The 122,374-nt window shown below is 39.4% G+C and overlaps 4 protein-coding genes, 1 long non-coding RNA gene and 2 pseudogenes across 11 annotated transcripts in view; 3 read left to right on the forward strand and 4 right to left on the reverse strand.

The window, feature by feature from the left end:
* TMF1 (TATA element modulatory factor 1) overlaps positions 1–19,499 on the reverse strand; it is a 31,598-nt gene extending 12,099 nt beyond the window's left edge. The window contains exons 1-10 of the mRNA XM_032290444.1: positions 18,977–19,499; positions 18,674–18,870; positions 14,169–15,373; positions 11,250–11,353; positions 10,493–10,619; positions 9,590–9,695; positions 5,406–5,548; positions 4,680–4,846; positions 4,401–4,557; positions 1,417–1,509 (exon numbers count right to left, since the gene is read on the reverse strand). Coding sequence (XP_032146335.1) covers positions 1,417–1,509; positions 4,401–4,557; positions 4,680–4,846; positions 5,406–5,548; positions 9,590–9,695; positions 10,493–10,619; positions 11,250–11,353; positions 14,169–15,373; positions 18,674–18,815 — 2,244 coding nt within the window. The 5' untranslated portion in view covers positions 18,816–18,870; positions 18,977–19,499. The remainder of the gene's footprint in view (positions 1–1,416; positions 1,510–4,400; positions 4,558–4,679; positions 4,847–5,405; positions 5,549–9,589; positions 9,696–10,492; positions 10,620–11,249; positions 11,354–14,168; positions 15,374–18,673; positions 18,871–18,976) is intronic.
* On the forward strand, positions 7,852–8,333 carry LOC116559500 (annotated as a pseudogene). Its single transcript, XR_004272481.1, has one exon. The product of XR_004272481.1 is annotated as a protein S100-A10 pseudogene (transcript).
* A 1,925-nt stretch (positions 19,500–21,424) lies between the features above and the next one.
* LOC116559499 lies at positions 21,425–21,882 on the forward strand (annotated as a pseudogene).
* Positions 21,883–22,965: 1,083 nt separating this feature from the next.
* Positions 22,966–48,256, reverse strand: UBA3 (ubiquitin like modifier activating enzyme 3). 4 transcript variants are annotated; one of them, XM_032290448.1, is made up of 18 exons: positions 48,169–48,237; positions 47,941–47,982; positions 45,644–45,764; positions 43,425–43,505; positions 39,855–39,937; positions 36,299–36,379; positions 32,301–32,344; positions 31,674–31,738; positions 31,210–31,365; positions 30,311–30,413; positions 30,042–30,155; positions 25,509–25,562; positions 25,031–25,067; positions 24,864–24,945; positions 24,426–24,526; positions 24,243–24,306; positions 24,094–24,148; positions 22,966–23,763 (listed from the first exon to the last, which is right to left on the reverse strand). In XM_032290448.1, the coding sequence occupies exons 1-18, from the start codon at positions 48,186–48,188 to the stop codon at positions 23,675–23,677; spliced, it is 1,392 nt and encodes a 463-aa protein (XP_032146339.1). In that variant the 5' UTR covers positions 48,189–48,237; the 3' UTR covers positions 22,966–23,674. The 4 variants fall into 4 exon arrangements, with proteins under 4 accessions (XP_032146339.1, XP_032146342.1, XP_032146340.1 ...); XM_032290451.1 differs by lacking the exon at positions 43,425–43,505; XM_032290449.1 differs by lacking the exon at positions 47,941–47,982 and having other exon boundaries at positions 23,286–23,763; positions 48,169–48,256.
* Positions 48,257–52,407: 4,151 nt separating this feature from the next.
* On the forward strand, positions 52,408–73,453 carry ARL6IP5 (ADP ribosylation factor like GTPase 6 interacting protein 5). The gene is made up of 3 exons (XM_032290453.1): positions 52,408–53,096; positions 68,878–69,095; positions 71,576–73,453. Exons 1-3 carry the CDS (start codon positions 52,921–52,923, stop codon positions 71,746–71,748), a joined length of 567 nt encoding a protein of 188 aa, XP_032146344.1. The 5' UTR covers positions 52,408–52,920; the 3' UTR covers positions 71,749–73,453.
* On the reverse strand, positions 55,070–58,509 carry LOC116559504. The gene is made up of 2 exons (XR_004272482.1): positions 56,351–58,509; positions 55,070–55,948 (listed from the first exon to the last, which is right to left on the reverse strand). It is a non-coding gene; the product is annotated as an uncharacterized LOC116559504 (long non-coding RNA).
* A 2,256-nt stretch (positions 73,454–75,709) lies between the features above and the next one.
* LMOD3 (leiomodin 3) lies at positions 75,710–111,270 on the reverse strand. 3 transcript variants are annotated; one of them, XM_032290446.1, is made up of 5 exons: positions 111,141–111,270; positions 90,295–90,405; positions 89,520–89,836; positions 86,125–87,486; positions 75,710–75,911 (listed from the first exon to the last, which is right to left on the reverse strand). In XM_032290446.1, exons 3-5 carry the CDS (start codon positions 89,811–89,813, stop codon positions 75,885–75,887), a joined length of 1,683 nt encoding a protein of 560 aa, XP_032146337.1. In that variant the 5' UTR covers positions 89,814–89,836; positions 90,295–90,405; positions 111,141–111,270; the 3' UTR covers positions 75,710–75,884. The 3 variants fall into 3 exon arrangements, with proteins under 3 accessions (XP_032146337.1, XP_032146336.1, XP_032146338.1); XM_032290445.1 differs by lacking the exons at positions 90,295–90,405; positions 111,141–111,270 and adding an exon at positions 89,959–90,052; XM_032290447.1 differs by lacking the exons at positions 90,295–90,405; positions 111,141–111,270 and adding an exon at positions 89,931–90,013.
* Between the last annotated feature and the right edge of the window lie 11,104 nt (positions 111,271–122,374).

Genomic DNA, 122,374 nt, shown 5'->3' on the forward strand with positions numbered 1-122,374 from the left:
CTACTCAGGAGGCAATTCTCCTGCCTCAGCCTCCTGAGTAGCTGGGATTACAGGCACGCGCCACCATGCCCAGCTGATTTTTTGTAGTTTTAGTAGAGACGGGGTTTCACCATGTTGACCAGGATGGTCTCGATCTCTTGACCTCGTGATCCACCCGCCTCGGCCTCCCAAAGTGCTGGGATTACAGGCTTGAGCCACCACGCCCGGCTTAAATTATTATTTTTATTATTATTTTTAGAGATGGGGTTTCAGTCTATCATCCAGGCTGGAGTGCAGTGGCACAATCTTGGCTCACTGTAGCCTTGACTTCCCAGGCTCAAGTGATCCTCCCACCCTCAGCCTCCCAAGTAGCTGGGACTACAGGTACATGGCATCACACCTGGCTAATTTTTGTATTTCTTTTGTAGAGGTGAGGTTTTATCATGTTACTCAGGCTGGCCTCGATCCCCTGAGCTCAGGCAATCTGCCTGCCTCAGCCTCCCAAAGTGTTGGGATTACAAGCATGAGCCACCACGCCCGGCCCTTAATTATTTTTCTAACTGTTTGATCCTTCCAATAGAATTAGACTGTGTAACAGAGTATCAAAATAAGTGCTTCTTTGGGTGGGCACAGTGGCTTACACCTCTAATCCCAGGACTTTAGGAGGCCAAGGCAAGTGAATCACCTAAGGTCAGGAGTTCAAGACCAGCCTGGCCAACACGGTGAAACCTCGTCTCTACTAAAAATACAAAAATTAGCTGGGCATGGTGGTGCACGCCTGTAATCCCAGCTACTCAGGAGGCTGAGGCAGGAAAATCTCTTGAACCCAGGAGGCAGAGGGTACAGTGGGCCGAAATCATGCCACTGCACTCCAGCCTGGGTGACAGAGCAAGATTCTGTCTCAAAATAAATAAATAAATGCTTCTTTAAAAAGCATTTCTAAGATAGTCTTCAATTATCTGAAGGGTAAAAAAAGAGTTCATCCAAACCTCTTAGTAGTTGCCTCTTCAAATATTTTTAAGTAGTTATAAAAACAGAAAAATCAATCTAAGTTCTATTTCCTCTCCCTTTTCCTGTGCATGTTAACTGACGGAAAATTAACAGAGACATAGAAACCGGGAACTGTTACCTGTCCCACAGTAATCAAAGACTGATAATCACTAATAAGCCATTACAAATGGAAAAACAATACTGAATATATATATATATAACAAATCTATCATGATAACATTATTTTCTATAAAAACAAAATATTTTCTTGTATACATTTCTAAGGTGCTCACTCTGATTTATTCACACAAGCCACAAAAATACAGCAAATGCTAAGTGTGATAGCAGCCCTCTCAGTTCCATCAACATTATCCCACTGAGTCATTTTTTTATTTCTAGAAAGACACATAGTTCTTGGACTTGTGTTTCAGAACACTGTGACAGTACCTGCTGAAGTTCACCAATCTCATGGCGTAAATAATCCTCCTTTCTGGCAGCTGCTTGTTCTGCGCGTTGCAATGCAAGCCTAAGGTCCCCCACCTGTAGAAGGAGAAACACTACATTCACAAACAATGGCACATTATTATCTACAACTTCCTGCTAACTATACATTTTGTGTTGTGTTGACATTGTTCATGTATAATACTTGAGACTCTCCATCGAACTTTTAAATATGATTATCACAAATTGCATTCATCAAGCAATTCCAAAACTGAGTGTTTATTCAATGCTTACTTAGAAAAGCATTCTGTTAAGGCAAAGAAATGCATACAAATATGTATAAGGTACAGCCATTACCATACAATATTGGAGAAAAGACCATGCATCCATAAATATTTGCCACTTCGGACAGAAAGTGATAGGCGCTATATGGGTTATAAAAGCTAGGTACTTCACTCATATACAGGAGCATACATTATAAACTACTATAGCCTTTTTGGAAAACATAACATGTTTAAAGAATCATCAAACTTCTCACATCCTTTCACCTGGCTATCCTAGTCTTGGAAATTTACTCTAAGAAAGCAGACTTGTAAATACACAGGGATAGTCCCTACAGTATTAAACAAGCTAGCAAAAACAAAACTAGCAATATTCTAAATCTCCATCACTAGTAATCTATATTTGCAAATGTTGATACAATATAAATATAACCATTAAAAATTACAATAAATGTATAAAGCATGTAAGAAAATTTCTAATTTACTATTAATGGAAAAACTATAATATGCATGACATCAATTATAAAAAATACATACATGGAAATAGAATAAAACACTAATACATAAAACTGACAGTACTTGTAAAAAGTGATGAATTTATGGAGGGTAGGCCATATTTGCTCTATCTCCCATTCCCCCAATTTTCCTGTATTATTATTCTAATGTACTTTAAATTTAAATTACTGATATTTTATCTATCCCAGTAAAAGAGCAGCAGAAACACAAAGGGCATATGGACTATGGCATGACTTATAATAGCAAAATACAGAAAACAACTCAAATATCAATCAATAAGAAATAGCTGAAAATACTTTACCTAATGAAGTATTATAAAACAGTAAAGAGATATTTTTTAAAAACCTCTATGTTTTACTAGTGATCATTAGGATATTTTACTAAGTAAATAAAACAAATATAAAAAGTATGAATAATAAACTATCATTTATGTAAAAAGGATGTAGGAGATAGAAATTGGGATATATGGCCAGGTACGGTGGCTCACACCTGGAATCCCAGCATTCTCGGAGGCCCAAGTGGGCAGATCACAAGGTCAAGAGATTGAGACCATCCAACATGGTGAAACCCCGTCTCTACTAAAAATACAAAACTTAGCTGGGCATGGTGGCAGGCACCTGTAATCCCAGCTACTCAGGACGATGAGGCAGGAGAATCTTTTGAACCCAGGAGGTGGAAGTTGCAGTGAGCTGAGATCATGCCACTGCACTCCAGCCTGGGTAACAAGAGTGAAACTCCGTCTCAAAAAAAAAAAAAAAAAAAAAAAAAAAGAAATCAGGGTATAAGTGAATGTGTATGTATACAGAACATGTAAATATATAGATACATATATTTTCTTGCATTTGCCAATAGAAACACTGAAAAGGTAAGCCAAACTCTAATAAAATGGTTACCTACAGGCAAGGAAAGGAAATGGGAGCAACTAAACTGGAAGTAAATGTCTGAATAGATTTTGCTCTCACTTTGGAATTGTAAATATTTTACATATTCAAAATTTAAAATTAAATCAAAAGGGCATAGAAGTCAATAACTGGTCCTGCAACAATGGATATTCACATGCAAAAGACCTAAATGTAAGAGTTAAGACTACAAAACTCTTAGAAGGAAACTGGTGAAAATCTGCATAAACTTGGATTAAGCAATGGTTTCTTATATATGATGCCAAAAGCACAAGAAAACAGACATAAGCTAGACTTCCTTAAAATTAAAAACTTCTGGCATCCAAGGGCACTATCAAGAAGAAAGACAACCCACAGAAAGGCAGAAAATATTTACAAATCCTGTATCTGATAAAGGTCTAGTATGCAGAAGAACTCATATAATAACAATAAAAAGATAAACAGCCCAATTTTAAAATGTAAAAAGGATTTGAATATTTTAATAAATTTCTCCCAAGAAGGTATATAAATGGCCAATAAGCAAATGAAAAGGAATTCAACATCATTAGTCTTTAAGAAAATGCAAATCAACACCATACTCAATTAGTACTTCACACACACTAAAAAGGCAATAATTTAAAAAACAGACAATTAATAAAAGTTGGCAGGATGTGGAGAAAATGAAACCCTCATCTACTGCTAGTGGGAATGTAAAGTAATCCTGCCACTATGGAAAAGTTTGTCAGTTCCTCAAAAAGTTAAATATATAGAGTTACCATATGATTTAAGGAGATAAATATCTAGGGGGATTTAAAATACATGTTCACACAAAAATTTGCGCATGGATATTTATAGCAGCATTATTGATAATGACCACAAAGTATAAATAACCCATATGCCCATCAACTGATGATTTTATAAGAGAAAGCCTCACAAATTTTGTTTTTCCTACTTCATCTGAGGTCCTTGGACTCCCACAGATGTTATAAATGAGCCAGGATTTAATCTCTCAAAATTATATGCAATATGTATATGCATTTTTGCTCTTCTCTCATAAGAGGGTTCCTAGCTTTCATAATACTCTCAGATGGGTCTAAAACTCACAAAAAAATTAAACAATACTGGTATTATGCAAGCATTACTTCAATAGTTTTAAAAAACACAACTGGTTAAATTTAGCAGAATCCAGTACTCTGAAATCTAAAACATGTATCATGACATAAAGTTTGATTCAAACCAGCTAATAAATTGTTTAATTTGTAGAAGCATAAACAAATATTTTTAAAACTACTCTAATTCATCATCCATTGCTTACTTGAATGGCTAAAGTTTCTTGCTGCTGATGGGCTTCTTCTTGGGCCTTCTCTAATGCTGCAGAAAGTTCTTCTTTAGCTTTCATTTCACGGCTCAGAGCAGCTTCCTGTGCCTCACTATCCTTTGCAGCATTGGCTTTGTGAAGATCAGTAAGTTCTCTTAAAAAATTAGATTGGGTTTATAAATGTTGCCAGTGATCAGACAATAAAAAAAGTATTTCTTCAACATCCTACTCTGATAATTCATTCTAAATGGGTTGCATATTTGCTCATTTTCTTACTTGTATGCACTATCCAGGGCAGCCTGAATACTTCGGTTCTTTTCTTCCAGTTCATCCATGTCTACTTGAAGTCGACCAAGATCTTTCTCCTGGCGTTCTACCACAGAATTTAGTTTTTTAATATTTTCTCTATGTTGTTTCTCAACCTCTTCTTTGCCATCAAGGACCTAAATGTTATAAAAACAGATAAAAGTATTTTTCAAGAAATAACACCATGGTAAATAATTGTATTCCAGGAATTTATAATAATGGAGAAAAATCTTTTTTTTTTTTTTTTTTTTTTTTTTTTTTTTGAGACAGTCTCACTCTGTTGCCCAGGGGGGAGTGTTCTGGCTCACTGCAACCTCTGCCTCCCAGGTTCAGGCAATTTTCGTGCCTCAGCCTCCCAAGTAGCTGGGACTACAGGTGTGCACCACCATGCCAAGCTAATTTTTGTATTAGGTTGGTTCAATATTTTTAGTAGATAGGATTTCACCTTGTTGGCCAGGCTGGTCTCAAACTCCTGGCCTCAAGTTATCTGCCTGTCTCAGCCTCCCAAAGTGTTGGCATTACAGGTATGCGTCACCCCACCCAGTTGCAAAATCTTAACATTTATTTATTGGTTGAAAAATTCTTCCTACATGTTACTACCCCATTAAATCTTTTCAAATGCTCCATAAACCATGGTCAACTGTTTGACAGGAAGTAAGAATAATAGATATGTTGAGAATTATGACTGCTAGTCACCTGTTTCAAATGCTGCAACTCCTCTTCTAGCTCTTTAACTTTTTTGTTTAGCTTTGCAATCATATTTTCATTTTCCTTGTCTTTAGCTCTTAATTTCTTGATGATGTTAGAATTATGCAGCTGCTGTTTTGAAAGTTTTTCCCCTGGTGATGATAGAAAAGTATAAACTCAAAAGACAACTGTTCCCTAAAAATCTCAATAGAATGTTTTATCTAACCAGTAACATAAAATAATAGCATTTTTTAAAATCACAATTTTGTAACCCACAATGTTATAACAATTTGGACAAGAATCATCAATGAATGTTAAAATTATTGGGTAAAAGGATGTTGGGAAACTGGATATTAACACGGTCTTAAAGAATCACTTTCACATATCACCTACTAATTATAAAGAGAAAAATCTGGCAGTCAACTCCTTAACTAAACATTCAGTTTTGGCATCACCAATTGTAGTACAGCCTGACAGTACGTGCCTGCTGATGTGATGTAGTAATGTAAGTGTACAATGTCACCTAGATATTTCCTACTAGAAATATGATATAAATTTAATCATGAAGAAATTACAAATTCCTGAACATGGGACATCCTGTGGGACAATTGCCCTGGACTCCACATAGTCCTCAATGATATTCTGAAGAAGAGAGAACTGTCCTAGATTGACGGAAAACTAAAAGGACCTAACAACCAAATGCAATCAGCAAACTTCAGATCCTGGGGCAGAACAAATGATCAAATATAAGAGACATTTTTAAGACAACTAAGATAAATACTAAAATACATGCTGGATTACACTTCTGAATTAATGCTGATTTCTTAGGTTTGACTATGGTGTACCTGTCAAGGAAAATGTACTTCCCCTTGGGAGACGCAGACTGAAGAATTTAGGAGCAGAATGTTATAGTATTTCTATCCTCCTTTCAAATGCGTTGAGAAAAAGGTAGCATAAGTGTGTGCAGAAAGATATGGAAGAGGTGTGGTAAGATGTTAACACTTGATGAATCTAGGTGATGAGGTAATCAGGTACTCATTGTAGTGTGCTTTCAAGCTCTGAGTTTTACACCTCTTCAGCTTTAAGTTTTAAACATATTTCTGGGGCATGTGGAAACAATATGTAATATACCTGTGTAAAATGTAAATACTCTGTGAATACAAAATACTCCCATGTGAAATTGCTCTATTTTCTCTGTAAAAGTGTTCATTAAACAAAAGAAGACATCAGTCCATCCTCTGAAAAAATTACTAAATTACAAAATAGTAACATTTGATATTAATATTTTAAATTACTTTTTTAAAATAAGAAAACCATGCAGTTAGCCTTCCCCTCAGTGTCTAATATTGTTAAGACAAGGTAGTTAACAATTTCAAGACATCTTGAGAAAATAATTATAACAGCTCTTTCTTCATTTTTCTATTTTAGTGCTTAGAATTGTGCGGTGGGGCCGGGTGCGGTGGCTCAAGCCTGTAATCCCAGCACTTTGGGAGGCCAAGGCGGGTGGATCACAAGGTCAAGAGATCGAGACCATCCTGGTCAACATGGTGAAACCCCGTCTCTACTAAAACCACAAAAAAATAGCTGGGCATGGTGGCGCGTGTCTGTAGTCCCAGCTACTCAGGAGGCTGAGGCAGGAGAATTGCTTGAACCCAGGAGGCGGAGGTTGCAGTGAGCCGAGATCGCGCCATTGCACTCCAGCCTGGGTAACAAGAGTGAAACTCCGTCTCAAAAAAAAAAAAAAGAATTGTGCAGGGTTTTTGTTGTTGTTGAGATAGAGTCTCACTCTGTCGCCAGGCTGGATGCAGTGGTGCAATCTTACAACCTCTGCCTCCCGAGTTCAAGCGATTCTCCTCTCTTAGCCTCTGGAAAAGCTGGGACTACAGGTACGCACCACCATGCCCAGCTAATTTTTGTATGTTTAGTAGAGACAGGGTTTCATCATATTGGCCAGGATGGTCTCAATCTCTTGACCTCATAATTCACCTGCCTCGGCCTCCCAAAGTGCTGAGATTACAGGTGTGAGTCACCATGCCCCGCCAGAACTGTGTTTTATAATTATCTGTATTCCTGTATTTCCCTCTCACTAAACTAAGCTCCTAAAGAATAGAGGGTGTCATATTTATTATTGTATCAAATATAATATCTGACATACTAACTGTTCAATAAATATTAGATGAATAAATGAAAAACAAAAAGTTGGGTAAAGCTAACTTTTTCAAATGAAATGGCTGCTTCCAACTGTTCTCAAACTCTACAGTTTCTCTGGAAATTTACTTTAGCTCAATGATTTAGGACAAAAATATTCATCTTACCACTAACTATAATATTCACATTATAGAAATAAACGTACAACATTAAAAACAGTAAAAAGTATGGTATACCCATATAATGGATTTTATTATAGCCATTAATAATGATAAAAAAACATTTAACGGGGCTTCGCTGCATCCGCCGTGCCTTGGCCAAGTCTTCAAGAGACCACACCAAAATGCCATCTCAAATGGAACATGCCATGGAAACCATGATGTTTACATTTCACAAATTTGCTGGGGATAAAGGCTACTTAACAAAGGAGGACCTGAGAGTACTCATGGAAAAGCAGTTCCCTGGATTTTTGGAAAATCAAAAAGACCCTCTGGCCGTGGACAAAATAATGAAGGATCTGGACCAGTGCAGAGATGACAAAGTGGGCTTCCAGAGCTTCTTTTCCCTAATTGCGGGCCCCACCATTGCATTCAATGACTATTTTGTAGTACACATGAAGCAGAAGGGAAAGAAGTAGGCAGAAACGAGCAATTCCCCCGGCCCTGATAACAGTTGTCCCAAAGGGTCACTTAAGGAATCTGACCCACAGCTTTCCCCATATAAGGATTTCATGAGCAGATTAGGACCCTTAGCAAGTGTACAAATAAAATCTAATTCCCATTTGACGAGCGGAGAAAGAAAAGTTAAATGCCAGACAAGCTTTGATTTTTGTATTGTTTGCATTCCCTTGCCCTCAATAAATAAGTTCTTTTTTAGTTCTGAAAAAACAAAAACATTTAATGGTATAGAGAGACGTAAGTGAAGGAAGATTGCAAGTTAAATATATGATCTTAACTATGTTTAAAAACACATTTAAAAAATGCTTTAAGACTAGAAAAAATTAATAGTTCCTTACAATATTGGATTATAATCTACTTTTCCTCTTTGTTTATATACTTTCCTACAACTTCAAAACTTTCTACAAGTAGCAAGTATCACTCTTACAACTAGAAAAATTTTAACTAATGAGAAAGAAAAAGAGAAATTCACTTGACCATCTTTTCTAAAACCTCCCCTCTCCCAGGATATTGCATGAAGAAATTAATTCAGTGTCCATTTATAATGATTTATTTCATGAATAGATCTTTAATTTCTATAATGCTATTAATTTTGTTATTTTATTTTTTGAGACAAGGTCTCATTCTGTCACCAAAGCTGGAATGCAGTGGCATGATCTTAGCTCACCGCAACCTCTACTTCCCAGGCTCAAGCCATCCTCCTGCCTTAGCCTCCCGAGTAGCTGGGATTACAGGCACACACTGCCACCATCCAGCTAATTTTTGTATTTTTAGTAGAGACAGGTTTTCACTATGTTGGTCAGGCTGGTCTCGAACTCCTGACCTCAAATGACCCACCCACCTCGGCCTCCCAAAGTGCTGGGATAACAGTCATGAGACACCACACCCAGCCAATGCTGTTAATTTTAAATCTTCTCAGAGACAAAAATGCTTAATAATTTAAAAATTAAGAATACAATGAAAAATTCACTATCAAATGCCAGAACAATACAATATCATACAGAACCCAAGCTAGGTATTCAGATGTTACCTAAATCCCAGAATTACACACTTTGAATATCTTGGTTTAAATGACAGGCTCTTTAGACCTGTTGACAGTTTTTAGGGCAGCACAAATTTCTGTCTATTTTACTAGGGTCTTACTTTTTTTTTTAAACTCCCTAAAAACAAAAGCTACAAACACATATCTCCGTCTCAATATATCTTATTCCTCATTATTCCACAAACTGTCACCTACTATTTCTATAGTTTAAGTCCAAATCCTCCTTGCTTTCAGTATTTTAAATTAGGAAGCATCACCTAGTTATGTAGCAAATATTTTTCCTGTTCTTACAATATTTTCTATAGTCAACTAAATACTTTACGCACCTTCTTCCATTAACCCTCGGATCTGCTCATCTTTCTCTTTCAAAAGGTCTGCAGTTTCACTACTATTTAATCTAGTGGCAAGTTCTTCTTTTATGTTTTTGATTTCCTAATAAAAAAGAAATCTGTGAATACCATAAAGAATTACTTTCACTCTAAGAATAGTTCTCATTTTTTCCCCCATCCAAAGAAGCTATCCATAATCACATTCTCAATAAGAATCTGTAAGTTTTGTTCAATTAATCTACTACCTTGGTTAACTGAGACTGAGAAAACAGCTTTGAAAATGATATACAAAATCTAAATCCAAATATACAAGCAAGTTTTAATATGAAAACATAAACGGGCATAAATTAACTTTCCTTTTTTTTTTTTTTGAGACAGCGTCTGACTCTGTTACCTGGGCTGGAGTAGAGTGGTAGATTCATGACTCACTGCAGCCTCACCAACCTCCTGGGCTCAGGTGACCACAGGCACATGGCACCATGGTTAGCTAATATTTGTATTTTTTGTAGAGATGGGGTCTCACCATGTTGCCTAGGCTTGTCTTGAACTCCTGGGCTCAAGGAATCTGCCCTCCTCAGTCTCCTGAGTACCTGACTACAGGCGCACACCAACATAACCAGCTAACTTTCCGCATTTTTTAGTAGAGACGGGTTCTCACCAGGTTACCCAGGCTACTCTCTTCCTCCTGGGTTCAAGTGACCCATCCACTTCATCCTCCCAATGTGCTGGGATTACAGGCATGAACTACCACACCTAGCCAAAACTCTACGATTTAAATGTTAATATATGATATCCTTTTTACCTTGCTTCTCTTTTTTTCCACTATCAAAACATGATGAATGTACTCCTCAAAAATCTGTCTTATAGAGTTTAATTAGCATTATTTTAAATTTCGATTACCTTTTTAGCAGCATCTCTCTCTTTGCAGGCTAGCTGAACTTTCTTTTCTGCTTCTGCAATTCTTTGAGTAAACTCATCTTTCAAGGAAGAAATGCTACTGCTTTCTTCTTTCACTCTGAACATTTCACTAAATTTAAAACAATATTTGAGAATGAGGATGGTGTTTATATATCCCAAAGGTACACTTGAGTTCAGTTCTCAAAAGGAAGATAACTTTTCTCTGACATATACCTTATTAAAATAGAACAGTATTGGGCCTATTAACTTTTAAGAAAAAAATAAGGACATTTCCCTTGTTAAGTTTATTTTAAAATACCTCAAAGAAAACTTGTTAGAAAGTGAAAATGTCACCAACATCTGACATGCAAAAATAACAAAGTAAATACAATGTTTCAATTCTGAATCTTTGTGTGTCACATTTTCCCAATCAGCTCCTGATTGCAAACCAATACCCAGTATTTTCTTAAACTACAATAACACAGTTTTCTTGAAATACATGTTTTAAATCTGTAATATTAAAAGACTAAAAACGAAAGAGCTTTGCAGTTTTTGCAAAATGACTCTCTTCAATGCCAAAGGTAATATGGTAAAGACAAAGCAGAAAAGTAATCTTTAAGGTTACTAACTGAAATGCTATACAACTTTCAATAATGATAAATTACAAAACATTTTAATTTCAAAAACATTCTTAAATATGTACAAAGTATACAGGCCTCCAGAAAATGTGTAACATTATTCACATTTGTAGAATACTTACTCTTTCAGGTTATCATAAGCTTCTTCTAGAAGTGCTTTTTCCTTACTAAGAGATAATAACTGAGCCTCCCTTTTTTCCAGTTTTTCATTCAGAAATTCAACTGTCTGGATAAGGAGAAAGCCAAAAAAGTCACAACACTTAGCTTTAAAAAAGACCATTTCTACATGCAGTTATATCACTATAGTAAAGAAAACAGCTTTATCTCATAAAAATAATTAAGAACAATATTAGGAACACAAAGGATGCAGAACAAGAAGTACTCTTAGCAGGGGATAGGAGAGTAAAAGTAAGTACAACAAAGAGCCAGTGGGAGTGTAAGTTGAGAAACCACTTGGGAAAACAATTAGGTAATATCTAGTTGGAGATCTATATACTCTTTGATATAGAAAATTTCACTTTTAGGTATACTTTAGAGGAGAAAATTCTTGCATAAATGCACTAGGTGACACGGATAAGAATACTTATTGCAGCTTCCTGGTAACGGCAAAAATCTGGAATAGTCTGTGTATACACCAAAATGAGAAGGGAGATGGATGCAATCAGAAGAGGTCAAAGACAGGTTTTAAAGACTATATCTTAGCTAGGTAGTGGATATACAAGTGTCTGCTTTCTTTACGATTCTTCACCTGAAACATGTACCCTTTTCTTAATATGATATGTTGCATTTAAAAAACAGAAGTCCGGGTACAGTGGTTCATGCCTGTAATCCCAGCACTTTGAGGCCAAGGTGGGTGGATAACCTGAGGTCAGGAGTTTGAGACCAGCCTGGCCAACATGGCAAAACTCCGTCTTTACTAAAAATAAAAAAATTAGCTAGGCATAGTGGTGGGCACCTATAATCACAGCTGCTGAGGAGGTTGAGGCTGGAGAATCGATTGAACCGAGGAGGCAGAGGTTGCAGTGAGCCAAGCTCGTGCCACTGCACTCCAGCCTGGGTGACAAGAGTCAAACTCTAACTAAAAATAAAATATAATCAAATAAATAAATAAATAAATAAAGTAGAGGCCAGGCATGGTGGCTTACGTCTGTAATTCCAGCACTTTGGGAGGCCAAGGAGGGCAGATCACTTGAGGTCAGGAGTTTGGGTCCAGCCTGACCAACATGGTAAAACTCATCTCTCTCTACAAACAACATGAAAATTAGCTGTTCATGGTGGCACGTGCCTGTGGTCCCAACTACTTGGGAGGCTGAGGCAGAAGATTTACTTGAACCTGGGAGGCAGAGGTTGCAGTGAGCAGCAAGCACTCCAGCCTGGGAAACAGGGCAAGACTCTGTCTCGAAAAACAAATAAAATAAAATAAAATAAAATAAATAAAATAAAAGTAGGGCTGGGCACAGGTTCATGCTTATAATCCCAGCACTTTGGGAAGCCAAGATGGGAGGACTGTTTGAGCCCAGGAGTTCAAGACCAGCCCAGCAACATAGTGAGACCTCATCTCTACTAAAAATTAAAAAAAAAAAAAAAAAATAGCCAGGCATGGTGCAAGCCTGTGGTCTCAGCTACTAGAGAGGATAAGGGGAAAGGATTGCTTGAGCCCCAGAGGTCGAGGCTGCTGTGAGCCATGATCACACCACTGCATGGGCAACAGCCTGGGCAACAGAGAGAGACCCTGTGAGCCATGATTGCACCACGGCATGCTAGCCTAGGCAAGAGAGAGAGATCCTGTCTCATTCATACATACATATATCCATACTAAAAGTAATTTTAGAAAAACTGTAAGAATTTTTAAATCTCCATAATGTATTAGTGTAAAACTAAACAAAAAGTAATGCTTAGAATGTTTCATTCCTTAGTTCCTGCTCAAGCGGTGATAAACTTGAGTATAAAAAGGGTAGGAAGGGGTCCTTTTCGGACTCAAAAAATTGAAGTCTTACCTGAGTTTGTTTTAGATGAACTTAGAAATCACTTACCTTCTTAAATACACTGAAATTCAAAAACATCTGATAGTAATTAGTGCTGGTTTCTAAGAATTCAAACTCTTATTACATATCTTATAGTATATAGCTATTACTAATTGAAATATTATTGTGCAGCATTTTTTTGTGAATATTTAACCTAAGTAACAGAATCTGGCGCTTTTTAATACAATTAAGTAATTCAATACATGGCACTTACAGGACATTTCTTCAAGACATCCTATATCTCAGAAGTCTATTAAAGATGCCAGATCCAACTCAATTTCTATATCTAAAAATCACAGGAAAAACCAAAACTATGACTTAATGTTAAATAGTTTACATCACTTTCCTTTCGTATGTATTAAGCAGAAGCAATTTGTCACTCCTAAGCAAGGCTTTTGTTCCTTAGACATTTCTCTTTCTCGTTCATGTGAAATCTAGCTATCAATAGGAGATCTCAAAAATAACATAAACAGAAAGCAAACTGAAGCAATACAAGGATGTATACTCCTCATATATGAATGAAAATACTAATAATAGAAAAGCACCAATAATTAAAGTCTTAAATTATCATTTAAGGTTTGCTACAAATAATGTAAACATGCAAAAAAAAATTCTGATGCGAGAAAAACCATAACATTTAGTTTTTTTGGTACATCTATCTGCAAAAAAGATGAAGATACATTTAATATAAGAAGACAATCCTTTCCAAATTGACATACTAATGCACATAACAGAATTTTAAAGTGATAAGGACTCAACAATAAAGATATAAGATGAAAATTTTTTATGCTTAACTATATTGAAGTATCAACCTATTCTACCATAATTACCTTGGAGAAATTTCAAATTATATTAATAATTGTTCAACTTAAAGGTCTTTAATGCTATACTTAATAGCAAAATGCCTATCTTTCAAAATCTATACAAATTATTATGCATAAATGAAAATATTTTCAAAACAAATGATTTAATCTCCAAAAAGCACATCTAAAAGTCCCTTCCACTTTCTAGAGTTACCTTGCAAACATCTTCCTTCTCAGAAAGTGCTTCTGGCTGACTTTCAGCAGATTTGCACTGCTCAGTCACCTTATCTAACACAGTCTGTCCTTCATTTATTGGTGTAGAAGAAACCAAAATATCAGGCTGTTCACAGTTAACAGGAGTTGCACTTCGTCCACTTTCTTCCATTTCTGTCTCCTCAGTGGGTATAACTAATGTTTCATTTACTTCTTCAGATTTTCCTTCAGCAGATTCAACTGTTTTAGACTTTGGAGTTGAAGAATTAACTATAATAGGCACTAAAGCATATCCCTTGCCTGACAATTCATCATCTGAATTGATTTCACTTACACTCCGGCTATCTAATGACTGTACACTAAATGAGTCTATTCTTTCAAAAGCATCAGATGAACAGCAACTCTCAGTGAGTTTTTGGAAATCATCTAAACGATTATATTCAGGACAAGCAGATGTAGAGAGAAGCTGAAAGGATGTCTGCATCAGGTGAAGACTCGATTTTGAATCTGTAGTCTCTTGTCTTGAGCTCACTGAGCTCTCACTTATTACACTTTCATGATCTAAAACTTCAATATCACTGGTGGTAGAAGTACCTGATGAAAAGGTGCTAACAGGAGGAGAAGGTGTATTGCTCTGCCTATCTTCTTGTTTTTGTTCCTTAGGTTCCAAAGCCATGTCCTTTGTTTCTGCTGTGAGAGACTGTGTAGACATATTAGATATACTTTCCGTAGTTGTTTTCACATCAATTACACCTTCAGATACTTTCAAACGTACAGTTGGCATCTTCATATCCAATTCTTTATTAACAGTTTCTTCATGCTTGCCTTCAGTTTTAGGTGATGAAGTACCTGCTGCCAGGGTTTCCCCTGAAACACACAAAGAAGAGTCTTTTACTTGGGATTCAGTTGTTTCAGGAGTTCTTGACTGTCCAATGTGCAAGGATTCATGTAAGCTGCTTTTCACTTCTTCTTCTGGTCGTTGTGATTTTGCTGGAGGTTTTGATACCACTGGACTCTTCTGAATAGTCTGGACATCAGTTGGCGAGAGAAAGGCACTGAAGAAATTTTCAGATTCATCGACCACAGTCCTCCGAACTGGCTTTGTGATTGCTTTAGGAGAGGCTATTGGTGGACTCTGAGGTTCAGTGTTTGATTTCAATCCCCAGGTTGAAGTATCCCATCCTCCACTGACAGGGGAACTTATTCCTTTGACAAAAAATAAATATTAAATAAGAAGACACACACATATATATTATATTAATATTTCAATCATCATTATAAATCAGTATAAATATAAATTTAGAAAAAAATACCCTATGAAATACAACCTGTAATTTGCACCTGTGAAACTCCTTGCTTATTACATCATTAATTAGTTTCCAAGTTAATACAGAGACTTAAAGAAGAAAATTGGTGTGGATCTGCTTGAGAAAAAGGAGGAGGACAGACAAAAGATTGGACCTGGCCTGGACTATTAGATACAAGTATGTTATTCCTCCCTACAACAAATTAAGGAAGTAACAGTCTATGTTTTATAACCCACAGTAAGCCAAAGATACCTATAATTCATGTCATAATAACAGGCTCTACTTATCAATATGAAATAAACTAATATGAAACTGATTGAATAGGCAGAGCCATGTGCAGTCACAGAAAAATGAACCAACCTATTCAGTCAGTTTCACATTAAGTTTTACTTGTAATATCAGTAATAAAATAGTTATGAGCTAGACAAAGGGCAACACTCAAAAAATGAACTCAGTGGGCATGGAGATTCACAACTATAATCCCAACACTAGAAGGATCATTTGAGCCCAGGAGTTCGAGACAAGCCTGGGCAATGTAGTGAGACCCATCTCTACAAAAAAAAAAAAAAAAATTAAAAATTAGCTGGGCCTGGTAGCATACTTATGTGGTCCCAGCTACTCAGGAGGCTGAGGTGGGAGGATTACCTAAGCCCAGGAGATGGAAGCTACATTGAGCCATAATCGAACGTGTCTAAAAAAAAAAAAAAAAAAAAAGCCTCAAACCAAGATACTGGTGACAAATGCTCTTTCCCGAAGATCAAATTAAACTGATGGGAACAGTATGTTCTAGAGAATAAATTTATTTTCATCCACTTAATCACAGGCTAATTCTCTAAATCCCACTTCCAAGCCTACTCTAAGAGGAAGTTTTGTTCCCAAATTCTAAATTATGTCAGAAATTACAAGGTCATTATGAATTTCAGAAATGTATGGGTTTTTTTTAAGAACTACTGCTCTTTAACATAGACGTAATTGACACCAGGGTTATCAAAGAAGATAACTATTTTCTTGGGGGAAAAGGTAATTATCATATCAGTCATAAAACAGCTACTACTAAAATCCTGATTTTTAAAAACGGCATAATCATGATTTTAAAAACAGTAAAATATTTAAAGCATTTCTTTAAAAATGTTTTCTTTCCCAAATTAAAATGTGGCTGAACAAAATATTCACAATTAGAAGTTGGTGGAGAGAGCACAAGTAACTAAAAGTTTCTAAAAACTATCAGGCCTTAGAGTAGAATCTATCCTTTATTATGACTTCAGGCCGGACACAGTGGCTCATGCTTATAATCTCAGCACTCTGGAAGGCTGAAGCAAGTGTATCACTTGAGGTCAGGAGTTCAAGACCAGCCTGGCCAACATGGTAAAACCCTGTCTCTACTAAAAACGCAAAAATTAGCTGGGTGTGGTGGCACAAACCTGTAATCCTAGCTACTCAGGAGGCTGAGGCAGGAGAATCACTTGAACCTAGGAAATGGGGGCTGCAGTGAACAGAGATGGCGCCACTGCACTCTAGCTTGGATAACAGAGAGACTCCCATCTCCAAAAAATATATATATATATAGATGAGACTTCAAATGCAGTTAGGATGAAAAGTATGTAGAAAATTTCAGTTTGGAGGCATAGTTCTACATTCATTTGTGCCATATACACAAACCAGAGAAAATCAAAATTAAAGATGCAAATGAACAAGCAAGATTATGTCTACTGATTAATTTAAATAATTTTAAGAATTAACTTTGCCTCTTGGAGAATACTTTATATAATTCCAGGGTTATCCGGCATCCATCTAAATTACACTATTTTGAAGAGTATGGTCATTTTCAGAAAACAAATATCCCTACATCTAAAACTTATATTCTATGTCATCTAAAGTTTAGTAATTCTAATTAACTGGGGCACATAGGAAAAAACAAAATTACTCCAGCAAGGTTATAGGTCTTGTAAAAAGTAAATAGGACCATGACATACACACGGACCAAAATAAATTAAAATGAGGTACCTCAAATTTAAGTCCTGACTTTTCACTGATGTAAAATTAAGAACAGAAACCAGGAAGGAGTAGTCAAGCATATCTCTTATCCTTTTTCACACAAAGGTTGACATCCTCTACACCTGCAAATCTTCACCTCACACGTCAAAATGCTAAACTGTTCCTTAGACTTAAGAGTCAAAAGCAACTGAATAAAAATCCCTGAAAGATTAAGCTCAATGAAAACTGCAAAGAGAGACTTGGCTATTCAGAAATAAAATATGATACTATCCAAAAATCTTGGGTCACAGACTCCCCAGGTAATACCTCCAGTACATTCTAACCCGCATCCACTGTGTGACCTAGAGCAAGTTACCTGGCCATTCTGGGCCTCATTTTCCTCTTTGTAAAACACAGATATAAACCAAGCTCATTCTGCGAGATGTTCTGAAGATGGCACGGCCATTAAAAAGCACATTACAGGCTGGAGGCGGTGGCTCACGCCTGTAATACCAGCACTTTGGGAGGCCGAGGCCGGCGGACCACCTGAAGTCAGGAGTTTGAGACCAGCCAGGCCAAGACGGTGAAACCCGGTCTCTAGTAAAAATACAAAAATTAGCCGGGCATGGTGGTGTGCGCCTGTAATCCAAGCTACTCGAGAGGCTGAGGCAGGAGAATCGCTGGACTGTGGGAGGCGGAGGATGCAGTGAGCTGAGATCGCGCAACTGCACTCCTGCCTGGGAGACACTGTGACATTCCGTCTCCACAATAACAATATAAAAGCACATTACGCGCCACCAAGCGTGAAATGTTCACTAAATGTTAGCAATTGTTCTTCCCTTCCCTGATGATCTACGTACTTCAGACCCTGGATCCCAACAGTGCCTGAGAGGCGAAGCAATTCGAGGTTCAGGTTCAGGGAGGCTGTGCTTGGAAGCTGCATCGAGGGAGGGCTTGAGGACAAAACCAACCAAGTCCCCTGTCATCGAACTCCGTAAGCCTCGCACCCAGGACCAAAGACAAGGAGGAACCTGGAGCTAGGTTTTCCCTCAAGAAGACGGCAAAGATCGACTTGAAGGCTTAAGCAGCATTAGGGAAGGCGCCGGGGAGAAATTACCTCCTGAGAACTCTCTCAGCAAGGAAGGACCCCTCTCTAGACCACTTAACCTGTCTACAGAAAGAACGGCAGCCTGCGGGAGCCGGGGACCCTGCTCCTCTCTCTTACCCGGCTCTCCATACGGAATGGTCTCGGCCCAGACGCTCGGCTCCTCTTCCTGGATGTCCAGGACCCTGTCGATGGACTTCTGGGCCTGGGACAAGGCCTGCTTGGCGAAACTGGAGATCTGGGAGGCGTTGAACCAACTCATCGCCCCTCCTCAGCCGGCAGTGGCGGCGGCAGCACCAAGCGGGAAGGCCTCAGGCCTGGGGAAGGGAGCAGAGGAACGGCTTCGCTCCCCTTTTCCACTCGGCTGGTTCGGTCAGCGTGTGGCCATGACCCCGACAGCCTCCCCCGAGACCGGGATGTTACCTTCGGCGGTTCCCGCACAGCTGAGACGAATGGGGCCGTGTGCGCATGCGCCTGCTTCTTCCACGTACACAGCAACCAAATCTGAGAGCCTAGAGTTCCGCCGATAGACGGAAAAAAAAAGAGACAAAAACGTTGACGTCACATCCGGGAGCGCCGGGTTGCCCTTAGTTACCGACGAACGCGGAAGGGCTTCTGTTAATATTGATTCCGTACTTACAGCAAAGAAGCTATGGTTACCAATAGAAGTCGATTCTCCCATTAGGAATATTTCAGTTTTCCTGTGTGTGCTTTCCAGAAAAATGGTTCACGTACTAAAAGCTTGCACCTTGCCAGCAGTAATTGCAAAGGGAAATTTGGGCCTCACATTTCTCTTAGCCCTTTGTCTCAAATATGTAAATAGCTCTGCATTAACTTAGTATTATAAGGAGAAACCCTTGTTTGGGCTTGCCTAAAAGAGAGGATCACGTATGAACACTGTGCCCACCCGTGGAACACATGGTGCAGAAATCACCACCTCTCTCTTAAAATAGTAGCAAACTCAGTCAAAATATACTATGGTCTCTCCGTGTGCAGATTCCTATATTGAAACCTGATCTCCAATGGGAGAGTATTAAGGGGAGCCTTTAGGAGACGTTAGATGATGAGGATGGAGCCCTCATGAATGGGAGCCCACTTTTGTAAGTGCCCTTATAAAAGAGGCCCAAGGGAGTTCACAAGAAGGCACCAATTGTAAGCTAGAAGAGCAGCCCTCACCAGACACCAAACCTGCCAGCTCCTTATATCTTGGACTTCTCAGCCTCTAAAACTGCAAGAAATAAATTTCTACTGCTTATAAGCCACTCAGTTTATGGCAATTCGTTACAGCAGTCCAAATGGACTAAAACAGGTAGGAAGCACTAAGGCTATTATCCTAACAATGTGCATTGGGCATATTACTTAAAATATAACCTTTTCTGAGCCGGGCGTGGTGGCTCACGTCTGTAATCCCAGCACTTTGGGAGGCCGAGGCAGGTGGATCACCTGAGGTCAGGAGTTCAAGACCAGCCTGACCAACATGAAGAAACCCCATCTCTTTTTTAAAAAAAAGAAAAGAAAACATAACCTTTTCTGTGTGGATTCCCTTCAAACATTTGGCCATAAAAACATACCTTAAATTGGTGACCTTCCTAGTCCAGTCTGCAGCTATATTGTTTGGCCCCAATAATGTTAAAGATAAAATCCTATCAACATTTAAAAGCCGGATTTCATTCAAAAATCTGGATTTCTGCTGCTTTTGAAAAATATGAATACCAGACATGGAAATAGTCAGCTAGAGTAGTCACCAAATAATTTTCACTCACTCCAGTTTGCCACAGACTCTACTACTCATCTTATTATACCCTCCCGATTATTTATATTACATGCCTGCTCCCATATTTGAGTATTTTACCCCACTGCAAGGAACCCTGCAAAAAAGGAATTACTTTTCTTTCCAAAAGGCAGATTGAACCCCTTAAGAAGTTATAACATCTTACAATAATTTTATCTAATTACAATAAAAATTTGCACGTTAAAACTAACAATTTAGTCGTTTACACAAGTAGTACAAAGTAACTCAAGTACTTTCAAACAGCTTAGCTAAGTAGTAAACAGAGGAGATTTGGGGCAGATTCAGGTTGAAATTAACTGTACAATTAGAGTTCCAAGACTTCTAATTATACAGCTTTGGCTAAATGACCTAAACCATCTAAAACTATTAGTCAGCTCTCAGATGGAGACAGTCACCTTCTCACAATGCTACTTTGAGAATTTTAGCTCCCTCACTTTCAAAATTGTAGGCTACATCTGTAACTTTTCAGGTAGAACATATAAATTTATTCCATATGGTTTTATAATGAAACTTATTCAATATGTAGCTAGAAAGATTAATGAAAACTTAATTCAATGACACATAAGTAATCAAAAAACATTTGAACAGAAAACTGCCATCAAAGTCAAAAAGAATGAGAACATATATATGTTCTCACATTAAAATAATAGCACCAGGCCAGGCACAGTGGCTCAACACCTGTAATCCTAGCACTTTGGGAAGCCAAGGTGTGTGGATCACCTGATGTCAGGAGTTCAAGACCAGCCTGGCCAACATCATGGAACCCCGTCTCTACTAAAAATACAAAGAACTAGCCAGGCGTAGTAGCGCGTGCCTGTAATCCCAGTTACTCGGGAGGCTGAGACAGAACTGCTTGAATCCAGGAGGTGGAAGTTACAGTGAGCCAAGATCACACCATTGCACTCCAGCCTGGGGCGGCAAGAGTAAAAACTGTCTCAAAATACAACAACAACAAAAAAAACTAGCACCTACTTTTTTAGTATTTGTGCTTAATTTTGTTTCAAGTCTTATTCACTTAAAAGAAACAAAAACCGGGCAACATGTTGGCTAGGTTTTTGGCAGGCTTCCCAGGGACAAAAATGGCTATGGCTAACAATTTCTACCTGTGCTACTATGTCAGGCACAAGGACAAGCTGCAGTACTAGTTTCTGGAGTTTGAATTTCAGCCAGACGGAAAGCTTAGATATACCAACAACAGCAATTACAAAAAAGATGTCATGATCAGGAAAGAGGTTATGTGCACAAGAGTGTTATGGAAGAACTGAATTACTGATGACAGTGAAATTACAAAAGAAGCTGATGCTTTAGGGCCTCCTCCTGACAAGGCTGGGCTACAGGAACTTAAAACTGTAATTGGAGATGAGCATAATATTTTACCACATCAAAAATGGGTTCTCTTATTGACGTAAATCAGTCAAAGGACCCTGAAGGCCTTCGAGTATTTTACTGTTTGGTCCAAGACTTGAAATGTTTAGTTTTCAGTCTCATTGGATTATACTTCAAGATTAAACCAATTTAAATTGTATGGTTTTCAAGCTGTTCGTATATTTAATTTAGAGATAGAAGGGTTTATTTGTCATTTACAGTATCAGGGATTTTATGAATGTGAAGCAAACAAAAAAAAAATTTGAATGCAGACCAGGCGCAGTGGTTCACATCTGTAATCCCAGTACTTTGGGAGGCCAAGGTGGGAGGATCACAAGATCAGGAGTTCGAGACCAGTCTGACCAACATGGTGAAACACCATCTCTACTAAAAATACAAAAATTAGCCAGGCATAGTGGCACATACCTGTAATCTCAGCTACTCAGGAGGCTAAGGCAGGAGAATCACTAGAACCAGGGGAGGTGGAGGTTGCAGTGGGCTGAGATCATACCACTGCACTACAGCCTGGGCAACAGAGCAAGACTGTCTCAAAAAAAAAAAAAACAAAATTGTATATAAACTGAAAATAAGAAAATACATTAGCAGTCTTAATAGTTATCCTAACTTGAGTCCACATAGGTTGGACAGTCCCCACACACATTGAATTCTGTAAATAAAAGCTATCTTTTGTTAAAAATTTGCTCTAATAAAACATACCAAATCTTGGGGGAAAAAAAAATAAAAAACAAAACCATGGCCTGGCATGGTGGCTCACGCCTGTAATCCCAGCACTTTGGGAGGATAAGGCAGATGGATCACCTGAGTTCATAAGTTCAAGACCATCCTGGCCAATCTGGTGAAACGCCATCTCTACTAAAAATGCAAAAATTAGACCAGGCACAGTGGCGGGCACCTGTAATCCCATTTATTTGGGAGGCTGAGACAGGAGAATCACTTGAACCCGGGAGGCAGAGGTTGCAGTAAGCTGAAATCGTACCATTGCACTCCAGCCTGGGCAACAAGAGCAAAACTTCATCTCAAAAATAAAAAAAAAAAAAGAAACAAAAACATTATATTATTGATACAGCAAGTTAAATTAAACCAGTAAATTTTTACTATAGAAATCATTGTAGCAAAAGTGTTATTTCAAGTGCAATGAAAATTTGATGTAATTCTGCTACACATTTAAAAATATTTCATTACTACCATGGAACTACTTATTACCCTTAATATGCTTTTAAAAATTTCAGTGAAAGAAGTACACAATATATGATTTTATTAATAAATAGTGCAAAAGCATCAGTGATAACTGTTTGAACATGAAATTTTTTAAACAGCCATGTCTTGGTGTTAATTTTGTGCATATTGGCCTCTATGGCACTACAAGTAAACAGATGACAATATTGCCCATTTTCATGCACAAGTATTCAGCTATAATACCGTTTACAAATTATTACGGACAAGAATATTCTGCAATAATTAATATTCATTTGGATGGCCACAATTAAATGAATATTAAATAAAGGAATAGCCTATGTTCAATATACTCCAGATGACAGACTGTAATATTTAATATTATTTAAAACTTAATTCTTTATTTTATTTAAAGGGACATCTTTTGTGTATCTAGGTGCTCAAATGAAAACTAGGAATGCATTCTTCAACCATAATAACAAAATTCACATAGAAGAGGGTGTGTGCCTCCATCTCGAAAAGAAGCAATACATTTCCTCATAATCTCTCTCCCCAGGTATCATTTCCCATATTATTAATGAAAATGCTTACAAGCACCAACACCAAAATCCCGTCTTCAAGGGAAAGTTACAAAGTTAAAAAAGAATGGTTCATTATATAAAAAAAGTCAAATTGAAGCAACACTATTGCTAAAAATGACATCAATTAAACTTCTTAGCATCCACAAAGTATATTATTTCCATGAGTTTTCTATTATGTGCAGATTTTCCTTAAGAAGTAAAATGAAGTTTGAATAGTACAGTCTGCGGTGTGGTGACATCAGCAACCGCCAGTTCTTGTCCATCAACGAGCCCCAATTCTAAAACAGAAAAAATATAATAAATACAAGCAAAAAAACTCAACAGAAAGGACAGTACACACGTACACAAACTATAGAGTATTATGATCTAGATAAACATCAAAATCCAATCCTCTTTAATCAAAGTACCATTCGATTTCTTAGTGATTTTCAAATATTCTACTAAAACAGCAGTTTTTTAATTCCATTAATATTTCTAAAGTTGTAAGTAATTATTACCTAACCATATACAAAGGCATTAAGAGGAAATCTAGAACAAGCACTGATTACTTTCACCAAAAAAAGAGAAAAGAAAAAAAACAATTAGTAAATACCCTTATTTAAAAATACCTTTCAATGTTTTGGAGAGATTTGGCCTTGTTCGTTCTTCAATAGAGGTTACCGACTAGAAAACAAAATTATTTTAATGCAAGGCAAATTAAAGTGAAATAAAACTTGATATGATTTTCTGAAAAAAATTAAAAATACACATTGATAACCTGTAAGTAAAGTGTTCTATTTTTTCCCTCTAGGGTGGCTGTGATGGCTGGAGATTTCATTTGCCTAAAGATAATCATGAGAGAGAAGTATCAAACATCATTTTTATCCAAAGACCTTTTTTTTTAAGGTTCCAAAATCACAAAAATGATTTTTAAAACATAACAAAAATCTACAATACTTACAGAGAAGCACTATTGGTTAGATAATCTAAAACCTCCTGTAGTTTAGCTGATGGAGAAAACTGAATATTTTGAGGAAGCTGGCTACAGGCTGGGCAGTTTTCCTACACACATAAAACACAACAAATTACAGCAGCATATGCACCAATACTAGTCTCTTTATGAACAATAAAATAAAAATCAGGTTGTTTTATAATCATGCATACTTCCTATGAAAAACTTTTTATGCTTTAAAGCCTGCTTTTCATAATGGACCATCTCTTTTAAATTACTTTGCTATAGAGTTATTTATTTCAGGCTATAAAGCAGAAGATATTAATATAATAAGTAGAGTTGTGGAAGTTAGAAAATGTATGGGCAATTTTTGTTCAAATCTCTAACCAATAATATTTAAAAAAACAAAATACACATGATCAAAAATGTGTTCTTAACACTACTAACCTTTCTCTCTGCTTCAAATGTGTATGTATACAGCCCATCTACATCATTGAAAACCAGGTAATTATTCAAGGGAATGTATGCACTGTAATGAAAAAATGTTCATCGTTATATAACTGAACCAGGTCAAAACATGGATTTACATACATATAAAAAATAAAACCCATTACCTTGTGGCTATTTTAAAAACCTCAGTAGCACACACAGCTGAAAATGGGAAAAAATAAAGGTGCTTTAACTCAATGGAAATTAGGCATGTTGAAAAGTCAGTTATAAATCAGAACAAATAAATTTACATTGGCTCTTCATTAAAAAATATATACTCCAATTTTTAAAAACTGAGAAAGTAACAAATTTTATATTTGTTTTGTGTGATTCAAATAATAGAGTAATATTACATGTTTTTCTTGTTTATCAGATTAATGAACAGCCTGCTACAAATGGAACAAAAATGTCCCTTTACTGCAGAGAACTTAAGACACAATGTAAGACAAAAAATATACAAAGTTTAACAGCTGGTTCTTTTTTGACAGCTTAGTTGCAAAACTCACCCAATAAGATGCCAAATTCTTACAACATAAAAAGCTGCAGCAATGTCAAAAACCAAAGGAAGCAAAATAAAGTAAGTGATGGTCTTTTTTTCCTCACCTGCAATGACTGCATTTGTGGAAGCTACTGCAGGAATGATTCTTTTTACTACCCCTGAAAAAAATAACAAATTAAAATATGGTCATTCCTTTTTTCTTTTTTTTCTTTTTATCAGCCATATTAGCATACATCTCTTTTTTTTTAAAGAGTTCTTTTAAATTAGAAGGCATGATTATTAAATACTATTTTCTAAAACTTGATTTTTCAGACTTTCAAGTAAGAAAATAAATTTAAACCATGAAACAATCTTTTTTCACATTCCCATCATTTTGTAGTATTTCAGAATCTTAAGCTATAGCAACAAAGAAAACTCTCTTAAGTACTATATAAAGGTGAAACAATAACATCCTAATAGTTAACAATTTAGAGTATTTATGTTCCAGGCACAATATAAAGACTAAATAAGATATTATTTGATTTTCATAACATCCTCATGTTAATTTTATTATTCTAATTTTAAAAAATAAGAAAAGGGAGACTGAGAGAAATTTAATAATTTATCCATAGCTATATACTTAGCAAGAGGTGGGGTTGGTATATGAACACAGATATTAACTGATATACCATGAAGAATAAGTATTATCTAATTATTCCTATAACAGTTTCAGTCATTTGATTCACAAATATTCTCAACAAAAAGAAAGACTGCCCTTTATTATCTTTTACTCTACAACCTAGGCTACACAAAATATTAAATATAGTTCTCTACTTTCAACTCATCGTTTTTCACATCAGTATTCACATTAGGAATAAACAAAGCCCTACCTTAAACCATTTTCTAAGTATAAAATAAAGATTCCATTTTATAACTATATTTGAATTGTTCATTTTAGAAGACAGGAACTTCAGGAAAAGGGGCCATATTATCTCAGAGTACGAAGAAGCACTACAAGATGTGTTCTCAAGACTCCAAGTATAGGGAGATTTTAAAACTTTGGGAAGAAAGGCAAGTGCCTAAGAAGACATGAATGAAAGACAGTTAAGAAGGTTGGAAAGCTTTTTTAAAAAGTTGACTCTGACCATATCATTCTGTATAGTTTTGGAGAAGAGGAAATTTAAAATGAGATAAACTGCATGCTGGTTAAATTGGAAGCTCTCCAGTGAACCACATGTAGCAAGATGTACTGAATGGAGGAAGTAGTAGTCACAAACAGTGAAAAGGAGAGACATTACCCAGTAAGAACAGTGCCAAAATGATAAAGACTCCCCTCTTTCTCCCACCTCTGCCACTTTTACCTCTGCCCTTCGAGCAAAAAAGCTTGAGTGGGCAGAAAGGCAACTTGCTATTATACTAAGAGCAAGGGGAAAAAAGTCACAGAATAGATAGAGCCACCGGCTTGGGCAACTTCACTTCCAATTCTGTTTCTGTACTCCTTGTTGAGGCTCTCATTCATCAGGCTAGAAAGTATACACCAAACCCCAGTAAAAGGTAAAGAAGGATGAATAAGACTACATGTTAAAATGAGGAGTTTAGAGTCCCTGATTAGAACACACTGAATTCATTTGTGAATTCTAACAATTAGCAAACCTGTGTAATACACGTTCCAGACACTGTTCTAGATGTGCAAATCAGCAGTGAAAAAAGTAAAAGCTCTTACAGAGCTTTCGTTTGGATAGGGGAGACAACACAAAAGTAAATACTTGGAACACCTCAGATATTGAAGAGTTCTATGAAGAAAATGAGGCATGTGTTAGAGTGAGAATGACAGATCCAGTCCATTAGACAGAATGGTCAGGGAAGGCGTCCTTGGAGAGGTGATAATTTGAGCTGAAACTTAAACCATGAGAAAGATCCAGCCATGCAATGAATGAAGAAAAAAGCTGTTTGCAAACAGCAATGGCAATGGTCTTGGTCCTAGACCAAGGATGTAAGACAGTGTAAGTAAGTGTGAAATATTATTTGCATAGGAGAATGAGGCTACCATTAATTAGTTCTGAGCAATTATTAAAAAAAAAATAAAATGGTGAATGGCTCAGAAGTAATTTTAGGTTGAATGATCAGGAAAACTGGTTAACCAGACCTCCTAACAGATGAGGAGCCAGGCTGAGGGGATCCAAGGAAACAGCATTCCAGGTTTCCGAACTGGGGAGTATTAAGGTTCTAAAGTACAAATAAATGTGGTGTATTCAAGAAACACAAAGCAGGTCAGTGTAGGGTGAATGCAGGGGGCAACAAGTAGTGAGTATAAATGCAATTTTAAAACGAGGCTACTAGAATATCAGTATTTTAAAATGATGCTACTAGAATATCATAAATACAAGGAAATAATCACAGGGGAGAAATGGCAGATTTTCAAAAAGAAGATAAAGTTCATTTTGGTGAACTTGGTAATGATCTTGGGCAAAATTCTAGAAAAGGTAAACTGTAATAAGATTGGAAATATTGATCATTATGATTGAGCATGATTGGTTACTGGGCAAATCATGTTGGAGTAGCCTAATTTAGCTACTATGACTAGCTTATCAACTCAGGAAAATGCAAAAGATAGTACACCTAGGCTTCAGTAGAGGATCTGGAAAGGTTTTTCATGACATCCTTGTGAACAAGATAAAGAAATGCAAAGTACTCAAGAAGGTCTGCTGAACAGAATGAGATAAGCCTAAAAGAGCCTGGCTAGAGGTATCACTCAGATGTCTGTTCTCAGACAGTTCAGTCTTGTTAAAAATTTTAATCAACTATTTGAAAAAGAAATAAAAGATATAACTACCAAAACAACCGATGAAATAAAGCTAGAAACACCAGGTAAGTTGGCAGAATACGTATAAAGGGAGAAAAGCAGGTTGAATTTCAAGAATACATCTGTAAGGACCTATACTTGGATATTAAAAAAAAAAAAGAATACCCTCCCCCGACACTGCCAAGTTTATAATAGGCAAATGCGTCTTAGCAATTACATTATGTGGACAAAACATGCAGCTGTTAGTGGCTAGTGACATAAAAGAATCGAAAGTATAGCATCAATGTTAACAACAAATAAACAACACCGAAAATACCTGCTCTCCTTTAAGACTGCATCAATTATTAGAAGTCTATTACCTAAAATAAGACCAGTCCCAGAATGCTGCATGCTGGCCTAAACAGTTTGAATTTGTTTTCTCTAACTATATTCCAGTTAACCAGTATGGATAGCTAGAATATGGTTAGAGAAAAATAACATGAGGACCTGAAGCTGTACAACATTATCTAAGGGTTTGATATAGTTTGGGTATTTGTCTCCTCCAAACCTCATACTGAAATGTGATCCCCAGTGTTGGAGGTAGGGCCTAGTGGGAAGTGTTTGGATCATTAGGGCAGATCCCACATGCATGGCTTGTTACCCTCTCTGTGATATTAGGTTCACGCAGGAGCTGGTTGTTGAAAGGAGCCTGGTACTCCCTCCTCTCTCTCCTGCTTCCTCTCTTGTCATATGACATGTCTTGCTATCCCCCTTAGCTTTCACCATGAATAAAAGCTTCCTGAGGTCTCACCAAAAGCCATGCAAATGCCATACTCACACAGCCTGCAGAACCATGAGCAAAATAAACCTCTTTTCTTAATAAATTACCCAGTCTCAGATATTCCTTTATAGCAATGCAAAATGAACTAACACAGGGTTAAAGGAACTAACTAGGGAGGTTTATGGCACTAATAAAAATTTGCCAAGGATGTCATCATTGTCCTCAATGTGTTAAAGGCTATTACTTAAAAGGAAATTAGATTGTATATGGTACTGGGACAATACTCAGACCAAACTGAAGACGATTTCTTTTCTTTTTTTTGAGATGGAGTTTCACTCTTGTTGCCCAGGTTGGAGTGCAATGGTACAATCTTGGCTCACTGCAACCTCCACCTCCTGGGTTCAAGAGATTCTCCTGCCTCAGCTTCCCAAGTAGCTGGGATTACAGGCATGCGCCACCATGCCTGGCTAATTTTGTATTTTTTTCTTTTTTTTTAATTGCATTTTAGGTTCGGGGGTACATGTGAAGAACATGCAAGATTGTTGCATAGGTACACACATGGCAGTGTGATTTGCTGCCTTCCTCCCCTTCACCTATATCTGGCATTTCTCCCCATGCTATCTCTCCCCACCTCCCCACCCCCCTAATTTTGTATTTTTAATGGAGACAGGATTTCGCCATATTGGTCAAACTGGTCTCGAGCTCCTGACCTCAGGGGATCCACCCACCTAAGCCTCCCAAAGTGCTGGGATTACAGGTATGAGCCACTGCGCCCAGCCTGAAGATGATTTCTGTTCAATTTACAGAATACTTGTCTAACAGTCCTGTCCAAATGTGAAATAGACTGTCTCCAAGAGGTGATGAATTCCATGGAAGATAAAGTGGACAGTTTCACGTAGATGACTGACAGCCTTAATAAGATTCAGTGATTTTATTAAATTCCCCCTAGCTAATAAGTAGTATGAACTACACGGTACCTTTACTGAACTTCAGGTGGATGGTACTGTCCAAACTCACTTAACAATTATTCTCCCAAAAGCATCCCCAGCCCTAAGTCATCCCAACATCATAGTTCATGACAATTCGCTAACTTACCTTGAGTGAGTCTATATGTAACACCCCTAATATTATATTGTGATGCTCTCTCTAGGGATTTTTGGAAAATCCATTGTATATGTTCAGGATCATCTCCATCTAATGGAACACCTTCTGTTTTTTTTTTTTTTAAAAAAAAAAAGAGAGAGAGGAGAGAAGACAGAAATATGTAATCACAAAACAGTGTTTTTAATGAAATTATCCAAAGGAATAATACAGAAATAATGTGTATTTTATGTAATTCTAGATTATTAAATTAGATTTATTACCTCCAAAAGGCTGCTCCTTAGGCCACTGCAACATCCTTACATACTCAATACAGTGCTCTGGTAGCCTGGGCATAGACGCAATGGTGCACATGGGAAAATTAACCTAAAGCCATAGTTTGTCCTTTTTAGTGAATTTGAAATGATGAATAATTTTAAAATGCAACTTCCAGTTATGATCTAGTTCGTAACAGTTTCATATAATTAGTTTCAACTCAAAACATTGTATACCATTAAAAATGCCTCTCAAACTAATAATCTGAGTCACTTCACTTAGGTTGATCTGCCTATAAAGATAAGTTTGCCCTACATTTACAAGGTATATGAAATTTAAGCTTTGTTAGACTATGAGAAGAAAAATGTAGAACAGATTCTCAAAGGTGAACCTTGTTATGTTTACCTAATATTTAAGTATAAAACAAACCAAAACAAAAGCCAATTCAGAGTTAAATGAATCCCAAGTGAATAGTCATAAAATTGTGTACATTTCTTATTCAAAATTTCAAGTGTTCTTTAAAGTGGGTATGTAAATCAAAAAGCTCCATCCTTGGAAAGATCATTCTCATCTCTGGTATCTGTGTTTCCCTGAAATAAATACAGGTGAAAACCACATAGATTATAGCTTGACATTAACATACGGCTTTGTAATTCTACTTGATACCTACTCCCCAAATAAAAAATACAAATAAAGTATGAAAACAGAACAGTATCTAAACAATGTACTTTGTTTATCTTTCCTCAAATAGAGCAGAATTTCCTATTTTATTATCTTTCTTCTTAGCATAATTTTTAAAATATGGCTACCTCTAATTAAAAACCCTAAATATTGACTAGACTTAATAATTAATCCCTAATTCCATGCCAAGATACTATAAAAGAAATGCAGGTGTTCTTTTGATTACCTGTGGTGGATACAGTTCCAGCGTGCATTCGATACAAGCAGTCATTCCAGGCAGAATAACCCGGGCGTTTCCTTTAAAACCTTCTGTCCCTCCATCTATCAAAGGGATAATGGAGCTTGGATCTAAGACACCATCTTCATAATTTAGAAGAGATATCTAAGAAAACAATTTGAAGGGCTTTACAGGAGAAAGAGATAAGAATTCAAAAAAAAGAAGTATGTTTTCAAGTAATCCTATGAGTCAGTTGTGCTACTGAACACCAATGTAACAAATCAAGGGATTATAATACTAACAATTTGTGTCCTCACCTGAAAAGCAATGACTGGCAATAAACAGTGAAGTATATATACTTAATTCAAAATTAAACTCTGATTTTTCAAAAATATGATATAAATTCTAATTTTGGGGATGTCAAGCACAGCAGCAAGAACTTTAGAGAACTATAACAACACTAAAGTCTTTACCAGCATGCCATTTATCCATCTTCTGGCTATGATAGAGTCCAGTCCACAGACAATAATATGAAATTCTACAAAAAAAAAAAAAAAAAAAAAAAAAAAATAGGCAACTTTAGCTTTTAAATAGGCAGTTACATGATGATTTTTCAATGTAGATTCATCAATTTCAACAAATGTACCACTCTGGTGCAGGATGCTGATTAGGAAGATTGTGTGTTTGAGGGAACACAGAACTCTATGAGAACTCAAGTTAAAACAATTTTCTGCCCAACTTTGTTGTGAACATAAAACTGCCCTAAAAAATAAAGTTTACTAATTAAAAAAAAAAAAAAAAAAAGCAGCTGAATAAAATAATTTGCACTTTCTAAGAAATGAACAAAAAAACCACAAACACTTTTTATTGTAATCCCACATACACTCTCAGAGCTCAGCATAGAAAATTGTATAGCTAGTGGTGTCAGCTACAACAGCAGCATTCTCTTTTCAGCCTATCAGCAACCTTACTGAAAGCCAATAGTGAGGGAGGAAAGCAAGTGAAGAAACAGCCTTCAAATAGCTAGCAATATTCAAATAACTACCAACTAAAAAATTCTAAGGATCTAGTGAGAATTTAATTTCAAGTAAAAAACTTACGTCGATAGAAAGTGTCGTTAAAATCTTGAATCTTGTTGAAATGTCTGAATATAAGTAAAGGAGCTTAAACAGCTAAGTTTTAATTTCTAAAATGAATTGAACAATGCCATAAGGAACACATTCTGTGTATATTTAAAACAATAAATGAGTAATCAATGTTCACATCGGTGGAATTCAAAGAATCTGACTAAATGAACACAACTCTCCTTTCTGACAAAACTTTTCTGTCATTCTTCTCCTAACTACTCACTTTTTCTCATTCCTAAACCCCCATGTCATTATATTTATGCTCTTGGTGGGAGGTACACTTTCTACTTTACTTTAGTTTTCATATAAAAACATAAGCCCCGGGAAAGCAGAATGTGTGTGTCCTCAATCATCAGCACCAAGAAGAGATGCAATAAATGTTTTAGTGAAGGAAAGATGCACATTATAGTTCCTATTTTGCTAAGTGATTGTAAGTTACTGTAAAACTCATTTTGTTTTTAACATCTAGAAAATTTAAATAGCTTTTTCAGTTGGTAAAGATTTTACTTTTTTTTTTTTTTTTTTTTTTTTTTTGTGGGGAGGAGACAATGCAAATTTTTTCTACCTTTCTCATTTAACTCAGTTTTCAAACTCTATTACCAGTCTTCCCATCCCTGGGCGCTGCAAAGGAAACTCCATTCAAAATTGACTGTGGGTGTGTCAATATAGCATTTAACATTTTAATAGCACATGTGTGCAAAAAAATTGTTTTATTTTTTCTAATGAATGGAGCAATTGTGTTTAATAATTTATAAATTATGCTACTTCTCTAAAGTTAAGATAAACAGTCCACCATACATTTTTTAAAAGCAATATAGGGAAAAACAGGACAATACATGCCTCCTCTACATTTTTAATTTTTGCCTATAAATAAAGCTATGAACATAGTTTCAATGCTATCCCTCAGCCATTCAGACCTCTATTCCCTTTGAATGGTAGGCAAGCAGGAGACTCAAGCTACAGCTAGAAAGAGGTCAAAAAACAAACAATGCAAACATTGGAGGAATGGCAATAGGGGAATCAAGAGCCAGACCAAGAAATCTAATCTGGATTTCTATAAAATACCCAAAGTTTCCCAGACCCACATAATGGGGATAGACAAACTGAGTGTTCCCCACTCACCAACACCCACCCCACACAAATCAATTCTCCCTTTTTCCCTACAGGGGCCTGTATTTGCATTTTTAAGTTATTTTGAAATAATATAGATTCACAGTAAGTTGCATAGATAATATAGGTGAGTACCATGTACCTTTCCCAGATACATCTTAAGTAACTATAGTACAGTACCAAAACCATGAACAGAACAGTGGTACAATGTCTGTTTATAGTTCTGTAATTTAAACACACATAGATTTGTGTAATCACCACCCCAGGCAACACACACAACTACTGTAACACAACAAAAATATCTCTCTTGCTATGTCTTCATAGTCATCGTCACACCAATCCTCACCTCCATGCCTAATCCCTGCTAACCACTAATCTGTGCTCCATCTGTTTTTTTTTTTTTTCTTTCTGAGACAGGGTCTCACTCTGTCACCCAGGCTGGAGTGTAGTGGTACAATCAAAGCTCACTGCAGCCTCCACCTCCCAGGCTTACCTGATACTCCTACCTCAGCCTCCTAACCAGCTGGGACCACAGGCATGTGCCCCCATGCCTGGCTAATTTTTTGAGTTTTTACAGAAACAGGGTCTCATATGTTGTCTAGGCTGGTTTTGAACAACTGGGCTCAAGTGATCCTTCCGCCTCTATAACTCTGTAATTCCAAGAATATTATATAAATAGAATCATGTAGTATATGACCTTTTGAGACTGGCTTTTTTTTTTTTTTTTTTTTTTTTTTTGAGACGGAGTTTCGCTCTTGTTACCCAGGCTGGAGTGCAATGGCACGATCTCGGCTCACCGCAACCTCCGCGTCCTGGGTTCAGGCAATTCTCCTGCCTCAGCCTCCTGAGTAGCTGGGATTACAGGCACGCGCCACCATGCCCAGCTAATTTTTTGTAGTTTTAGTAGAGACGGGGTTTCACCGTGTTGACCAGGATGGTCTCGACTGGCTTTTTTTTTTTTTAATAGATGTGTAACAGTCTCTCATGGTGGTCTTTCTTTGATATGAAACATCCTTTCATCTGTTTTTTGTCATCCTTTTTAGTAAAATATCTCTTCCTATCTTTTGTCTATTTCCTAATTTAATTTTTTTTTACTATTAAGAGTTCATTATATATTCTAGACATAAGTCCTCTGTCTGATGCTTTACAAGTATTTTCTCCAGTCTGTAGCTTGTCTTCATCCCCTTACGAGGGTCTTTCATAGAGCCAGTTTTTAATTTTGATGAAGTCCAATATATCATTTTTTTTTCCTTTTATGGGTCATGCTTTCACAAAAAATTATTTTTTTAGAGATGACGTCTCAATACATTGCCCAGGCTGGAATGCAGTAGCTATGCACAGTTTATGACCATAGCCCACTATAGCCTCAAACTGCTAGTCTCTAGTGATCCTCCCACCTTAGTCTCCCAAGCAGCCAGTACTCGGTAGTGGCATGATAAAAGCTCACTGCTGCCTCAGTGATCTGTACCACCTCAGCCTCCCAAATAGCTGGAATTACAGGCACACACCACCACACCCAGCTAATTTTTGTATTCTTAGTAGAGGTGGGTTTCACCATCTTGGTGAGGCTGATCTTGAACTCCTAACCTCAAGTGATCCACCCGCCTCGGTCTCCCAAAGTGCTATCATTACAGGTATAAGCCACCGTGCCTGGCCCATTTTACATTTTATATTTACACCTACGATCCATTTTGAGTTAATTTTGTATAAGATGTTTAGGTCAAAATTCATCATTTTGCCTATGGATATGGAATTGCTCCAGTACAATTTGTTGAAGACTATGATTCTTCCATTGAACTGTCTTGCACCTTTACCAAAAACAAATTGGCCATACTTACATGTGGCTATTTCTGGCTTCCCCATTCTATTCTAGTCATCTATGTATCCCTCTGACAATATCACTGAGTCTTGATTACTGTAGCTATATAGTAAGTCTAGAATTTGGATAGTGATTCCTCCCACTTTATTCTTTTTCAGAATTGTAGTAGGTATTCCTTTGCCTTTTTATATAAATTTTAGAAGAAGCTTGTTTATATCAACAATTTTGCTGGGATTTTAATAGAAACTACGGTATATACATATACAAATTTAGGAAGAAATGACATCTTTACTACATTTAATCTTCCAGTCTTTGAAGATGGACTATCTCTGCATTTTAGATTTTCTTTTCTTACATCAGCATTTTGTAGTTTTTCACTATATAAATCTCATATTTATCTTGTTAGTTTACATCTAAGTATTTATTTTTCTTTGTAAGTAGCTGTAAATGGCATTGTATTTTAAGTTACAGTTTTCACAAGTTCAATGGTATGTTGATTTTGTATTCTGTGGAACTTTCTACATAGAAATCACATCTCCTGACTTTCTATAAAATACCACAGGTTCTCCAGATCTAAAATCAAACTACAGTGTAAATACTCCTTTTTAAAAACATATTCCTTGTAAAAATAAATTTACTCTGATGTACCTTCCATTTGACTAATACTATATTGACTGTGTACTCTGTCTGCTACTATAAGGAAACAAACATCAATTGGATTCAGCCTAGGAGTTTACAGTCTAGTAAAGGAGATATGTAATTGATACTGAAATTAACGGCAATAATGCAAAAAAAGTAGATGATAAAACAGGCTTTATAAACTTAAGTTAAAAATCAGGGCCAAAAAAATATTTATATAACCATAAAGAAAAGACTGGATGAATAGAAAGCAAAATGCTACCAGCAGTTATCTCAGTAACAAAGTTACTGCTGCTGATTTTTTGCCCTCTTGCTTATCTGTATTCTCTGTTACATATCTCTTCTATAATAAAGGAAAAAAGCTTTTAAAAATTAAGTAATTTTCTTTTTCTCAAAAGGATACGGAACTACATTGCAATTAGGAACTCTGTCATTTAGAAATTCTGCAGCAACTTCAGCCTTAGGTCTTCCAACATCTTTAGGCCTACAGGAAAAATTATATTTAAATTATAATTCATATTGTAAATCTACAGGATCTACACAATTTACTTTCAAATATAAAGTCACAGTGAGTTTATTTACAGGACGTTTGGAAGGAATATTTTTGCCTAAGTGTTTGGATTTCAGTAATAACTTTTAGTAAACAGTCATTTAACCTTAAATGTCAATGCTTGCTGATGGTCCAAATTAACATGACAAGTCTAATTAAGTATTTAATTAAGTGAAAATCTGAACAGTGTTCTTCCTCTCAGATAAAGCATAATTATGCTATATTTCCTGGCCACTTCCCACTATAAAAAATTATCCCACTCTCAGAGCTCACAAACTCATGTTGTTAGTGACTCTGCAGGTCTTGGCTAAAACAAATACAGTAAGATTAATCCTTGGGATGCAAGAACAGTCATTTATCCCTTCTTCCTCTGTGCTGATTAAGTAGCACACTTTGTGTCTCTTAAGAAGCTGCATGAAAAAATGAAAGAAAAAAAAAATCTCACTGGACACTATATAAAATGAAAAAGAAAAGAAGCTGTAACCATGTTTTTAAAGAAGAATAATTCCAAAAGTGTCAGCTAAAATTGTAAATGTTACATGACTTTAAAGAAGTTGAATATATAAAGCCTCAAAAGGTCACTCTTTGACAGTTACCACACATATAGACAGGAAAGGATATGAATTCCCTCCTCTAAATTCTGTACAAATGGTATTTTCTTTCCTAATATTTCCATATTCTTCTTAGAGAAATCACTCCATGTACATAATAAGAACAGTATTACTTTTTTCATAACATATTTGTTTGTTATACACATGTCTATCATACCCACTAGACTATTATCTGGATGAAAGTGACCATGTTCTTACTCTCTTCATATTCCTTCATATCTAACGCAGAGTAAATGCTTTTAAAATAAACGGAAATAGGCTAGGCACGGTGGCTCATGCCTGTAATCCCAGCACTTTGGAAGGCTGAGGTGGGTGGATCACTAGAGGTTAGGAGTTCAAGACCAGCCTGCCCGTCTATAATAGTGAAACCCCATCTCTACTAAAAATACAAAAATTGGCTGGGCGTGGTGGCACATGCCTGTAATCCCAGCTACCAGGGAGGTTGAGGCAGGAGAATTGCTTGAACCCAGGAAGCTGAGGTTGCAGTGAGCCAAGATCGCACCATTGCACTCCAGCCTGGACGAAGAAGTGAGACTCTGTCTCTAAATAAATAAATAAAGAAATGAATGAATAAATGAAAATAATAAATCAAGTATGCTTATTAGAAAAAATCTGGAATTTCAAAGAAAAATACTTTAGCAAGTCAATGTTTTTGGAGTGCAGTGGCGCAATCTCAGCTCACTGCAACCTCGGTCTCCCGGGTTCAAGCATTCTCCTGTCTCAGCTATCCAAGTATAGCTAGGACTACTGGTATGAGCCACCAGGTCTGTCTAATTTTTGTATTTTTAGTAGACATGGTGTTTCACCATGTTGGCCAGCCTGGTCTCGGACTCCTGGCCTCAAGTGATTCACCCACCTCATGCTCCCAAAGTGCTGTGATTATAGGCGTGAGCCACCACGCCTGGCCAATTTTTCTGCTCTCCAATACAGTATTGTTCTTTTTTGATTCAAAACTTTTGGTAAATGTTTTATCTTCACACTGTACTAACTTACATAGAAAAGACTGTTATAAATCAGAGAACTTCAGTATTACATTCAATGACTGCACACAGGAAGCTCTTTAGGAATATACAAGGGACAAAGTAGACTTCTAAGATTCTTTTAAGTAATATATTCTATGTGCTTTCACAGTAGATCCCAAACAAAAGAACTCCTAGATGGTTTCTGGGAACAGTTTGTTAATTTAGCATTTCAGGATGAGGGATCAAATTGCTCCACCTCAATAAAATGGCCTTTCACACACCTCATCCTTGCAGGACACCCTGCCCAAACTAATTAACCTTGAACACAAGCATCTACCCTGAGGTCACTGAGATTAAATGAAATTATATAGATAGTTTAGAAGTGCTTAGTACATATCATTACCTTCAATCATTTTAGCTACAAATTAAAGGGCATGGCCTGTATCAATAACCAATCAATTCAGTGGTATCTTTTTCAAAGCATTCACAACTCAAAATTTGACAGGCTGGAAAGGGCCCACAAACTTTGCTATAGGGAAGAGAAATTTCAAGGGTTAAAAAATACATAAAAAATAAAGCTTAAAAATTAAAACATAAAGGTCACACTGCAATTACAACATTTCATTTACTTGATGTAGTTTAATCCATCCTTCAGTCTCATTAAGTTTTTCCACAAAGGTAATGTACAAGTTTTATGCCTATCCCAAAACATAATGTTGCCTTTTTTGCTAGCTGAACTTTATCCTATATAACCAGGACAATTTGAGCACTGTCAGTAACAGACACAAACTTACCTTACTAACTAGAGAGAGGAAAAAAGTCTTTATCTCTCCGTATCTGTATCCTTTGACTAACAAATACACACTTTTGCCTAAGCCACTCAAACCCCTCAATATTACATACTAAATTCATGAATGAACATTTCTTCATGTCTGGATACATGGCCTACTTCAGTTTTTTTTTTTTTTTTTTTTTGAGACAGGGTCTCGTTCTGCTGCCCAGGCTAGAGTGCAGTGGCATGAACACGGCTCACTACAGCCTCGAGATGCTGGGCTCAAATGATCCTCCTACCTTAGCTTCCCATGCAGCTGGGACCACAGGGGCATACCACAATACCTGGCTAATTTGTTTTCCTTTTTTTGTAGAGAGGAGGTCTCCCTTTGTTGCCCAGGCTGGATCTCTTAGGTTCAAGCAATCTCTTGCCTCAGCCTCCCAAAGTGTTGGGATTACAGGTGTGAGCCACCATGCCTGGCCTCTACTTCTGTTCTTAAACTCATCTTTAACAAACCACTCCTTGATGCTTTCTGTATTCCATATATGCCTAAGGTAACTATCCTTCTTTGTTCCATTCCAAGTGGTTCCAGTTTTTCGCTCCTTGACTTTCTATTTTCTTTCTCCTTGTAGAGAAAGCTCAAACTCCTTCACAATTTCATTGCTGCAGTCACCACTCAAACCTTGACTCACAAATCCCCGCTGATGTCTCACTAGGGCCTAAAACTCCAGCCACTATTCTCTACTGACATCAACTGGAGGAAAAGCTACCATTCTTTCCTTTCTTCAGTGCACAGTTAACCTGAGGATATTCCCCGAAATCACATAAACCTTTGGAAGGAGACTTCTTTGAAAAAACAAATACATGTGTTTGCTTACATAACTACTATTACCAAGATGCCCAAAAGTTTCTTGCAAAACTTTACCTAAAATGGGAGCAGTAGTTTTGTTTTTTAAAATAAAATTAGTATTATCCTCTCAGTCATTTTTAAAAATTATTAAACTGCAATGTATAAATGATTATCAGAGCTTAAAAAAAGAAAACCACTAAGATATTAAACTTACCTAAATAAAAACTGCCTATTTAGATTGGAAACATCTATAGTGTCCATATCTATAACATGAATCTGTCTAAAACCAGACAAGGCCTGTGGGAATAAAAACAATCCAATTAAGCAGAAGTTTCCTCACATTTAAAAATGTAATATTTGTTTTCAATGTAGTCTTAAGTCTACAAAGTCTCAGTAATAAATTCTGCATAATTGTATTCAATGGCTGAAAAAGTCTTGCAAGGTATATAAAATTCAGAGTTCTTTAACAGGTCAAAAGCGTACCACCAATCAGTTTCAAATAGTCTATAATCAAAAGACAACAACTCAAAATTTCTACAGATTAAAACTGTTTTACATATATATATAATCCCATAAACACATTTGTAAAATTTGTTGCTTTGCTGCTACTGATGCATACTTTAATTTTACTATACTTGCTATTTTTTTTTAATATTGTTAAAAGCAATTCCTACAAGCTTTATCTTAGTTTACTTAACATTAAGCATGCCACAATTCAGAAATGGTAACTATTATAAGACATGTATTATAAAAACACACACATAGATAGACTGTATATGTAAAAGAAGTATCTTAAAAGATACTGAGTCAAGAGCAAGCAATTTAAAAAGGAAAGGCAAAAAACAAAAAACCTGTTAGGTTTCAATAATAATGCCATGCATTCTTATAATCACATTCAAATTTACCAGCAGATGCAAGAAACTTAAAAAAAAAAGTCTCAATAATTAATTACGCTTTTCTGGTCTTGGTCAGTTTACTTAGATGATCAAATAACTTGACAATAATTTCTCCATTTTTCTGTCTCCCTTATACGAAGAGATCTTCAAGACTTATCCATAGGTGTGCTTTTTGACTATTCTCAAACTTCAATCCCAACCACTCCACAGAAACTGCCCTTGTCAAGGTCAGCAATAACCTCCATGCTGCTAACTCCAATGACCAATTCTCAGTCTACCTAACCTTACCATTCTGAGGTATCAGGCGGGGTGGGTCACTTCCTCCACCGTAAAACATGTTCTCCATTTGGTCACCACACTCATGAGAGTTTGAACACTTTTTAAAAACTGGTTTCCAGTTCATTCAGTTTTCTTCCTACTTTACCGGCCAGAATTCGGAGCAGCCTTGTGCTTGGTTCTGGTGATCTCAGACCATCTAGCAGACATCTCAGACTCAATAGTTTCCAAAATAAAACTTGAGCACCCTTGCTCACCACTACAACCAAATGTTCTTTTCCAGATCTTCCTCATTGCAGTAACTCCATCTTTCCAGGTCCTCCCTCAGGCTAAAAACCTTGTTTTATCATCCCTGATTCCTCTCTTTCTCTCATAGCACACCACCAATCCATCAGCTAAACCTGTTGATTCCATCTTCAAAACATATCCATAATCCAACCACCTGTCACCACCTCCAATGCTACCATCCTGTTCCAAGTCACCGTTGTCTCTTGCCTAGAGGACTGTAATATTCTTCTAATTAGTCTCTCTCTTTCTTCCCCCGCCCTGCTTTTCCCTTAGTCTATTCTCAATGCATCAGCCTCAGTGATCTAGGTGAAAAGTCAGTCAAGTCTCTCATTGCATAACTCTCTACAATTACTTCATGACTCAGAGTAAAACCAGAGCACCTACAGTAATCTCCAAGTTCTTTTGTGATATTCATTCCAAGCCCCTCCATATCCCATTATCTCTCTGATATGCTCTCCAAATATGCTCCCACGACCCACTTCTGCTTTGGCCATAATGGCCTCCTTGCAGTCCTTGAACAAACAGGAATGCTCCACTTCACATCTTTGTACCTGCTATTCTCTCTAACAAGAATGTTCTTCCTACAGATATCTGTATGGCTCATTTGCTCACCTTGGTACTCAAATGGCACCTTTTTGTAAACCCTTTCCCTTCACATCCTTTGACATACTATATACTTACTTCTTCATTCAACTAAAATGTGAGCCCCACAAACGCAAACCCTCTCTGTATTTGTTCAATACTGTATCTTTAGCATCTAAAATGGTGCTTGGCATATGGGGGAGGAAGCTCAATAAATCCTTGCTCAACCAATAGTAGTATCATATTCTTTTTCGGTTAGAATGAGCCTTTGGGGGGCTTACAATGAATTAAATAAGCAAAATAATGAGTAAATTGAAAACCCTTAGTTTTCTTCTTTTGTGTAAAGGGTTATTATAATGCAATAAATAACAGAGCCACTCCTTAAAGTTGCTTGGTGACTAATCTTCAGATCTAATCTTCAATTATTTTACACTTAAAATTAGTAAGAATCACATTTGCAAATAATGGCTTCAAAATTTAATAAGCTTTAGGTAACTTGTACATTTATAATACCTAACAAAAACCAATGCCCATCCTCCATAAACCCTTTCCTTCTATAAGTCTTTGGTTCTCACACTGCTAGAGTGTTTATGTTTGATAAGGTACTGTCATTTTGGCATCCTATCACAGTGTACATCATACATACTGCTATTTATTTCATGAGAGATTTATCTCCCCATTGAAATTTCAGATTCACTGAAGACAGAGACCATGATGACACATAATCCCCATAGAACCCAGGAAGGCATTAAATACAGTGAAATATATTTAAGGTTTTACAACTTCACTCAAGTGACATTAGTGTTTTAGCAAAATTAATGTGGCTAGGTTTATATTTAACCTTTAACCCCTTTGGCCAATTATTTGGGTACTCCATCTGGCTGTGACCTGCCTTATTTTCTAAAAAGTCTCTTCCAGCATTTCCACTTTTCTACACAGCAATGAGAAGCCCAGCATACAACTCTAAACCAATTCTCTCTCTACTCATTTTTGTTAAATAAACTCACGAAGATTTACAAAAAGTTACTTTGTGATTAGAAAAAGTCAAAGAAACCAATTAATTAAATCAAATTATATATTTAGCTTGACTTATTTCCAAATTTAAGGTAATAAGTTCAGTAAAGGTTTAGGTTTCCCAAATCTTAGGAGTCCATGATCGTCTTATGAGGTCATATAATCTAATGGTTCACTGAAAAAGAACACTGAACTAAGAGTTGATGACCTAAATTATATTCCAGGCACATCACTATAATCCAGAAAAACTTCGGCAAGTCAGTCAACATCTCTAAACCTCAAAGTCTCCCTCTATATAAAATAGAGCAATGCCTTACCCGCCTAGCTGGGTTATTTGGGGAAGCAAAAGAAATAATAAATTATTTGAAACTATACATTAAAATATGAATGACCAGTTTTGTTATTTATTTCACTAAGGTTAGGAGCGTTTCACCAGAGGAAGCGCCAAAATTTGTTTAGTAAAGATCAGAGAAGAAAATTGAAATAAGAAATTCTATCAATGATTTTATAGCTGAAAGCTTTAGAGTTAAAAAAATTCCAAAGTTCTATCACCATTTTAATCACTGGAATTTGATGTGCTAAACTTATCTAACAAAGGCTCAAGAGAAAAGATTAACAATCACAAGAAATTTCCTAGTATGACAGATAAGCAAGGTTTACTTATCACAAAAAAGAAAATAATATGTATTATATATATATATAAATATATATATATGTGTATATATTACCAGATTTTTCAGGAGCTCACATCCTAAGCCGCCAGCTCCAATGACTAGAACTTTACAAGTATCTAACAAGAACTGGAGAGACTGTAAAGAATGGAAAGGCATATTAAAAGCTGGGTAATAACCACAAGGACTGTCAATAAAGCAACAAACTTTAAAACAGTTTCTGATGTTTCCATGAAAAAAATGCAATTAGGATAAAGAGAAGACTTTGTATTTGATCAATTATTTTAAATGTATGAATCCTTATTGAACCAGAAATTCTCAAACCCTAATGAGTTCAGAAAGTTTCAATGTTAGTTTTATTTTTTGAGATGGAGTCTTGTTCTTGTCGCACAGGCTGGAGTGCAGTGATGTGATCTTGGCTCACTGCAACCTCTGCCTCCTGGGTTCAAGCAATTCTCCTGCCTCAGCCTCTTGAGTAGCTGGGATTACAGGCATGAACCACCACACCCAGCTAATTTTTGTATTTTTAGTAGAGACGGGAGTTTCACCATGTTGGCCAGGCTGGTCTCAAACTCCTGACCTCAGGTGATCTGCCCGCCTTGTCCTTCCAAAGTCCTGGGATTACAGGCATGAGCCACCATGTCTGGCTGCTAATGTTTTTAAATTGCCTTTTATTGTATGAAATTAAAAGGCTATTTTATAAAAAGGAAAACTATCTTTAGTTTGCTTTTCAATTTTTAAAAAGGAATAGAAAACATCAAATTCAGTTATTTAACTGACCTCCTAAAAATGTAAGTTTAAAAATTTTAAAAACAGGATTAAACACTACCCAAGGTGCTTAAAGGACTAAAAAAATAAGGTTAGAAGAGTAACAGCTGCTTTTTTTCTTTTCTTTTTGAGACAGGGTCTCACTGTGTCACCCAGGCTGGAGTGCAGTGGCATGATCAGAGCTCCCTGCAGCCTCCACCTGCAGATGCCCTCAAGTAATCCTCCCACCTCAGCCTCCTGAGTACCTGAAACCAAAGACATGTATCACTATGCCCAGCTAATTTTTTTTTTTAAGAGATGGGTTCTCCCTATGTTGCCTAGGGTGGTCTGAAACTCTTGGGCTCAAGTGATCCTCCTGCCTTGGCATCCCAAAGTTTTGGGATTACAGGCATGAGCCACCTTGCCTGGCCAATAGTTCCTTTTGAATAAAGTGAGTGAAACTCACAAAAAATGAGATAACAGGAAAACACAAATACAAGTCTTAGAAAATTCCTTATCAGCAAAAATAAAATCATTTAACAGAAGTAACAATCAAAAAAAATTTTTTTTTGAGATGACATTTTGCTTTTGTTGCCCAGGCTGGAGTGCAATGGCGTGATCTCGGCTCACTGCTGCCTCAGCCTCCCAAATAGCTAGGATTACAGGCATGTGCCACCATGCCCAGCTAATTTTGTATTTTTAGTAGAGATGGGGTTTCACCATGTTGTGCAGGATGGTCTTGATCTCCTGACCTTGTTATCTGCTTGCCTCGGCCTCCCAAAGTGCTGGGATTACAGGCGTGAGCCACTGCGCCCAGCCTTTTTTTTTTTTTTTTTTTAAATACTTTCAATTCTGCCCAACATCAAAGGAGATATTTATTCAGATGAGACACTAGGCCAAACCCAGAGCGTGCACATTAATTTACAGAAGTAGCCCAATATTTCTATTTCAAAATATTATCCTTTTGTAAATACAAAAGGATATAAACATATCCCATACTTTTCCTACCCTGTAATAAAAAGTTAAGTCACATATAATTGAACACTTGCCTTAAGTCAGACACTATCAGTCCAAAGTTCTACGCCTCTATTATTTAGTACTCTCATAATTCTTAACATACAACGAATTATACTCAATGCTAAGGTGTTCATTCCAACCAAATTTCAAAATTTAAATAAGGACATCTATATTCCTATCAAAATTAATTTGTCACGGTAGTATTACAAAAGGGGAGTACGTTTCAGAGAGCATTTTAAACTAGAATTTTAAGTATAACTTAAAGTTTTACACAAGGTCATATTTTTCTATTGAAAATTTTTAACTTATATTACATGAGAAATGTGAAGACTCAAACGGTCATTCAAACAAAATCAGTTGTGAATACTCAATTTCATATTTTAAAAAAATTTAGTTTCACAAAACAATTGTATTAGTATTTTCATTATAAGAGCAAATTAAAAAGGAAGCATTCTATTATTTTTGAAACATAAAACTATTAGAGCAGTTATTTAAAAATAAATGTTTCTCACTTCAGTGCTCGGTTCGAAATCAGGGTGTGTGAAGGGTCCAGATCGCTCGAGGAACTTCTTTACATGGTTCCAGCGACCTTCCCAGTCTCCAGTGTCCCCACACCCACCATCAACAGCCATTCTGCACAGAACACAGTAAATTCAGCTGCAAACATCAGTATGAAAAAAACCACACCTACAACTACTATGGTAACCCCAAATGAAAAGGTAAGCCACACCACACCTGCTTAAATAAAAAGGGAAATATTCAATGTGGTTATGTTTATGCTTTGAAATTCTTTCTTGTCCATTATACAATTGATTTAAAATTAAAAACTGCACGTTTCTATTTTTATTTCACCCACTGGATGAAATGAATCAGTCTACATGTTCTTGGTTTCCTAACGTAATCCAAGGTCCAACTTAGGATACTGGTCTATCCGTTAGAAATGGACTTCTCTACATTTGGTATTTACAAAAAAAAAATCACTGCAAACTTCCTCAGTCTGTTGCTTCAACACACTTGCATTAGGAAACATGAGATACAATAGAGAAAAAAAGTCAACTTCCAGAATTCTGATGCTTCAAATTTAATACTTCTTATGTGTCCTTTCCAAGTCTGAAAGGTGTAATCTAAAAATCATTTTTGATGAGTGGAATTTTCACATACTTTTCTCAGAAAGAGAGGTTCTAATATTCTCTTTTCTTTTTTTTTTTTCTTTGAGACACTCTGCCTGAATTGTCCAGGCTGGAGTGCAGTGGTGCAATCGTAGCTCACTGCAGCCTTGCCCTCCTAGGCTCAAGCGATTCCCCTGCCTCAGCCTCCCAAGTAGCTGGGCCTACAGGCACGTACCACCATACCCAGCTAATTTTTGTATTTTAGTAGAGATGGGTTTCACCATGTTGCCCAGGCTGGTCTGGAACTCCTGAGCTCAAGTAATGTGCCTGCCTAGGCCTCCTAAAGTGCTGGGATTACAGAAGTGAGCCACCGCACCTGGCAGAGGTCCTAATTTTTAAAAGAATCTCTTAAAACTGTGAAGTGGTTTTTCTTGCCACTAAACACAAGAAGTTTTAGGTTACAATTATGCCACAGATAGGCATCTAGAAACCCTTTAGAACACACAACAGAATAAGGTGGGACTCCTCTACAAAATGCATCTCTTTTACACTTAGTGCAAGATTCACGTTTGGTTGTGATTATTTTAAATTTTCTAACCACCTGTAACCCCACACTTTCTACTTTCAAATATATTTGTAATATCCAATTTTTACAAAAGGGACCAAGAAGTATTGCCTAGCAATAAAAACCATAGGTTTTGATGTCAAGAGTTGTGCTGGGTTCCACAATTAACAGCACTGTGACCTTGAGTAGATTTCTTAATGGCCATAAACCTCCTCTGTAGGCCGTTCGTAGCTACTTCTTTCGGCCATGAGGCTAGAAGTAATCACATAGAAGACCCAGTACAATACATGGCATATGGTAAGCAAAGTTTAACTGTGATTTCACGTAAAAGGAGGAGGGAAATAAAAGGCAGGAAAGAATGTGAAATTAAGTTTGCCATCCCAGTCCTCTCGCAGTTGAAATTCAACTGTCTGAAGGACATACCTAAAAACCAAAGCTGCTACTGGGAACTGGCACGGAAATTACAAACTCACCATACCCAATGCAAGTTTCCCTCCCCAGGCAGGGAGAGGAGTAAATTATGTGGCGTTGGCCAGGTTAGAAAACACTTTGAATCTGTCTCACCAGCATAGAACTACGCATCTGATAAGAAATAGGGTGTGTAGTAAATGGGAAAAACAGGCTGTTTGAGGTCAACCTCTTTTAAGAGCCAATTATTCTGCCAAAATGACTGGAGTGCTTAGTACAATATCTAACACGTAGGGTTATCATTAAAAGTTTGCAATTAGTACTACTGTCTCAGTGTTTGCAAAAGGCCACAAAACGGTCGTGTCCTTTTCCTGTGTATTTAAAGTAGATTCCCTTTTCACAGGGTCACGGCTCTGACAATTTGGGATGGAGAAAGAGGAGTGCACAAGGGTCCTTCCTCAAGACCTTTAAGTCAAGTACCCCGGAGGGCCCCTGCAGGAGCTGGGGCGGTGCTGCCCGGCCCCGACGCCCGCACTGGGCAGAAACAGGGAACGGCCTGCCAGGCCCCCAGGGCTGCGGGACGGGGGTCAGGGGATGAGGCCGCGCGGCCTGCGCTCCGGGTGTCCCTCTCCCAGCCCCCCGGGCCCGCTGCGGCTGGTCCCCTAGGCCTGGGGTTGGGGGAGGCGGGGGTCCCCGGAGAGGACCCCGGCCTCCCGGCAGCACTAACTTCTCAGCCAGCAGCTCCTCTATTCTCCTTCTTTTCTTCTCCCTAAAAGAAAGAGAGAATAAAAGAAGGGTCAGCATCACGCTACACGCTGGGCGCCGCGAGGGGATGGGGGGGCGAGGGGACGGGGCGGGGGGTGGGGGAACCCCGGGTGGCGGCGGCAACCGCCCACCGCCGCGCTCTCTCACAACCCAGCCCAGCCCGGCGCGTCTGCAGAGCCCCGGTACTTACGGCTCCTCGCCATCCGCCATATTGTTCTCCGCCTCTTCCCAGGTGCCCTAGCGGCGGGGCGGGGAGGGGCGGGACCGGCGAAGAGGGGAGGGGCGGGGCATGCGAAGCGGGGAGGGGCGGGGCATGCGAAGCGGGGAGGGGCGGGGCAGGCGAAGCAGGGAGGGGCGGGGCAGGCAAAGCGGGAAGGAGCGGGGAGGGGCGGGAAGGGGGCGAGGCCGGGTTCGGGGCCAGAGCCCGCAGGGAGGGGCGGGGCTGACTGCGCTAGGGCTCCCGTGAGCTTTAAAAGCTTTTCCTGTAATTATAATCTTAATTACCTACACTTAATTAAGTAAATCTTATACCGTGCATAATGTTGCTATGCAGCGTGAAAATGTAGGCAATACATTATGCGTTTGTACAAATTATATGTTAATGAGTAATTATATAAAATATTGGAAAAACTCCTGAAGAACCATCCCAATATGCCAGAGACTTTCCTCTGGGACAAAGACCAAGGAAACTTTCACTTTCTGCTTTTCAGGATGATTCCAAAGTCTTTGCCTTTACAAGCACTCACTTGAATAACAACTTTATCTAAATCAGTTTACAGTGATGGCATAAAAGATTATTATTTTCTTTGTACAAATCAAGATTAATATTTTTGTGTCACATTCTGTTAGATAAGTTCAGCAGAAATGAAATGATTTCGTTAAAACTTTTTTTCTGTGATAAATGTATATATTTAGATGCAAAGAAGAAAGTATAAAGGACAAAAATCAAAGAATAATTTAGAACACCCATAATCCTGTTACCTCAAGATAAAGAGTAATAAAAGTTTCAACTATTTTCTTATAGAGTCAAAAATACAAATATACATGTGAATCTGGATAGACGGAAATGATTATGTTCAAAAATGCATTTATATATACATACACACACATCTCCTTTTATGGAGTGGGACAAGAATGAGATTTGGAATCAAAAGTAACTGGTTTTAAATCCTTCACAGTTATGAGCTATGAGACCCTTAGACACTTCTACGTCTTCGTTTATGAAATAGGCATAACACTATTCACCTTGTAAGACTGATAATTAAGTAAAATCCAGAGTGGCTCTCAGAATACAGTTTCTGACCAACATCACTTGGGAATTTTTTGCTAACACAAATTTTCAGGCCCCATCCTCAACCTTCTGCAAAGCCTGGGGTGGTTCTCTGCTGGTAAAGTTTGAGAGCCACTGAAATGAAGTACATAAACCCTAATAGGGACTCATAAATGGAGCTGCCATTACTACATTGTGAAATTTAATCTCCTTTTGTCCTAGTTTTCATTGAATCTTATGGAAAACTTGTCCTTTATGGCCCCCCCAGTTAGGTTCAGTTCAATAGCATTCACTGGGCTGAAAGTTAGTACCAGACAGTGGGTATGGGAATAAAGTTCACAGTCGGTATCAAGAGATTCCAGCCTCCTTCTGCATCACATATCTCAGCATCAACTATGAAACCACTTTTTCTTGACCGGACAACTCCACAGATGGTTTCACTGAGGATTTATCCTCAGTGCTTATCAAAATGGGCTCCTGTAGCCTGAACCCCCAATAATACTGGATACCCTTTGATTAGTGGTAGTGAGCATTGTAGCCCTCTCACATGGTGAAACCAACAGGCGCCTTAGAGACCACCTGGTCCAATCTCACACGTTTCACATGGGAGGAAACTGAGGCCTAGGGATAGAATACAGCTAGCTTATGAAGAAGTCTGCAAAGGCATCTGGCCATCTATCTGCTTGCTTTGAGAAAAACACCCTGACTCACTATGGTGGTATTTTGATAAATGACACCAGGCACTCTCACTGACTCAGATTGATTGTCAGATCAGAAATAGCCATCTGCCCTTGCCAGTAATGATAGCAACAGAGACATGCAAGCAAAACCTTCAACAGATTTATTTTACATCAAGTGGAACATATCATAAATAATTAGACTATCTGCTATAGCTTTTAAACAGACAGATATTCTGAATGGTCCTATCTAGACACAACAGTCTCATTACAAAAGCCCCATGAAGCGGGGCTTGGTTTCCCATGCCCATTATCCCAGCTACTTAGGAGGCTGAAGTGGGAGGTCTGCTTGAGCCCAGGAGTTTAAGACCAGCCTGGGCAACATAGTGAGACCCTGTCTCTAAAAGTAGTAATAAATTAAAGCTCCAGGAAGACCTCTGCATTGAATCTGATCTCTCCCTCCCCAGAATGAATACTAACAAAGAGTTGCTACTCATAGCATTTCAAACAGTTACCAGAATAAAGAAATGACTCATAATGTGTTCATTTTTGTTTAAAATTTTTTTTTAACAAAGGTAGAAATGTTTAGAGAAAAAAAAATCTTCCAAAGAGAGAAACAGAATTAACATTTTGGGAGAGAGGGAGAAAGGAATCATGCTATAAACAGCTTTCTCTGTCTTTTTAGAATTTCTTTCTTTTTAAACTCCTTCTAAGGTTTAAACTAATAACTATTTCTTGGGTATCAATTGCCTGTGATCAAGGAGTAATCATATGGTTACTAATATACTCTTGACAGCTTTAGGCCATGCAGTTCTGAGCAGCTGGAAGACAAAGTTCTTGATCACAGCTTCTAATACTCATACATCTCATTAACAGTGTGGGGCCCCACTGGAGTTCCCACTCTCATTTTGACCAAGATGATTTACTCAGCTTGCCCACAGTGCTGCTTCTTGACATTCTGAAGCTCTGAGGAATTCCTCCACACCCTCTGACTTCCTGTAACTGTGCACTGTGGCTCGGTGCATTTCTATTTAGCCCTCCTCTCGCTGTCTTATATTTAACTAGTGTTTCCACTGGATTGCAGGAGTTTTGAAGGCAGAGCAGGATTTCATCTTTCTCCTCTTTTATTTTTTTGTAATACTCCATTGTGGTTTCCCAGAGCCTAAAAAGAACTTGAAATACCTGTTGGCATTGTACTGAATATTCTCAGCCTTTCTCCTCCTATTATATCTACCCAGATATGACCACAACAATAAAATTGGAGCAAGGTAGAGAAAAGTCAGTAATGCTTATAATGAAAGCATAGAAAACAAATCAGATTAAAGCACTATTAATAGCAGACATGAATCATGGGCTAGCCTATTACTAATGACAATAATAGTAACGTATAACTGTGGACATGTGTTATACACTAAGCACTTCCTATACATTCCTTCACTTATCCTCACCTTTGTGGCAGATGTTCCATTATCCCCACTTTACACATGAAGAAACTGATGCCAGGAGAGATCAGGTAATTTCTCCAAAGTCACCTGTCAGAAAGGAAGGAACTGGGACTCTAATTTTGCTTTCTCTGACTTCACACCATCCCATTTTTCCAGAATCAAGAGAATGTGAGCATTCAGGAATATTTTCACATTTTAAACTTTATTCAAAACGCAGTACATAAGGTATATCTTAGTCAGCACTAATTCTTTGCAATCACCAAACTTTCCTAAACACCAGCAGGAGTAGTAATTTTTTAGAGTCACGGTAAGCCCCTTAACTGCCTTCTGAATCAACAAGGAAGATTAAATTATATTTTCTAGACTTTGCATTAGTATATTTCATTACTTTCCAAGTTTTTGAAAATTAATTATCTGAGTAGAGTGAATTCAGTTTGTCTAAACCACTATGGGCTTAAAGACTCTGTTATCTCAGAATTCTTCATCTTAGAATTCTACCTGTTACATTATACAATTAAACAAAATAGTTTTTTCTCATGCATTATAACAATCAGCTCCTTAACTGAAAAGAGATGACCTTTTGAAAGCTTAGAAGAGAATTTACAATGAATACATCCCTTGCCAGTTCTTAGGGCTGGGATACCTTATCTATGAATATACTGCGGTCCCTCAGTGAAAGTTGTCACCAAATTTTTCAATGAAACTAAGAAAACATTTGAAGTGGAATGCATATTTCTGCTCACAGAATGCTAGATGCAGAACAACTAGTTCACTGCAGACAACTGTTTGCTTTAAAATGTAAGCAACATGCCCAGTTCAGGGCTAAAGTGACCAGCGTGCCAACTTTATCACTTTATCAGAATGGCATAGCAGTCCAACAATTCAGCCTCGAGAGAATAGAGATGGAGAACAAAGAAGAGAAGTGAAAAAAACAAACCAGCCTTTCTGTTCTACATGACCTTCTTTCCCGTTTTGCCAATCTGATTTCACACATAGTGACTCATGGTGAAACAGAGAAAACATGGGAATTGCATTCAGATGTGTAGAGGTTAGTAAGAGGTAGTTTTCAAAAGCAGCTCGTTATCCAGTAACACTAGAGTCGCCTTCCATTTCATTTCACTTAGAGTGGCATCTGCAAAGCTGCCAAAATTTTTCTCTAAGTCAGAGAACACACTCCTAAGTTAAACCTTTAAAAAAGGTATTTCAAAGGAGGCAGCTGGTGTTCAGACTGCCAAGGAAGACACTGCCACCTCGCTTCAGAAAGGGGATTTCCGCTCTTTGCTTTCTGTCATTTCATCTCTATTCTGCACTCAGTCCCTTGTCCTGTCTCGAGGTCCCTGTTTTCCTATACCTAACCACTTACACAGCCAATCTAGAAGTAAAGAGGAGCAAACACGCCCGCCCGCTCCCAATGTCCTTTGCTCCGCTGCCTACCAACCGCAAAGCCGATCGAGACGAAGCGGGGGTAGCCTCGTTGACTCAGCTCAGCTGATCGGTTGCCGCCGCCGCCGCCGCCAGATTCCGGAGGCGAAGAACGCAAAGCTAGGAACATGGACGTTAATATCGCCCCACTCCGCGCCTGGGACGATTTCTTCCCGGGCTCCGATCGCTTTGCCCGGCCGGACTTCAGGGACATTTCCAAATGGAACAACCGCGTGGTGAGCAACCTGCTCTATTACCAGACCAACTACCTGGTGGTGGCTGCCATGATGATTTCCGTCGTGGGGTAAGTGGGGTCTCCCCACCCGGGACACCGATCCGGGGCGCGCACAGAGGGGCCTCAGGGTGCAAGATCCCGGGATGTAGAAACGCTCTCTGACCACGCTCGGCGCCTGCCCTGACAATTCTACAAGCCGCCAAGCCAGTGGAAACTTGTTCGCAGGGCGAGGCCTCAGTAACCTGGGGTCCCCTTTTCTGCGCCAAGGGCTGAGACTTGAGGGGGCCCCATAGGGAAAAGAGGACGGGGAGGGAGGAAATTTGCCAACCGCAAGGAAGAAAAAGGAGGGGTTTTTTGTTTTGTTTTGTCACCCTGTGCCAGGATCGGGCTTTTGCTGGGGAGATATTTGTAGCGCCCTCGTCTTTTAAAAATAAGAAGAAAGTGGAAAGTGGCGTAACCCTACCCTGGGGCTAGCTAGGGCGGCAGGGTGTGGACCCGGGGTAGTGCAGAAAGGGCAACCAAGGAGCTACGCACTTTGTTGGTTTCTCTGCCTAATGCCTGCCACACTGTACAGTAAAGCTGAGCTTGGGATCAAAAGGGTGGGTGTCTCCTGGTGGCGCATCTCCCATTGTAGGGTGAAGGCTGCCATGACTCTGGGAACGTGGCCCTCTGGTATTTTCTTCCAGCAGTGGCCAGGCGTGGTCACTTTCTCTGTCTTCACTTCCTAGCCTGGGGTTTCAATGTATCAGACGGCCTTTTCAATACCCGATACTTACAAAATATCCTGTGTTAAGATTGCACATACACCTGCTTTCCTAGAAACCACCTTTCCTTGGAGTTCACCCTTTAAGAAATCTTTCTCTTGCTTATGCAGGATGGATGGTGATATTGTCAATCTTGCTGATTATCTCCTACACATCTTTAAAGAAAAAGCCACCCTCAGACTTTATAAAGGACTCACTTGCCCTTAAATGTCTGACATTTCGATTTCAGGGCAGACATAGAGGGAAGAAGGAGCAAGCTGGCTTGGGAGAAAAGGGAGAAATTCACACCTGAAGGGCGTGGGAAAGGGTGAACAGGGTGGCTTCTTCAGTCCGCTTGCTGCTAGTTGGCTTATACATTGAGCCACCTCTCTGTGCCTGGCCCCATGCCAAGCTCCAAGCAGACCAGGATGAATCAGACTTGAATTCTGGCCCAGGGGCCCCTGGCAGTTGTTGAGAAGCTAAAGGAGCAAACACACAGCACAGAGGAGAGGGGGAGACTTCAGGGGGAGACTTCACAGTTTCTGAGTATGGTTCACAGCAGTCACCCCCATGCAGAGGTGGAAGCCCACATGTGGGACTCTATAGAAAATCGCACAGATCCGTCTTCCGCATTGCTTAAGGAATTGCACCGGGAATGGCTTGGTGTATAGAGGGCACAGGATCTGAGTGAACTAGTGTGGCAGCCAACGTACAAATTAGTCAGGGCAGGGCGGGACAGATCTGGGGCTGGAGGCAGCTGCTTCAGCTCTGTGCTTCAGGCTGCTTTCCTGGAACACTAAAAAATTTCTTTTCTCTTTTTAATTTTTTTGAGACTGAGCCTCCTTCTGTTGCCCAGGCTGGAGTGCAGTGGTGCTATCACACCTCACTGCAACCTCAACCTCCTGGGCTCAAGCAATCTATCTACCTCAGCCTCCCAAGTAGCTGGGACCACAAGTGCACGACATCACACCTAGCTATTTTTTTTTTTTTTTTAAGAGATGTAGGTCTCACTATGTTGCCTAGGCTGGTCTTGACTCCTGGGCTCAAGCCATCCTCTCACCTTGGGCCCCCCAAAGCACTGAGATTACAGGCAGGGGCCACCGAGCCTGGTCAAAAATGTCTTTAAAACAAAATAAGTAGTAAATAGGTTTGCATGAGTTATTTGGTTTTTGTTTGTTTCTTTTCTTTCTCTTTGCGAAGAAGTAGACAGGCATCTTATCTAGTCATCTAGTTATGGAGGTATATTCTTGAGGTTAACTTCAAAAACTTAGATGTGGGGCAAAGTTTGACACAGACCAATTAAAAAAAAAAGTTTATTTTTTTCAGAGATGTGTGCTGCCCAGACCAGGCACAAGCTCAGGCAGCCTTGCTGCCTTTGATGGAATCCATTTTTCACTGTGAAGGCCAAGGGCCAGCCCTTTGACTAAATATAGCTCCGTCAGTATTGTGCCATAGGCCACTAACTCAGGTAGTTTAAGGGTGTTGGCCCTCCTCATTTTCCTTTCAAACAAGACTTGTTGGTTGTCAATGAAATTTTTGAAGGGAAAAAGTGAAAAGTAGCCATGAAGTTTTTAAAACTTACCCTGATTTTTAAAAACGTAGGGAAGATATAGGCTAGTAATAAAGGTTGATTTGAAAATTATGTGGATAAAATGTGAAATTTCCTTCATACTTCAGTAAAAGTTTGGCATATAACCTTCAACTGTTTTCTATGCAAGTATAAACACAGTCAGTGGTTTTTTCTATAAATTGCTCTCCTTTCTTTCTTTATAATATAAATAAAGATGTATTGAGTGCTCTGTGTGTCAGGTACTTTGCAAAGTATTTTACCTGCATTATGTCATCGAATCCAATTTTAAAAACCCTGTTATTATTTTTATCATTAAACCTGAGGCTCAGAGAGGTTAAATTATTTACCCAAAGTCCCAAACTTAGGCTTGTGCTCTTAACTACTATTCCATCTTCCTATGAGTCATGAGGAAGAAACCAAACATCTTCTGGGTTAGGGAGCTTCATTGATTCTAGAACACTTCTCATTCTAAAAAGAACTATCCTCTTTCGGTGATGCTAGTAGATGGGTAGGTCAAAGCAGTGCTGGAAGCTGTTCATGTGGACCCTCCATGGGCTTCTCTCAGAGTTTCTCAGGATGTCTTGGTAGAGTGTATGGGAAAATGTGACCTGGAAAAAAGGGTGTTCAACAATAGTTCCATCCCCTGCTGGTGAGAAGGGCCTCAAGGGAATTGCTGGAGGGCTCTAGTCTCAGCTCTCCAATGTTGAAAACTGGCTTAGGTAAGGGTAGAGAGGCCTGCTCTTCAAGATTTCAGAAAGGGAAATGGAAGAACATAGAAAATATTGTCTAGATCCAAAAACACTGGAAAGAACTGCCCATACCAAGATGGAGATTAAGAGGGATTAGGATAGCGATAAATCTGTGTTTGAACTTCTGATCGGAAGAGACTGAATTATTTACAAAGAATAGCATGAACAGCAGGCTAGAAAACTTGTGTTTTACTGGAAATGTATTTGGATCCTTTACATCAAGAAGGAAAAATGTCTAAGATTGAAGTTGTGGTGGCTTACCTTCTACATCCTTGATGTGAGACGTTTTGGCATTAAGATACTCTTTTTACATCACACACAATAGAAGTCTCCACCTTGATCTTCAAAGACAAAAGCAAAGGCAGTAACTTGCAATTTAAGTACTAAGTATGTGATACATTCTAGTTATGGATGAGAATTTCTATGTCCTTAATGGAATGCCAAACGATTTGAGCTGGAGAACTCTACTCAGTGTGTGAGCTATGGAACAGCAGCATCTTTTGCCTGAGAGCTTGTCGGAAGTGAAGCAACTTAGGCCCCATTTCAGACCTACTGGGTTAGAATCTACATTTTAACAAGAGTTTCAGATGATTCATAGGTACATTAAAATCTGAGAGGCACTGGATTGGTCTGGCTCCAAAGAAACACTGACAAAATTTAAATAAATATACCTATATGCCCAGGTGTCACTTTCAGTGATTCAAAATGTATAGTTCTTGGCAGGGTCCAGGCATCTGGTTTCTTTTTTTTCTAACTTCCTAAGTGATTGTGATATACACCCCAGGGAGAAACACTGATCCTATCGAACCCCCTAACTCTCTGAAATATAAAACCTTGAGGTCACAGGCTAATTGGAACTAAAGCTACTAATACTAGGAAGTGAAATATTTTTTTCATTAAGCCATATTGCAAATTTTCTAAAGCTCTTGATTAGCCAAATTCAACTGCATACACCTGACTCTTAGAACATTTGTAATACTATTGCTGTCTTATTCTAAAAAGTTCTTTTCCTGGTTGGGTGTGGTGGCTCACACCTGTAATCCCAACACTTTGGGATGCAAAGATGGAGGATTGCTTAAGAGCAGGAATTTAAGACTGGCCTGGGTAACATAGTGAAACCCTGTCTGAAAAAAAAATTATTTTCTGCCATTAGAACTCATATTTTCTGGTGTGCCCTCAGAAACACCAACCACACACAGAATTGGCAACATATAAAAATGCCTCTGCTGCTTCTCCAGCATGAGAGGTTGCATTTATTCTCATGCACATACATTTGTGCCTCTCCCTTAAACAGAACCACGTAGCTGCTAAAGGAATGAGCCCATGTTTTCTCAGCTAAAGTAACTCCTCACCATGTGGCCTGATCGTTTGGCCTGTGGATGTGTTGCAGGAGGGTGGAACTGACAGCTGCCACTTTATGCCTTCAGTTATTCAAGATGGCAAGGAGTTTCTGGAAGGCTGGTAATTCTGTTTGAAAAGAGCATTAGTGTAGTCTTCTCCAAATGAGTGTGGCTTGGTGGCTCCCCGCATCTGGTATTATGAAATGTCCATATTGTTTGTACCTTTAAATGCTACAAGGATGATGAACCAAGTTTCCAGTTGGTAGAGAAAAAAAGAGTAAAGCAGCTGTGGGATGCTCTGGATCAGAACGTATTAAAATGATTGCAGACAGAATGAATTGCGCAGTCTGTTTATACTGAAGTCTGTGGAAATGCTTTGGAGATTAGTCAGCTTCAACACCAGTTCTACAGCATTACTCTTATTTGTGTTGCTTCACTCATTCAATCAATAAAGAATATGAATCCCTTACCAACTTCTCAGACACTGCTAGGAGACAGTGAAGAACAGGACAGCTGTGATTCCTGCCATCGTGGAAAGGAAGCAAGACCACATTGAACACCTTAGAATTAATCTGTATACAAGTACAACAAGCGTACAGAAATACACACCTACATAAACACATCCTTCTTAACCTGACTTACCCTATCTCCCGTGTACATTGTGGTTCCAAATTCCAAAACTCTCAGGTGTTAGGAATAGGGGAGGCGTTGAGTATGTAGACAGTGGAAAGGTTTATTAAATTTTACTTATTAACCCACAGCTCGGATCCTTCCACTCCGTTGAACAAATACTGAGTACCTATCATGTGCCAGAACTGTCTAGGCCCTGAGGATACAGTCAGTAGTACAGCTCCACCAGCCTTCACAAATCCTCCCAGAATCCTCCTGGCCTTCCCTGCCCATTTATTTGCACTTGAGGCGGGCATCTGTCTTCCTCTGATGGCTTATGAGTTTCTTCTGAATATAGAACTTTAAGAGATCTGTCAGCACACAGTAAAATTTTAATCTAAAAGTCTTTATCTAGGCTGGGCTCACACCTATAATCTCAGCACTTTGGGAGGCCAAGGCGGGTAGATCACCTAAGCTCAGGAATTTAAGACCAGACTGGGCAAATGGTGAAACCCCATCTCTACCAAAAATACAAAAAAATTAGCCTGGCATGGTGGCATGCACCTGTGGTCCCAGCTACTCAGGAGGCTCAGGTGGGAGGATCTTTTGAGCCTGGTCGGTGGAGGTTGCAGTGAGCCAAGATCACGCCACTGCACTACAGCCTGGGTTACAGAGTGAGACCCCATGTAAATAAATAAATAAATAAATAAAATAGTTAATAATAATTGGTTTTCATTAAATAATCTCTGACACTACACACACACACACACACACACACACACACACACACACACGCACACACACTTTTTTGGAGACAGGGTTTTACTCTGTTGCCCAGGCTGGAGTGTGGTGGCACAGTCATGGCTGACTACAGCCTCTACCTCCCTGGGCTCAGGTGAACCTCTCACCTTAGCATCCTGAGTAGCTAGGACGATAGGCATGTGCCACCAGCCTGGCTAATTTTTGCATTTTTTTTTTTTTTTTTGTAGAGAAGGGCTTTTGCCATGTTGCCCAGGCTGGTCTCGAACTCCTAGGCTCAAGCAATCCTCCTGCCTTGGCCTCCCAAAGTGCTGGGATGACAAGCAAGAGCTATGCCTGACACACCTTTGACACTATTTATGTAACTTTGTTTATCTTAACTTCTCTTCTCCCCTCCCCGTCTGGCTTTTTTTTTTCTTTTTTCAGTGTTTCCTGCCACTTTCAGCCTTTGGTTGGTAGTTTTTGTTTCCCTTCTCTAGGTAAGGATTTACAATGATTCTAGGTAAGATAAATGAGTGTATTTTGGATTCCTGGCCCCCTGTCGTAGAGAGGAGAAGCTCTCACTCAGCTTAGGGACAGAGAGCTTTGTATAGGAAATCCAGTTCAAAAAGGTCAAGACCTGTTTTTGACCTACCCACTTAATATCTAATTAAGCGGCAACATTGGAAATTTATTATTATTTTTCTGGACAAATGAATTCTATCCATATCGCTCAGCTTCAGAAACTTAACCTTTAATACCATCCTCTGTCTCTTGAAATGAGCATGGCTTCCTGTTTCTGAGAATGCCTTCAAGCCCTGTAATTTTAGGCAAAACCTTCAAGCTAACAACTTCAGGTTTACAAGCATTCATCACTGATATATGTATGATAGGATTTCCTGGCCCTCCCTCTCATTATGCAATTTGCTAAAGGAGACACCTGGAAGACAGAAAGCCCTGCTTCTTCTAATCTGCTTCATATCTCTTTGGTGCAGCTTCTCCTTGTCTCAGAGGAACAAAAAAGAAGGCAGAAATTAGGGGTTAGTGAGGCATAAATAGACAGGAAACGTGTGGGAAGGAAGTCTGTGTTACCAAGTTCGTTAGCACTTGTCCAGGCCCTGTCTTCCCTCCACAGCTCTGTAAGAAACACTTCTCAGTAGCTTTGTTTGTTTTGCTTTGTTAAGACAGAGTCTGGCTCCATCACCCAATCTGGAGGCCGTGGCAGGATCATGGCTCACTGCAACCGCCACCTCCCAGGTTCAAGTGATTCTCCTGCTTCAGCCTACCGAGTAGCTGGAATTACAGGCACCACCATGCCAGGCTAATTTTTGTATTCTTAGTAGAGACAGGGTTTCACCATGTTGGCCAGGCTGGTCTCGAGCTCCTGGCCTCAACTGATCTGCCCACCTCAGCCTCCCAAAGTGCTGGGATTACAGCAGTGAGCTAGCCTCACTTTTTTTTTTTTTTTTTAATTTACTAAAATCATTCAGGAAGAACAGTTTGTAAATGAATATTTTTCCACTTTTGTTCCCCTAAAATTATTGGTTGTAAGAGTAACCATGGGTTGCTAATTTTTGAAAGCAGTGATAAGTATACATGAGGATTCATTATACATTCCCTCTACTTATATATTGTTAGACGTTTTCCGTAATAAAAAGTTAAAAAGGATTTCATGAAGTCTAATCAGAGCTTTGTATACAACTATTATTTGAAGCTCCATCACTGTAGGAAGCGTCAGATTTATGGTTTGTAACCCAAGTCCAACCTGTTGTTTATTGAAAACAAAAGAAAACCTGGAGGTTCCTAAGGCTTGCCTTAGTGTGAACACTTTTAACATACCAACTGCAGAAAAGAGAATGGCTGGTTTGGATGCTAGTGTTTAGTCTGTCCCAAATTACACAGGATACAGTAAATATTTAGGAAATGGCAAGAATGCAATAAATCCTCTAGGCCTTCCTAATTCAGTTGGTGAGGAAAATCTCACTATGACCTTTCTGTGACAAAAGAGACAGGCTCCCATTCAGTTTTACCTACTGTGCAGTCTCCTTTCCTCCATGATCCTTAGGCCCAGGAGACACTGGTCTCATTTACTCAAGACTGATTTGTGTCCAAAGCCCACGTTTATACCTGTAGTCAAAAATAGTTCTTCATTCTGGGAGGCCGAGCCGGGTAGATCACTTGAGGTCAGGAGTTCAAGACCAGCCTGGCCAATATGGTGAAACTCCGTCTCTCCTAAAAATACAAAAATTAGCTGGGCATGGTGGTGCATGTCTGTAATCCCAGTTACGGGGGAGGCTGAGGCATGAAAATCGCTTAAACCTGGGAGGCAGAGGTTGCAGTGAGCTGAGATGGCACTACTGCACTCCAGCCTGGGCAACAGAGCGAGACTCTCTCTCAAAACAAAAAAAGTACTTGCAAGGACAGAAGCCACGTTGAGAAACCAAAACAGTCACAGAAGTCTGTGGAATTACTTGAGGACTCAGAGAGCAAGAGGAGCCTGTAGGGAAGGCTCTGCAGGGGTGTGAGTCTCCATCCATCCCATTCCTGCCGTCCTTCTTGGCCGCCCAGCAGCAAAGCTTACAGAGGCTCCTCCTTCCAGCAAGCCAAAGTGCCCTTCTGCTTCATTCTATCATTTCATAATAATTGTCCCTTACATGTGTGTAGGAATTCAGATGATTTTTCCCCACTTTCGCCTTTTCATTTGTCTCTTTCATCACAGCTCTGTGAAGGAATTATTTCTCCAAGTAATACTGAGTATACAGTGAGACTAACACTGTATACTCAATACTCTGTGATGAGATGCTAAGCCTTTTAACAGTGGTTTATCCAAGATACATCTCATGTCACTTAACTTATGGCCATAGAAAGTTGCTGAACGTATTTAAATAATGTGAAAATGTGCTAGATTCTTACTTACCTTTTTTTTTTTTCCTTTCAACAAATATTTATAAAATACCTACTCTGTGCCAGGTACTGTGCTAGACGCTGGGGATAAAATATCATAGTCCCTGTTCTCATGGAGTGTAATCTTTAGTAGGGTCTAGAGACATTCATCCAATACTCATGTAAATAAATGTGAAACTGCCATGAGGATAGTGCTGTGAAAAAAAGAAGCATGGGCCGGGTGCAGTGGCTCACGCCTGTAATCCCAGCACTTTGGGAGGGTGAGGCGGGTGGATCACGAGGTCAGGAGTTTAAGACCAGCCTGGCCAATATGGTGAAACCTCGTCTCTACTAATAATGCAAAAATTACCTGGGCGTGATGGTGCGTGTGAGTAATCCCAGCTACTCGGGAGGCTGAGGCAGGAGAATCCCGTGAACCTGGGAGGCAGAGGTTGCAGTGAGCCGAGGTCACACCACTGCACTCCAGCCTGGGCGACAGAGTGAGACTCCATCTCAATAAAACAAAAACAAACAAACAAACAAAAACACACGTTGGCTGGACACAGTGGCTCATGCCTGTAATTTCAGCACTTTGGGAGGCCAAGGCAGGAGGAACACTTGAGCCAGGAATTTGAGACTTTGAGACTAGCCTGGGCAACATAGTGAGATCCCATCTCTACAAAAAAAAAAACAAAACAACATTTAAAATTAGCCAGGCATGCTGGCACTTACCTGTAGTTTCAGCTACTTGGGAGGCTAAGAAAGTGCACTTGACTGGAAGGTAGAGGCTGCAGTGAGCTACGACCGTGCCATCACACTCCAGCTTGAATGACAGAGCAAGAACCTTTCTTGAAAAAAAAGAAAAGAAAAGAAAAGGCATATGGAGCTGTGCTCTGGTCAGAGAGACTGAGGAAAGGCTGACTGAGCTGCAACCTGAAGCAGGGTAGAGTGAGGTCTGCGCACAAATTATCCTCTTGCCCGATTCACCCCACCCTGAGATGGCCAAAAGGCGAGGTGAGTTCTAGGGTAGACAGAAGCCCTGAGTGGATGGAGGTGGGATCAGGAGATGGTGTGCCAAAGCTGACAGGTAGGACAGCTGCTAGCCCCGAGAGCTCCTTCATGCTCATTACTAAGGCACCTCTTCCTGTCCTAGCAGATGCCACCTAAGCCAAATTTTTGCTTGTGTCATGGAGTACGTGACCTGGATTCCAGGCCCACTTACCCACTCAGCCAGGCACCAACTCCACAACTATAACTATATACAGTGGCCCTGGCTGCAGAGGCAGGCAGGGGCCAGACCCTGCAAGGCCTTGTAGAATGTGTAAAGAATTCTGTTTTTAGTCTAAGAACAATGAGAAGCAAGAAAATGGTTGGGTGGTTTCCTATGTGCAGAGATCCCGCTGGCTGATTAAGGGACACAGAGAAACATCGCCAATTCAGAGAAGTCCACTGTGAGTAAATTGTTCCCCACTTTTTCAGTGAGTCAGCCTTTCTCAGGAACCATACTGCAAAAATAGCTTTTTTGGTTAGAAAAATTGGAACTTAGTGCAAAGCTGCCTGCACTTCTCAGGAAATATTTTGTTGCCTCTTTGGTGTTCTTTTTGGCCTTGCAGCATGACAGGAGTCACCAAATGTGCCCTTGAGTTGATCCAAGGATTTCTGTTACGGCAAACTTTTATTACCAACTTTGTGATTGGTGGTTTTGGACAAATGTCTTAACTTGTATATTCCTTAGCTTGCTTATGTGTAAAGCGAGGTGGGTTAGCAAGATCCTTCCTAGCTCTAAAATTTTGTGAGATTTTTTTTTCCCCCTTTCAGCAACTTGTGGTAAAACTATACATATAGCTACTGAATCACATTGGCAAGTTTAAGACCTGTATCCACACCCACTAATAGCCACCTTGTTTCAGAGAGAATTTAGATTGTAGAGGGATCTCCCAGGATGATCTTTGGTTATCAGGTTACTCAGAATGTGGGGGAAATCCCTAAAGCTGGTTAACAATACAGAATGAGTTCTACTGTGAGTTGCTGCCACAACTGGTACCCTTGTTTTTGTGTTTGTCCCCTGGATCTCTTTGGATGTGTTTCTTGCCTTCTCTGGGCCTCAGTTTGGTTATCTGTATAATTGGACTAGACTGAGTCATCTTTGAAGACTGCTACAAAATTTCTGTGATGGGATTCTAAACCTTTTTACAACCATAAATGACTGCCCCAGAATGTGTAACTATTATAGGGAATAATTTATTTATTGGAATGGGGTAATACATGTTCATTTTTTAAATATATAAACACATGTATTAATATATTTTTAATCTCACAACAGAAAAACATTATGGTTTTCCAGTTGCAAAACTAGGTCCTGTTTCTACCTATATCCATGTGACAGAAAATCACGTTCTGCCTCTCTCCTCTCTTTCTCCTCTGTTTTCTGTCTCTCATTCTTTTTTTTTTTTTTTTTCCTTTTGAAACAGTCTTGCTCTGTCTCCCAGGCTGGAGTGCAGTGGCACAATCTCAGCTCACTGCAACCTCCACCTCTTGGGTTCAAATGATTCTCGTGTCTCAGCCTCCTGTATAGCTGGGATTACAGGCATGGACCACCACGCCCAGCTAGCTTTCATAGTTTTAGTAGAGATGAGGTTTCGTCGTGTTGGCCAGGCTGGTCTCAAACTCCTGGACTCAGGTGATCTGCCCACCTCAGCCTCCCAAAATGCTGGATTACAGGTGTGAGCCACCAGGCCCAGCCCTCTTTCTCACTCAAGGACTATCGGTAAGTGAAACTCCACCCAGCCAGAGAGCCCAGAGCCAGTTGTCTACATAAAAGATGGGCGGCATATTGATGGAAAGTTTTGTTCTAAAAGTTTTTGGGGTTTGTTGTGATTGGTGTGATTAACAGCCCAACTGTTTTTAAAGCATCTCAAGCAAGAACTGGTTTTCAAATTTCTGAGGATTTCTGTTAATCTCTGGAGTGTGTGTGTGTCTGTCTGTCTTATTTTGCTCCAAGCACAGGTAAGTGCCAGGGCATTGGAGTGGTATACATTTTATCAGAACATAGAAGAAAATCACTTCTGCTCAGAGTAACTTTGTTAGTGTTTCTTTCCAGCTTGGAAACTTGGTTACTTTCTAATTATAGGCTGTTGCTGGGGAGGTTGTGAACTAAAACCAGTGCTATAGGACTCCAAGCTGTTCTGTTCCCTTGAACATGAGCAACAGGAACAGGTGAAAAGCGAATTTGGAATTGCTTGAGTTAGCCCTGGATTTTTCATTGTTCTTCTTCCTGGACTTTATGCACTCAACCTAACTATTTACTTTTCTAGAGGAAAGTAGAAAAAGCTTGACATGAATTGTATTATATGCTTCACTTCATGAATTATTATTTTAATAAGTATTTTAGAATGAACTGAGTAGGAGCCCTTTGATGCTTTGCTGCCAGCCAACCCTCTCCCATTTACAGAGTATGCAAAGGAATTTCCTTAAATTTCAATCCTCCATTTGAGTTCTTTGTGTTGATTGATTTGATCTTTTCTTTTTCCTTTTTTTTTTTTTAGATGGAGTTTCACTCTCACTCAGGCTGGAGTGCAGTGGTGCAATCTCGGCTCACTGCAGCCTCTGCCTCCTGGGCTCAAGCGAGTCTCCTGCCTCAGCCTCCTGAGTAGCTGGGATTATAGGCACATGCCACCATGCCCAGCTAATTTTTGTATTTTTAGTAGAGACAGGGTTTCACCATATTGGCCAGGATGGTCTCAATCTCCTGACCTCGTGATCCGCCCACCTCAGCCTCTCCAAGTGGTAGGATTACAGGCGTGAGCCACAGTGCCCAGCAATCTTTGCTTTTCTTTACGGCTCAGAAGAAACATTTGAGTAGGTTATAGGTCAAAGTCAAGGCTTTGTAAAAGGGTTTGTTACATCCAGGAGCCTTTCCCCAATTTCATTTGTTCATTTTTAAATATCAGTTTTTTAATTCATCAAGGAATACATGGAATACATCAGGGAATACATCAATACACCAAGGAATTCATCAAGGAATACATTTATTTTCATATTTTTTTTCAAATACAAAGAACACATTTGAAAAAAATATGAAAATAAAAATAAGCAAATGGAAATAAACTCCTCATCCTACTATACTGTAGTCTTCAGTATAATTTCTCAATTTCTCTAAGTATCTTTTTATTTTTAATTGACAGGATCTCACTCTGTTACCCAGGCTAGAGTGTCATGACGCAGTCACACCTCACTGCACCCTGACCTCCTGAGCTCAGGTGATCCTCCCACCTCAGCTTCCCAAGTAGTGGGTATTACAGGTGTGGACCACCACACCTGGCTAATTTTTGTTGGGTTTTTTTTTGGTAGAGATGGGGTTTCACTATGCTGTCTAGGATGGTCTCAAACTCCTGGGCTCAAGCAATCCACCTACCACCTCAGCTTCCCAAAGTGCTGGGATTACAGACATAAGCTACCACACTGGCCTAGAATCTTTTGTGGTGCTGGGATTAGATGTATTAATCTGTAAGAGTTTTAAGGCCTCTTCATTCACTCTCCACTTATTACAACCTGCTGAAGGGAATTGTAGTTTTGCCTTATCAGATTCTTTTTTTCCTCAGGCATATAAGGAAATTTTTGTCTTTCCCAGACCAATTCTGGGGTTATCGCCAAAGATAGGGAATAATCCAGATAAAATAAAATAGAAAGGAAAGTGAAAAGAGGCCAAGTAGGCTCAGATAACAGAACCAAGAGGGAGGAGAAGAGGGCAGACAGAATGGCATGTGTACTGGGTATTAGGGAAGCTTGGGACACTGGGGTGGTACAGACTGGCACAAGAGGATCTGGAGGATGACCAGAAAACCAGGGTTTTGATTGGAGAAGGAACAGCTTCACTGTGGTTCATGAATTGAAATTCCTTTAATGTTGTTGGAGAGATGGGACAAGTAGGGATGGATTTCTGTGGTTGGCCTGTGCCAAGTGGGGGTTGTGGATTGGAGAGCAGCTGCTTTTATATTTTTATATTTCCTTTTTTATATTTTTATTTCTGATTATGAAATAATATACTAATTGTAGAAATTTCTTTTTTTTTTTTTGAGACAGAGTCTCAAAAAAGTGATTCTGTTGCTTGAGCCTCCTGAGTAACTGGGATTACAAGTACCCACCACCAGGCCCGGCTAATTTTTGCATTTTTAGTAGAGGTGGGGTTTCACCATGTTGGCCGGCTGGTCTTGAACTCTTGACCTCAGATGATCCACCTGTCTAGGCCTTTCAAAGTGCTAGGATTACAGGCGTGAGCCACCTCACCTGGCATAAATTTATTCTTCATAATGTGTTTCCTCTATTATAAATAGTAGTGTAATTGCTATCACATAACGAAGACCTTTGTTATGTAAGAATGAATCCGGAACTGTGTGCTTGAAAATCTGCACTGATAACTCATCTCCTAATGATACTTTGGGCATTTTGAAAGACTTATAATGAACTCTCTGTGTGAGGAGTCATAAACTCAAATACCTCCACGGGGCAGGCAGGTTATGTAAGAGAGTGATTCAGGCCAGCTATTAGAAAAACAATGATTAGGCTCGGTACAGTGGCTCATGCCTATAATCCTAGCATTTTGGGAGGCCAAGGTGGGCAGATCAGTTGAGGCCAGGAGTTCAAGACCAGCCTGGCCAACATGGCAAAACTCCATCTCTATTAAAATACAAAAAATTAGCCGGACGTGGTGGCATGCACCTGTAATCCCAGCTACTCAGGAGGGTGAGGCATGAGAATTGCTTGAACCTAGGAGACAGAGGTTGTGGTTAGCCAAGATCATGCCACTGCATTCCAGCCTGGGTGACGGAGCAAGACTATGTCTCAAAGAAAAAAAAAAAAAAAAAAGGAAAAACGATGATTAGTAGCCCCTCACTTTGGGCCTCTGTGTCCATGATGCAGTAGAGAGCATTGTGGACTGGGGCTCAATGAAGAGCATTTATTCTGTCTGAATGAAAAGGCACTGAAGCCAGCTGTTGACATGTGGGAAAGTGGGCCTAACGCTGTTAGATTTTCTTGTTTTAGGAGAATAAGAAATCCCAAGTTTTATGGATTTTTTAACACATGAGTTTCAAGTAAAAGTTTATAAAAACACTGTACAGGCCAGACAAAAGTGTGATTGTAGACTGAATCTGGCCCATGGAGGCCATTATGTGGCCTGCAGTCTACATTCATCCATTATGGACTTCCATGAGGATTTAAATAAATCCTTAACACAACCTGCTGTGCACTAGAGCCCAGGGTGTGTGGAAGCTAAACACAGTCCCTTCAGGAGTTTTAGTCTTCAAAATTGTGAGCCTCTAATGAAATATGGACTACTTTGATGGGAACTGCCTGGGTGTGATCTCAGGTCCACCTTTTTTTTTTTTTTTTTGAGGCAAAGTCTCACTCTGTCACCTAGGCAGGAGTGCAGTGGTGCAATCTTGGCTCACTGCAGCCTCAATCTCCCAAGTTCAAGTAATCCTCCCACCTCAGCCTCCTGAGCAGCTGGGAATATAGGTATGTGTCACCACACTTGGCTAATTTTTGTATTTTTGTAGAGATGGGATTTTGCCATGTTGCCTGGGTTGGTCTTGAACTCCTGGGCTCAGGTGATCCTCCCACCTTGGCCTCCCAAAGTGCTGGGATTACAGGTGTGAGCTACCATTCCTGCCCTTCCCCACCATTTTCTTACCTCTGTGCCTCAGTTTTCCTTCCTTCCTTTCCTTCCTTCTTTCTTCCTTTTTTGGTGGAGTCTTGCTCTGTCGTCCAGGCTGAAGTGCAATGGTGCCATCTCGGCTCGTTGCAATCTCCCCCTCGTGGATTCAAGTGATTCTCCTGCCTCAGCCTCCTGAACAGCTGGGACTATAGGCATGCGCCACCACATCTGGCTAATTTTTGTATTTTTAGTAGAGACAGAGTTTCACCATGTTGGCCAGGCTGGTCTCGAACTCCTGACCTGGTGATCCACCCGCCTTGGCCTCCCAAAATGCTGGGATTACAGGCGTAAGCCAACATGGCTGGCCGCCTTAGTTTCTTCATTTGAGAAATGAAATAATAGTATCGCCTTTATAAGTTTATGAGAAATTAAATGAGACAATTTAGAGAAAGTATTATTAGTAAATTCTCAGTAATTGTTTTTATTCCTCTTTTTCATCCTTCTTCTTTTGCTACTTCTGTTGCTGAACTAGTCACCCCTACTTTTTCTTCCCCGTATCTCAGGTTTCTGAGTCCCTTCAACATGATCCTGGGAGGAATCGTGGTGGTGCTGGTGTTCACAGGGTTTGTGTGGGCAGCCCACAATAAAGACGCCCTTCGCCGGATGAAGAAGCGCTACCCCACGACGTTCGTTATGGTGGTCATGTTGGCGAGCTATTTCCTTATATCCATGTTTGGAGGAGTCATGGTCTTTGTGTTTGGCATCACTTTTCCTTTGCTGTGTAAGTGAACCTGAGTTTTCTTTTTCTTATATCATAAAAAAAATTAGTAGCAATTATCCAATGGGAATTCCATAACCTTTTTTTTTTTGAGATAGAGTCTTACTCTGTTGCCCAAGCTGGAGTGCAGTGGCCCAATATCAGCTCACTGCAAACTTCGCCTCCCAGGTTCAAGTGATTCTCCTGCCTCAGCCTCCCAAGTAGCTGGGATTACAGGTGTGAGCCACTGCATGCCACCACACCTGGCTAATTTTTGTATTTTGAGTAGAGTCAAGGCCGTGTAGTTCATTAATTCCACAAATATTTGTTGGGATGTGTCTTACTTTTTTTTCTTTTTTTGAGATGGGGTCTACTCTGTCACCCATGCTATGGTGTGATCTCGGCTTACTGCAACCTCTGCTTCCTGGGCTCAAGTGATCCTCCCACCTCAGCCTCCTGAGTAGCTGGGACCACAGGTGCACACTCAGCTAACTTTTTGTATTTTTGGTAGAGAGGGGTTTCACCATGTTGCCCAGGCTGATCCTGAACTCCTGAGCTCAAGTGATCCTGCTGCCTTGGACTCCCCAGGTGTTGGGATTACAGGCGTGAGCCATGGCACCCAACCGTGTCATACATTCTTATGGGGACACAACAGCAAACAGAACAGAGACAAATCCCAGGTCATACAGCAGGGATGTGGTATAACCTGTACTAGACCCCAGATTTTTATAATTCTAGAGTCTATTCTTCTTTAAGTGCCATTTCTATTGTCCTGACACAGGAATGAATGTATTTATTATTTGAAAGTAACTATTCTCTACTTGCTCAGGAGATCATAACTAGTGTTAAGAGTTTGGTAAGTCTATAGGAATAATTGGCTCAATATGTAGGTAGTAAATACTCAGATTCTGGTTAAGAGATCTAGACATTCCCTAAGTTTTACATGCATTATTTACTAAGACTCCAAACACTTGAAGCCTAAAATAGAGAAGAAATAAAATCCCAGCCTAATCAGCAGAAATCTGATTAAAATTTTAGTGTATTAAGTGACAGGCACATCCCTTTAACTTTCAGTAACATTTTACATGTGCATTCATTCCATTAAATGAAATTAATTGCTTGTATAGTGCTTTGTTAGATTAAGCCCAGAATATTCATGGATGCATCCCACACCATATTGGATAAAATATTTGAACCAACAAATTCAGACTTTTTGAAGTTTTCTTCAGGTTTTCTGTAGGTGATACAGGCTTAGTATTTCAATGATGCTATTTAATCAAACAGCTTGCTAATTTCAACACCGTTCCATATCAGAGTCTGCGACAGGCCAGTGTAATGAAATGTATCAGAGGTAGGCAGTCAAGCGTCCTGATTTCTATTCTTAGACTGCTGGAAACCAGATTTGGACCAGTCATCCTAAATGGACTGTAGTTCATTCATCTCTAAAATAAGGAGATTAGATAAGTGATTCCCAAACCGATAACTGTGAAGATCATCCAGGATACTTTTTTAAAATATAAATTTCCCAGCCACACCTTTATTTTGTGGATCAACAGTGGTGCCCAAGAATGTTATATTTTTAGAAAGCTCCTCAACTATTTCTGATGGACGGTCTAGGTTGATATCCTCCAGATGAATCCACATCAGTGTTTTTCAAAATGAAGGTCCAAGATCCACCTACATCAGAATCATCCAGAGTATTAAAATAATGAATTTCTGGAGCCTTCCCTCAGTTGTAACAGTCTGAATTTGGGGTGGTGGAGACGAGGAAATTGCAGGCTCTCCAGGTGATTTGAATGCACATGGAAGTTGTAAAACCACTGGTATAGATCACATATGGAGAGAGGGTTACCTGTTTAAAATACAGATTCCCAGGCCTGTGTCTTTAAGGCTCAGGTTGAGGAGGTCCAAGAAAGGGGACAGGGAATCTGTGGTAAAATAATCAAACAAGTTTGGGGAACAGTGGGCTACATAAACTCTATAAAGCCCTTAGACTTTTAAATCTAGAATTCTATACCCAACACTTTGGGAGAAGCTCCTGGGAGGCACTTTAAAAGTGGACTTCACTCACATGCTCCTGCAGGGAACAAGATACAGATAATACCTGAATCAAGCAAGAGTTCTTTTCTGGAAAGCCTCCGGTAAGTTGATTTTTAGGTAGGATGGAATCACGTTGCTTCACTCGGAATTTCAGGGCATTTAAGTAACATCTTCAAGGTGATGATGATGTCAGTGTGCGAAGGAAAGGGTGTGGCTTCCAGATTATGGTCCTTCCTGTTGAATACAGCATTTTCCTTCAATGTGGCAAAAAACTATGCATGACTTGATGAAGAGCTTTATATAAAGTCCAAGGAGCCATTTGAAGGCTTGGATCAATTAGAGAAGCGGACTGGACTGTAGCTAACTAAGGCAGTTCACTGAAAGTGTGGAGAGAGGGAGTGTAATATTGATGTGGCAAAACAGAGTTGTTGCTTTGGGGTTAACCAGGTGTCACTTCTCTGCAGTGATGTTTATCCATGCATCGTTGAGACTTCGGAACTTGAAGAACAAACTGGAGAATAAAATGGAAGGAATAGGTTTGAAGAGGACACCGATGGGCATTGTCCTGGATGCTCTAGAACAGCAGGAAGAAAACGTCAACAAATTCACTGACTATATCAACAAAATGAAGGAATAAACATAACTTACCAGAGATAGGATTGCAGCAGAAATTGAGTTGCAGTTTGCCCTTGTCCAGACCTACTTTCTGCTTGTGTTTTTGAAATAGGAGGTGCACGTACCACCCAGTTATCTATGGGAGCATGCATGTGTAGGCCGAACTATTATCAGCTCTGATGTTTCAGAGGGGAGGCCTCAGAGACGAAAGAAAACCACCACCCTCCTATTGTGTCTGAAATTTCATTGTGTTTATGAAATCTAATGGGAAATAGATCACACTATTTCTTTAAGGGAATAAAAAAGTAAAAGAATTATGGCTTTTAAAGCAACAATACTATTACAGTAATAAAAAATCATTGCAAAGTATCAAGACAATACGAGTAAATGAAAAGGCTGTTAAAGTAGATGACATCATGTGTTAGCCTGTTTCTAATCCCCTCGAATTTTAAGTGTGGAATATAAATTAGTTTTTATTATTCTTCTTGAAGAATCAAAGATGATCTCTCTCACTTTGCCCTGTTTGACGTGCAGTGGAAACTGGTTAAACCAGTTGTTTATACTTTGTTTACAAATATAAAAATAGCTGTCTAGGATATTTTGTTACATTTTTGTAAATTTTTGAAATGCTAGTATATGTTTTCACCAGCAGGTATTTGTTGCAAACTTAATGTCACTTCCTTAAGATGGTTACAGCTCTCTAACCTGTATTATTCTGGACAGACCTGTTAAAAAACAGACAAAAAAAATAAAACAAACTTGACTTTTGTTTACCTTGCACATTTTTTGTTATTACAATGAAAAAACAAAAAAGGTCCAAGATAATGTTTCCCATTTTTTTTTATTGTTTAGTTTTTAACTGGAACATTTAGAAAGAAGGAAATGAATGTGCATTTTATTAATTCCTTAGGGGTATAAGGAGGACAATAATGGCTGATCATTTGAAATTTGAAAAACATCTTTAGATGACCAAGCAAAAAGACTTTAAAAAGTGGTAATGCAAATGGAATGCAGCTTCTGCAGCTCATAAAAATTTTAGATGGCAACTGTTAAAACCATATGCTTTTATAGCTAGACATTAGAATTACGATAGCATGAATTTATACATTCTATTACTTTTCATCCGTTCCTCATGTTTTCATAAACAGGTTATAAAAAATGTTTTGCCTGCCAATTGAATGATTTCATAGATGAAGTGGAAACATTTAGGTTTCCATAGCCATTAAATTGTGAAGTCAACTGGAGTGGTACTTACTGAAGAAACTCTTTGTATGTCCTAGAATAAGCAGCAATGATATGCTCCTTCTAATCTTTCTTGCATTTTAAATTCTCAGCCAACCTATAGCCATCATCTTTAGCACAGTGATATCACCATGACTTTACAGACATGGTCTAGCATCTGTACCCTTACCCAAATATGAAGAATAAAATTGATTAAAGGTTTTTTTGGTGAGACTTTATTTAACACACATCTGTCTTAAATATCTGAAACACTTGGCGACGACCCTATATACAGTGAAGATGTACTATATAGCAAACACTTTAGCTGTTTCAGATACTGTTTAGTAAAGCTTGAATACTTTAAACTTGCAGCCACAATAAAACAATTCTAGTCCTATTTTTAAACCTGACATGAGTTTTATATACATGTTAGCCCCTTTCATTTTCTGCAAGGTGAATTCTGATGACGAAATATAGTAAACACAGAAAGACTAATAAAAAAAAAAGATATTCGTAATTACTAATGGCCAGTGGTCAATTCTGGAAGGGTAATAGAAAAATGTAACATATAAATGTGGTAAATTATGATTACACTTGAAAAACCAGTTAAAATATGTAAGATCTTTAGAATCAGGTGGTAGTTAGAAAAAGCATAATGTGAACTGTTTCACCTCTTTTGGCAAAACCTGTGTATTGAGGCCATAAGCTATGACATTGGATCATCTTTTCTTTTTGTGTATCTAAGATAAAAATCCTCTTTCAGCACTTTTTGAAATTCCTGACTTTGTTAATACTGTGGCTATACAAACAAATGCATAGGGGCTTTCTTTTTTTTTTTTTTTTTTTGAGCCGGGGTTTTGCTCTTGTTGCCCAGGCTGGAGTGCAATGGCACAATCTCCACTCCCCACAACCTCCGCCGCCCGCGTTCAGGTGATTCCCCTGCCTCAGTCTGCCAAGTAGCTGGAATTATAGGCATGAGCTGCCATGCCCAGCTAATTTTGTATTTTTTTTTTTTTTAAGTAGAAACAGGGTTTCACCATGTTGGTCAGGCTGATCTCAAACTCCTGACTCTGGTGATCCGCTGGACTTGGCCTCCCAAAGTGCTGGGATTACAGGTGTAAGCCACTGCACCTGGCCCAAAGCTTGATCTAATTTCTAGGGTTCACACTACTTCTATTACAAAAATCTCAAATTCTATGCACCTAGTGACTACAATAATTAAGGTCTCTAGGAACTTGGAAGAAGGACAGATTGGAGTTGTCTGGAAAGATTTTATGGAGGACACAAGACCTGACCTGGGAATTGAAGACTGGATAGGACTTTCATTAATGGAGAGCAAGAGGGAAGTCTCTTGGGGGGTATTCTATGGAAGGGTTAGTTCGAGCAAAGGCGCAGGGGGTGTGCACAAGGATGTTTCATCAGGAGGAGTATAAAGGATTTGTGGGAGATAAGACAGGATTAATAAATTGGGGTCAGGCAATGGAGTACCTTGAAGGATAGGATAAGTAGCTCAAGTGTAATCCTGTAAGCAAGTTTCCTTTAAAAGATGTTTGAGAGTGATAAAACCAAATTAGACTTACAGAGTAAACCATATATGAGTGTGTATATGTGTGTGAGTTTATTTAGCCAAAACCAAAAGCTTGTCATTAACTATATTATGTAAAACGTTTTTCCTATAAAAACAGCACGCTGTCTCCCATTGTCCCCCTATATATGAAAACTTGCTGCCAGGAAGTTTTCATATATGCAGGGTTTACATTTCCCATGACGTTTCCTAGTGACACTTACTTTTCACCACATTCTGTGGCTTATGGGTTCTGCTCGTCAAAGATACTCCTACAGAAAGAATACTCCAAAATACCAAGGGAGTCACCGAGGGAGAAAGCCAGGCAGGGTGGGAAACTGAAAAGCTCCACTGATTCTCCAGAGAAGCGCTAAGGAACAATTCTCTCATTTCAAAGCATCAGAAGGGCCAGGAGCTCAATTCATCCTTCACATTTTCATAGGATGAAACATTGTCTGTTCCTTTTAAGATACTATGCGATGGATTACAGCAGAAGAGATGGAAGGAGAAAAAAATGGGAATATAATACTTAACACTTTTGTTATATTTATTATTTTCCAGAAGAAAATAATAATGAAGTGAATGTTTGTTTAAAAAAAAATTTTTTTTAACTACTGTTTCTGGAAACATGACTCTAAATTTCACCCAAGTCACTCAAATTGATTGCAAGTAGAAAATGTTGCCTCTGAATACATACATATATACATATATATGTGTATATATATATATACACACACATATATGCATATATGTGTATATATACGTATATACATACATATACATATATATGTGTATATATACGTATATACATATACATATATATGTGTATATATACGTATATATATATACATATACATATATATATATATATATTTTTTTTTTTTTGAGACAGAGTCTCGCTCTGTTGCACAGGCTGGAGTGCAATCTCAGCTCACTGCAACCTCCACCTGCCAGGTTCAAGCGATTCTCCTGCCTCAGCCTCCTGAGTAACTGGGTCTACAGGCACCCGCCACCATGCCTGGCTATTTTTTTGTATTTTTAGTAGAGACGGGGTTTCACCATATTAGCCAGTATGGTCTCAATCTCCTGACCTCGTGATCCACCCACCTCGGCCTCCCACAGTGCTGGGATTACAGGCGTGAGCCACCATGCCCAGCCTGAATATTATATTTTATCTCCTTCCACCTTCCTCTTCAGCCCCTAATTCTTCATGGCCCAAACATTCTGCCTTTTACAAATACCCCATCAGATGGTAGCAGTGTTCCCAGTTCCGCCACGTGAATCCTAAAGCATTGCTGCTGACATAGTCTCCATGCTGTAATCCGTAAGTCATTATCTCCATTTCCTGTTCTTCTAGATGACTCTGCTGCCTCTTATGCGAGTTCTTTTGGCAGTTGCACCTGCGATTTAAACATTTGAAGAAAAGGGGGAAATTAATCCTGGAAATTCAAGAGCTTTGCAGCAAAAATTACAAAATTTACATGCCTTAAAAGATACAAAATAGATTTGAAATTCTGGCCAAAGCGCCCCCAAAGTCGAGATAAAAAAAAGAATCATAACACAGCCGCCATTTATTGGACATTTACTAATGCCAGGGACTGTCCCAAGGGCTTTGAGCACATGGTAAAGCACATCACGGAAATCAGAGGGCAGGTGCCCAAGCTGGCCTGGGTTCAAAGACAGACACTAACATGTACTAGTTATGTGGTATTGGGCATCAGTTTTCTCAGCCGTAAAATGACAATAACCGTATCTAATTTATAAGGCTATTATACAAGTGAGTAACCTATGGAACACTTTTTGTCTTTGAGATGGAGTCATGTTCTGTCGCCTAGGCTGGAGTGCAATGGCACCATCTTGGCTCACTGCAACCTCCACCTCCCGAGTTCAAGCAATTCTCCTGCCTCAGCCTCCCAAGTAGCTGAGATTACAGGCATGTGCCACCATGCCCAGCTAATTTTTCTATTTTTAGTAGAGATGGGGTTTTTCCATGTTGACCTGCCTGGTCTCAAACTCCTGGCCTCAAGTGATTCACCTGCCTCGGACTCCCAAAGTGCTGGGATTTACAGGCATGAGCTACTGCCCCCAGCCTAACACTTATTTTAAAAACATTATCGCATTACAACCTACAAAAGCCTTGTAAGGAGGGGAATGGCTCAGAGAAGAAAGTAACTTTCCTAAGATCACATGGCTAGAAAATGGCAAAGCAGGATTTGAACCAGGTCTGCCTGATTTCAGTGCTCATTATTATATACTGCTGGTAAAAATATCACTATAAGAAAATATATTCTTAAATTTTTATTTATTTTTGAGACAGAGTCTCGCTCTGTCACCTAGGCTGGAGTGCAATGGCCTGATCTCAGCTCAGTGTAACCTCTGCCTCCCAGGTTCAAATGATTCTCCGGCCTCAGTCTCCCAAGTAGCTGGGATTACAGGTGCACGCCACCACACTCAGCTAATTTTTGTGTTTTTAATAGAGATAGGGTTTCACCGTGTTGGTCAGGCTGGTCTTGAACTCCTGACCTCACTGATCCACCCGCCTCAGCCTCCCAAAGTGCTTGGATTACAGGCGTGAGCCACCACACTGGCAAAATACATGTTCTTTTTAAAACAACTCTTTCCTCTTTAAACCACACGCCGAATCTCAAGGTTAGAAATATTTAAAAATGAAAAAAAAAAAAAAAAACAGGCATGATGGTATGCAACTGTAATCCTGGCTACTCAGGGAGCTGAGATAGGAGAATTACTTGAGGTCAAGAGTTCAAGACCAGCTTGAACAACAAAATGAGACCCACCTCATTTGTTGGGATTTTTTTTTCTTTAGACAGTGTCTCACTCTGCCCCTCAGGCTGGAGTGCAGTGGCTCGATAGTGGCTCAAGACAACCTCTGCCTCCTGGGTTCAAGCAATTCTCCTGCCTCAGCTTCCCAAGTAGCTGAGACTACAGGTATGCGCCACCAGGCCCAGCTGATTTTTATATTTTCAGTAAAGATGGGGTTTCACCATGTTGGCCAGGCTTATCTTGAACTCCTGACTTCAGGCAATCCATCCATCTCTGCCTCCCAAAGTGCTGGGATTACAAGTGTCAGCCACCACACTCAGCTGCCTAATTTTCTTAAAAAAGTTTTATAACAAGTCTGGGTGCAGTGGTTCATGCCTGTAATCCCAGCACTTTGGGAGGCTGAGGGGGGCAGATCACTGGAGATCAGGAGTTCAAGACAAGCCTGGCCAGCATGGTGAAAACCCGTCTTTACTGAAAATATAAAAATTAACCAGGCGTGGTGATTCATGCCTGTAGTCCCAGCTACTTGGGAGGCTGAGGCAGGAGAATCGCTTGAACCTGGGAGGCAGAAGTTGCCTTGAGCTGGGATGGAGCTACTGCACTCCAGCCTGGGTGACAGAGTGAGACTGTCTCAAAAAAAAAAAAAAAATGTGTGTATATATATATGTGTGTGTGTGTGTATATATATATATATGTGTATATATATACACACACACATGTGCACACACGCATATACATACATATATATACACACATACACGCATATACATACATATATATATACACACACACACACACATACATACATATATACACACACACACGCATATACATACATATATATATATATACGCACACACACGCATATACATACATATATATACACACACACACACTCACGCATATACATACATATATATATATATATATACACACACACGCATATACATACATATATATATGCTTTTGAAAGCACCGCCCAGGACGAAAAGAAAACAAAAAATTACAAAAGAACAACAAAAGTCCAACACTGCAAACCCACTTCATACTTCTGTCTCACAGGAAAACCTTAAAGGCAAGACAAGTTTTTAAAGGGTTTCAAGTGGCATTATATCTTAGGAAAGTGACTCATCCATCATGCAGGTATCTTCCAGAGGACACTGAAGATGCCAAGGGGACACTCAGAGTTTGTGTAATAATGACTAGGAATGTTTCTACCTATATTGCTCATGTCCACCTGCCAGTATGATGAACCATCTCGGTCATCTGCTATGGCTCCTGTTGCAGCCAGTTCTCGGCCCACCACCTTTGGCTAGGAATGTTTTCCCAGCGTGCTGCCCACCAGAGAGGACCTTTGATGTGCTGCTGCCTGCCAGCCTTCAAGCCAAGGGGACTTCCATGTGCTTCTGACCCTCTACCTCCCCTGTGCCAAGCTTTGAGAAGAAAGGGGTGTGACTGCACCCTAGTAAAGCTCTCCCATGGAAAACACCAGTAGTTAAGAGAACTATGAGCCAGGTATTTAAAATAACTTTAAAGCTGCAATAAGTAGTTAAAACAGTACATTCTTTGTATTATGGAATGGAAAAAGAAGCGTTTTATATAAGTAATTCCCTGTATTTGCTTCTATATGCATAGAAGAGTTGCAAAATAATACTTTAAATTAAAAAATTTTAAAAATTAGAGAGATGGGGATCTCACTCTGTTGCCCAAGCTAGAGTGCAGTGGTGCAATGATAACTCAGCCAGGACCTTCTGGCCTCAAGCAATCCTCTTGCCTTGATCTCCCAAAGGACTGGTATTACAAGCGTGAGCCACTGTGCCCAGCCCAAGATAATATTTTTAAAAGAAAATGTGGTGCTGACCCAGTATAGTAAACCCAAACACATGTTTACATATGTAAAATATGACCAAGCTGGTAGTTCAGATCACTGGGGAAAAGAGAAATGAGTCACTAAATGATTACTGGTTAATTATTTGGAAAAGAAATGATAAAATAGCCTTTTGGCTTTCTACTTTAAAAATTAACCCTTTAATTTATCCATATCAAATATTTTTAGAAAACCAAAAACTATAAAAGCTGCAAGAAAAGGCAAGCACATATTTTGTTTTTGAAGAAGCCATTTCTAGGCAGAAAACAAAAGATAGAAATCAATAATAGCTAGGTATGTTATAAAAATATAAAACAAAGAGAATCAACTTGTGTTATTGTTAGGTAGCCTTTTTCCCTTTCACTTGTTAGTTTCTAAAGTATGTTTAGTGTGCTAATGTGTGTGTGTGTGTGTATAGCATTACACAGTGCTCACATATGCATGCATTCAGAGGCCGGGAGGCAGGGCAGGGTAGGAAGATTGATTTCAGCACAGGCTATTTAATTTGGCATGCCTGTATTAAGTTCCTACTCTGGACCAACACCTCAGTGGGCGTCCAGGATAGAGATGTGCAAGACCTGCTTTGCAGAACTCAGAATCCTGTAGGAGAGCACACTGTGAACAGAAGGGCTGTGAACCTGGAGAAGAATGTGGGAGGTGCTATAAAAGAGGTGTGGACAAAGAGTAATGGAAATACACAGGCAGAGCACTCCTGATGTTTTGTTGTGTTTAAGAAATAGCGTTTGAGTCAAGCCTTGGAAACTGGATAGATTCTAACAGATAGAGATAGAAGAAAAGGAAATTTGAGGCAAAGGGTGCTATGGAGGCAGGAAAGCAAGGCCCTTCAGGGAAGATAGCAGCAGACACAGTTTACCATGGATGTCACAGAGTTGTGGTTGTCAAATGTGGTCCTGGAATAAGCAGCAGCAGCATTACCAGGGAATTTGTCAGAAATGCAAATTGTTAGGTCCCATCCATGACCTTCTGAATCAGAGACTCTGTCGGTGGGCTCAGTAATGTGTATTTAGCCCTTTACATGATTTTGATCCACAATAACACTTGAGAATCACTATATGGACTTTAGAAAAGTGTACAAAAAACATTTTTTCCCACTACATATTAAGGGCAAGCAATTCTGGTTTATATAATTCCTGGATTATATGTGCCCTTGTGGAATAAACTTGAAATGTTACATTGCTTTTTTCCTGTGGAGGTTCCTTTTATAAGAAACATAACATTTCCAAAACTATGATCTATGCTTGGCCTTGGCTCTTATAGATCATCCTGGTTTATTGGAAGCCCCAAAAATGGGGAGGAGGGGTGGAAGGAAAAAAAGGAGTTGAAGATAACCTTGGAGTTTTAGACCTAAATGTGTGACAGAATGGAGATAAGACAGAAAACTGGGAACAAGAAACAACCCCTAGGCCTAAAAATGAGCAGTTTGGTTTGGGGACAGATTGAATATGCTAAGAAAACCCTGAGTGATCTAAAGGAAAAGGAAGATTTGGGGATTGTTCTAGATTACCTGACAAGAGAAAGAGGAATTTCCTATTACGTGATGGGAAAGAGGAGAAAATTACAAAAAGAATCTAGAGAACCTGGTTAAAGAGAAAGAAGATCTTATAAATGTGGCAAAGAAGAAATGGCCAGTGATGAAGAGGAATGCTGAAGGGTTTGTAAACTTCAACTCTGTAATCATAACAACTCCTAATGTGTCGTGGAGTCTTCTGATGAGCTAAAGCTGCCCGTATTATTATACTGAAGTCTTTCTGAAGGAAAATTTAGCAATGGCTTTAGTCAACTGGATGGGAGCAGTGCAGATAAACATGAGTAAGCCCGAAGTGAAATTGAATGTTAAAATAGTTATCTTGCGTGATTGGCACAGAAGCTTGGATATGATATAAAATGCAGCTGGCCTCGGTGAATTAAACAGTTGCTGCAAATGGGATTTTATCTCAGTGAAAAGTACAAATACTCATTTGAGATGGTAGGAGTGAGCAGACCACAACATTTTTGAAGATGAAAGAATATCACGCATTTGTCAGGGAGGGATAGGCCTATCCAGCCTAATGCCTTTGTGCTATTACACTGACTCAGCCTTACTAGCTCAAAGGGAAATGATTTACACATTATCCAATACATTAGCTTGTGAGATAAGACAAAGATTTTTTAAAACATAGCTGAAAACAACAAGAGCAAACTAAAAAATTCTACAGAAGCCAAGTAAGTCATGTAAACGAGGAAAGCATGCCAGGCGCAAGGCAGTAAGGGCAAAAGAGCAAAACTAGAGAGTCCATAAGCAAAACAAAAATAAAAAAATATAAAAAATAAAACAAAAAATAAAAAAAGGGAGTCCATGAGCATTCTCCAGGGTGAAATCAATGCACAGAGACAGCTGATTTGTTTCCATGCAAGGGCAGTGTGGCCAGATCTGATGTTCCAAGTGGTGCCTGATAATCTGAATTTTTTTGCATGTGACGTTCAAAAACGTACACAGTGATACCCAAGGCAAATAATGCAGGCCTACAGATCTGACCTCATGCTTTACCAGTTTTCAGTACCTGACTCACAGAGTAAATTTCTCTTAAACTGAATTGAATGCGTAATTTCCTAGAGGAGGAAGCATTTGAGCAAAGCAAGTATATGGGTTTTCCTTTATTTTTTGCCAGCAACTTCATTTCAGGTATCCCAGGCCAGAAGCATGGGGTGAGGAGAGAATAAGCATTAAAATGTATTTTTAAAAGTTTTTTTTTTTTTTTTTTGAGACCTCGCTCTGTCACCCAGGCTGGAGTGCAGTGGCTTGATCTCTACTCACTGCAAATTCCGCCTCCCGGGTTCTAGTGATTCTTGTACCTCAATCTCCTGGGCAGCTGAATTGCAGGCAAGCACCACTACACCTGGCTATTTTTGTATTTTTAGTAGAGACGGTGTTTCACCACATTGGCCCGGTTGGTCTCAAACTCCTGGCCTCAAGTAATCAGCCTCCCAAAGTGCTGGGATTACAGGCGTGAGCCACCATGCCCAGTCTAAAAAAGAATTTTAAGATACAAACTAATCATTCAGATGTGCTATTTCCAAATCTATGAGGAAAATAACTTTTATATTATTTTATTTTATTTTGAGACGGAATTTCGCTCTTGTTACCCAGGCTGGAGTGCAATGGCGCGATCTCGGCTCACCGCAACCTCCGCCTCCTGGGTTCAGGCAATTCTCCTGCCTCAGCCTCCTGAGTAGCTGGGATTACAGTCACGCGCCACCATGCCCAGCTAATTTTTTTTGTATTTTTAGTAGAGACGGGGTTTCACCATGTTGACCAGGATGGTCTCGATCTCTTGATCTCATGATCCACCCGCCTCGGCCTCCCGAAGTGCTGGGATTACAGGCATGAGCCACCACGCCCAGCCAATAACTTTTATTTTTGACACAAGGTGTCACTCTGTTGCCCAGGCTGTAGTGCACTGGCACAAACATGGTTCACTACAGCCTTGACTTCCTGGGCTCAAGTGATCCTCCTGTCTCAGCCTCCCATGCAGCTGGTACCACAGGTGCGTGCCATCACACCAAGCTAACTTTTAAAAAATTTTTTGTAGAAACAGGATCTTACTTGGTTTTGTTGCCCATGTTGGTCTTGAATTCCTGGGCTCAAGCAATCTTCCTGCCTTGCCCCTCTCCCCCCAGCCCCAAAGAGTTGAGATTACAGGTATGAACCACCGCTCCCAGCCAGTAACCATAATTTAAAAATTTTTTTCTGTTCGGCACCTTGGCTGACACCTGTAATCCCAGCACTTTGGGAGGCTGAAGAGAGAGGATCACTTGAGCTCAAGAGTTTGAGACCAGCCTGGACAACATACTGAGAACTCATCTCTACAAATAATGAAAAAAAAATTAGCCAGGTGTAGCGGCATGTATTTGTGGTCCCAGCTACTTGGGAGTCTTAAGTGGGAGGATCACTTGAGCCCTGGAGGTTGAGGCTGCAGTGAGCTGTAATTGAGCCACTGTACACCAGCTTGGCGGTAGAGTGAGATCCCCATCTCAAAAACAAAAACACAAACAAAACTTTCCTAAGAAAAAATTTGTTTCTGAAAAATGTTCTTGTTAGGAACACCACACACACACACACACACACACACACACACACACACACACCCCACCCCCCCGATTGTTTTAATTTTAACCTCATTCTTGAAAATCCAGGGATTTGGAGGGCATCTATCCCAAACCCCCAAAACCCTTCATTTCACCTCCATCAAGTGATCAAGTGATCATTGTCTTATCTCATTTCATAGTTTTATCCCTTTCTGCTGGGATTTGGTGACACTACCATTCACAGCGTTCACTGTATTTCAAGTCCAAGATGTATATTTTGGGACATTTCAACAGCTGTGAGATCGGAGCATCTTAAAATTGGTGGTGTTTCACAATAGTTGGCTTAGACCCAAGTGTGAACACATCATAGCTATTCATGCTCTCATTACCTCCACGGAGTCATGTGCTCTTGGTACCACACACACAGATGTATTGCCTCTTAAAATAGCTTTTAAACAAAGATAAATAAAGCAAATGTGGCAAAGTGAGATGGGTATGCAAGAAATTTCTGTACAACTTTTGACCTTCTGTAAGCCTAAAATGACCTCAAAATAAAAATAAAAAATTAAAATATCTTTCCAAAGATTAAACTATGTTTTGGCTTTAAAACAGAAATCTATTGTACAGGCAGAAAGGCACAGAAACAGAGCACTGGGAAGCAAATTGGTATTAGTGAAGCAAATTTTCATTAGTGCAATGAGGGATTTTCGTATTTTTCTTGCCAAAGTGTTTTCCAGGACCTAACAGATGAAGTTGTATGACATTTCATAACTGAGATACAGGCAAACAGATGCCTGTCATGGGCCAAGCCAGGCAACTGAAGGCAGGAGAAGTTGCCAATCCTTCAGAATAAATGAAGCCACTTCAAAGCAGAGGGTGATATGCAAGACTGTCATTTAAAAAGCATGTCAGAGTTCAGTTTGCAGCATGTTTTTCTTAGATTTTTTTTAAACTACCACCACCACCACGCTTACAATTAGTAGCAGTTTTAAATTGATTAAAATATGAAAAAAATGCAGTGCTTGATGGGGTGTTTTATTCTTGCAATTATCATAATGAATTTATTTTAATGTATTTTTCTTTAGACTCTAGACCCAAAACTGCAGTGTTCTCAGTTGAGTAAAAGGGGCTAAAACAATTAAACCTACACTGTAAGCTCTGTGCGAGGTCGAGACTGAACCTGACTTACCACTCTATCCCCAATCCTTAGCATGCCTGACATATACATTTGTTAGATTAACAAATAAGTGAATGGATAGAATGGAATAGACCCGGAGAAAATGGATTTGCTCAGCAGAGCACTCAGAAGTCAGGGAGTTGGTTCAGATGCTCTTTTGAACTTCAATCCCTCTTCTACTCTGAACCTACATGCCACCTTTAACATGGGTTTTTTAAAAGATCTCTCATCATTCTTTTTAGACTGTTCTTTTCTGACTGCACAACCACCAAAGTGGCTTGAATTTTCTTTGCCAATGACTAGTTACCAGGAAAGTGGTAGAGCTAGCTTCTGTCAAACGACACTCCAATCCACTCCTAGGGGAGCTCCAGCTGTCCAGAGAAGAGCAGGTGCAGAAAGTCTTGATGGTGTGCCCAAGGGCAGGCAAAGAACCGTTGCCTGACCTCATATGACCTCTAGCATTCTCACCCCGGACACTGCTCCAGGAAGAATCAGAGCCTCTCTAAATCATGGATGAAAGTCAGCTTTGACTTAGAAGAATGGGCTATTGATAATTCTCCATTCTAGGAGTTGGGAATAAGGACTATATATATATATATATATATATATATATATATATGAAAGAGTTAGCAGTTATTTCAGAATATAAAGCTCTTTAAAGGAGAAAAAGAGCAAACGTGCATAAAAATTCAACATGTCTTGACAAAACATGTATCTGTGCAATAAAATTATATATTGACTGTTCTGTCAACATAATCTTGTGGCTATTACTACACGAGATTTTAAAATAATATGGTTAATTATCAATCACCTGTGGCCACTGAACACATCTTTCAACCTCAGTAAATGCCATCATAATAATGACCAAAACATTTTCATTTCTGCAACTTAAATTGCAAGGAAAAGAACTTCTCCACTTAGCAGTAATAGTGAGCCATGGTAAATATTAAACTGAAATAATAGTGATTTTAAAACTCCATGAATTCACAGTGACACCAACTTGAAGTTCATCATTTATCTGCCTAAAAGGAGAGCAATACAAATATAATTTCAGACAGTCTGTCCTCACCTACTAAAAAGAACTGTTTCTAAGTATTTTGGAAGCATTCAATTGTCTACAAACAACTGGCCCAATTTGGCCTCATTCTTATTTATTCCTCACTGTAGGTTCCTGGAGAATCTCTGAGTGATAGCTCTGCTGTGGCTGGAATGGTGTTCTTTTGAATATGTGCTTGAAGGGGTCAAAAGAATCAGGTGAATTAAAGCTCGACTCTGGACTCAGAACTGGGTTTCAATGTCAGCTCTACCACTTCTTAGCTGTATCTCCTTCGCATGTTATTAAGTTCTCTAAGCCTCAGTCTCCTTTTTATTAAATGAGGAGAATAACAGCACCTACCTCATAGAGTTGGTAAGATGATCCCATGAGTTAGGTTATATAATCACTCCAGCCTATAGTAAATGCTCCCTAATGTTAGCTGCTAATTTTGTTGCAGAGGTCATACAGATGTACACACATAGGGGTGCTAAAGGTGTACATCCTTAGGGATAACAGTAGTTTAGTTCTATTGGTAATGCTCATTGGCTTCTTCCAGTTGGTCCCAATTAATGGATACCCCCTTGTGTTAAAGCAAATAGGGAATAAAGTTAGGAAGCATTTACTATGGGGGATGCTCAGTCACCATTTCTCCCTCCTTCTACTTACAGGTTTAAGATAAGCAACATTGCTGTGACGAATGTCGTTTAGCAGCTGATCTCTGGGAGTGATTTCCACCAATGGGGGTGGCCTGTTTCTCGGCACCGGCTTGAGCGTTTTGATGACATCTTTGAGGTTGGTTTTCTCGGGTGATTCTCTGGCTTCTGGCATCCGAGATTTGCGCTGGATTCTCTTTAGCTTCACCACCCGGAAGGAGTCAGGGTCTGTACTGTACTTCGGGGCCTGTGATGGCTTTTGCATCATTTCACTGCGTTTACTAAAGGGGACGTTTTGGGGGTTGGGAGGCCGAGGTGGCGGTGGCTGGAAGAACTCCTGCATTCTGGAATCTGGCATGGGTCCTCCCAACATCTCCCACATCCCAGGGGGCAGCCCCAACCCATTCTCTAACATGGCTATCAGCTTCTTCTGTTCCTTGAGTTGCTGCTGTTTCTGCTCTTCCTGTCTTTTCTGCCTTTGTTTATCTTGATTCCTGGTGAGCAGATTAGTGACCACCATCCTGGGACCCGGAAGCTCAAAATGGTAGCCCATCTTCAGGAGAGTGCTGTTTGCCTTTAAAAGCCTGGCTATTTCCATTTCAGCTTGATGACCCAACATGTGCCTCTGATTGTGAAACCGAAGCTCTGTTAGTGTCTCATTAAACTGGAGACACCTCATGATGGCCACAATCCCTTTACCTGTGATGAAATTGGACTCGATGTTGAGAGTGGTGATGCTTCTATTTTCACGCAACATGTTAGCCAAGGCAAATGCTACATTCTCATCTGCACCCACATTGGCTAAACTGAATGTTTTGATGTGCTTGTTTTTCTTCATTGCATTGACAAAGTCCAGTAGCATTTCTTTGGGGATGTTTTCAATGTTGTTCAGGTTGAGTTCCTTCATGTCAGGGTCATTTTGTCTAACTCTTCTCAAGCTTCCATCCAGGTCTGTCTGATTTCCTGAAGGCCTTGCACTTACCTTCAAAAAGCTGGTATCTAGAGCTAACTTCTTAGGATCTAATTTTGATATTTTTTTCTCACTTTGATTTTGGGCCCCTGGTCTGTCTCTCTGTTCTTCAAATGCTTTATCAGTTACCTGCTGGCCGTTGTTCTCACAGTTTCTAATTTGCTCCTTTGCTTTGCCTTCCTCTTCTCTGTTCATTTTTTCACTCTCTTCACCATCATCTTCCCCTTCCTCGTCGTCACCATCTTCTTCTTCATCATCATCTTCCTCATCATCTGTTTCTTGGGCATTGCTGCTGCACTTTGATTCTCTTTTATTTGCAACTATTTCACTATTGAGCTTTTCTTTTAAATACTGGGCCATATTTTTATTACCTTTGTCTATTTCTTCATGCTCTTGAGTATTTTCCTACAAGAGAGGTTTATGAGGGTTAGAATACATAGCACATGAAGAAGTATGAAGTAGAGCATCAGCTAGTGGAGATAATAAGAATGCTTTTTTAAAAGTAGCTGTGTTTATCCCATCCCATACATTAAAATGAAACCTTTACAAATTTTGTTTTAATATGCTGTATTTTTAATGGCATTTAATTCCAGAAGCAGTTAAAAATCGTTTCAAAAACATGACAGAATTGTTCATTGATACATTAAAGTTTTGATTTTGTATATACCAAATAGGCATCTTATAGTCAACAGTCCTGAGTTAGTTACGGCAATAATTTCCTTATTATTCCAATATATTATAAATACAAAATATTAGAATAAGGAAATTATTGCCCTAAAATGAACATTCCTACAATGTCCACTAATCTAGTACAGAATGTACATAAACTTCCTCTGAGAACATAACATAGTGCATGGGAAATTAGATCGGTTTGACATTTTGGAATATATATATATATATATATGTATATATATATATATATATATATGTATATATATATATGTATTCTGGTTATTTAACTTGGTTTAAATATGTATATATACACACACATATATGTATATATATTTAAAGTCTCAATTTTGATTTCCTCAGTTCTTTGAAAACTGCCATGGCTATTCTGGGACAAGTTTACAGCCCCAGTTTCTTTTGAAAGAAAGTGCCTAGGAACCAGAGCCAGCTGTAAAATAAAACAGGATTATGCAGACATTGAGAAGTAATTGCGTAGTCTGGGAAATAAAATGGATCTTTTATCAATAACGTTTATTAGATTCTTGCACATCAATTATAATGCTTTTCTATATAATATATGTGCCTCATAGATGTCATTTTTGAAAGCTAGTACAGCAAGCTGAGACACAGGCTTATCTGAGCAAAAACTTTATGCTCACGACATAGGTCAGAAGAGACAGTGGCAAGTCACCTTAACCACCGAAGTCTTCACCACTGCATTTCTCATCTTGACCAGAAGGGGGAGCCAAGATCAAGCTGTTTAGATTATGCTAGAGGAAGGGAAAAAATGTTGCAAGTACTCATTTCTACCTTCTGCAACTGGCATTCACATAGAATTGGCTTTTAATCCACTGACCTCCAGTTGTAAAATATCTGCAAATTGTACCTTGAACTCTAACCTGACCAATCCAGCTGTTTCTTTTCAATCTTAGTACATGTTTAAACTCTCCTGACTGTAAAACAAATTGACAACTTTCTTTAATTACAGCCAGCATGAGAGTAATTTGACAAGATGCATCTTCATCAACAGGCATAACCTCAAGAGAGTTTACCTAGGAGGCATCTCTGTCCTTTTTAAGTCATTTTCAAGTGGAACATTTAAAAAAATTATGCTCATGCATAGTAAGTTCGCAGAATCAACAAGTCTAGCTTTTAGATTTTAGAAAGCAAAGAAAGAACTAACTTCAAAACCACTTACTAGCTATCAATTTCTAAATGTCATCACTGATAGCCAATATATGGTGAGAATGTAAGTCATTATCTGGTTATTCGACTGGATTTAATTGCAGGGTATGTGGCCAGACTTGAGAAGAACTGTGAAATATTTGACAGTGTATGTGAAACATTGTGTATGTTTGGATGTGCCAGAGAGAGAGGCTACAGAGCTGTCATTACTTTCTCAAAGGGGCCTGCAATAAAAATAAAATAAAAAAAAAAAGAGAGTTAAGGACAACTGCCTCTGGCTTATGAGTTAAGCCACTAAATATTGTGGCTATAGAACACAGGCTTTCTGACACAGCAAACCCGATAGCAATTTTTAAAGAGAGACATTTGCAAGAAATTACCCAATTTTTCCCTTGTAAATATACATGTAAGTGTTTCAGAAAGTTCCAGTCTGGAGTGGGATTAAATATTATGGTTTAATCTAGACACGGCAAAAACAAAGAAGAACCAAACTCTGGAGTCTTGAGAAATCACAGTTATAACAGGGACACCTAACAGGCCATCCCAGGCAGCCATTTCTCTGTTGTACACAAATCTCTGGTTACCTCGGATTTCACAAAGGTGACAGGAACTCGTTCGTCTTCCAACATGCGCCTGGATGCCTTTTCCCAATACATATAATCAACAAGAGATTTATGATCGAAGCTTCCTGTTGGTGGCTTGTCAGTTTGATCTTTCTGAATCATTCCCACAGGAAGGCTGGGGTCAGGGGCCATGACTTCCATTTCCGACTGAAGTTCTTTCAGTTCTTCAGCAGACAAGTTGGCCAAGATTTCATCTTCATTAATCTCCTCATCGAGAAGTTCTTCTTGATCTGAATTCCTGCTGTGCTCTGACATTATTTTTTCTGAATTTTTTTTTACTAGAAAAGAATAATCAAAGATGATTTTTTAAAAGAAAGAAAAAAAAAGTCTTAAGAAGGTCCCCCAGTTAACAAGTGTCCCAAGTCAACACACCCTTGAGATTTTTTTTTTCCCCAGGAACCTCAGTGGTTTGCTGAGCAGCTAGGAGTGATCGCAGCTAAGCTCTTGCTGGATCTATATTAAGTAGGGCTTGGCTGGATGGGGTCAGTTTATGGAACTACTATGCTGCTCTCTTTTTGGCAACTTGAGTCAGCTGTGCAAATCCATCTGACATTTCAGTACAGCTGCTGTGTTCGCCAGAGACTAACAGAGACTACAAAACCTCTGCAGGAATAAAATTACTTCTCTTTGTATATGCTGTCATACTGCTATACACAAATTAATGCAGCCCATACCTACATGCCCCAATACGCCAGGGGGTCCAGCTTGTTTTTATTTAAATATTAAAACAACTTACAATATTTCAGAAGGGAAATCCAACCAGAAACCTGAGTTCTTTTGAAGTGAAGGATTCACTTGAAGGTAGAAATCAAGCTCTTAGGGACTGCCTCTTCACTACAAGGTGACTCTGGAAGCAAAGTGGTGCACAGCGGAGCACGGGTCTTGCTATGTCATTCATCCTCTGTGTAAGCTGAACCTTTGCAAGATGCCCTATTTGCATCTAGATCCTGTGATCTAACAGATGGGGACAACCAGCACTTGAATTTCCACTATAAGTGAGGAGTTTACTGTTTTAAATTTTTCTTGTTGAGTATCCATTAACCCAAGATCAATGAAAATGGATCTAAAGTGAAATGTTAAAAAAGAAACCCAGACTACTAAGGTACTAGAAGAAACCATCAGAAAATTTTTTTTTTCTTAGCTGGGCGTGGTGGCACGCACCTGTAGTCCCAGCTACTCACTAGGCTGAGGCAGAGAATCACTTGAATCTGGGAGGCAGAGGTTGCAGTGATCCGAGATCACACCACTGTGCTCCAGCCTGAGTGGCACAGCAAGACTCTGTCTCAAACAAACAAAGAAACAAATATAGATGTTACCATTCCAACATTTCATATATATGTAACTTTGAAATTTGAGACAACCCATTCCTTTCTCCAAAAGTATTCAACGTTTTGGTGTTTCCCATCCAAGTACTAACCAAGTCCGACCCTGCTTAGCTTCCGCAATCAGACAAGATCAGGCACGTTCAAGGTGGTGTAGCCATAGATGGTTTTTTGTTTCTTATGTATCTGTCCAAGGATATTTTATTGTTAAAATTTGTGAAAAAGAAAAAAACCAAGTCAAATGTGAGTTTGAAATGGAAGTTCCAATATTTTCTTCCCACCCCAGTGTTTTATCTTGAGCACTCCCAGGTTGAAAGGCTTTTCATATGTGATTAATGCCCTAGAAAGACATTTCCAATTTACTTGAATGAGAATTTTCAAAGAACACAGGTATGTACTGGCAACTTATCCCTGGCTTCTCCCCTGTCAAATCTTCTTCTTCTTCTTCTTTTTTTTTTTTTTTTTGAGACCAAGTCTTAGCTCCATCACCCAGGCTGGAGTGCAGTGGTGTGATCTTGGCTCACCGCAACTTCCGCCTCCTGGCTTCAAGTGATTCTTGTGCCTCAGTCTCCCCAGTGGCTGAGACTACAGGCGTGCACACCTCACCTGGCTAATTTTTGTATTTTTAGTAGAGATGGGGCTTTGCCATGTTGATCGGTCTGGTCTTGAACCCCTGAGCTCTGGTGATCTGCCGACTTGGCCTCCCAAAGTGCTGGGATTACAGGTATGAGCCACCATGCCCTGTAAGTCTCTGTAAAAGGGGAAGAGGTCTTCCTTTTAGTCTCTGTAAAAGGGGAAGAGTTCAGCCTTGGTGGGCAGGGAGATAGACCACTTTGTAGACCACTGAGATGTGGACCATCATTTCATAGATTTTTCTTTGCCGAACAATGATCTAAAGAGACTCAGCCCTCCCACCCCACCAAAAAAAGAGTTTTGTTCAGGGAGCCTTGGGAAATGTTATATTCTGCATTTGTGTTTTAGATATTTGTAAAGCACAATTAGCTTTGAGAAACTGAGAAATCCTACACTAAATAAACCAATTTTTTTTAACTCAACATTCCTCAACCTTAAATAACTCATACTTTGGGAAATACAGAGCTAAATATAAAAGAGGGGGCTGTGGAGTCAGTGTGCCTGGATTTCAGCTTCAGCTCCATTCCTGAGTAACTTACATGATACTGAGCAACTTAGCTCATATCTGATAATAGTGTCTACCATATGCAATTATTGAGAAAATTAAATGAGGTTTTATTTATATCTGTATCTATATAGTAGGATGGTACATGGCAGAGTAAACCCTCAATAAATGTTAAATAGTATTATTCTTATAACTCATAAATAACTGCAGAAACATTTAAAGAAAAACAAAGGCAATAAAATGCAGTATGTTTACATAATGTAGTACATTTACATGTACATTTTAAAAACCATTTTCGTGATAGAAATCATTATATTAATGCCAATAAAGAGCTTTCAAAAATCTTGTTGCTTTTACAGAAAGAAACTGAGAGACTTTTAGATGGAATTGTGTATAAAGAAAATAGAAAACCGCTATTTGCATATAAATATGAAGCTCCCCTAAGAAAATTATCTGAAGGATGGCTTGTAAGCTTTTAGATTCAAATTCTTTTCTGATGAATTCCATTTGTTTTAATGTGATCAAATGCTTTTGATGATCAGGCTGATTTAGGAATTTCTGTAAGGAGCGCTCCTTCATCTGACTTACATCTTGCTGAATGAGCGTAGGAAGTGGGTAAATCTCTCCCAGCTGCTTCTACTGTGCATTTTATCCATATGCTGACAGGGAGGGTTTTGCTGGTATAATTAGCCTCATTTGACACAGAGAAGATTTAGTTGTGCTTTCTCTTAATGATGTTCCACTGCTGCCACCTCAACACCTTCTCACATCAGAATCCAGCTATAATATCAAAAGAATATAGCTAGCTGTAGGATAATTGACGGACTATTAGAGCCAGATAGGGCATCACAGATTATCTGGCTTTGAATCAGATTCTTCAGGGGAAGTTATTAAATATATTGTCTCTTTGGACCCCACCCAGAAGCAACGCAGGACTGGACCCAGGAATCTGTATTATTATTATTATTATTATTTTTTGAAAGCTCTCCAGGTGATTCTGATGAGTAACTAAGTTTGAGAATCACAGAGCCACTGCAAGCCACTCATTTTACAGATCAGGCTCAGCGAGCTTAAGACACATTACACTCATTCATTTATTCCGCAGTATTTGCCAAGTACCTGGTTGTGCCGCGTGCTGTGCTAGGCACTAGGACTACAAGAAGGGTCGAGATAAAGTCACTTTCCAGTGATGTAAACAAATAAATAATTGCTGGCTGCATAAAATGCTGTGAAAGGAGATGAACACTGCATTTCAGAGAATCACAGGAAGACCTACCTTGGTTAGGAAAGTCAAGAAAAGCCTCTCTGAGGAGGTGACACCTAATGGATGAAATCAACCATAGAAAGGGAGGGAACAGCAATCTATGCAGAGGGAACAAAGCGCAAAGTCCTTTAGATGGGCAAGATCTTGGGCTGCTCTAGGCAGTGACCCAACACATGACTGAACTCTGTTGTACAAGGAGGACGCAAGGATAGGGACATAGGCAGGGGCTAGATCAGGTAAGTCTTTATGATCTGGAGTGAGTTGGATTTCATTCTAAGCATCACTGGAAACCATTGGAGGGTTTTAAGCACAGGAGTAAGAGGTGATTTACTTTTCTAAAAGATCACATTGGCTGCTGGCTGGAAAATGGACTGGCGTTAGGGAACAGGCAAAAATAAAATCAGGAGAATCAGTGAAGACTCCAGTCTCCTGACAGCTCTTAACATGCAAGGCCATTTCAGTGTTTAGATGATCTCAGAGGCCCTGGGCATTTTGTTTTGTTGAAGACAAGTAAGGCTTATTAAGTGTGCTGAGGAAATGCTGATGTTTCTTTCTACAGCTCTGATCTTCACTGATTACAGTGTTTTGCCACATCTCCATACACCCTGCATCACACAACTACCCCCGGCAAGGAGTATACCAAATTTTAATGACAGAGAAAAAGCCCATGCCAAATAATAATTTCTGGCTAATTCTACAACTGAGTAATTCTAACACAATATTTTAAAATAAACTAGAAAAAAGGGTTGCATACATCATAACTGATCTCTGGTGAAAGATTGATGCTAGTTCATAGTAATGTACATTTGTATAGAAAAATTATATATATATTTCTAGCATATATATATGCATTACATATATATGTGCATTACATATATATATATGATGCCTAAAAACGTCCTGGCAGGGCAGGATACACAAGAATGCGTATATTCTTAAAGTGTGGTTATCTGGAGTGGGGAGGGGAAGTGGGGAGCTAGAAGACAGGTTTAGGAGGGAGTTTCCACTGAATACTTTTTTTTGAGACACAGTTTCACTTTGTCACCCAGGCTGGAGTGCAGTGGCACAAACATGGCTCGCTGCAGCCTTCAACTCCTGGACTCAAGTGATCTTTCTTCATTACACCCCCAGGTAGCTCAGTCTATAGGCACAAGCCTTTACTCTGGGTTAACATTTTTTTTTTTAGACACGTGTTTTTGCCATGTTGCCCTGGCTAGTCTCAAACTCCTAAGCTCAACAATCTGTCTGGCTCAACCTCCCAAAGTGCTAGAATTATAGGCATGAGCCACCACGCCTGGCCTGAATACTCTTCTGTATTTTGAAAAAACAGCTGTCTCTTCTGTTGTCCTAGCCTACAGATTTCCTCATTTTTTGCTCAAGTTGAATTAGAATTTTTTATGACTTGCAGCTTGAAGGATTTCTAACATACTCTTCCACTTAAGTCCCTTCAATGATTTTCCATAGCCTAAGGATGAATCCGAATTTCCTGACATGGCCTCAAGATCTAGACTCTGCTTCCTTTCTGAATTGTGTTTCTCAGTCCCTATCTCATGCTTTCTATTTCAAACACAACCAACTTGAGGACCCCAAGGGATGAAACTCCCTGTCATGTCCAAGTTTTGTGCAGCATCTTCCAGTTCTGAAGTTCCCTCCTCTAGGAGGTCCTCCCTGACCTTGAAAACTGAGCTAGGTGTTCCTCTGATGTACTTGTCTAGAGCTGGGCACTTATCCCCATGGTGTTGTCCTTGCCATTTCGCTGACCAATCTTCCCCCCAGGGGCTGTAACTCTGTGAAAACAAGATTGTTCATCATGGCATCAGTGGCACCTAGCATACTTTTTTAGTGATATAATTTTTTTGCAGCTAATCTCTTAATTTTTTAACCACAGAAATATCCAAACTCTGCAAAATGGTGGACATTTCAAAACATCTGAAATCTGCTTCATTTGGTCTTCATATCTGAAAACCTGAAGTAATAACTTGAAGTCAGTAAAGTAAGATGCTTCAAAGATAAGACTTGGGAGTCAGACTGGATCCACATCCTGGTTATGCCATTGACTGGGAACACTAGGAAGTTCCTTCTCCTTCCTGTACCTCACTGGCTCTGTGTGAATAGTGGAAAAGCAGTTTAATTCAGTTGGTTAAACACAGCTTCAGATTCAGGATGTCTGGTTTCAGATACCAACTCTGCCATGTCCTAACTGTGCCCTTTGGGACAAGTCAACTTCTCCCTTCTCGGTTACTTCATCTGTAAATATAAGATAATAAACATATCTACTTAATAGAATTTTGGAAAAAACAAAACTTAAGTGACAATCCATGGTAAACTCTTAATAAACATCATTATACTTTCACAAGTAAATTGTGTCACTCTTTTCTGCCTAGAAAGTACCTGATATCTAACAAATATTTGTTCATGACTGATAAATGAATGCCTTTTCCATTTGACTCTTTCTAAAACAGCAAATATATGCACAAAAATGTTTAAAGCTTAATACATTTATGAAAAGTTCTGATAATAAGAGGAAGCACTTCCTTCTGGTATCCATTTATTTTTCCATTCTACATTCATTCAGGATGCGAAGGCTGTGGATAAGCCATCCCATCTCTTCCTCAGCTTCAAACCACTGGCTATAAATTGACACAACTATAAATGGTTTCCAAATGTCATTAAATAAATCAGTTCTGTCCTGTTTGTGGCATGCTATTCTCTTGTGCAATTCCATCTGGATCACCAAGGTTCTGCCCACTGGCTGCAAATTGCCTGAAGATTTTGTGAGCGTGATATAAATGCCTAGCTCTCTTCTCAAATTTCCCTGACCCATGGCTGCAGGGCCTCAGGATGGGCTCTGAAATGTATGAGGCAAGTGCTTCTCTCAAGTTAAGACACCCAGCCTGCCTTGCCTTCACCAGACCCCAGGGTAGCTTGGATTACAAGAGGATATGTATTATTTTACCTTAATTGTTTTGTAAGCCATCTCAAAATTCTTAAGTTGGTTTTATTTGGTTAAGTTTCAAAGGTAGATCAATTCTATATATTTCTGAAAGGTGTGAGGATGTTGCTTCAGTGATGCTTATTTAGCTGTTATACTAAATAGTACTGCCAATACCATTACTGCTATAATCACCACCACTACTGGTACACCTGTTATTACAGCCTCTGCCACTGAAACTGCAACTGTTACCAGCTGCAACTGTTACCACAACTACCGCTGTTGTTGCTGCTGCTGCTACAATTGTTAATATCATTATGACATTCTTCCTGCTGCTACTGCTATTAATTTTACAGTTACACTGCTAACATTTATTGATCACTTAACATGGCTAAGCTTGTGATAAGTGTTTTATACATGACATATCAATTTCTTAACACAACAACCTTAAAAGATGGATACTTTTTTTTTTTTTTTTTTTAAATTGAGACAGAGTCTCACTCAATCACCCAGGCTGGAGTGCAATGGTGCAATCTTGGCTCGCTGCAACCTCCACCTCCCAGATTCAAGCAATTCTCCTGTCTCAGCCTCCTAAGTAGCTGGGATTACAGGCAGCACGCCTCATCATGCCCAGCTAATTTTTGTAGCTCTGCAGATATGGGGTTTCACCACATTGGCCAGGCTGGTTTCAAATCCCTGACCTCTGGTGATCCACCCACTTCAGCCTCCCAAATTGACGAGATTATGGGCATGAGCCACTGGGCGTGGTGGAAAGATGTATACTTTTGTTAACCTTCTTTCATAGATACTAAAACTGAGGCATAGGCATTTGAACTGAAGACAGCCTCTAAAAGTCAAGGCTCTTAATCAGTGTCCTCTATTGCTTCCTTAGTTTAGCAGACATGGCAGTCACATACCTAAAATGCTGAATTACAAAGCACAGAAAGCAATTGCTCTTGTTGGTACAAATAAAAATGGTGAAGACTGACAGAATTTGAGGAATCAGCAGCAGAAATGCTACTGTCACCGGATGCTTATAGAGAATGTTGAAACATTGTCTGTAAATATTATTATTGGATCACATCAGTCTGGAGAATGTTGGCTTAAAGAAAGCTAGAGAGGCAGGGTGTGGTGGCTCACGCCTGTCTTCCCAGCACTTTGGGAGGCCAAGGCAGGCAGATTGCTTGAGCCCAGGAGTCCAAGACCAGTTCTGGCAGCATGGAAAAACCCCCTCTCTACAAAAAATTAGCCAGGTGTGGTCGCACATGCCTTTAGGCCCATCTACCTGGGAGGCTGAGGTGGGAGGATCACCTGAGGCTGGTGGTCACTGGGGTTGCAGTGAGCTGTGATCAAGCCACTGCATGCCAGCCTGGGTGACAAAGTGAGACCCTGTCACAAAAGAAAGAGAAAGAGGAGAGGAGAGAAGGGGAGGAGAGAGGAAGGGAGGGGAGGGGAGGGGAGAGGGAGCTGAGAGCTTACTTAATCAAAAAGACTTAAATATGCCAATGAGAATTACCAATTTCTAAACCAAAAATAATAGCCTTTTTTGAACTGATGACCACAAAAAGCTTTTTTCCTGTGGGACGTATTATGACTAATATTCCTTAGAACACATTTTCTGAATGTTGATCTAAGTCAAATGAAATAAAGAAAACAATATATATATTATATGCTTACATAGAAAAAAAATTAGAAGGAAATACTCTAAAATGATACAACTCCAGCTGGAGGAATTACCAGTGATTTTTATTTTTTGATCAAACCATTTTTGTATTTCCATAGAACAAATAAATGCCACTTGCATTTTAAAGCACAGAAAATAACTGCAAATAATCTTTAAGCTGATTTCAGGATAACTGCTTTAATTTTCCTACTAACTTGGGCTATGAGCCACATACTAAAACAGGTGAAAAATAAATGCTAGTTTGATCAGATTTGCATAACAAAATACTGTATCCTTTAACTCTCTGGCATCTTTTAAAACAACCCTGATATGATTTGGCTGTGTCCCCACCCAAATCTCATCTTGAATTGTAATCTCCACGTGTCTAAGGAGGGGTCTAGTGGAAGGTGATTGAATCATGGGGCAACCTACCCCTTATAGTTCTTGTGATAGTGACTGAGTTCTCCAGAGATCTGGTTTGAAAGTGAGTGACACTTCCCCCCACACCCATCTTGCCACCTTCTCTGCCACTGTAAGATGTGCTTGTGACCCCTTCACCTTCTGCCCTGGGTTTCCTGAGGCCTCTCAGTTATGCTTCCCGTACAGCCTGAGAAACTGTGAGTCAATTAAACTTCTTTTCTTCATAAATTACCTAGTCTCAGGTAGCTCTTTATATTATAGCAATGTGAGAACTAATACAAACGCATTCATATTTTTCTATGACATTAGTAAAAACTGCAGGCAAACATCAAGTCTTTTTGAATACCTCAAAAATAAAGCATTTCCCAATGACTTTGACAAGAGTCCACCTTACCAAAGACAAAGATACAAAAATGTTTTTAAACTAGCAAATCTATGATTTCCTGAATGTTGTCCCCAACACATTTTACCACACAAATTGATTTCTTCAATCAAGCTGGGGAATTAATGGGAATTTACACTTAATTAAAAGCCAGTGTGGTTACACCACAGTGTGAATGTACTTAAAGTCACCCACTGAATTTTACTCTTAAAAATTACTTGGTAATTTTATGTGTGTGTACATATGTGTGTGTATATATACATATACATATATATACACATACATATATATATACACACACACACACACACACACACACACACACCTTTTTTTTTTTTTGAGATGGAGTCTTGCTCTGTCTTCCAGGCTGGAGTGCAGTGACGTGATCTTGGCTCACTGCAACCTCCACCTCCTGGGTTCGAGAGATACTCCTCCTTCAGCCTCCCGAGTGGCTGGGATTACAGATGCACACCACCACACCCAGCTAATTTTTGTATTTTTAGTAGAGACAGGGTTTCTTCATGTTGGCCAGGCTAGTCACGAACTCCTAACCTCAGGTGTTCCACCTGCCTCGGCCTCCCAAAGTGCTGGGATTATGGGCGTGAGCCACTGCACCTGGCCTGTTTTATGTATATTTTAAACCATATTTCCTTAAAAGCAAGAGTAATGAAATATATTTAGGTAAAATATCTTATTTTGAATGATCCTCTCAACTTCAGGAATTTAAAAGTGTATTCATAGTATTGCTCATGGGACAATGCTGAAAACTACCTAAATGCCTAACAATAGGATACGATTTTATTTCTGCAAATAAAATTTTATTTCTAATGTTGCACAAAACCTAGTTTAGCAATTTACATAGAGCTATGGAATGGTGTCTATAATTTATTAAGTGAAAAATGCTTGCTGTTGAGTGGCATATTTTGTTACAAAATTTTAAAAACATAAAAACATAATCCATGTATGTTGTATATAAGCACAGAAAAAAATCTGACAGTATATCAATATGGAACAGTGATTTTTTTTTCTTAAATATTCCCAAGTCATTTGACTATTGTGCTAATGTTGATAGGATTTTATGATCAGAGAAACCTTCGACTATATTTTGAGTGTGTTTGTATAGAGGTAATATCATCATGGAGACCATTTTATGTTATTAAAATGTAGGACATTCTACTGGCATTAGCATGGTAGGAGGGCTAGAAGGCTCCTTTGTTTTCTTCTTTTTAAAGGAAAACTTAATAATAGAGAGAAAAAAATTTTTAAGAAGACAACCATAAGTAGGCGGGTCAAGGAGTTGAATTATGTGGGGAAATAACTCTGTAATTAATAAAAATCAGAATTTTGAATGTTGTTTCACTTTAGAATAAACCAACTTATAGACTTAGATGAACTTTAGTCATTTTTAATATGTTAAGTATAATTTTAATCTAATAATTATAGATAATAGGTAAATATGAAAAAAATTTAAGATATTAGAATTAAACAATATAGTTCATTGAAATAAACCATGCAATGAATGAAAAATGAGTGAGATTTTGAATTGGAACACAGAACTGTGATGTCCAGAATGCAGAGGGGAACCAAAAGGATGAAAGATTGATTGAGGTACAGAGAAAGATTCTAGGGCTCCCACATGTTTAAAGAAAGAATTCCAGAATAAGAGAGCAGAGGCAATGTTGAAGAAGCAATATGTAAAGAGAAATTATTGCTAATTTTCTAGAACTGAAGTCCTTAGAGTGAAAGTATTTGCCAAATACTGAGCAAAATAAAAATGAAAACATTTTAAACCAACTGCAGTTTAAAAAAATTTGCCATACTTATACAACTTGCAGTAAAACTAGAGAATTTCAAAGACACTACCAGAGAGAAAAGATATTATCTACAGAATAACAAAAATCTGAGTGACAACAGGTTTTGAGGGATATAGGGGGATGGCTTATCCCCAATAATAGACGAAAAAAGGCAGTAGAGTAATATAAACACAGGCCTGGGCAAGAGAAGCTCCAAGTTCAGGACAGTGGCCTCCCTGGGCAGAGAAAGAGGATAGTCAAAAGAAGAGGGAATGGGCCGGGCGCGGTGCCTCAAGCCTGTAATCCCAGCACTTTGAGAGGCCGAGGCGGGTGGATCACGAGGTCAAGAGATCGAGACCATCCTGGTCAACATGGTGAAACCCCGTCTCTACTAAAAATACAAAAAATTAGCTGGGCATGGTGGCGCGTGCCTGTAATCCCAGCTACTCAGGAGGCTGAGGCAGGAGAATTGCCTGAACCCAGGAGGCGGAGGTTGCGGTGAGCCGAGATCGCGCCATTGCACTCCAGCCTGGGTAACAAGAGTGAAACTCCGTCTCAAAAAAAAAAAAAAGGGAATCAAGGGTCCAACTATAACTGCAATATTTGATTTATTTAAAATAATTATTTGAGGCTGGGCATGGTGGCTTATGCATGTAATCCCAACACTTTGGGAGGCAAAGGCAAGCGGATCACTTGAGGTCAGGAGTTTGAGACCAGCCTGGACAACATGACAAAACCCAGTCTCTATTAAAAATACAAAAATTAGCCAAGCATGGTGGTAGGTGCCTGTAATCCTAGCTATTCAGGAGGCCGAGGAAGGAGAATCACTTGAACCTGGGAGATGGAGGTTGCAGTGAGCTGAGATCGCACCACTGCACTCCAGCCTGGGAGACAGAGTAAGACTCCATCTCAAAAAACAAACAAACAAACAACCGTTGAGCACTGTTGGAATATAAAATAGTGCAGCTACTATGGAAAACAGCATGGCAATTCTCAAAAAATTAAATTATCACATGGTCTAACAACTCCACTGCTGGGTTTACATCCGAAAGCATTGAAAGCGGGGTCTCACACATGCACACTTACATTCACAGCAACATTATTCACACTAGCCAAGAGGTGGAAGCCAGCCAAATGTCAGTCTACAAATAAAAGAAAAAATGTGCTACATACATGTAATGGAATATTATTCAGACTAAAAAGAAAGTAAATTCTGTCACATGCTACAACATGGATGCAGCTTGAGGACATTAAGTGAAATAAGTCAATCACAAAAAGACAACTACTATATGATTTCACTTATATGAGGGACCCAGAGTAGTCAAATTCCTAGAGACAGGAAGCAGAATGGAGGTTACCAAAGCTCCGGCAAGGAGGGAATCAGGAGTTGTTTAATGGGGACAGAGTTTCAGTTTCGCCAGATGAGAAAATTCTAAATGTACTTAACACTACTAAAATATGCACTTAAAAATGATTAAGATGAGGCCGGGCGCGGTGGCTCAAGCCTGTAATCCCAGCACTTTGGGAGGCCGAGGCGGGTGGATCACGAGGTCAAGAGATCGAGACCATCCTGGTCAACATGGTGAAACCCCGTCTCTACTAAAAAGTACAAAAAATTAGCTGGGCGTGGTGGTGCGTGCCTGTAATCCCAGCTACTCAGGAGGCTGAGGCAGGAGAATTGCCTAAACCCAGGAGGCGGAGGTTGTGGTGAGCCGAGATCGCGCCATTGCACTCCAGCCTGGGTAACATGAGTGAAACTCCGTCTCAAAAAAAAAAAAAAAAAAGGTTAAGATGGCAAATTTCATGTTATGTGGGATTTTTTACTGTAATTTTTAAAATATAAAAAGATGTTAAGTATTAAAAAATATATGAAACAAATAATCAGATTGACAAAGCTGCATGATATGACTACTAGTAGTTATTATATATCTTTCTAGTCATTTTTTTCTGAATTATTTTACAAAAAAGTCATTTAAAAAAAATTGATGGCATTAAGTCCATCAACAGAAGAATGCATAAACAATGTTATACGGATACAAAAGAAGACTACTCAGCAATAAGAACAGATTTTTGCTATAAATATAAAAACAAGTTGAGTCAGAAAAGCTAGACACAGAAGTATACATGCAGTAAGATTCCATTTCTGTGAAAATCAAGGGCAGACAAAGTGAGGCTGGGCACAATGGTTCATGCCTAAAATCCCAGCACTTTTTGAGGTTGAGGCAGGAGAATGGCTTGAGTACAGGAGTTCAAGACCAGCCTAGGCAACATAGAGAGACCTCATCTCTACAAAAAACAGAAAAATTGGCCTGGTACAGTGGTATGTGCCTTGCAGTCCCAGCTATATGGAGGCTGAGGCAGGAGGATTGCTCACACCCAGGAGGCTGGAGCTGCAGTGAGCCATGATCATGCAAAAAAAAGAGCAGGCAAAGTGAAGCCATGACATTAGAAATTAAGAGTAGTTGCTTATGGGGAGTGTGGATTGACTGGGAAATTGGCACCAGGGAACATTCTGGGGTGGTAGCTACATCTTATTGAGGTGTTAGTTACATAAGTGAATACATTTCTCAAAAATCTGTTTTTACACTTAAGATGTGGGCATTTTGTTCAGTGCAAATTTTGCCTCAATGTATAAATTTTAAAACAAAAGGTGAAGCTCCAAAAATGTAGATAGGCTATTTACAAGAGGAAAAAAAACCGCAACACTGGTGATACCAAACACTTGAGGACACAGGGCAAAGGGCACTTCAGTTGATTGAAATGCAAGAAGAAATTTAGATGGCACGATTCTGTTACTCAAGAAGCATTCAAGACATCGGAGAAAAGTCCAGAGCTTCCAGAAACTTTAGAAGAGTAATCTGAAACCATATGCAGTGTTTCAAGAATTTTATCAAATCTCACTAAGGCACAAACAAGCCTCCTCTTTGGTCCCTTTCCAAAGAAATGGCTAAAGAATATGGTCACTGGAAACAAGTTAGATCTTTCTCTCTTTAAAATAACTTGGCTTTAAGTATATATCATACATGTTCATCATAGAAACATAGAAAATATAGATAAGCAGAAATTAATAAATTGAAATCACAAGGTAATAGGTAAACATTCTTAATATGTTGCCTGTTTTTCTTCCATGCGTTTTTTATTTAAATACTGTAAGTTTTTCTTTTTAAGATTGTCTCTAATCTTGTTCGGCAAATCTCACTTTGCAGAAACCCGTGGCTGTCTTTGTTGGGGAAGATCCAACAACCAAATTGCATAACTACTCATATTTTCTCCTTAGACCTATGGTATAATCTTTTTCTTCTCACAAGAAAACATCTGCAAGTATTTTTTTTTTCCCCTTTTTTGAGGCAAGGTCTCACTGACACCCAGGCTGGAGTGCAATGGCACAATCATAGCCCACTGCATCCTTGACCTCCTGGAATGAAGTAACCCTCCTACATCAGCATCCTGAGTAGCTGGAACTACAGGCAAGCACAAACACGCCTGGCTATTTTCATTTTTTATAAATATGAGGTCTTGCTATGTTGCCCAGGCTGGTCTCAAGCTCTTGGGCCCAAGTGATCCTCCTGCCTTGGCTTCCCAAAAGACTAGGATTACAGATGTGATCCACCACATTTAGCTGGTATGATCTTAAAATACTTTTTACATTTTCTCTTTTCCTAAAGATGAGTCAATTGTCATCTAAGAGAAATTAAATTTGACTTAGAATGTTTTCTGTAACTTTAAAGGAGAAGTAATTCTTCGTGAATGTTTTTTCCTGTGACTATAAAATTACTGATACCTATCCTTGTATATGCAACATGACTACAAACTGCTATAGAACTTGATATTAAAAAATGAATACAACTTTTGGAGGCCGAGGCAGGCAGATCACGAGGTCAAGAGATCGAGACCATTCCGGCCAACATGGTGAAACCCCGTCTCTACTAAAAATACAAAAATTAGCTGGGCGTCGTGGTGGGTGCCTGTAGTCCCAGCTACTCAGGAGGCTGAGGCAGGAGAATTGCTTGAACCTGGGAGGCAGAGGTTGCAGTGAGCCGAGATCGCGCCACTGCACTCCAGTCTGGCACCTGAGCGAGACTCTGTCTCAAAAAATAATAAATAATAATAAATAATAAATAAATAAATAAAATGAATACACCAGAGTTTACAAACCCAAATGTGCCTATTCCCTTCTATAGCCTTTAGATGTGCAATTATCCAAATGTTCCTGCCAAGTCATCCAACCATCTACACAATGCCTCTCTGAGAGCTGCCTTCAGACTATGGAGGATCCTGTTAAATATTCTCAATCAGGCTGTTCTTCATTAGAATACGAGCTATATAAGATCAGAAGCTGTGTCTGCCTCATTTACTTTGTTATTCCCAGTGCCTAGAAAAGATGAAAAAGGGCTCAAAACTGATGTGTTGAGTGAATGAATGAATTAATGGTAATGAATTTTCATTTACTAAGGTTGTTATTGAAATAATTTGAAGTGTCTCAAGATGATTATTCTTCCCTCTCCCTTCTCTGTCTCTTCCCTCTTTCTATTGTGATTGGGGGTTCACGAATAAGGTTTAGGGTGATATGTAGTAGGTTTGGGAAGGTAGGCAATGGCAATGTCTAATGTAAAGCCTTGTGGAACATGATAAAGGGGTTTATATTCTATTCTAAATGCAACGGAAAGCTACTGCAAGACAATTTCATGGGAATGAAATGAATTTTTAAGTTAGTTATTAATTTATTTTTTGAGACAGGGTCTTACACTCTGTCACTCAGGCTGTAGTTGTGCTGGTGTAAACATGGCTCATTACAGCCTTGACCTCCCATGCTCAAGTGATCCTCCTGCCTCAGCCTCCTGTGTAGCTGGGAACACAGGTGTGTACCACCATGCCTGGCTGATTCAGGTTTTTAAAAGAATCCCTGTGACTGCAAGAAGAGAATGGATTTTGTGAGGATAGAAGTAGAAGGAGGGAGACATTTAGGAAGTTACTGTGGAAATCCAGACAACAGAAGGTGGCAACATGGACTAGAGAGGTCACAACAGCAAAGGTGAGAAGTGGATTGTTTCTGGACATATTTTGGTGGTAGAACACACAGGGCTCCAGAAATCTAGTTAGCAGGAAGTAATTGGAGGGTGACTTCTACATGCCTTACAGAGATGAAGGTTGCTAGGGAAAGGGTGCTAAGTACAAATATATAAACTGCTTGCTTTTGTAAGTGGTTGAGGTTATTCTGCCCAGTCTGCTGCCACTGGGCTGTGTGGTCCTCCTGTCTAGTCACTACCACTGGACTCTCTCCCCAGTATGTAACCCCCTCAATAAAACCCCATGTCTCTTTTGCTGGCATTGGGCCTCTTCTTCAGTCTCTTGAACCTAATCCCACCCCCAATGGAGTACACAGGGGATCAACACAACACAGGAGAAGAAGGAAGGGCTACTGGATTGACAAAAATACAACATGTCTCCTACATGCATGCTAAGTTTATAATCACCGTATCAACTCTTTGTAGAAAAATATCCCAGCATATCACATTATTGAACACATTAATTCTAGCTTATAAAACATTAAAGCATACAAGCAAAGTAACAATATAAAAAGTAAAATATCAACTCCAGAGCTTCTGCACAGCAAAAGAAACAATCAGTAGACTGAATCAGCAACCAACAGAATGGGAAAAAAATTTTGCAATCTACCCATCTGACAAAGGGCTAATATCCAGAATCTACAAACAACTAAAACAGATTTACAAGAAAAAACAAACAAGCCCATTAAAAAGTGGGCAAAGGATCTGAACAGACAAAAAGAAGACATACATGAGGCCAAAAAACATATGAAAAAAATGCCCATCATCACTGGCCATTAGAGAAATGCAAATCAAAACTACACTGAGATACCATCTCACGCCAGTTAGAATGGCGATCATTAAAAAATCTGGAGACAACAGATGCTGGAGAGGATGTGGAGAAATAGGAACACTTTTACACTGTTGGTGGGAGTGTAAACTAGTTCAACCATTGTGGAAGACAGTGTGGCGATTCCTTAAGGACCTAGAAATACAAATTCCATTTGATCCAGCAATTCCATTACTGGGTATATATCCAAAGGATTATAAATCATTCTATTATAAGGACACATGCACACAAATGTTCACTGTGGCATTGTTTACAATAGCAAAGACTTGGAACCCACCAAAATGCCCATCGATGAGATACTGGACAGGGAAAATGTGGCACATATACACCATGGAATACTATGCAGCCATAAAAAACGACGAGTTCATGCTCTTTGTAGGGACATGGATGAATCTGGAAGCCATCATTCTCAGCAAACTGACACAAGAACAGAAAATCAAACACCGCATGTTCTCATTCATAGGCGGGTGTTGAACAATGAGAACACATGGACACAGGGAGGGGAGCATCACACACTGAGGTCTGTAGTGGGGAACTAGGGGAGGGACAGTGGATGGTGGGGGGTTTGGGAGGGAATAACATGGGGAGAGATGCCAGATATAGGTGATGGGGAAGAAGGCAACAAACCACATTGCCATGTATGTACCTATGCAACAATCCTGCATGTTCTTCACATGTACCCCAAAACCTAAAACGCAATAAAATATATTTTAAAAAATAACTATCATTAGAGTCAACCAGCAACCAATAGAATGGGAAAAAAATTTTGCAACCTACCCATCTGACAAAGGGCTAATATTCAGGATCTACAAAGAACTTAAACAAATTTACAAGAAAATAACAATCCCATCAAAAGGTGGGCAAAGGGTATGAACAAACACTTTCCCAAAGAGGACATTTATGCAGCCAACAAACATATGAAAGAAAAGCTCATCATCACTCGTCATTACAGAAATGCAGATCAAAACCATATTGAGATACCACCTCATACCAGTTAGAATGGTGATCATTCAAAAATCTGGAGACAAGAGATGCTGGAGAGGATGTGGGGAATCAGGAATGCTTTTACACTGTTGGTGCGAGTGTAAATTAGTTTAACCATTGTGAAAGATGATGTGGTGATTCCTCAAGGATCTAGAAATACCATTTGACCCAACAATGCCATTACTGGGTATATACCCTAAGGATTATAAATCATTCTATTATAAAGGCACATGCACATTTATGTTTATTGTGGCACTGTTCACAATAGCAAAGACTTGGAACCAACCCAAATGCCTATCAATAATAGACTGGATAAAGAAAATGTGTCACATATACACCATGGAATACTATGAAGCCATAAAAAAGATAAGTTCATGATCTTTGCAGGGACATGAATGAAGCTGGAAACCATCATTCTCAGCAAACTGACACAAGAACAGAAAACCAAATACTGCATGTTCTCATTCATAAGTGGGAGTTCAACAATGAGAACACATGGACACAGGGAGGGGAACATCACACACCAGGGCCTGATGGGGGGAGGGGGGCTAGGGTAGGAATAGCAGAGGAGTGGGGGGCTAGGGTCAGATAGCATTAGGAGAAATACCTCATGTAGATGATGGGGTAATAGATGCAGCCAACCACCATGGCACGTGTATACCTATGTAACAAACCTGTATGTTCTGTACATGTACCCTAGAACTTAAAGTATAATACAAAAAAATTTTTTTAATTGCAGTAAGATATGTATTACATTAAATTTGCCATTTTAACAATTTTTAAGTATATAATTCTGGGCATTAATTATACTCACAGTGTAATCCAACCATCACCAACATCTTTTTTCAAAACTTTTTCATCACCCCAGAGCAGTAACTCCCTATTCTCCCTCTTCTCTGAGTCCCAAGTAACCTGCAACCTACTTTCTGTCTCCATTAATTTTTTTTTTTTTTTTTTTTCCTTTGGAGACAGGGTTTTGTGCTGTTGTCCAGCTTGGCGTGCAGCGGCACAAGTATAGCTCACTGCAGCCTCGACCTCCTGGACTCAAGTGATCCTCCCACCTCAGCCTCTCAAGTAGCTGAGGCTACAGGAATGTGCCATCATGCCCAGCTAATTTTTAAAATTTTTTTGCAAAGATGAGATCTCTGCATGTTGCCCAGACTTGTCTCGAAATCCTGCACTGAAGCAATCCTTTCTTCTCAGCCTCCCAAACTGCTACTATTAAAGTGTTTGCCACCATGCCTGGGTGAATATGCCTATTTTAGATGTTTCATGTAAGTGAATCCTATAGCATTTGTTCTTCTGTATTTGCCTTATTTCATTCTGCAAAACATTTTCAAGGTTCACCTATGCTGTAGCATTTTTAAGTAGAGAAGTGATTTAGAACCAGCAACATTCCGGAAAGACAGTATTAGAAGGTGCATATGGGTGAGGTGTTGAGTATCTCATTCCAGTCGCTTCGGCACCTTGCTGGCTTGTTTAGTATTGTGGAGAGCCTTTATTACTTTCAGGGGTTGGAAACCTAAACATATTACAAGTGTGTCACCAAATTTTGATCAGTATCTATAACTTACTTATGCTACGACTGAGGGCACACATGGTTTATAGTGAAACCTGTTGGATGTTGATATCTGATATAATGGCATGGCAAAACATGGAATACAATTGCTGGGAGAAAGGAGAGGAGTCATAAACATCAACTTGGAAAACAAGGCAAGAGGGGGTAATTGTGGCTGCTTTTAGAGGTGAGCATCATTGTGCTGCAGCAGTGGCCATGTGGTAATTATTTCTGATTTGTCACAAATGCACTAAAATACTGTTTAGTAGCTGCCAAAAATGCTAGAATTGGAGAGCATGCCACATATACATAAAGTTTAAGAGCAAATATATCGGCTGGGTGCGGTGGCTCATGCCTGTAATCCCAGCACTTTGGGAGGCCAAGGTGGGCAGATTACGAGGTCAAGAGATCAAGACAGCCTGGCCAACATGGTGAAACCCTGTTTCCATTAAACATACAAAAATTAGCTGGGCGTGGTGGCACGTGCCTGTAGTCCCAGCTACTCAGGAGCGAGGCTGAGGCAGGAGAATCACTTGAACCCAGGAAGCACTGGGGGACAGAGCGAGACTCCACCAAAAAAAAAAAAAAAAAAAAGAACAAAGAACAAATATACCTAGACTCATAACATGCTCACATTTAATTTGTAAAAAGTCAGCTCGACATGCTAAAGAGAGCCAGAGAAAGAGAGACAGAAAATAACCAAGTTGTGCAAGTGATCCTGGTTGCCATTTCACTCAATGAGCTTGTGTCCCAGAGTTGGTGTGACCTAGAAATACACATGGATTTTCATGATTTCCACTGTGTGATGTTGCACAAGAGCATGAGTCTAGGGTTTAAAAATACATACTTTTCATACAACATGGTCATGAACGAGAATATGCTACTTCATCTAGGCTCAAATAAAGAAGAATCAATGTATTCCAAAGTCGTTGTATTGGATTTACCAAAAGAGGGCATATCACTTTTTAATGTGGAACATCTCTAATAAATTTTGTGGCCCAATTTTGACCAGACACAATTTTCACCTTAGGGACTGCCTTTAGAACCTAACTTCTCCTCTGATTCTAGATTCATCTTCACCGTAGAAGACAATGGAAAAGCAACAGCATCCTTCAAGTTTTCTTGTATATCATCTGCAGTGCTATTGAAATTTAGGAGTTGCAAATAGGGGAAACCAACTAGAGCTAGCTGAAGCTTAAAGAAAATATATTTGTTGGGGGTATTTTATAAAAATCTGTATTTATATATACAGGTGTAAAGATGCAAAGGAAGCAATGGATAGACTTTCCTTTAAGTGAGCCTCAAGCTGTAATTGCATATGAATCACCTGTTGACCTTGTTAAACAATCACATCATTATTCAATAGATCTGGGATTAAGTATCATATAACAAGCCCCCAGGTGTTAACAAGCCATGGCAGGTCCGTGACACCACTGACCCTGATAGCAATTTGAGTAGTAAGATTCAAATGCTGCTATTTTGTTACCACCTAGTCTCTGAAACTTTCACTTCCCAATTTCAGATTTCCAAGAAGGGACCTGATGCCCTAGCCTGGGTCAGGCATCTGCCACTCCTGGGTCCACCCATGACATCCAGGGATGTCAGGCTATGAAAGAGCAAAATCACCACCACCACTAGCATGTAATGAATGTGAACCACTGGCTTGTCCCTGTGCTATGCATCTCATACATATTATCTTCTTTAATCTGCAAGTCAACCCTTTAAAGTAAGGGGAGAAAACTGCGGTTTAGAGAAGCCCAGTGGTTAATGAGTGTAAGAGCTGGGCTTTGGCAACACAGCCTGATTCTAGAGCTCCTGTGCCCTACCAACTTCAAGATTTGGCCAGGAGAGTAGGGTCCCTTGGGTCTGTGGGAGGCTAAAAGGAAGAGGAATCATTGTCACCTGGGCAGTTGGCCCCTAGATTTACTATATAGTCACTTCATTAGTATTTGTGAACAAATAAAGGTAGGGACAGGTTAGATTACTGAAATTTTATGGTTTCCCCAATAAATAATATCCCTCTTTCCCAAGTTCAGAAAAAGGACACAGACGTCACATAGGAGTCTGAAGTAGACATGGCACGAAGAGCAGACAAAAGCAAGGTCTGTGGGACAGTTTAGAAGCTGGCTCCTTGCTAGCATGCCCTGTGCCTTGCCTACACTCCAGAGCTGGTGAGTCAGGATCTCCACGTTCCCAGGGTCCCCAGGCGAAGCGTTAGGGTTCACCATTACCTGGAATTTCACAAGGAGCTCTAGACGATGGCAGGGCTCTCAGCATTCTTGCTGGTAGAAACCACCAAGCTCAGTTGACTGTAGGGCTGGGGAGCTGACCAAAACGCGCCCTCTCTGCAGCCAGACAGATTGAAAGAGGCGGAAGAGGATTGTCTGATGACGGGAAGAGGCGGGGAGATGCCAGAGTGAGCTCTGCTGTTCTCATGCCTCATGCTGCATATTATTATAGTATCACCTAGGAACCAAAATAATAATAATAATAATAATAATAAATCAACAGTTGCATTCACCCTCAGATATTATTATTATTATTTATTATTTTGAGACAGGGTCTCACTCTGTTGCCCGGGCTGAAGTGCAGTGGCACAATCATGGCTCACTGCAGCCTTGACCTCCTGGTCTCAAGCTATCCTCCCACTTCAGCCTCTGGAGTAGCTGGGACTACAGGCATGCACAACCATGCCAGGCTAATTTTTTTTTTCCCCCAGAGATAGGGTTTCTCCATGTTGCCCAGGCTGGTCTCAAAGCTCTGCCCTCAAGCAATCCCTCCTTGGCCTCCTAAAGTGCTGGGAGTTCAGGTGTGAGCCACCACACCTGGCCTGGATATTCGTATTTAGTTGGCACATTGTAGGGGTGGGCCAATTACAATATGTCTTTTAAAAAAACCTTCTTGGATATAACACACTGGTCTAGCTTCAGTCCCTCTGTGGAGACAGAAGAAGTGGGAACTGAGTGTTCCTTCTTTCTTTTTCTTTGTTTTTTTTTTCTAGTGTTCTTCCTTAGCAATTACTCTCCAATGTGGTGTCAGGGAAAGGCATCAGAGTTCAGAGCAGGGCTTCTCAGGCTCTAATGCACCTAGGCATCAGCTGAGGATCCTTTGCAGGTGTAGACTGTGATTTAGTCCTGGCTGGGGAATGGAACACTGCCTTTCTAAACAGCTCCCGGGAGTGATCACCTCAGGTGATCCTCCCACCTTGGCCTCCCAAAGTGCTGGGATTACTATATAGGCATGAGACACCATGTCCGGCCCATGCCTAAACGTTTTAAACTAGAGAAGGAAAACTGATCTTCATTAGTTAGATGTCTGGATTATGCAGACTGACCACTGTGTTATTATATAGAACACGGTGAAAAGCACTATTATATATGGCTTGTTGATAGCACCACCTCGGTAATTTAGCTAAGCCTTAATTAAGACAGTCTGTTAACCACAAAGGCGGGAGTTGGTGTCAGGTCAAAAATCAGATCCAACTATGACTCTGTGGTTGATGGTTCAGAGAATGCTCGACAACAAAGGGAACTGAGAATGCAGTATGACAATGTCTTTCTATCATTTAATTCAGGGAAAATGTCATCGCCAGCACAGCTTAACATTAACTGGGCATTTTAAATTTTTATTTTTTCACCTGGCAAATCTAATTACAGCACTGGTAAAATTACACCCTGGGATAGAAAAACTGTAGCCTAAGTCACTTGATGAAAGAGATATATGTGTGAGAAAGAAAGGGGAAAGAATGAGCTTTACGATCATTCTGATCTGGTTGATTTCTGACCCACTACTTTGTCATGTGAACTTGGGCAGTGTGTCTGAGCAGTTCCTCCAGGCTTCCTTTCTCCCTCCCGTCTGTAAAACTGGCATCTATTTTATAGATGGGAGAAAGATGTCTTCTCTGGTTATTTAAGATGAACTGTTAATGCAATGCAGTTCTGAGTCATATTGGAGTCTGAAGCAAAAGGAAAAGTAATACTGAGCTTGTATTTATATAAAATTTTGGCTTTTTCAATTTTTTTTAAAATTTATTTTTGAAATAAGGTCTGGCTCTACCACCCAGGCTGGAGTTCAGTGGCACAATCTCGGCTCACTGCAGCTTCAGCCTCCCAGGCTCAAGCGACCCTTCCATCAGCATCCTGAGTTGCTGGGATCACAGGTGCACATCACCATGCCCAGCTAAATTTTGTATTTTTTTTATAGATACAGGGTTTCACCATGTTGCCCAGGCTGGTCTCAAACTCCTAGACTCAAGCAGTCCACTCACCTTGGCCTCCCAAAGTGCTGGGATTATAGGTGTGAGCTACCGTGCCAGACTGACATTTTTTTTTTTTAATCATGGTAAATATTGCATGAAGTTTGATTTTTTTCAAAAGACTGCATTGAAATATTATTTATCTTGTCAATCAGGTTTTTGGGTGCACTCTTAAATTTCCACGTGAGCAGGTACCTCACTCATTTAACCCTAAGCCTGGCTTTGGCACTCAATGTCTGTTAAATATTAATATTTAATGTTTGTTTTAAATTTAATATTTAAACAATGTTAAATGTTATTTACCCTCTTATATGCCACTCCCTTGTAGTACCCCATTAGAAACAATAATGACAACAAACATTTATAAGGGCTCACGTTGTCCCAGATAATGTGCTAAGCCCCGGAAGAACATCATTTTATTGAATCCTTAACATTCTATGAGATTGCTACAATTATTCCCATTTTATAAAAAGTGACATTTAAAAAAAAATAAACTACTTCCTTGAGAAGGCAAAGCTAGTAGATGGAGTTGTTGGGCATTAGAAATTAAGTTTTGTTTGTTTTTTTTCTGCAGGGCGATTGAAACTTGTTTGTCTACCTGGTGTTAAAGTATTACTTCAGACTCAGCAAATCCTGCCTACAATAACCCAGACAAACCTCTAGGTGTCCTCGTTGACCAAGCTCCAGAATTGTAGGCCAGCGAGAACTATTTTTAGAAAAGGTTTTCTCAAATAGTTGTGTGACATGGGAGTGCACACTTATGAAAAATATAGCAGTGTCGAGTGTCCCTGTGAGATGGTGGTAATGACTCTAAAGTAAAATAAATCTGCTAGCGTGTGTGATTTTCTCTATGAATATTCAGCTCCTTGGCTACAGGTGGATTGCTGGATTTTGATACAGTTCTAAAGGACTGAGATTTTGATTGGCTGCAAATAGATTTGATGGATGGATGGATTCTTGACCAATTTTATGTAGATGTGATGGAACCCAAATGTTTGTTTTGAAAGCCTTTAAAAATGAGTCTGTTTCACCAAAATTGTAACAGATTTCTAAATAAATAAATAAAAAGAAGGAAGAAAAGGTTTTCTCAGGTGTGTTCTTCCAGGGGAGTTTCTGTACATTGTGTGTGTGCTTTGGTCTGCTTTAGAACAGATCAAATGGGGCCTGTTCTAAAAGGCTCTCAGTCTGAAGAAAGGCTCTGGCTTTGAGCAGGGCCAGCCTCTCTGTGGTTGGGAAGGATAAGACACCCATTTGCTCAGCCTATAATCTCCAAGGGTTTTTCAAACAACTATTATTGTCCTCCCTGCTCCTGAGCAGGGTCCTGGAAAGCAGGTTTTCCAGGTGTCTTGTATCTATAAGACATGTCCTGTTTTAATATTTTGTTTGGTGTCCTGTATGGATGTTTTTCCAGGATGCCTTAAATGTCCTATATTCAGCTTTTAAAAATAAATTACAAAAATTTGGTGGTTAGAGCTATTTTTCCTATTTAACTGGCCCTCTGTATTTGCATTTGCTACATCTGACCATCCTTCTGGTTGACTTGTTTACATTCGTATGAACATAGGAAAGGTGGTTCCTGTCTTTGAGTCAGAAGCAGGACTGTCCTAGTTCTGACCTTGCAGAAGGGCTGTAGCTGAAGTGTTAGAAAAATGCCTTAATCAGTTTGATTCCTCAGGTTAGACCTGTGTGCAATCTCCCTGCACAGTGGACTCCAGAGTGGAGCAAATTTGCACTTTACAAAGTTTCAGTCTTATGTATTTATGACTTGGAATCCAGGTCTGGGTGCCTTCTAGCTATGTAACTTGGGCAAACTACTTAACTTTCCTGAGCTTCTGCTTGGAATCAATAATTACAAACTTGCTGTGAGGATTAAATAAGAAAAAAGTGGACAGGCACGGTGGCTCACACCTGTAATCCCAGCACTTTGGGAGGCTAAGGCGGGAAGATAACTTGAGGTCAGGTGTTGGAGACCAGCCTGGTCAACATGATTAAATATTGTCTCTACCAAAAATACAAAAATTAGCTGGGTGCAGTGGTGCACGCCTGTAATCCCGGCTACTCAGGAGGCTGAGGTAGGAGAATCACTTGAACCTGGGAGGTAGAAGTTACAGTGAGCCAAGATCGCACCACTGCACTCCAGCCTGGGCAACAGAACGAGTTCCATCTCAAAAAATATATAAATAAATGAAAATAAAAGTAAATAAATAAATAAGAAAAAAGTGTTCCCGGGACCTACAACAGCGCTGGAGACATGAATCAGCCCTCAACAATGATGAGTTAGTTTAGTGTTGTCATTTCAGTGGCTAAACTAAGGCAGTGCAAATCCTCAAAACACTAGCTTAATATTTAACATCACTTTCTGCCTTTTCTCCCTCAGGAAATACTTTATATTATGAAATACCTTCTAGAGACTTGATGTTATGCTGAGCTGATTACATGCATTATCTTGTTCATCCCACATAATGTCTTTGTGAGATATGCACTAGAGAGGAAACTGAGGCCCAGGGAGGTCAGGAAACTTCCCATAGTTTATATAACCAGCCAGTGGCAAGGCCAGGAAACATTCCAAACCCAGCAGTCTGTCTCCAGGTCTGCATGACTTCAAAGTCTACACATTTAACCACTACATTATAAAGATGAGGATGTCTGCATAGATACCCACTATCAGATCCCTGAAAGGTTTCTTCCATGGTAATTGAAGGGTTGCTGGAAATGCCCTTCCCAGTCTTGGGCTGTCAGTATTCTTGATGAGACTTTTCTCATCATGGCTTTCCAATTATTAATCTTTCTTTTTTCTTTTTAGAGACAGGGTTTGACTTCGTCACCGAGGCTGGAGTGCAGTGGTGTGACCATAGCTCATTGTAACCTTGAACCCCTGGGCTCTAGTGATCCTCCCATCTCAGCCTCCAGAGTAGCTTGGACTACAGGGGCGTGCCACCACACCCAACCCCTTTTTATTATTTTGTAGAGACAGGATCTTGCTATAGTGCCCAGGCTGGTCTCAAACTCCTGGCCTCAAGCGATCTTCCTGCCTTGGCCTCCTCCCCAAGTGTTGGAATTACAGGCTTGGGCCACTGTGCCCAGCCATGATCTTCTTATGAAGGCTTTTTCTTCTGAAAATGAAGAGGGCCACATAGAGAATGGTTTCTCTGGTGAAGTTATGTGTGCGCGTTGGGAAGAAGAGGCTACCTGCTATGATGCTCGTTCACTACATCTGTCTTCCAAGTACATTTCTCAAACACCACTGCTCCTTTCCTCCAGCCTGTCTTCACATAGCCCAGTCAGTGTTAATTGGCCCTGCATCGGGAATATTTTCAAGCCATGCCCTGATCAGGAGTGTTGCAACTGCATAGTTTGAAAACCCACCAGCTGTAGGCTGCCCTACGTTGCTTTTTCCCCATCTAGTTATTTTCACCCTGCTGATCTGATTCGCAACCTTCCCTTTGACTCTCCCTTTTTCTACCTCCCCGGGGCTACTTTGGTTGCTTCTTTCCTTCCCTTTTCATTTTCATTGATTTCCATTTCAGAGAGATGGTTGTTTGGCTTTTTTTTTTTTTTTTTTTTTTTTTTTTTGAGATGGGGTTTTGCTCTGTTGCTCAGGCTGGAGTGCAGTGGCATGATCATGGCTTACTGCACCCCTGACCTCTTAGGCTTAAATGATCTCCCACTTCAGCCTCCCAGGTAGCTGAAACTACAGGTGTGCACCATAGTGCCTGGCTAATTTTTCTATTTATGAGTAGAGATGGGGTTTCACCATGTTGGCCAGACTGGTCTCAAACTCCTGACCTCAAATGATCTGCTCATCTCAGCCTCCCAAAGTGCTGGGAGTATAGGCGTGAGCCACCGCGCCTAGCCAGACACAAGATTTTTCAAATCATGTACATTTTCCCCTGGCCCCAACTGCTATGGTTTAAGTTTTTGTCCCCTCTGAAACGAAATGTTGAACCTTAATCACCAATGTGGCAGTATTGAGAGATGGGGCTTTTTAAGAGACAACTGGGAGATGAGAACTCTGCCCTTAAGAATGGATTAATCCGGCTGGGGACGGTGGCCCACGCCTGTAATCCCAGCAATTTGGGAGGCCGAGGCGGACAGATCACGAGGTCAGAAGATCAAGACCATCCTGGCCAACATGAGGAAACCCTGTCTCTATTAAAAATACAAAAATTAGCTGGGTGTGGTGGCACATGCCTGTATTCCCAGCTACTCGGGAGGCTGAGGTGGGAGAATCACTTGAATCTGGGAGGCGGAGGTTGCAGTGAGCCAAGATTATGCCACTGCACTCCAACCTGGTGACAACACAGTGAGACTCCGTCTCAAAAAAAAAAAAAAAAAAAAAAAAAGAATGGATTAATCCATTCATAGATTAATGGATTAACGAGTTAATGTGGAAATGGGACTGATGGCTTTATAATAAGAGGAAGACAGACATGAGCTAACACATTGGACTCCTCGCCAGGTGGTGCCCTGTGCTGCTTCAGGACCCTGCAGAGCCCCCATCAACAAGAAGGCCCTTACCAGATGCAGCCCTTTGACCTTTGATTTCTCAGCCTCTGAAACTGTAAAAAATAATTTTCTTTTCTTTGTAAATTACCCAGTTTCAAGTATTGTTATAGGCAATAGAAAACGAACCAAACCCTCAAAAACCATTTCTTTCACTTTTCCCCTTCCTCCCTCCAAAACTGAGAGTCTCTACTTTAAACACTGAAGGCAGGACCCACAGAAATAGGTGTAATACTTTTTCCTATACAAGCCCCCAGGATTTCTCAATGAGGGCTAACTTTGGGCAGGACAACATTTTGTTGTGTCGGATTATTCCATACACTGCAGTATGGTTTTTATTATTGTTGTGTTTGTTTTCTGAGACAAGGTCTCACTCTGTTACCCAGGCTAGAGTGCAATGGTGTGATCCTGGCTCACTGCAGCTTTGGCCTCCTGGGCTCCAGTGATCCTCCTACTTCAGCCTCCTGAGTAGCTGGGACCACAGGTACATGCCATCATGGCTGGCTTTTTTTTTTTTTTTTTTTTAGGGATGGGATTTCACCACGTTCCCTAGGCTGGTCTCAAAATTCTGGGCTCAGGTGATCCTTCTGCCTCGGCCTCCCAAAAAGTGCTGGGATTACAGGTGTAAGCTACCACATCTAGGTGCAGTATATTTAATGATGCTGGTTCTCTCCAAATCATTAGGAGAAGCCAAAACATATTTCCAGATGCCCCATCGGGTATGGTAGAGTCCCAGTTGTAAAATTACAGATCTTTTAAACCTTAGGTATTTCATGAATGTTATAACCATTCAAGAAGAGAAAATTACATGAAACTCAGAAGTTAGGTGAACTCCCATCCCCCTCCTAGTCCTAGTACACCATTCTTGTCAAGGCTTCTGATATTCAAAAGCAAAACGAAACAACGTGTTTGTGTGTGTTTTAATGTTAAGAACAGCAAGCAGGTAAGTATTGCCAAAACAGGTCTTTCACACACTTCCTATATTCTTTTGCAGAGGTGACAGACTCTCCCCGAATCACCAAAGGCAGAAAAGGATGAAAGTGTTACAAGGACACGCTGATGGTGGGCTCAGATTCTGATGTGAGATTAATCTCAGATGCACTCTTTCCAAAGATAATCAAGAGTGAAGTCCACAGGTCCATACATCTGATAGGGCTGAATTTTGAGAGGGCTTCTCAAGGGCGTTGCAGAAGAGCCTTTTGTAATTCACATTATCACACTGCCCCTGAACAATCCAAAATGGGGAAGGATCAATAGATACTTTCAGTGTCACTGATCAATATTTAGTTCATTATGGTTATCTGTGATTTTAACAAGCATATTCACTAGTGTAAGACATTTTATTGACTAGAAAACAATTTAAGAAACGTACTTGATCCACTAGCAATAAATTATGTACTTGATCCTCTAATAATTCAGTTCAGTGGGCACCACCTGAGACTTAGTTTCCTAAGTAAGGATTATTGTGACCTGTGCTTGGATTTAGGCCTCACTCTGCCCTTCTGCCACTAGAAAATGAAAGAAAATTAGGACTGTTATTGTCAGGAAGTAACAGTGAGCAAGAATAACTGGATTTAGCATGTATCCATTCAACTTTCATTAATCCATTAAAAAAGTTATGTTTGCTACTTTCATTCTTTCTATGGAGAAGCTGCTCCTGGAAAGGATTCATGGAATGAGAAATTTGTAGTTTAGTATTTGGAGTTTGCCAACTCAGGATTTACTTCCTGCTTTTCTCCTACTAGTGGTAAATTATATGACCTTTCTAATTCTCAGATTCTTTCTCTGTAAAATGGAGATTATACAGCACTATACACCCTATTAGGCTGTTGTGGGGATTAAATGGGGAAACACCTATAAAGCACTTTTGCACACCAGCCTGGCACACACTGAACTAGAATTCAACAAATGCCAACTCATTTTTGCAGCAGGACATACTTTCCTTTTTTCTACTCCAAAGTGGCACAAGGATGGTGGTGGAAGGGAAGCAGAATAGTAGAAAAAAGCCAGGGAAGTCCAGACGAGGGGCATATGAAAAGACAGAAACAGGCTGGGTATGGTGGCTCAAACATGTAATCCTAGCACTCTGGGAGGCTGAGGACGGCACATCACTTGAGGTCAGGAGTTCAACATCAGCCTGGACAATATGGTGAAAACCCATGGACACTAGAAATTCAAAAATTAGCCATGTATGGTGGTGCGCACCTGTAATCCTAGCTACTCGGGAGGCTGAGGCAGAATTGCTTGAACCTGGGAGGTGGAGGTTGCAGTGAGCTGAGATGGTGCCACTGCACTCCAGCCTGGGCCACACAGCAAGATTCCATTAGAAAAAAAGAAAAAGAAAAACAGAGAAATAGGATGTAAGAGGCTCATTAAACTTTGAGCTGATAAAGGAGTGAAGTTTTTCATTATCTTCTGGGCTTTGTGCACATGTCAAAGGATTTTTCTCTTTAGAAATGGACTGTATCTCCATGCCCTGTGAGGTAATAGGAGACAACTATTGGCTTGTCTTAACAAGCATGGATGAAGCGCTTCCCCTGACATAACTCCAAGTCAGTGCTTATTAAAGAGTGGTCTGCAACTCGGGGCAAGGTAAGTACAGAAATTGACAGTTGGTATTTAGAAACTTTGATTGCAACTTGAAAGGGTAGTTTTATGTCTGTTGAATCTAATAATAAATAGGGATGTATATTTTCTTATCTGTTTTTTCAATCATCTAGTAATTTACTTTTTCTCCTCTAGTAATTTGTTTTTATTTTACTTTATAAAACTATTGGTACATAATGGATTGGAAATTTTAAAAATTGGTCTTTCACTACTCATAGTTTGAGAAGCACTACTCTAGAAAATAATCCAAACTTGCTTCTTGTACTGAAGAAAGTCAGTCATTCTTCCAGTTCTGGAAGCTCTTTAAGGACTGACATTTGTGGAAACTCTTTAGTCTGAACCTTTGTTCCTAAGAACAGGCCAAACTAATAGTTTGAAACAATTCTGGAATCTTTATTTCTCATAATATTTAAGCTTTTGTAAGTACAAGAAATAATTTTGAAAAATTTTCTTAAATATAGAAAAACATAACATCAAGGAGGGTGAGGCAATTTTAAAAATCCACCTTTTTAAACATACATCTTTATGAGGTAGATCAACATGTATTGATACAGAGGCCCAAGACACATTAGGTGAACAAAAAACAAAAAACAAAAACAAGTTGTAAAATTGTACTTGTAATATGCTGGATTTAAAAATAAATTACTATATGTGTAGAAAAAAAACAAATATGCAATAAATTAACTATTATATCTGAGAGTGTTAGGCTAACGGGCATGATTATGTTTTTGTTATATTTTGTGTTTCCATTTAATATTTTTACCATGAATATATGGTATTTTGTAATAAAAAAAAGGAAACTTACATATTGAATAATGTAATTTTGTCACTTTCTGGTTTTTTAATAAATAATGTTTAACTGGTTTAATACCAATGTAATTGAGAAATGCTTTTCAAAAAAGATGAAGGAATTCATGCAGCAGGCTTGCTGAGTTTCCATTTCTTTCCTCCTGTTTTTTTTTTTTTTTCTGAGACAAAGTCTGGCTCTGTTGCCCAGGCTGGAGTACAGTGGCACCATCCTGGCTTGCTGCAAAGTCTGCCCAGGCTCAAGCTATCCTCCCACCTCAGCCTCCCAAGTAGCTGGGATTACAGACACACATCACCACGACTGGCTAATTTTTGTATTTTCATAGAGATGGGGTTTCACCATGTTGCCCAGGCCGGTCTTGAACTCCTGACCTCAAGTGATCCTCCTGCCTTGGCCTCCCAAAGTGCTGGGGTTATAGGTGTGAGGCACCATCCCTGGCCCTGAGCTTCCATTTCTATACCTTCTTTTGCTCTTTGGGAGCCAAGTTTTATTTGTCCTTTCAAGGCATACTTGCAATTGTAACCATACCATTTCTGGAAGAGAAAGATATTATTTTATGGAAGATAGATATATGGAAATGTTAAGGTCTCCCTATATTTCATTTCCACTCCATTCTCTACATTATGGAGGATTAAAGGATGTCAGAGAACTAATTTCTTGAATTTAGAAGACCTGTTTGCCAGTCTGTGAGATTAGTATAAATTACTTGCTACAAACAAACAACATTCCCAAGATTAAAAAACCTAAAAATTCTCATCAGTCATCCTCAGTGAGACAAACTACCGTATTTCATCAATTCTAAGACAACTTTATTGTAAGAGACAGCATTATTTTTAATGTATTATTAAGAAAAAACTGCCAATTCAAGTAGAATATGCCATCGATCAAAAGATGAACTCTACTATCTCACACTTGCAAAAAAAAAAAAAAAGAAAAAAAAAGATGAACCCTATTTTCAAATGTAAATATTTAAAAATATACATTAGGCCAGGTGCGCTGGCTCATTCCTATAATCCTAGCACTTTGGGAGGCTGAGGCAAAAGGATCACCTGAGGTCAGGAGTTTGAGGCCAGCCTGACCAACATGGAGAAACCCCATCTCTACTAAAAATACAAAATTAGCTGGGCATTATGGCACATGCCTGTAATCCCAACTACTTGGGAGGCTGAGGCAGGAGAATCACTTGAACCCAGGAGGCAGAGGCTGCAGTGACCTGAGATCATGCCATTGCACTCCAGCCTGGGCAACAAGAGCAAATAATCTCAGTCTTAAAAAAAAAAAAAAAAAAAAAA

The sequence above is a fragment of the Sapajus apella genome, unplaced genomic scaffold (genome assembly GCF_009761245.1).
Source record: "Sapajus apella isolate SASKATOON/1434 unplaced genomic scaffold, GSC_monkey_1.0 scaffold23, whole genome shotgun sequence".
Taxonomy (NCBI): Eukaryota; Metazoa; Chordata; class Mammalia; order Primates; family Cebidae; genus Sapajus; species Sapajus apella.

What these genes read in the sequence shown, in the direction of transcription:
- LMOD3 (XM_032290446.1), bottom strand. Translation starts at nt 89,813, where the DNA reads ATGTCAGAGCACAGCAGGAATTCAGATCAAGAAGAACTTCTCGATGAG. An exon ending in TCACCTTTGTGAAATCCGAG is followed by an intron (nt 87,487 to 89,519) that starts GTAACCAGAGAT and finishes CCTCTCTTGTAG; the next exon opens with GAAAATACTCAAGAGCATGA. An exon ending in ATGTTGCTTATCTTAAACCT is followed by an intron (nt 75,912 to 86,124) that starts GTAAGTAGAAGG and finishes TTTAAATCGCAG; the next exon opens with GTGCAACTGCCAAAAGAACT.
- UBA3 (XM_032290448.1), bottom strand. Translation starts at nt 48,188, where the DNA reads ATGGCGGATGGCGAGGAGCC. An exon ending in TAAGGAGCAGCCTTTTGGAG is followed by an intron (nt 30,156 to 30,310) that starts GTAATAAATCTA and finishes AAAAAAAAACAG; the next exon opens with AAGGTGTTCCATTAGATGGA. An exon ending in GTTTTTAAAATAGCCACAAG is followed by an intron (nt 24,946 to 25,030) that starts GTAATGGGTTTT and finishes TTTTCATTACAG; the next exon opens with TGCATACATTCCCTTGAATA.
- ARL6IP5 (XM_032290453.1), top strand. Translation starts at nt 52,921, where the DNA reads ATGGACGTTAATATCGCCCCACTCCGCGCCTGGGACGATTTCTTCCCG. An exon ending in ATGATGATTTCCGTCGTGGG is followed by an intron (nt 53,097 to 68,877) that starts GTAAGTGGGGTC and finishes CCCGTATCTCAG; the next exon opens with GTTTCTGAGTCCCTTCAACA. An exon ending in CATCACTTTTCCTTTGCTGT is followed by an intron (nt 69,096 to 71,575) that starts GTAAGTGAACCT and finishes ACTTCTCTGCAG; the next exon opens with TGATGTTTATCCATGCATCG.